Source organism: Piliocolobus tephrosceles, chromosome 13 (assembly GCF_002776525.5).
Source record: "Piliocolobus tephrosceles isolate RC106 chromosome 13, ASM277652v3, whole genome shotgun sequence".
In the NCBI taxonomy this organism is placed as follows: domain Eukaryota; kingdom Metazoa; phylum Chordata; class Mammalia; order Primates; family Cercopithecidae; genus Piliocolobus; species Piliocolobus tephrosceles.
Genome location: NC_045446.1, coordinates 117502146 through 117646324, shown reverse-complemented (window position 1 = coordinate 117646324; position 144179 = coordinate 117502146). Strand labels below are relative to the sequence as shown.

The following is a 144179-nucleotide window of genomic DNA, read 5'->3' as shown; positions in this document are numbered from 1 at the left end:
CCAGACACCTCCCAGAAGCCCTTCTGGCCTCCCATGCATGTAGGAGGGGAAGTTTAGGACCAGTTCATCTAGTACAGGTCTGGAAATATATTAATGGTTTTCATGTCCCTCCAGTGAAAGTGGGCTGCCTTCTAAAATTGGGACTGGAAAACATGCTTGGGGAAACTCAGAAGGTTGGCTCTATTTCAGTTGCGTTGGGGAGTGGGGCTTGACTCCAAGTCTGGGGTCCACCTGTAATCAGTGGACTGCTGCATAAGGAAAAATTAATGCAGTTGGCATGACTTGGTGTGAGCCACTGAGACATAGCTGCAGCTGTCTGTCCTTCCACAGACTCAGCAGGACACCCTTCTCCAGAAAGTGTGTCTTAATTATGTTACTGGGGACTGCAGCCGTCTTTTCTCTCTGGATTAGCAACCAGCATTCCAAGTAGCAGGGACCGTCAGCCCCTGGGTTTTTCTCCTGTGAAGATTCATGGATTATGGTGAGAATGACTCTGAATTGGGAAATGGGAGCCTTGGGTCCCTCCCTAGCCATACCATTGATAGTAACAGTCAATAGTCACTGAGTATCAAGTCTGTTCTAAGCACCGAATTAGCAACTCAGGTCTCACTACCTGTTTAATCTTCACAATCATCTCAGAGGTGTACAGTGCCGTTATCTTCATTTTATATATGAGGAAACCCAAAATCAAAAATCTTAACATGTCCATGGTAACCGAGAAAGGGCAAAGGCTGGGATTTAAATTGGGAAGTTTGATCTCAGAGCCTGTGCTATCGCTCTATGATAACCTGTTGTCTTCTATGGACCGATAAAGTCATGAACTTAACTGTAAAATTTAGTTTTTTATTCTTGTTACTGGTGCAATACAACATTGTACAAAAATCAGAAAACACAAACGTAACAAGAATAAAACAAAAAATCTTCCATACCACCAGAAATAACCTCTCAATATTTAGTTGATTTACGCTTTTAGATTGTAAAAATGGTCTTATGCTGTCAAGCCCTACCTTTTTATATTTATCCAGTCTTTTGTATTTATCCATAGTATGTTGAAGGGAGTGTGCTGGGGAGGCAGTTTATGTGACTACTGGTAATAAGGAAATGTCAAGGGCACAGACCCTGCACCCCCAGAATCACATTCTAGTGGGGGAGATAAGGCAGGAAAGACGTGGACAGGAGATACGAGAACTTAAATAGCTCATTGTGACGACACAGGAGCAAGACAATGGCTGCGTGGAAAAGCGCAGGGAGAGAAAGAAACAACTGGAGCTGGAGCTTAAGGGATGTCACAGGGGATTACGGGGGCTGGCTGAGATGACTGAGGCAGCTCTGAAGGGGCCAATCTGGAAAGACGTAGCTGCTGAACGTACTGCCAGATGCATGGTAGCAAGTCCCAGAACGATACATCGAACACAATCCCATGAAAAAAGCCTAGTGTGGGTATAAGAATAGAGGAAAGACTGGAGACTGCATATCAAACCCTAAATAGTAGTTAGCTTTTTGGTGTGAGATTGGGTGGGAGGGGACTTGGGGTGGTGATTCTCAGTTTTGAATTTGTACCCTTCTGTATGGTTTGAATATGCTACAACCACATATTCATCCTGTAATTAAACTGAGATTGAAAAATAACTTTGGAGGAGTTAGATTGACAGAGAGAAAAAGTGAGAGGTATTTTGAGGGAGAAGGGACCAGGTAGACAGAGTGACAAGAAGTACATAGAAAGGAATGGGGGTGACAGGAGGGGGTGGTAAGAGAGGGGGTTTGTGGTGGGCTATCACACATCCCACAAGGGTCCGTTCTGCTGAAACTCTCTGAGTTTGTGGAGTCCAGAGGATGTTTAATAGGCCCAGTGGAACCAGGATGGAGAAGAATTTTTGACCGACATTAGCTAAGCTACTTTGCAGGGAGTCTAGCTGGGGCCCTGTGCCCAGCTCATTCTACTTTCTAGAGAGGAAGAAAAAACCAGAAAGTTGGTGCAAGGACTAATTGAGCAGCAGGGTCGTGGGAAGACTACGCCAAGAAATCTGGGTCTCCATAGGCACTCTGGCACACACAGAGGGATGAGCACCTGTGTGCCAGATGTGTGCACACGTATGTGTGCCATTGCAGTCTCATCTGTGGCTCAAGACAAAGGCTTTGCTTTTGATCATGGAAAGGAGAGAGTCATTACAAAATACAGGCTAAGAAGTTCCAGAGCTGGAGTCGGAATACACAATGGTGCTCTGCTCTTTGCTTTATTTTCAGTGTGTTTTCTTGTTCTCTTCAATATTTAGTGATAACCACACTTATAATGGTATCTGGGTTTCACTCCACTTGGTCTTGGTAGTTTGTTTCGATACTGCTTCTCTGCACATGTGAAGTCTTCCGAATTATCATGAGGCTTTTTTTCTGAGATGGAAGGAAACTTAATATGTAACATGCAATACATGCGTAATTTTTTGCTTTGCTTTTCCTTAAATTTAATGCCATTTTTTATTGCAAACTTCACACTTTTCATGCAGTGGGTGGTTTTAAAGAATCATTCTAAGTCGCTTTGAAGGGGACTTGTGCACTTTAGGGAGTTGGGGTGGCAGTGAGGGAAGGTTGCTGGTGGGAGCGTTGAAGACCCTTGCAGAGCTAAGATTCTCGGAACTTACTTCCGTTTTTCCTCTTAGGACATACGAACTTACAATGTAACTTGTTATACTGAGAAAAGGAAAAAGGTTTCCTTACAGTAAGAAAAGCTATTCTAGAAATTCCTTCATGCCCTGTCTCAATTGTATCCAAACTATATTGAAACTATGATTGTTTAGGTGAGGCTACAGAGATACTCCTTCAAAGAAGCAAACAACTCATTTTGCATACCCCTTTTACATGGGGTCAACAGGTACCCATGTCCCTGGATTGCTGAGTTTTAATTTTTTCCTTGAGAATCATAATGGTCATATTGCCCTATCAACTGAGGTCTTTCCTCATAGAGTTATCTGTGGACATGGAAAAGAAAAGCATTGCTTCTACTGTTTACACAGTCATCCAATCGCATGGTGATTTCAGCACCCCTGTGAAGTTGGGCTGGTATTACTATACCCTCTGGGGTCCACCACTGTGCAGTGGAGGGATCCTCCAGGGACTTCATAGCTTCTTCTTTCAGAGGATCATTTTCTTTTGTCCTATATCATCCATGTGGATCAGAAAGCATTCTCCTGCGGAAGCCTACTTACTCCTAATGCTATATATGTATTTTTTTACCCTTGGGACAACATATTATTTTATTGTGGTAGAATACGTGTAATGTAAAACTTACCATCTGAACCATTTTTAAGTGTACAAATCAGGGGCATTAAGTACGTTCACATGCTGTGCAACTATCACCCACATCCATCTTCATTCCTTTTTTATCACCCCCAACCGAAACTCTGTCCCCTTTAAACACTAACTACCCATTCTCCTTTCCCCAGCCCCTGTTAACTTCTATCCCTTTTTCTGTCTCTATGAATTTTACTATTCTAGGTACTTCATACAGGTAGAATTACATAATATTTGTCTCTTCTCTATTTGTTTTATTTCATTTAGCATAATGTCCTCAAGGTTCATCATATTGTAGCATTATTGGAATTTCATTCTTTTTCAGGGCTGCATAATACTCCATTTTATCTACATACTACATTTTGCTTATCTATTCATCCGTAGATAAATAGTTGGGTTGTTTCTACCTTTTGGCTATTGTGAATAAAGCTGTTATGAACAATGGTGTGCAGACATCTCTTTGAGTTCTTCTTTCAATTCTTGTGGCCATAGATGTACAGGTTGAATTGCTAGATCAAATGGTAATTTTATATTTAATTGTTTTGAGGAAACGCCACACTGTTCTCTACAGTGACTGCACCATTTCACATTCTCAGCAGCAATGAACCCTTGTTCCTGTTTGTCCTTATTCTTGCCATTATTTTCTGCTTCTTTGATAATAGTAATCCCAATAGATGTGAAGAGGTATCTCAGTGTGGTTTGAATGTGCATTTCTCTGATGATTAATGATGTTGACCATCTTTTCATGTCTTTATTGACCATTTCTGTATCTTTGGAGAAATGCCTACTCACGTCTTTTGTCCACTTTTAAATCAGGTTATTTGTCATTGTTGCTGTTGAGTTGTAGGAGTTCTTTATACATTTGGGGTATTAAGTCCTTATTAGATATGCGATTTGCAATTTTTTTTCTCATTCTGTGGACTTCCTTTTCACTTTCTTAATAGTGCCCCTTGATGTACAACATTTTAAAAGTTTGATGAAGTCCAACTTACCTATTTTTCTTTTGTTGCCCAAGATTTTTTTCCTGGGATAAGCTGTCATATCCCAGGAAATCATTGCTAAATCCAATGTCATAAAGTTTTCCTCTTTGTTTTTATCTAAGAATTTTATAGTTTTAGTTCTAATGTTCAGATTTGCATCGATTTTTGTTAGGTTTTAAGTATGGTGTAAGGTAGAAGTCCGATGTCATGCTCTTGCATGTGGATACCCATCTAATGTTATATTTTTGACGATACTGTTTGAAACCAAACTTATTGTTTTCCTGGGCATTCTCTAGGCAATTTATGACAGTGGTGGCTTACTTTGCACCATTAAGATTTCTTATGTTCTTCCACACCATAAAAGGCAGTGGCAGAGGAGGGAGCTAAGGTTCTGAAGAGCTGCTGTCTATATAAACTCAGCATAGACAAATCCAGACTTCAGAAGCCCTTGATAGCCACACTGTACACCCTTATAGAGCAAGAATCCAAGTCTTCTCAACTTTGTTGTTTTCAATTCTCCTCAAACACAGTGAATACAATTGTAATTAGTTATGATTGGTATAATTGACCAGGGGCTCTTTAAATGGGGCAATGTGCTAAAATTGACTGGGCTACAGGGGCAGGCTGAAGCTTCCCTAGCTCTCTTCGTAGACTTCTTTTGTAGCTTGTATTACATTTTTGGGGGGAGATGGTTGATTTATGTGTCTGTCTTCTCACTGCAATGCAAACTTGCTATCTTTCTAGTGCCTAGAAAGATGCCTGGCACAGAAAATTTATTAAACTAAACTGAACCAATAGCACTACCCTCTTTCTTTCTTCCAAGTTAATGTGCAAAGGCGGAAGATGAGCAGTAAAATCTTCCTTTACTTACAATATCATCTTAACTGCATTGCCAGCTTTATACAATGAAGGCTGATGATGATGTTGCTCCAAATGACAGTTATTAGATTTTCATGGATTTTCAAAGTTTGTATCTTCATTAAAAAGAGAAAGAAGCCAACTATGACAAATCTTAACTCCCGCCTCCTACTCAAAGAAGATGGAAGCTTTTAGGATAAAAGTCTTAGATTAAGCAGCCAAATACTGACTTTTCAAAAAAAAATTGCAATAACTCCATTCATAGATATGAGATTATGCTGTAACATTCTTACCATAGTCCTGAATATGTGAATAAAAGATGCTATGTATTTTCGCTTAGGACAGATGTAAGATTTTCATATTGTTTATATTTTCCCTAAATGAGAAATGTATGAACACTTCTGCCCTTTCATTCCTACACCACGGACCGTGAGTCAGGACTGCTAAAGGTAGCCTTATTTTAGAGATTGCCTAAAACCAGACATATGAAAAAGAGATTTTAGCTTTACTTTTCAGAAATCACAAGTCCCCATCCAGTCAGCTCTCTTCTACAAAATTACTTTATTTTCTTTAGAAAATACCACATTTCACATCAAGTTATTAGAGAGAAACGGGAAGCCTGAGCAGGTGACTGGGTGGTGGACGTCCTGTTTGCTGACAGTCTCCAGCTCTGTTTCTAAAGCAATCCCTTTCCCTCACCTGAGCCCTTGCCTAGGTTAATGGGGGCTCCATTGAGAAAGTCAAGGAACACGAAGCATGAATATTTACATATTCAGTAGAGACTAAATGCATCAGCAAATGATGAGGCGAGGTACAGTGTTATCCCACTGAGCTAGTTACCTTTTGCTCATCTCCCTCCCTGTTACTCTCCAAGGCTGAGTTATATTCAGTTGAAGTATAATTTGAAGAATAGAAAATAAGGTGTGATTTGGTGCCGTCACCATCAATAAACATTGCTTTCCACCTAGACTGCTGCGCCTGTCCCAGTGGCTGCTGTCCTGATGCCAGGCGCAAGAGGAAGACTGCCTTTTTTCCAGCTTTCCCTGGCTTGACCACACCTCCCCAATTTAAGGAGGCAGCACTATTAGAAACATTATGGTCTTTGCATCCTCTTAAGCTACTGAGCAGAGGATTCCCGCAGGTAGTTGGAAAGAGACCACAGACTTTGAGGGAAGCTCACTCAGGATCTGCTCTCCGGCAAAGTAGTAAGTGAGGTGTGTGTCAGTTTCTGCCTAAAACTTTTCAGTCCATTTTCCTTTTCCTGCTTTAAAAAAAATTTCTGTGGAATTAAAAAGTCGATAGAGACATTCAGGATACAAGCGAGTTTTCTCTTTCTCTTTTCACATCTTTCTGTATTCCCATTTAATTGCTTAACAACAATTTTCAAAAATACTTCCTAACCTTGTCAGAATAGTCTGAACGCAAGACTATGTTTTTAAAAATGTTCCCTGCTTCATAGAAGCAAAACCATGCATGTTTTAGATACCCGTAGATTACTTGTCAGAAATCCCGAATTTTTTTTTCCCCAAATTGGAGCACTTCCAAAGAAATAAAGCTGTAGTTAAACACAGAAATTTCTTTTTTTTCTCTTTAACTCCTAGTAAACCTATTGTTTTACTCTTTCCCCCCCAGTAGCTTAATGAATTGCTTTTAATAGAGAGGAAATTACTACAGGTTTGAATCTTGCAAGCCAAACTAGCCTGTTTGGTGTTTTTCTCTGTCTTGGAACTGACTTGCAGATGTTCAAGGATCTACAAGTTCTTAAGTCTGTTGTTGAGACGTGGTGTGGGTGTGGGCTGGGGTTGTCTCAGAGTTACGGAGGTATTTCTTCTCCCTACGGTAGAGCTGGACTCAGTGGACAGCGATTCCTCTCCATCCAGTGATTTTATCTGGCCATGACACTTTGTATGTTACTTCTCATCCACTGTTAAAGGTCTCTGTTACCAAGTTTTAAAGTAGTGTTTGCTTTGGGCAAACTTGAAAAGGTGCTGGGTCAATGAAATCAATGCATTCTATTGCAGGATTTCCTTATTACCTTTTGGGTAAGTTTTTGTTTTTAATCTCAAGGCCATTTTCCTTCTTACTTTAGACCACTGCTATGCAACTGAGAAAAGAGATATTTGTTAAACAGCAGGAAATAACGATTCTAAAATGATAACTCGCGGCAGCTCCATTTGATTTGTAAAATTACTGATACTATAACTCTTTTATCAGTTGTGGTTCTGGACTGCAGGGCCTCTTTTTTATCCGAAGAGAAAAGCCTTTTTCTTCAGGGGCTGTGGGCTGTGCACGAGGGCGGCAGGGTGGCCACTGCTGCCGTTGAGAGTCTTGCTCACCTGTTGTTCCCGAATGGAGGGAAGGAAGAGCTAATGAGTTAATGTCTGCAAAGTGCTTTGAAGATGAAAAGGTCTTTTCATGTGTTCGGTTGTGCAGTTATTAATATTAATATTTGAAGAAGTGTGCTGCTTCTAATTGTAAATCAACTACTTCCATCCTTGCCAACTCAGTAGTGAAATAACAAACAGTTCAGGCAGTCGTGCAGCCTCTTCCGTCCTGGTTCCGCTGCTGAGGATGTGGGAAGCCGAGCTGAGAGCCTGATTATGAAGGAGGCATCTTTGCCTGGCAGGCTGCTTACACGGAGGTGCTAGTTACTGGCTGTGAAAGGATGTCCTAAGGCAGAGCCCGGGGGAAGCTGGTAGAGGGGTGGGATCCTTTGGCATCTGGCAGTCTGTGGCCCTGGAGAACAAGGCAGAGCATGGACTTGGGCCAGTGGCTGGTCCCAGATGATAATGGAGTTCAAAGGCAAGTAGGGTCAGAACTTGAACCAGCACTGGGTCACAGTAGGGAAAGTGGCTGTGCACTTGGATTGTGTCAGTGATTAGCTTTGTAGCAGAGAACAGGGATTGAACGTGACTGTGCCTCTTTCCCTTCATCTCTAAAAGGTGAACAGTCATTTGCGCCCTGCCTGGTTTACAAAGATGAGAGAATAGAAGTAAACAGCAAAATCATAGTGCCACGAGGTCAAGGAATGTCTGAATAAATACTGCAACAAACTGGGTGTGTGAGTGCAGGTCCTCTCACCTAGGGGAGGGTGAGGCAGAAGGCAAAACACTGTGCAAACAAATAATCAACACATTTCTCTCTTTGATTGCACTGGTGAATTTCTTACTGCTAACTGAGGTTCTGACATACCTTGTGATTTTATTTATTGGTGAATGGATCTGTTTTCAAATTACCAGTTCAAAATTCCGAACTGTTCACATCAAACAGCAGAAGGGAATGATTACATCCCACAAGCTGAGACCGACCTTCCTTGCTTCCTTCCTTCCTTCCTTCCTTCCCTCCTTCCCTCCTTCCCTCCTTCCCTCCTTCCCTCCTTCCCTCCGTCCTTCCCTCCTTCCTTCCTTCCCTCCTCCCCTCCTTCCTTCCCTCCCTCCTTCTTTCCTTCCTTCCTTTCTTCCTTCCTTCCTTCTTCCCTCCCTTTCTTTTCTTTTCCTTCTTTCTTTCCTCTCTCCTTCCTTTCTCTCTCTCTCTTTCTTTCTTTCTCCTTCCTTCCTTCTTTCTTTTCCTTCTCTTCTTTTCTCTCCCCTCCTTTCTTCTTCTCTCTCTCTGTCTTCCCTCCTCCTTCCCTTTCCTCCCTTTCTTTCTTCATTATGGACATTATAAAGTATTTAGCATTTGAGGAAAATTAATGTGGTATGCAGCAATTTAGTGGCATTTCAGGCAAATCTTATACGTTTCTTCAATCCTGGGGAAAATTAGATGTGAAGACATAACTTACTTTTTCTTTCCTCATCTCCTTTATCCCTGCTGTATTGAAAGTATAGCTTATCAGACTCCACCTTTTAATTTAGATGATTCTCTGGTTATCATACCCATTTTTCTTCATTTCATCTAAGGAAAGATACTCAGCCCTAATGTTTACTGAGCACTTAGTATATGTTCCAACATCCTTGCTAGGTGCTTTGCAGAGACTGCTTCATTTCATCTATAATGAAGTTTTGAGGTGGGCACTCCACTCTTGTCATCCCCATTTACCAGGTGGAGACTCTGAGGCACAGTCATATGACCACCTTAACTCATGGGGGACCCTGATTAGAGCCAGTGAAATGTGAACCCAGAGCTTGTGATTGGAACTGCATGTCATAGGAATCTAAGTAACTCTCAGACACTTACACACATTTAGGATAGATTTTTCTGCTTAGACTGATTTGCTTATCTCGGAGAACACTGGATTAAGCCTGTTTTCTGAAGTGGTATCTGTGGATTACTGATTCATTGTTATGAAGATACTGACTTTGAAGAAAGGCTACCCAGGCCTAGTTTCCTGGGTATGTAAGTCAATCCCTTCTGTGACAAATATCAGGTTTATTTCTACTCCATGCCCGGCCTTGTGCTGGAGACCATGCCAGATACAGAATAAGCAATATGTAAGCTCCATTTTAAAAATTAACACAATTATCTTTACTAGAAAAGAGGATAAACATGAAAGACAATATAATTATTAAGTGGTGTAGTATAATCTATACATGCTTTGGGAGTTCAGGTAGGAAAAAAATGGTATCTAGAGCAGTGAGGGAACGATGTTTCTCATCTGTCTTTTTCTCAAAAGAGGATAGATTTCATATTCCAGTGATCAAGTGTTGGTGCTGCCTTCAGAACTTAAAGGGAACAGACTGGGTAGTGCTTACTAGCATGAGAGTAAGCAACAAACATTTAGTGCAAATGTCAGGAAAATATTTTCAATGGGGAGGAAAAAAATGTATACATTTTCAAGAGATGTGGAAAGGTAGAAAACTCCAGAGTTTTAGTCTTTCTAGAGATTTAAAAGAGATTTTTTCTTTTTAGAGATTTAAAAAATAACTTTTCACTTTGAAATAATTCCATATGCATAAAAGTTTGCAAAACAATGTACAAAAAGTTTCCAAAACATTTGAGTCTTTTACAATTGTAAAAAAAACATAAAATGCAAATAACTCATTGAAATTATCTCTTGGTACCTCTGGTAATCCTTAATCCAAATGACTCCTGTTGATGGAAGAGAGCACCATTGCCAGTTTCTTGATCAAAGGGACCAAATAACTGGAGCCATATCTTCTTAGGAAAAGCAAGAAGCCTTGGCAGATGTGCATCTGGCATACGGTTCCTGAGACACCGACAGGTCCTGAGTTACCCAATTCTCCCCAGCCGGGTTTGTATTGCACCTGAGGTTATCAGCATCTGCTCAGCCTTAGCACAGAAATCTTGCCTGTTCCTCCTTGGGCTCTGCCTCCTAAACACCTGCCTTGTTATAATCACTCATGAGTTTAATCAAGTTAGTCCAGCGCTGCCTTGCTACTCACAGTGAAGTCCTTTGACCTGCAGCATCAGCACCACGTGGGAGCTGGTTAGAAATGTGGAATGTCTGGCCAGACCTCAGACCTACTGCAGCAGACTGCATTGTAACAGGATGCCTGGGTGATTCACATGCACATTACAGTTTGGGAGGCACTGCTCTAAAGAAAAAGCAAAAAGAGACAAACAAAAAAGCAAAAACAAAAACAAAAAATGAACAAACAAGGAATTGTGCACTATTTTCCGCAGCGCTTTACTACTTCCTTATATTTGTATCTAGTTTCTAAAGCGTTACTCCACAAAAGATTGACATTATATCAAAAAGATGTTGGTTTAACTCAGGAAGCTGCAATATTTCGCCATTTGTGCTATGCAATCTTTCAATGAGTTAGTTCCCCACTGTAAGAAAAATGCTTACTTCTTGGTTTTATGCATAACAATGGTACAAACAGACTACCATTAAACAGAAATTGTGGCTCTTTTCTCCTGCAAAATTCTTGACTAATGCTACTCAACCTATGATTATGAAAGGGAATCCTGTTTTCATGACTTGAATACAAGTCTTTAGAAAAAGAGATGAGGGATTTAGCTATCCATGTTCTAGCTCTAACACTTAAATAACCTCTGCCATGTTGGGCAGTAGAAAAAAGTAATTAATATAAGCCAGTAGTGTTACTAATTAGTAACATTAGTAAGCATTTATTAATGCTTACTAATTGCCAGGTACTATTGATAAAATAGCAATAATAACAATTATTATTTATTGACCATTTTTACTATGTATACAGCATGCTGCTAAGTATTTGTGTTTTGTATAATCCTCCTCTATAATCCTCAAAGGGTTGGTATTATTATCTGCATGTTATAGTTGAGGAAACTGACTCTGAGGTTAAGAAGTTTGCTCACGGCCATGCACTCAGCAAGCAGTTCTATGTTCACCCATAATATGTAACTCCAGGGTTCTTGATCACTGCTAAACACGTAACCTCTTGGGCCTCAGTTCATTGAAATAAATGAGAAGATTGATGAATTTTTTCCAGCTCCAAAATTCATTGGATTTATACAATCCTTCTTTATATAAGAATGCTAGCAAGCTGTTTAGCATTATACTGAGAAACTGGAACCTTACAATTTGGGTAATAAAACAAATGAAACTCCACCATGAAAATCACAATCAGACATAGTCCAAGAAGTTGCTTGCTGGATTTGAGAGATCTAAGGCAGCTGGTATCTTTTAGTTCAATTTTAAAAGGGTATTATTGCAACTATCCAGTCCCTTCTCATTGTTCTTAATAAAATCTCTCTCTATTTATGGTGCCTCTCAGTTTTGTTGAGAATTTCTTTAGAGCCAGAACCAAGTCTAAACTCTGGATTACGTGTGACATGCTTTACAGGCTAAGAGTCAAAATGTGATTCTTTAAAATTCTAGGCTCTTCAGAGGTTTCATTGGCAGCAATCATTGGGTTAGAGTTGACACTTTTAATCTTGTGGCCCTTCTTTGCGTTTGACTTGGAAAAGAATCTCTTATTTCATGGCCTCTACTACAACCATTCTTGTGAAGCAAAGAGTAATTTACGTTATTCCTCCAGCTTATTCCTTTTTTGTTTTAAGGTTCTAAGTAAAGCACAATCCTCATTTATTTATTCAGTTATTTATGAGTACTTACCACGCTCCTGTCTCAGGACTACATCCTAAGGCCAAGTGTGATCATTTGTTGAATTTCATGGTAAAATACAGGATTTGAGGCATAGCATTTGTACACAGGCTATGGCCACTTTTACTGTAAGGCAGTGTATTGAATACCACCTTTGATCTTCAGGAAGATGTTCTGACAGAAGCATAATTGACTAGAAAACTAGATTGTTAGTATTTCAAAGGTTTCAGATACTAGAATTGGCATTTTCTTAGTTAGATTCCTAGACCTAAGAGTTGGCAGGTTTTAATGTATTTCCTTGATGCCTAGGAGAAGCAAGACCTTTCTGTCCATTGTTGACAATGCCGTTTCAGTACTGTATGGTGAGGGATTTGCTTCCACTGAGAGGGAAATGCATAAAATAATCCATGAAGCATTCCTTATTTCTTAACTGCTGTGGTATACCAGAGTAAAACATCTTCTAGTCCTTCTCTTTTTCAGGAGACAGTAGCGAGCTACTCCTCAAGGAAGGGTAAAACAATATACTCTTTAAAATTATAATGACATGAGTTCATTTTAATATTCTAAGAAGGATTCGTTGAGCTATGTCAATTCATGTAGGACTTGAAAGTGTTATGCTTAATTAGGAGATGAGTTTATTTTTAGAGAAATAGGAGATGGATATGACTCATTTCCATTTAAGCAAGGGTTGGGGGAATAATTATAGTGAAGTTGGGAAGAAACAAAGACTGAGATGTTAATTGTACTGTGAGTTGCTGCTCTGTGACCTTAGTGAAAGAATAAATGCACTTAGCTTAAGACACAGAAGCCAGTAGCCCGTAATTCGGAACACTGCCTTCATTTGTCAGTGCTGGCTACTTAAAATAAGAAGGAATATTTACTACTACTGTAATGTTGGATTACTTAGTCAAGCAAATGAGGTTCTTATAGATTTAGTAGTAAGACAGAAAAACTATCTTCAGTTCTTCTAATCCTTCTTCTTTTCTACGTGTTGTAACCACAAAATTTACATGGGGAGTGAGGAATGTTCAGCTTTCCTAGATATGATGGATCTTAAACTGGAGTTCTTAGAGAATTGGACTTGAGAGCTTTTGTTACAGTGAATGGTCAGGGAAGACATCTACTCAGATGATTTGAGAAATACGTGGGCTACTCATGAGAATCAGAAAGAACACAACTGAAGGAGTATAGATGAACTCATCATTCTGGTACATCCTTCAGTTTAGAGAAAAGTGCCATCTTGCTTGTAGTTAATGCTTGAGAAGCCTAACCTCAGGGTCACACAAGGACACACTTCATCATAGGGATGATTTTTTTTTTTTTTTTTTTTAATGTCCAAACGATACCTTCACTCTCTTGGATAAGCTCAGGATGCACAAGGATTGTACACACCAACTCTGTTTCAAGTACTTTAGGTACTTTTCCTCACTTAGTAAACAGACACTTGTTGCATGGCTACTATGTGTCATCCGAAAAGACACCATCCTTACTCTCAAGTTACTGATCATGCAGGAGCAGAAACAGGCATAGATACAGGAAGTGTCATGAACTTTGTTACATTGTTACAGTAATCCCACAGAGGGGCATCAAGGAGGTCCATGCAATTGTCAAAGAGGGTAGAGGGGGAGGGGAAAGCTTCCTGAAAGAGGAGATACGCTGAGTCTTCAAAAATACATTTCCGGAGTATTCAGAAAAAATAAATTAAAAGTTTATACGTTGTAGATTAAAGATGTTGCCTTGGTAACCCAGGTGTTGCCTTTAGTTTGGCAAACATGCTGTTGTTTGGAGCAGGTTTTCGTTACATGGCTAGTTCTTTTGGAAGCCAAATTCTTTTTTTTTTTTTTTTTTTGCAATGGAGTTTTGTTCTTATTGCCCAGGCAGAAGTGCAATGGCAACATCTCAGCTTACTGCAACCTCTGCCTCCCAGGGTCAAGCGATTCTTCTGCCTTAGCCTCCCAAGTAGCTGGGATTACAGGCATGCACCACCACACCTGGCTAATTTTGTATTTTTAGTGGAGATGGAGTTTCACTATGTTTGTCAGGCTGCTCTTGAACTCCTGACCTCAGGTAATCTACCGGCCTCGGCCTCCTAAAGTGCTGGAATTATAGGCATGAGCCAGCAGGGCCGGCCCTGGAAGTCAAACCTGTATTCCAAGCCAAAAGGACATGCTTTTTGTTTGAATTGATAGGAATCCTAAATTATTGACATTAGGATAAATGCTCATTGGAAATTTATTCAAATTTTGCATAGCTTTCAAAGAGGAAATGCTGGGGCGAGGCGTGGTGGGGAGAAATCTACATTTTCTGCCACAGCTTTATTGTGTTTTTGAATTGCCCATGCGCCATCTTCATACCCAGGATATGTTTTAACCGTAATTTCTTGCCTATGAAGCTAACATGAAGACCAGAGGGCAAGTTGAAATTTAAAACACGATGCCTTTGTCAGTGGGGGTCTAATTTTGGCTTGTCTATTATGGAATGCAGTTAGTCAATATGTATTCAAATACGGAATGCACATTTTCTTTGTCCCCAAAATGCTCCTTTTGGGCATTTAGTGGGAATGTAAAGTATTTTAGGAATTTTTATAATGACAAAGAATTGGGGACAAATTAATTATACAATAATAAGAGGCTCGTTAAAAGTATGATACATACATACAATAGAATACTTGGCAGTCGTCATCTCATAGGATAGAGAGCCACATTTATCAACAGAGTAAAATGTCCATAGCATTATGTTAAATGTCAGTGAACAAAGCAGGTTACAAAAGAGCATGTGGAGAATAATCTCATGAAGGTAAAATTGTAATCATGTGTGTGTGCGACATCTATGTTCGTTTAGATACATTAAAAAATACCCAGAAGAATATTGAACAAATTATTAGTATAATTATCTCTACATGCTGAGGTTTCAGGTGATTCTAATATCCATCTGTGACTTCTTTGTATTTTAATTTTTGTGGTAACATTGTATTAGTTTGACAAAAACAATTAATTTCAAAAGAATTTTTTTTCAAAACAAAAAAAATTTAAGAGTAATTTACTTGGTATTTACTTAAAGGCATAGTTTTTCTTTTAGGTATACATAACCCCAAATGAAAAAGGCTTAAATGATGTCAAAGTTATCTAGAAATACAGCCAAGCAGGGTCAGAGTTGATGTGAACTGGATCCAGCCTTGGTTCAAGCCTGGTCTCTTTGGGATTTCTTGATCTTCTGCTGCCTTGGCCTGAACAGTCCCTCTCCTCCATAATTTTTCGTTTATTCTGTGTCTCTCAACCTGCCCTGCCCTCGCAAGCCCCGGGTGAAAAAAAGTGACATCCTACAGGTCCCGGCCGGGTTGCCAGCTTGGGGAGGGTGGAAAGTTGGAGAAGTGGTCACTTGCTCTATGAAGAATAGAACTTCGTAGAATCAAACAGAACCACAGTTTTAAAGTGATTTTTTGGACATGAGACACCCAGGTAAGCCAAAGTGTTTACTTTTTTGTCTTCTCCATCACATGCTTGTTTCTGTTCCTGCCATCCAGGGTGACGAGGGTGCTTAGAGAAGCATCTTCTCTCTCTCTCTTTTTTTTTTTTTTTTTTTTTGGCTTTTTGGCAGAAGAGAATTCCCTCCCACGTGACAACTGTTTGAACATCAGCAGCACCAACATTTTTCTTAGCATTGCACGCATTTATTGCATAAGTACCAAGCAACTGTGGCATCTGAAGATTTACTCCCCAGCCAAGAACCATCCATGAGACCTGTTTGGGTGCAAAAATGATTTGGACACTTGGTAATAGACAGTCTAGAGAAGCATATTCTCTAAGCACAGGAGGAGGCTGAAGACCAGGAGTCTGGTCTCAGCTTGGCCAATTAGCAGCATCGCCTGTCTTCCTCCTCATGTATAAAAAGAGGGGCTTACACGAAAAGAGATTGTACAAGTTTTCCAACTTACACTATTTTATTTAGCAGTTATCTATGTGCCAGTTACTTTCCAACACCGGACTAGGATCTAGGGATCTGGAGTGAAGAAATGAACTAAATCTCCTCTCTGGGGAAGCTTAAATTCTAACAGAGTGGACTTTGGAGAAGACAATGCACAAACACCTAGGTGTCAGAGTCGGGAGAAAGGTACTGCTATTCATATGCGGTGATGGGAAAAGCCTTCTTAGATGAGGTGGCATTAAATAGCTATGTGAATAGAAGGAAACAGTTTTCCCTTAGAAATGGATCATGAAGCAAATGGATTATTTCAAGTGGTTCTTTATCTAGACCTGCAATCTATTCAGATTCTCTATTTTGAGGAACAAATATATTCACATCTGATCTACCTCTTACATTTTTAGTCTTGTGAGACCAATTCTTTCGTTTATTCATTCACTGATTTAAAAAACAATGAGTTTCCATTATGCCCCATGGTCTGTCTTAAGTGCTGAAGACAAAAAAATGAAAAGGCATGGTCCCTGCCTTCGAGTAGCTCAGAATTTAGCAGGAGAGACAAACAGAAACAGATGGTTATAAAACAATGTGATACGCACCGTGATAGAAATACACTTTGGGAACATGGACAAGGAGCCGCTAGCCCTGGCTGGGGTTAAGGGTGGCTCAGGAAGGATTCCAGGCTGCAATAACCTCTGAGCTGAGCCTAAAACCCGGAGGAGGCAGGGTTCACTCATCTTGAGGGTGGATGAGCATTCCTGGCAGAGGGGGTAACAGGAGAAGGGCAGGGGCGCGAGACATGGCACTGCATGCCTAAGAAAACAAGAGTTCCGTGTTGCAGTGGAGGGTGCAGGGGGCACGGCGAGACGGGGCTGTAGAGGTGGGAGGGAGCATGGGGGGCACAGCAAGCCACAGTCCAGAGCAGGGCAGCCTCATTCCGACTCACTTATCCTGCGGCTCATGTGGCACAGGTCCTTTTCAAGAAAAATAAACTCAGCTCTGCAAGACCCTCTGTTACCAAGCATCCAAATCATTTTTGCATCCAAACAGGTCTCATGGATGCTTCTTGGCTGGCGAGTAAATCTTCAGATGCTACAGTTGCTTTGTATTTATCCAATAAATGTGTGCAACGCTAAGAAAAATGTTGGTGCAGCTGATGTTCAAGCAGTTGTCATGCGGGAGGGAATTCTCTTTTGCCAAAAAGCCAAAAAAGAAAAGAAAAAACAAACACTACTAAAAAAACCACCTAAACACTTCATTTACTTCTTCTGAGAAGGTTTACGTCTCTAGCAGCTGTTCTGTGTCACAATCTACAAGTGGAAAAAGGGCGGGTTCTTTTTTCTTGCTCCAAAAAAATAATAAAGCAGCAATCCATTTCTGTCCCAGAGTTATTTCCTGAGACGAGAGCCCTTGAGAGCCCTGGCAACTCCCTCTTGTCAGTTTCCTCTCTGGGCAAAGAGCTTTTCCCCAAGGGAAGTGTCATTCATACAGTCATAGCTTCAAGACTACAGTCCAGCTCAGAGTACACCAGATGTTGGGCCAGAGCTTTCCTCCCTCACTCTGTCAATGAGAAGAGAAAACATATTTCCACTGAACCCTTTTCCAGGAGTGTTGCTATGAGGGGGAGTGTTGTCTGGCCGGCAGACAGAAATCCTTGGTGTCTTTGAGCTGGGCTTCAGGATGTGGCTGCCAATTCCAAAAGTCCTTTCTCTTACAAATATGTGAGTAAAATAGACATTTGAAAGGTGAAGGTCCTTTGCCGCTTGTGGGACTCTAGGGATGATTTATAGGGCCATGTGGTTACACCTTGCTCTATGCAATCCTTCACAATTTCCTATTCACTGCACCCAGCAGAACTGACTGCTTCCTATTTCTTTTTCCATATTGTTGGCCAACTACTCATCACATTATGCTATGGTTGTATGTGAGCCTGTTGGTTCCACTGCCTGAAGATAGAGACCCTGTCTTTCTCAGCTTTTTCCCCAGTCAGATAGAATCTAAGGGCCATGAGGTCAGGAATCTTTGTTTACTGGTGTGTTTCAAGTACTCAAGGCCGTGCCTGGCACATAGTAGGTGCACAGTGATTATTTACCAAATGAATAAACAGCTCACTAACAAAGGACGCCTATTACATGATTGCTGGATGAATACAATCGTACTCCCTTATCTGTGGTTTTGCTTTCCGAGGTTTCAGTTACTCTCCCTCGACCAAGGTCTGAAAATAGGTGAGTACAGTACAGTAAGATAATTTGAGAGACAGAGAGAAACCACATTCAATAACTTTTATCATGGTGATTGTTATAATTGTTCTATTCCTGTACTAGTTATTGTTGTTAATCTCTTACTGCATCTAATGTATAAGTTAAACTTTATCATAGGTGTGTATGCATAGGAAAACTCATCGTATGTATGGGGTTCTGTACTATCTGAGGCTTCAGGTCTCCACTGGAGGGTTTTGGAACAAATCCTATTTGGGTAAGGGGAGACTACTGTAATCTCCTGAGGTCTGTGAGGACTCAGGAGATCCTTGGGGCTTTTCTTTTTTTGGAGGAAATCAGAGGGATGAATGTTTACATGAAACAGCATTCCCACATCACTGGGGGGAATTCCAAAAAGTACTAACTTCTAAAAGGTACTCGTTGCCCTGCAGGACCCTGGAGGGATGATCAACATTTCCCCAGGGAATTTGATTGTGGTTAAGCCATTATCAGTATGACACAATCAATGTTGTTAACTTTTATGTCTCATCCAAAGATCTCAAAGTAGATCAAAAACTTTGAAGTGGGATATATGGTTTGATGATGATTCATCAGGACTTTAAAACTTGATTCTAAGAGTAAAAATGAGGAACGCTTTGGTGGAAAAGGAGCCATGGAGCTCAGTGAGATGATCCTCACAGTGTATGGTCAGGACAGGCCGACCTAAATCATGTGACATGCATCTTTCTCTTAGTTTCATGTTCAGTGCCTAGTACAGAGTCGGACCCATCATAGGTACTCACTGTTCTTGGAAACAAACACTGAACAGTGACCCCTGATGCAGATGTTAACAATGTCCCCGGCCTGGGGTACTTTGACCTTTTCCTGCTATTCAGCTTCACCACTGAGGAGCGCTTCCTGGTTTTGCTGTAGTGGAGATCAATTTCCTGAAAAACTAAAGGACAAAATCTTGATGAACATAGTCTAGCTATCCAGACCCTTAGTTAATTTTTAAAAATTAATGTTACTTTGACTGCATTTGGAAGAAAAGACAACAGAAAAAGGCGAAGTTTTAGTTAAAAACACAAGGCGTAGTTCTAGGATAAGATATGTCTTCAGGAGGTTTGTAGCTTACATCCCTTAACCATATGATATTAGTAGCTTTGTGGTTGTAGCTCTTAGGCAGTATAGTTTTATATTGCCAAGCCTGTTTAACTATATCATTTAAACATTTAAATACATTTCGGCCGGGCGCGGTGGCTCAAGCCTGTAATCCCAGCACTTTGGGAGGCCGAGATGGGCGGATCACGAGGTCAGGAGATCGAGACCATCCTGGCTAACACGGTGAAACCTCGTCTCTACTAAAAATACAAAAATTAGCCGGGCGAGGTGGCGGGCGCCTGTAGTCCCAGCTACTCCGGGGGCTGAGGCAGGAGAATGGCATAAATCCGGGAGGCGGAGCTAGCAGTGAGCTGAGATCCGGCCACTGCACTCCAGCCCGGGTGACAGAGCGAGACTCCGCCTCAAAAAAAAAAAATAAATAAATAAAAATAAAAATAAATAAATAAATAAATAAATAAATAAATACATACATTTCATATGAAAGAAGGGATCAAGATGGTGAACCAAACTGCAAATTGAACATAAGACATTTCTTAGTACTCAGTGTTTCTTGAAATGTATCAGTTGCTTTAAATGTTAAGAATTAAGGGAAAGGGCAGACAAATACAAACTGGAAAGCAGTGAAGTGAAAGCGTCACTTCCTAACAATAAGAATTTGGCCTCTGAGTGGTATGCCTAGGAATTTAATCTTTGAGATTATTCAAGAATGACTTTTTAAATGCATAGTATAACGTTTATGAAAGTGTGTAATGCACTTTCGAAAGTATTTAGGTCAACAGAGATGTTCGATATATAACGATGACCAGTAGCTAGCTGGAAAATCCCTTTAGCCAGAAAATTGCTCAAGCATTCTAGTCACTCAGACTTCCAATGTAGAAAATAGCTCTCAACAAGAGTTATTTAATAGCTCTCCTCCTTTTTTCAAGATGAATAATGTTCAATCCCTTTTGCAGGGTTTCTCTGTTTATCTGTTTCTTGGGGTACTGGGTAACATACCTCTTCAGGAGAGCTTTTTCCATCCTTCCCTTCTCCAATCCTTTCTCTGTTTATTCCTTTATCAATTCATTTATGCCCCAACTATGTATTGTATGCCCACTTATGTGCCAGGCCTGGTTGTGGGTCGGGGAGACACACAAAAACTTGTTCCTGCCCAGAAACCCTACAAAAATGTGCCTCTTGTGCACTAGTTTGCTGCTTGTTGTCTGCAGTGTGTAGACATGGTCTGTTATCCACGTTACCTTGCAACCAGGGGACTGTTCTGTCGAGTTAGTCACTTTATCTTTCTGAATTTCCATTGTTTTCCCTGCCATGTAAAGAAGTGAACTGGTTGGTTCCTAAGGAGACTCTTAGTTCTAAGGTTCATGTCCTCCTTGTGGATTCTAGTCCACAAACCTGTGAGCATCCAGAGGCTCAGCGAACGCCTTCTCTCACACAGGTGCTGAGAGCAGGATGAGCTACTTTGTGGATTCTGCTGGGAGCAGCCCTGTCCCTTACTCAGCGGCTCGTCCTGCAGTGCTGGTGAGTGGTGGCCCCTTCCCCGCCCCTTTGCCCACGCAACCTTCTCCCCTCCTCCCCATACTTCCTGTATCCTGACTGCCAGTAGATAGAGAAGCCAGGAACCTGAACTCCAGGGTTTGAATCAGCTTTGAATCTTACTCAATTGTAAGATTATCTATGATTTTATCAGCATGTAAAAGAAAACCAAATACTGATGAATTTGCTGAAGAAGTTTTAGTATGTTTGAGTTTGAGAGAAATGACTCAAATGTGATGAACATTTAAAGCCAGTTGATTTTCACTATGCAGTTCATTTGATGAAGATGTTTTACATATTGATGTACCTTATTCCTATACATATTATAATTTAACTTATTTTTGGCCTCAGACATAAGAAGTCAATAATGCAAGTTTTCTAATCACAGACTTTAAAAGTTAAAATGGAATATGACAATAAGTTTATGGAAAAATTGCATAAATCCTAGAATAAGAGGGGATAAAGAAACTTTAAAATAGGACTGGATAAAGTTTTTTGTCCATAGGTGAGAAGACCCTTGCCCAAGCTATATGCTGATCAAGAGAAATGCTTTGACAAATTTCTCAAAAATGTATTGTGTGAGGGATCTTATAATGTTGTCATTGATCAGTTCCAATGTTAAAAGTAACTAATATCAGCAACTGTGTCATTAATTCTTCTTTCTAAATTCTGTTATGTTTTTATCCAAGATAGCCATCCTAAATGTTGAATTTTTTTTATATGCTTATAGCAAAATACAGACAGCTAAGTTTGTTTTATTTTATTTTTTTCTTTTTCTTTTTCTTTTCTTTCTTTTTCTTTTTCTTTTTCTTTTTTTTTTTTTTTTTGAGATGGAGTCTCCATCTATCGCCCAGGCTGGAGTGCAGTGGCATAATCTTGGCTCACTACAACCTCCACCTTCTGGGTTCAAGCGATTATCCTGCCTTAGCCTCCCGAGTAGCTGGGATTACAGACCTGCACCACCATGCCTGGCTGATTTTTGTATTTTTGGTAGAGAAGGGGTTTCACCATGTTGACCAGGCTGGTCTCGAACTCCTGACCTCAAGTGATCTTTCTTTGAGATGGAGTCTTGCTCTGTTGCCCAGGCTGGAGTGCAGTGGTGCGATCCCTGCTCACTGCAACCTGTGCCTCCCGGGTTCAAGCGATTCTCCTGCCTCAGCCTCCCGAGTGACTGGGATTACAGGTGCCTGCCACCACGCCCAGCTACTTTTTTGTATTTTTAGTAGAGACAGAGTTTCACCATGTTGGCCAGGCTGGTCTCAAACTCCTGACCTCAGGTGATCCACCCACCTTGGCCTCCCAAAGTGCTGGGATTACAGGCGTGAGGCACTGAGCCCAGCCACAAAAGTTTATTATATTGTTATTATTATTATTAACTTTTCCAAGTACATTTATGGGTCTGAATTAACACCAATAAACACGAACTCATTTCTGACTTGTCTTTGACTCTGTCTTGCCAGAGATTCTGTATAGTTTTTAACACTGGTTAAAGTTAACTATGACACATAGTTAACTATGACCTCTCACTGTAATTGTATATTAAAAGACTTGAATTGTTTGAAGTTCTTTTTTTGGCATTAAAAAAAAAAAGTCTCTCAGTAGCTATTCTATGTTCAAGGGAAAAGGCACATTTTAAGGATGATTGAGACATCTCTTTTCAGTAGCTGTTTTTACCACATTTGTCTTCTTTTTTAAATGGCTTCTGTGTTCATGTAAGCACCATTTACTAAGACAAAAAATTAGAATCAGAAAAAGGTTTAGACAATAGTATACGTCAGAAATATGTTTAAACTGCCCCCTCCCCAACACTCCACTACACGACAAGTCCAGGCAAGCAGTTACTCAAGTTTGCTTAGTAGCGATTGTCAAAGGACTTGGAGTTTAAGATCATATAGAGGGCTGAAGAAGTTGCCAGAGAAGGGCTCCTCCTCCTGTTCCTCACATAGAGGTCATCATTTAAGATTAACACAAATGACATTAAAATTTCCTTAAAGATAATATCGTAGAGATTTGCTGAAATAAATAATGATATTGTGATTTCAGAGCAAAATGTGCCATTGACTTGAAAAACAAGATTTAAAAGCCAGTCCATGTTAATTCTATTTACAGGTATTATAATCAAATTGAAACAGATTAATATCTTGGCTAAGAATGAAATGCCATGGCTGGGCTCAGTGGCTCACACCTGTAATCCTGGTACTTTGGGAGGCTGAGGCAGGCGGATCTTGAGGTCAGGAGTTTGAGACCAGCCTGGCCAACAGGATGAAACCCCGTTTCTACTAAAAATACAAAAAAAGAAAAGAAAAAATTAGCCGGGCATGGTGGCACACACCTGTAATCCCAGCTACTCAGGAGGCTGAGGCATGAGAATCACTTGAACCCAGGAAGTAGAGGTTTCAGTGAGCCGAAATTGTGCCATTGCACACTCCAGCCTGGGTGACAGAGCGACACTCCGTCTCAAAAAAAAAAAAGAAATTCCACACAAATATGTACTTAGACACTGAAATAAAAAGCCTATTGTAAGTATAAAAGTTGCAGATATAATATAATGTCATCCTAGACAGGGTATCTCAAAATCGTAGAGGAATAAAAAAAAGCCCAAATCAAATAACTCTAAGTGCATAATTTCAACTAAAGACACCTCCCTGCAATTGAACACCCTGGATATTTTAAGTAAATTCTGAATGGTTTCCATTGGTTTCCAACCAAATAATCCATTTACGCTCACCCATGAGAGCCATATCTGAAAAACATTAATGTGTGAAATCCTTTTCACTACAAAGTTTGAAGTTGCTTGGGTAAAAGCAGAAGGTTGCCCAAAAGAGCTGCTGGATTATTGTTTCTTGCACTTGCAGTCCTAACTTCTCTCTGGGCCTCAGTTTCTCTGTCCCTGAAACGATTTAGGCCACCTTCCAGAGCAGGCAATGAAACCCTTTAATTTTTTCACATACTCTTTCTCTAATAAAAATTAAGAAGTAAATAACACTTATTAGTATCAACTCAAGTTCAGTAAACCAACTCAAACCATAACCTCTAACTTTAGACCTGGGCCGTAATAAACAGAGTATCTGTAAATTGTCTACAAAATATAACCTTAGGACATTGGCGCTAGAGACATCAGCAAACAAACCTCACATTCAGTTGCAAACTAAGATACCCTGGAGGGGTAAGCACGGCTTCATTAACTTTCCTAGATAAGAAAGTCAGAGCCCCAGGCAACCAGGGTCTTCTCAGTTCTTTTGGAGCCTCCCTGTCTAGAGCTCAACCCATAGTGCTTAATCCAATAATCCGAGTCCTCCTACCTGGTGCCCTAGTCTCTGATTTAGTTAGTCTGACACACCAAAAGAAAAAAAAAAAAAAAAAAGGAAGAAAAAGAAAAGAAAAGAAACTCTGTCCCATGTCTGGTAAATTCAGAGTGAAAAGAAAACCATGAGAGTAGTGGGGTTTTCAGTAGGGGGTGATTTCGCCCCTCAAAGGGATCTTTGACAATGCCTGGAGACTTGTCTCATTGTTAAAATTTAGGGTGTGCTCCTGGCCTCAGAGAGTAGGAGCCAGGGATGTAAGTAAACATCCAGTAGTACACAAGACAGCCCCCTATGCTAAACAGTTATCCAGCCCCAAATTCTGACAGTGCTGTAGTTGAGAAACCTGGTCTAGAGTAGCCACAGGTCAAGCTTGAGAGCAGAATGGGACTGTGTGTACAGACTGCTCTAAGCAGGTCGTGGTTACTAGTAAATTATCGCCTTAGAAAGGGAAATCTAACAAAAGAAAGTGAGACTGCGTTCCTGCTCTGACGGGCTCTTATTTAGCAGGCTGCATTAGTTGGCCAATAAACAATATCTTCTAATATAGGATGTCACTATTTTCTAGCACCTAAAGATAACTAAGTTTGGGAGTCCTTGCTTGTAAATTAGAGGTCACATTAACGTTATCTGGTCATTTGCTGTGGAAAAATGCTTGGAAATCACGGGAGCCACAGTGGTTAAATCCACGCTGGCCTCAGGTAATCACGGTTTTGCACAGAATTCACATTCTCTGCCTCAGGGTCAGTTTCTCAAAAGCAGGAGCCACGTTTTCCCCATGTGTAAGGTCAGCGCTTTGGGAGGCCGTAATGCATGAGGTGATGTCACAGTGGGGAGGTGGAGAAACAACACTCTGGGAAGTTGTCTGGCCATTGTGTGGGAGGGATGACCTTTTCAGGTACTTCTATGGGCTGTGTGTCAGGGACCCTTTCATGCAGGGGGAGGAAGCGCTCCTTCCTGTTATGCTGCCTCTGCAAGCGCAAGCCCTCTGCGAGCCTGGAAGTCCCTTGCAAGCCCAGTACTTTTGTCCTCTCATGCGTCATTCTCCCCTTCACAGCACTGTGCTGGCCCAGCTGAGAGTGGCGGTAATGAGCGGGCTGGGCTGCTCGCAGTTTTGACTAAACATGGCCCAGCCTGGGCTGCCTCACCGGCCAGGAGGATGTGCGGAGGAGTTCCTGGGGGATTAGTGACCCATTTGGCCATGCGGGCTTTAGGAAACACCTTGGACTACACAGAGGAAAGGAACTGATCACTCACCTCCTCCCAGAGCCACAGACTTTGGGGGATAAAACAACATGCTCAGGCAGGAGTGGCCACTGTGCTCCACCTCAGGGAAGGCACCTACGCCTGAGAGGCTAACTGCATATCCCCAAGTGCCAGATAAGACTCTGGGTTTAGGGGACATCCCTGGTAATTTGAGGGTGAAGTAACTGTATTAAAAACTCCCCACTCTTGGTTGGCCGTGGTGGTTCACGCCTATAATCCCAGCACTTTGGGAGGCCGAGATGGGTGGATTACCTGAGGTCAGGAGTTCTAGACCAGCCTGGCCAACATGATAAAACCCCGTCTCTACTAAAAATACAAAATATTAGCTGGGTGTGGTATCAGGCGCCTGTAATTCCAGCTACTCAGGAGGCTGAGACAGGAGAATCGCTTGCACCCAGGAGGCAGAGGTTGCAGTGAGCCGAGATCGCACCACTACACTCCAGCCTGAGCGACAGAGTGAGACTTCGTCTCAAAAAAAAAACAAAAACAAAAACGAAGAAATAAAAAACTTGCCACTCTTTCGCTCTCCCTAGAGAAGCAAATGTGCTTCTCTTAAAACATGGTCCCTATGTTTTTTGAAGGAAAACAGGGGTTCAGAAACTGTTCAACAAAAGGCTGTTTTTTGACTTGTGAATTTATGCTATGAAAGCCTTCAGAGTTGTATAAATGGGATCCCATTTATTAGACACTTAATTTCTTTCATTGTACAGAATAAAATAGTATGAAACCAAGGATATTGCAGACATATGAGCACTGAATGAAAAGCGCACTGGAAATAAACCTGAGTTCATGCTGGATGTCACCTTGGGAGGCATCCCAGGGAGGCTGTCAGTCATTGCCAGCTCTGGGCATTGGCCTCCATCCTTCCTGTGCAGTTCCAGTGGGACTTGGGTACCTGGGGGTCAGCTGAATCTCTAGTTGGTGCCAGCATAGAGGGTAGTCCTGCTGAGGGTAGTCCTGCTAAGCCATGACTCCAGATTAACCACGGCCCTCAGAACAGCTCCCTGTCACAGAGACTTTTGGGCAATTCCTCTTTTGTACATTTTCTTTCTTCCTTCCATAATTGATTGATCCACTGGTTGACTGTTACACAGAACTCTATTTCTGCCGTCAGGCCCTCTGGTGAAGCAGAAGCCGACCCACCTTCCACGGTCTCTTTGACACCAGACATGACATAGAGCGTTTCCTCCTGGTCCAGGCAGCTGTGGAATGGATCCCAGCCAAATTCTAGTGGAAAGCACTTGGACTTTGGAATCAGAAAGACCTGGATTAAATTCTCACTGGTGCTCTTTAGCTATTTGATCTTGGGCAAATTACTTACTCCCTCTGAACCTCAGTGTCTTCATCTGTAAAATAGGCATAGTATAAGGTACGTGGAAGGTCACTGTGACGGTTCAGTGAGAACACGCTTGTCAAGCGCCTCTACAAAGATGACCTCCATCAATTCCCTTTTCCTTTTAGTCACTATCTCATCTCTTTCTGTTCTGGACTTTTTTATTGTGTTAGATGGATACTGGGGCTGGGAAGGGGCGAGGATTTCCACTTGTCCATACAAGGGTGTTGCCAGAAGAAGATGGGGCTACTGGGGTGAAGATGGAGACATTCTCATTGGGAAACCTCCTTGTTTCATCACCGCCCTGCATGAGAAACAGCTCCCTTGCCACCAGATCAAAGTTCTCTTGTCATGGCTGGTGGTTTACAACCCCATTGTGTAAACAGACCTGGTTTTCTTATCTTGAGTAATTGCAGTTTAATTGGGCCTCCTTCTTACCCAGGGCTCTGGCTGTTGGCACACTCACTTCCAGCCCATAGGCCTCCAGATTCCAGCCACTGGATGCGTTCGCAGAAGGGTCACTGTGCTGTCCCTGCACTTCTTGCGCAGTGAGCGTGCTTGCTGCCATGAAGCCTAGTGCAGGCACCCTTTCCTTCTCTCTGGGAATCCTGGAGAGCAATGGACAAATTATTTGGGACTAGAGAAGTGGGAATCCACAAAAAGAAATTTAAAAACTAAGTGGGAATAAGATTGCTGACACATAATGTTTAGGAAAATTATTTATGCTCATAACTCTTAGTGGTTGTCATAGAAATTGAAGGAAAAAAGAAAATAACCTATATTTTTCCAGCACCTTGGAATACAGGGCTTCTCTAAGCTAAACTAGGTTCAATCATCACAAGCTAGAGAATTTCAGAGTCAGACCGCAATGTAAAGACCATCTTGCAATATCAGGAAATTAAGATCCTAAGAGGTTAAATGAATTACTAGAGTTTCCTCAGGTATTTTGTTATAGCACTCCTGTCTTGGTCCATTAGTGCTGCTATAACAAAATACTTGAGACTGGGTAATTCAAAAAGAATAGAAATGTATTGCTCACAGTTCTGGATGCTGGAATGTTCAAGATGAAGGCATTGGCAGGCTCTGTGTCTGTTGAGAGTCCTGTCTCAGCTTCCAAGATGGAGCCTTCTTGCTGCATCCTCTGGAGGGGATGAACGCTGTGTCCTCAGTGGTGGAAGGGAGGGAAGCGGCCAAACCCACTCCTTCAAGTCCTTTTAAAGGGCCCTAGTCCATCCTTGAGTGCTTTCCCCTGACAACTTACTCACCTCATAATGCCTCCACCTGTTAATATTACCACACTGGTGTTTTACATTTCAACATATAAATTTGGGGGACACATCCATAGCAACTCTTTACAAACACGCTTAATTAATTAATTAATTAGATATTTGGTGATATGTAAGAGCTTATAATATTTTCATTCAGGTATTTATATGCCTTGTTTATGAAAACTTAGTTTTTCCTGATTCCAGGAAAACAAACAAACAAACAAAAAACCCCAAACTCCATTGTGCAGATTGCTGAGCAAATTGAAATTACTGGCTGATCTTCTGGCCATGGCAAATTCTACCAACCGTGTCCGTAACAAGGTTTTGAGTCAGCCTCAGCCTCCATCTCCATACCACAAGATGCCTAAAGCTGTCACCCGTGGTACCACTGGGCGTCTGAAGGCTTCATGCTAAGCGAGGGGCAACCTGAAACCTGCAGATCTAGAAGCTGACAAATGTCTCTCACCTAAGACCTCTCAGCAAGAGAGTGTCAACTGCAGGCCCCCAGGACTGTGGCCTCAAGTTCCACCCCCTCCCTGTCCTTCAGCCTGTTTCAGCGAGTGTTGGCTGTAAGTGGAGGCTGTCCTGGTCTCAGGCTGGTATGAGTTGTAGTGTTGGTGTTGGCTGCACCACCTCTGACTTTGTGTGCTTCCCCAGGGGGTCCCTAGGGAAGCTAGCACAGCTTTGCATTAAGAGCGTAATTAGACATCCCCTTCTCTACAACCCTCTGTGCTTCAGACTTTTTTCTGCAGAAACCTGCAGTGTGTCAGGCCTGCACTTTCACCAAGGCCCAAGCCCATCACTCTTATTGTTTTAAAAAGAATTTCCTGGCCTTGAGTCTAAAATTAAATTGCCTTTGAGAGTTTCCTATTTTGTCTGTTCCTGCTTCTCCTGGTGGCTGCACCCGCTCACCACCCTCAGGCTTGATCAGCAAACTCCAGAGAGCTGGGGAGTGGTTCTGTTTGCCTCCTTCCCTTTTGCCTCTCAAGAGAGCAGAACAAACGTGCCCTCTGAACAGATGTGCTGCAGAAACCACACCCTTGCCCATGTCCTTCTGAGGCCAAATTCGCTCTGACCAAAACTGTGCCTCACCATTGCCAAACAGCCCATCCGTAGAGGGGCTGGCTGGCAGGGTACAGAGGTGCTAAAGTGTCTTCTGAGGATGAGGAAGTCCAGACTTTATCAGAAGTGTGTGGAGTCGTATAAGGGTGACTACATGCAACCCAGGAGGAAGGGTTTAAGCAGAGAAATGGCCTAGGTATTGCACACACTTTAACTGAGCACCTGGCAGGTGAGAGCCTCTTTAACTGTTCAGTAGCAAGGTTCTTCCTGAGCTTCACTGTTCTCTACTGAAACAGGGGGGAGATGCTGACAAAACTGTTGGAGTGGGGCTTCGGGAGAGAATGAAGACAAACAACGTAAGGCCTTTCATGCATTTCAAGGGCACATTGTATGTCATAGACCCACATTATGACTCTGATAACTTTAGGCTTTCCAGGCTAGCCCACCGTGGTGTGACTGTTTATCCAATGAAGGTTGTTTGTCATAAGGTCAGGAGAAAGAATGTGGATGGATCAGCAAAAATGACACAGAGTTGTCAAGGAACTTGGAGATCATGGAGGTCGACCTCCTCAGGAAGCAAAGGTTCAGAGAGGTTAAGGAACAGCCCGGAGGTTACACAGCTCCTTAGATATAGAGCAGGACTTGAACCCCCAGGATGCTTGATTTCTAGTCTTGTGTCTTTCTGTTAAAGTGCATGAGCATCTCTGAGATTCCTAGAAAAATAATGCAAAGTTATCTCCATGGTGCAAATCACAGTGCCCATCCATCCAGTGTTGACTCAGCCTTGCTTCTGAGTTTAAAACATTTTTAGAAAGCACTAGCATCTAGAAATATCTGTTGTGTCTTACATGTTTATGGCCCTGTACTAAGGCTAAGCCCTAGGATTCTGAAGTCAAGCAAGGAAAAGACAGATTTGCTCCTATGGAGTTTAGGCTCCAAGTAACACATACAGAAGGTGAGCAATGAGGGAGTTACTCACCGCATGTGGACATTGAAGATGTTCTGCTAAAGACAGAAGCTGACCGGAAGACGAGATCGCCCACTCCACAGACACAGACTCCTCGTGTTCATGATTTGCTGTTGTAAAAATATTCTCCTATTTTTTTTTCAATTTTGGGGGACTTTGAGGAGCGGAGAGAGGGAAAGCTATGAGCAAAAGGAATGGCTTTAAGAAGTGGCTGGCTGGAGGGGACAGGTGAATAGGCAGTTCCAGGGAGATGACCATAGGCAGTGGAGGAGGGAATGGGCTAGCAAGGTCCAAGTTCCTGACTTTGAAGCACTGGGAAGTGGTGCTAGGGAACAGTCACAAACCAATGAGTGCTTCCTTGCAGGAATGGTGGTGGTGGTCGACCCAGGTGGTAGCTGTGGGGCTGGCTCACCTCAGAGCAGAGCAGGACCAAGGTGTGTCCACTGTCCAACTAGTTGCCAGACTTCTGGGGCTTCATTTCATTCCCAGGATTAGATGGGTGGAGCATTTAGGCTGTGGGCTCATGTCCTCTGGTAGCCTCTTTCTAAGAGGACAGGGAGAGCCATGCTGTTTCCTCCACGGCTCAGCACAACGTGTGATGAGCAGGGAAGAGGTGTGTGTTTTCCTAAGATGCCCAGGAGAACCCCTTGCTCCATGGCTGCCTGGGGACCACCCTTTTGTTTTCTTTTTTCTTTTTTGAGATGGAGTCTCACACTGTCACCCAGGCTGGAGTGCAATGGCACGATCTCGGCTTACTGCAACCTCTGCCTACTGGGTTCAAATGATTCTCCTGCCTCAGCCTCCCCAGTAGCTGTGATCACAGGCATCCACCACTACACCCAGCTAATTTTTGTACTTGTAGTAGAGACGGGGTTTCACCTTGTCGGCCAGGCTGGTCTTGAACTCCTGACCTTGTGATCCGCCCACGTTGGCCTCCCAAAGTGCTGGGATTATAGGTGTGAGCCACCGTGTCTGGCTGAGACCACCCTTTTCTTAGTGGCCCCTTGTTCACCACCCCTGGTGCTTAAAGCTCTGCTCTTGGCTTCCATGATCCTGTACACTGGCTTGTTTTTCCTCCTACGTCTTCAACCAGTACTTCCTTGTGCTTTCCCCCGCCTTGTTTCTCCTCTTAACTGTCAGCAGCTTTGCAGATCCACTTTCCATTCTTACCCTTGTTGTCCTGACTGCCATTTTCCTTGAGTTGTGCTCTAACTCCAACCTTTTTGCTGCTAGATCTAGCTTGACTCTTTCCTGTCTTCTCCCATCGTGCATTCTCCTTAGGGACCCTCCACCAAGTTGCCATCACTCCATCTGAACTCAACCAAAGGCGACATTGTCTTCCACTCTCCTTATTTATGCCCCCTAGATTCACCATTTTCACTACATAAACATAAGCAATCTAAGTGGCATCTTGGATTTTCCTCTCTTTACCTGCTATGACCAATCAGTCATAAAATCATGTCGATTTTTCCTTTAAAACACATCTAGTATTTCTTATTTCCTCTTCACCTCCACACCCATGGCCCACCTCTTTCTTCAGAACTGGACTACAGGGAGGTGACTGAGGCACCCACATGGGGTGCCCCCAAACTCAGTAATCAAGTTGAGTAATATCTTAATGTAATATCTTTTAAAAATCAGAATTAATGCAAACATTATTATGAAAAAAATCAAAATTTTAAATAAAGTCAGGATGAGTATTACTGATTTTTCCCAATGTGGCTCAGCAAGGTTCTGCTCCTGACCTGTGTCAGTCTCCTCGCCTTCTTGCTCTGCTGTCCTACTCAGCACCATAAAATAGGTGTTTCTTGAAAGCGTTGCTTCACCATGTCCCAGGCCTCCAGCATGGCCTCTAGTGGCTCTCTCCTGAGGCCAGATTTCCGTTTGGCCTGCATGGCTCTCTACACTGTGGTCTTACCCTGCCCTCCGGCTTGAAGTTTTACTACTTACCCTAGACTGATACCATCCTCATTGCCCAAGGGCATCCCTTTCCCTCATGCTTGTCACCTCCAAACAATACCGTCTTTATCTCTCTATAACACCTCCCTGAATCTTTCTTATTCCTCCTTACATAGCTGTATATGTTCTTTTTTACCTTTGGATGGATTATCTTCCTCTTCTTTTGCTCACATGGCCCTTCATCGAATGTTTTAGGGCAAATCTTACTCAATCTTAAAGTTATTACCTTATACTGCTTCCTCCAGGAAGGCTTCCCTGCTGCTATTCCCCTCCCCCTACACATTGGTACTTAATTCTGTCACATCCCTCACTGTAATTTCCTGTTTACTTCTCTGTGTGCTTCTAAGGCTATGGTTTATTTGTTGCTTATATTGTATTCTTAGCATCTAACATAATACTTGTCATAGACTAGGTGCACCAAATATATTAGTCCATTAATGAGCATTGCCATAATTCATTGAGTACCTATTATGGAACAGTAACCACCATTCTTGAGCAATTTGTACTTAAGCCATGCAAGCTGCATGTTGTGCATGTAGCAGAAAAGACAATCTGAAATCAAATAAACTTGGGTTAGAATTCTGTCTCCATTATTCTTTTAGCTGCATGGCCTTGGGAAATTTACTTGGTCTCTTAAAACCTCAGTTTGCTCTTCTGTAAAATGAAGATGAAAATGCTAATCTTGCAAGATTGTTGTGAGGATTAAAAGTGACCAGCATGGCCGGGCGGGGTGGCTCACGCCTGTAATCCCAGAACTTTGGGAGGCTGAGGCAGGCTGATTACCTGAGGTCAGGAATTCAAGACCAGCCTTGCCAACAGGATAAAACCCAGACTCCACTAAAAATACAAAAATTAGCTGGGCATGGTGGCACATGCCTATACTCCCAGGTTCTCGGGAGGCTGAGGCAGGAGAATCACTTGATCCCAGGAGGCGGATCAAGGTGGCAGTGAGCCGAGATGGCACCACTACACTCCAACCTGGGCGACAGAGTGAGACTCTGTCTCAAAAGAAAAAATAAAAGGAGACCATCTCTGATGCAGACTGCCAGAAGGCACTGAACAGGTGTGTGATGTTTGTTAGATCCTTTGGGCAATCACCTGTGGGATGGGTGAGTGAGAACCTGTCAGATGGTTTTCTCAAACCTGTGGCAGAGATGGGGAGTGTTGCTTGCATCTTGTTGACTCATCTCCAGTTGCAGCCAAGAAAGGAAGATGCCAGTGAAGAAGCCCGGTAAGCAGGGACCTGTTTGGTATGGTGGCTTTTTCAAGCAATGAGGTGGGGGCTGGGCTGCCCAGATTTCTGACCTGTTAATAACCTGCTTTTTTCTCCTTAACTGAGGCAGTTTCATAATGAATTGGAACTGGTGATGTGGTTCTCTTGAGTAAAAATATCATTTTCATACTCTATGAAATAGTTATTAAGTCGGTTCATGAAATGTCTAATAAACAGGCAGGTGTCTAGATAACAAGACCATGAAAGGCTTCTCAGGAGCATCCCCTAGTAAAGATTCTCGTGGTTAATGGTAGGTTTTGTGCATTATTGCCTTCTCATTCTTAAAAATAGGATCTGGTGGCTCCACAGAGGACAGTTACAGAGGAACTATGCCTTAAAAATATACAGAGAGTTTCATTTATAAAATAAAAAACGTGTTGACCAAGAGCCCAGCTGTGGGCAAGAGAGACTCGAGGAAAAAAACCAACCATGTCAAATCAAGCTGATTCTGTGCATGGTTGTTACTCAAAGGCTGTGAGTTGACCTACAATATGGCTACTCTGTTATCACCCAGGTGTGGACCCACATTATTTTGTACCCTACATACTTACTGATTATCTACCTTCTCTCTGTCCTCTGCACATTGTTCCCAGATCACTTTTCTTCAGCCCCCCTTTGCCAATTACACGTTACCTTCAAGTAGCTTTTCTTTAGCAGAGAAAACCCAAACTTTTAAATCTGAATTCAAGTTCTTAGGTTCCCGCCACCCTAGCAGGGCCTGTAACAAACTACCTGTCTACCTACTCACAAGAACCAACTCATACTACGTGCTACCACTTTACCAGGACCTTTTGTTTTTGGCAAACCATGCATGCTGAACCATGCATGCTGATCCAAAAGAAGACAGATGTGGGTGACTTGGAGTTCTTCATAGCATTTAGAATCAAAATGTTCTCGCTCAAACCCTATTCCTACAACTCTGATACTTGACATTAAATTTTGAAAAAGGCTCTAAAGGAATATGAAAAAGATGAGGATAGGAATTGAGAGCACAAGGCTTGATTTATAAGACTAAGAAGTGTGTTTTGAATTGATTCAGTTCCAAAGTTTTGTTGAAGACCTAATTATTGTTGGGAATCCAAAAGAAGTATTTAATGTAGCTGCTTCAGGAGCATATAGCATTAAATAAAATTCCAGCAAAATGGTTTGAATCCAAAATTAAGGAAACACTGTCTTTTCTTCTTTCTTCCTTTCTTCCTTTCTTTCTAGATGGGATCTTGCTCTGTCACCCAGGCTGGAGTGCAGTGGCACGGTCTCGATCTCGGCTCAGTGCAACCTCCACCTCCCAGGTTCAAGCGATTCTCCTGCCTCAGCCTCCCTAGTAGCTGGGATTACAGGCGCCTGCCACCACGCCCAGCTAATTTTTGTATTTTTGGTAGAGATGGGGTTTCACCATGTTGTCCAGGTTGGTGTCGAACTCCTGACCTCAGGTGATTCACCCTTCTCAGCCTCCCAAAGTGCTGGGATTACAGGTGTGAACCACTGTGCCTGGCCAGGAAACATTTTCCGACTGATGCTCAGTAGTGTACTCTCACTGATGGTTCCCCTGTCTCTTGGCCCCACACACGTATAGGTGGCAAGTCTGCCATTGCTCCATTTACATTCTCACAGTGCTCATCAAGGCCCCTGGCAGCAGCAGGCTAAGAATGTTAGCCTTTGATGCAACACAACTGGCGACGTTTCCATTGAAACTTACATCCTCAGTACCTTTAACACAGTTGGAAGATAAACAGCCCCAAAGTAAACTTCGTCCAGCTCTAGTTTGAATGATTTTATGAGTATTATAGAAAACCAGGTCCAATATCATGTGCATGGAACCTTCTTCTACATTTTGGGTCCATTGTCATTTTTCTCTGTGCCAATATATTCTCTTCTGTTATTTTTACTGAACTTAAGTGAATGGGCCATTGCAAACTGGGGAAGAGAGCAGATGGTGGGCAACTGAATCTAACATAATAGTACTGAATTCTTGTATGCTCAGAAGAAGAGAGGACATAAGTTCTCCAATTGGAGAATCTTTCTGGGAGTTGCCAGCTAGTCTTCAGGGGTGAGGATACCATCTTATGAGCTACATTTATTGGGACTGTAATGTCAATAGATTTAACCATATTAAATTCTAGCAGAGTTTGCTTTTCTTAGTTGGGGTTTTTACGAAGGTACAGGGGCCCAAGAGAGTAAAATAAAAAAGAAAAAAAGAAAGTCGAGGATGGGCCAGTGTAGATTAGAATCCTAGTCTCAGGAAATCTTCTTTCCGTGAATTTGCTGCTTTTTCTTTTGTGTCTTGGTTTTTGCACTATGTGCCCATTTCCAGGAATGTTAAGGATCTCTTAAATTAAAATAATGCCTACCTTATATTGAAGACCAGGCCTTACATACTTATCACATGCATTTCATATAATATATAATTTTATTAAATGCAATTTTATATTTTATTTTGCTTTATATACAATTATCTCATACATTATTTCATTCAATTGTCCTACTTCATGAGGTAAGTATTATTACTTCCATTTTATTTTTAGAGGTAGGGTCTTGCTATGTTGCTCTGACTGAGCCTCAAACTCTTGGGCTCAAGTGATCCTCTTGCCTTAGCCTCCCGAGTAGCTGGAACTAGATGTACATGTTTCCAATTTCTATTATTTTCATTTTACAATTGCATGAACTAAGGTTTGGATTAAGGATCAGGCCCAGGCTCCATGTTGGTAAGTGGAAGAGCTGGGATTTGAATTATGTATACCTGGCTTCAAACGCTAGGGTTTTAAACACAGCAAAACATGACCTTCCACTTAGCACATTTATCTTCCTTAAGAGAGTACGACGTGGATTGGGATCGTATATTTTATGGAGTTCATAAAACTACTAAGAGTGTGGTACAAGTCCTCGAAAATTGGGGGAAATGGACAATTTCTGCCTAGCAACCAATGTCTTTAAAATCTATACACACTGATTAACCAAAAAATGAGGTGAATTTTATTACATAGGTCCATTTTTTTTTTCCTTTGGTATTTATCATTTACTTGTATGGTAGTGGAGTAAGCCTTGTAAGAATATCCTTTCATGATGTTTTTACAGAGTAAGGTACCATTAAAAATAAGTCAAGAGTGTATAAATTCAAGATGGTCAGCATTCCACCCTGCTCTTAACCATGAGTTCTTATTTGAAGGCCAGAAAAAGTAGTCCTTAAAAACTTGAAGAAATGGAGGAAGATAGATGCATATACAGTCTGAGTCAGAAATTCTTCTCATTCCCTGTGTCTTTATGTTGGGGGTTAAGGGAAGAAAACAAAAGTTGGTTCTGTTCATCTATAGATGATTCCTACTTACATGTGATTGGATGATATGAAGTCATAGTTCCTTTAGGGCTAAACTGAGATTTTCCTCCTAATAAGTTTTCTTCTATTTTTTATTGCACAGAGGCAAGGACCTAGCAACACTTATGAAGATCCTCGAATGACCTGTGGTTTCCAGTCCAATTATCACCAGCAAAGACCTTGCTATCCCTTTTGGGATGAGATGGCAACTCAGGAAGTTCCTACTGGTCTTGAACACTATGTCTCAGGTAGGAACATAAACAAAAGCTGGGAATGAGGATAGAGTTGAAGGACAATGGAAATCTGATGAGGGCTGCATTCTTTCAAATAACAGCTGCCATGGCTTATGCGGGTACGGATGCTATTGTTCTTGAATGGAAAGTCCCGGGCCTTCTCCATAAATTTTGGGTTACTTTATTCCCCAACAGGAAGTCTAAACTCTAGGAATGGGCCCAAGAAAGGTTGCTTTAGGTCTCCACCTTGCAAATAGTTTTGCCTACCCTGCATTTCCTGACACCCGTTTTGGCTGTTGTCAGAGAGCCTAGAAGTTTTGCAGTCACAGAGTCTGAACTGGATAAACAGAGTTGTGCGAATTGCTCGGCCTTCTTAAAGAACATGCTTTCTTTCGATGGTCATCTGTTTCCCCTGTTCCCGGCCTCTCTGCCCGTGCCCACCGGATCCTGCTTCTTTTGCCTCTGTCCCTCTCTCCCTTCTCTCCTTCCATTTGCTGGTGGCAGTGCTGCCCTCTGGTGAGCGGGAGTCTCCTCCAGAGAGCTCTCAAATCAATGGATCTACATTCCCGGGGACCTCAGGAGTCTGAAGTCCTCGTATCCATGCTGTTTTCAGGAGACGCTCTGTTTCTCACAATTCCATTAGTCCTTGGTTTACCAGCTAGTGTTTTTTTTTTTTTTTTGTTTGTTTGTTTCTAAACAAAAAAGGTTAAATTTGAATTTGGGGATTTTGAAATGATCAATTCAGATATTAAGTTCACTTTTACATGAGACTATGTTATGATAACATATTTGAATACGAAATAGCCAGTCAAAATCCGTGTTTTCTCCCAGGATGAATTCTTAGTGTAAAAATGTCATTACTCTTACATGTTGGGAAAACGTAATTCTAGGGAATGACCTGGGCAGGGCATGGCAGGAGGAGTCACTAACTTGAAGGCTACTTTTTGGTTCAGTGTTATTTTACCCCATAACATTCTTTGGTCAATTACTTAAATAACAGTGAAGAAGTAAAATAAATGTTTGCTTTGTTGTCCATGCTTTATTGCTCATCAGGAATAAACAGACAAAGGGCAAGATGCTGTGGCACTCCGTGGGCTGTGTGTATGGTGGGTGAGGACGCATGGGGAGTAGCTTTTTATTTGCCTGGTTTCTGTCCCGGGCAGAATGAAATCAATTCCTGTGTCCCATGTTCCCTTGACTCAATAGCCATTGATCTTTGAGGTATTCTTTGGCACTGCCCTGGATTGTAGACATAATAATATTTATGCTGTCACTTTCTGCTTGGTATCTCAGTTCTTCTAAGCATATATACAAAAGTCTCAGCTACCTACCCATTTCACAAGGGAGATGGGAGGATTTTGTACCTGTTCACAGGTTAGACTTAAGGAGTAAAAATTTGAGGACATGAGAAAAGTGATCCTTTAAAATTCTAAACAAAATAGATTTTGTTTGTATAAGCAAAAGGTCAAAATGGTTGTGTTTATATTTGTATAATTCTTGAATCCTATTACTGCCACAAGGCTTAAGTCTTATATCTCCCAATGCAACTGAGATTAAAGCTGCCTTGATTTAACACTTTCAGCTCCGGATGGTCTCTGCTTGCTACAAGTTACATCTTATTAATGGCTGAGGCCTTCTCTGTTTGCTCATAGCCTGAAGATCAGAATGTCTCTTCTTCATAGCAAAGAGACATGGCCTTCCTTTTCCTTAACTGAGAAGTACATGCACTCCCAAGTGCAGATGATTTTTCATGCTGCTCTTTGTTAAGTTTCTCAAAGGTAAAGACGTTTTTATTTCATGGCCTATGAGACAGTGTTTGGGAAGCGTATGAAGAACAGCTTTAAAACGCTAGGACTTATAGCAGGATAATATCATCTTCCTCTCATAGTTTATAGTTGCAAGAAGGAAGCTGGGGTCACCCCGGCTTTTGGTAGGTTGAGAAGATTGGGGCATATAATAACCATTCCTAGAATGACCTGGGTTGCCATCAACCACAGCTCAGAGATGGCACACAGCTTCCATTGGGGTGTGGCCCCTACCAGTTGGGGGCAATCTCTTCACAAATGTGATGGTTGTAGTTCCCACTGTCCTAGACTCCCTCTGATGGAAATGTTTGGCAAGAACCCTGAGCCTTTCTAGCCCCTCCTTTAACTTTTGAGCTTCCCAGATGAAGGAGTTGGAGGGATTATTTCTGGGCTGTGGTCCAGCTCTCCTCAGCGATGGGTGTTGTTTGGATGGGGATCTTGGGGTTATGGGGAAGGGAGATGAAGACATAGACCAACCAATGATTTCTCCAGCTGTGGCACATTTCCTTGGAGATGTGTTGAATATAAAGAAAGAGAAAAAATACTCGACATTTTTTTCATCTTCTTTTATCCTATTTATAACTTCGGTTTCCTTCCCGTCCTCCGTCTCATGGCTACTGCCCACCCCTGCTCCCCCCTCACGTTTGTGCTCTCAGAGGGGATGAATGAACTTCTTTTCCAAGGACTACACATCTGTCAGTGCAGAGAATACTGACAGGAGGGGCCACCAAGGAATGAGCAAGCCTTTTCAGAATGTTGTTCCTATTCACGAAGGGGCAGAGGCTGAGGAGGAGGAGGAGGATGAGGAAGAGGGTGGCGGAAGGGTGGGAGGGAAGGGGAAGAGAGAATCAAGCAGAGAGAAAGGATGAATGAGGGAAAGCCTTACCAGGTGAGTGGGAGAGAATACTCAGGCGCCAAGGCCTGTTGGGAATCGATTGGACAAAATAGATGATAAAGCGGGTGTGGTGGAAGAAAGATGTGTGAAAATGGACAGAAAATAAAGGTGGATATTAGTAGCGTGGTAGGGAATAATTGGAAAGGAAGATGAAAGATGAATGGGAAAGGGAAAATAAGTGGGGAGCCCAGAAAAAGACAAGGCAAGAACGGGAGGGGAAGATAACATGAAAGAGAAAAATAGATGGATCTGAGGACATTAGCTATACAGCTAAAAAGGGAAGCCACATTTGCATGCAATTGCCTGTGCAGCTGTACATTTCTTCACAACAATCTTGTAGTCATCATTTTCTTTCATTTCTGCCTCCTCCTACGGTCCGCCTCTTCCCCCTCCTCCCTATCAGCCTGGAGCCATTAGCGAGAGCCAATGGGGCTGAGTGCTGGTGTTCTGCATGAATGAATGGGTCCTTTCTGTCTCAGCTTCTCGTCATCCTTCTGTTAGGGAACCTTGTGAATCAATGGAGCCTCTTACACAAGACATGGCTGAAATGTCTGTTACTGTTTATAGTCTGACTGGAGTGGAGCCACTGACCCTGCCTCCTCTCTGCTCCCTTCCTCTATTCTGTCCCTCAACCTCAGCCCTTTCTCTCCAACCATCCTAACAAGAATCATTTTTATATTTCAGTCTCTTGCTCCTGTCTCTAAGAGCTCACTGACGTTTTACTGTCATTAACTGTCATGACTAGTTCCTACCCAGCATCCTGTTGGATATACAGGGTAGTAGCAGTGAGCTTCAGAGTGGTGCCCAGACCTAGCTGAAGTCAGACACTGCCTGTTTTCCAAAACCGACATCAGAGACCCAACTGAGCCCGCAGGATACAGGACCTCAATCCATCCCATCAATGCCAGCGGTCCATATTTGATTTTAGCCTCACAGTTTTGATGCTCATGAGTGGTCATAGTTTCTATCAGAAAATATGATGCTTACTTAGCACTCTTCCAAAATGTTATAGTATCAAATTATTTTTCATTTCAAGGATGGATTTGTCTGGAATCAGCCAAACTTACAGATGTGATGTTGTGAGCAAAGTACACTTTTGCAAAATACTTGCTTAGAGCTGGGAAGCAGCCTGGAGCTAGAGAACATAGGAAGCACAACTTACCTTCATGAGGAGGAACCTACAGTCTCATTACCATGGTCCTTGATTTGAGAAACAAGACAACACTTTTTCTTCTTGTAGAATGCAGTTTGCTATGTCTTTAGTCACTGAACACAGCAAAACCTTCGCTGAACCACATTCACAGCCTGTCTGCTGCTTCCCACTCTTCATGAGAAAGGACATTTATTTCGTGTAACAGGAAAGAACCCAGACACTGGACCCAGGTCGCTTGTGTTTGCATCAGTGCTTCCTAACTGTGTGACTTTAGACAACTTAATCTTTGTCACCCAGTTTTCGGATCTATACCAACGATTCTCCAAGCGTGGTCCCCAGACCAGCAGCATCACTATCATCTGAGAACTTGTTAGAAATGCAAAATCTTGAGCCGTACCCCAGGCTTATTGAAGCAGAAACTCCCAGGGTACATGAGAATCACTTTAGGGTTGTGAAGACACTGGTTATGGAGTTCTACCCCAGCGTTTCTGATTCAGTGAGTCTAGGCTAGGGCTCAAAATTTGCATTTCTAATAAGTTCTCAGGTGCTGCTGATGCTGCTGGTCTAGAGATCACACTCTGAGAACCACTAATACGTGTAAAACATAAAACAGTGCCGTCACTTAGCAAGCCTGATATGAATATTTGCTATTATGACTCATTGTCCCGAAGTGCATTTTGGGAGTCCAAACTGCCTTTCATTGAGTCATAGAGTGGCCCACTGATTGGTTGAACACGTTTGGTGACCAGTGCCATGCCCAGGATACTGAGAAGATATATGGAAAATGGGAAGCCTCAGTTCTCCTTTAAAACAACTTTTATGCAAGTGTGTGTGTGGGTGTGACATTTACATACTAGAGCAAATGGTTTCCATATGAAATATTACACTTATTTATGACATAAAGTTTGGCAGTGTTAATGTGTGGCGTTGGATCTCACTAAAATCTCTAAAACAAATTTACTAACAAAATGGTGGAACTAAAGAATGTCTTTCCCAAATAAACTTTGGAAGTTCAAATGGGAGATATGCTGAGGGTCCGAGTTCATACTCCCTCCTGGGGCTTTCTCAGACGGCCTGGCGGCCTGGCGGCTGGGAGAGATCAAACCTGGGCCAATGTTTGGAAAGGGCTATCCACAACCAGGTGGGATGGCTCAGCAGGAAACACAGATGCCTCCAATTTGGCTTTTAAGTGTTGAGAACGCTGAGGGAGTGCCAGAGAGACTTGTTAAATGGAAACTCACCTTGCTCTGAAATGTTTATTCTTATAGCAGGTCTGTGGTTTCACAGAATGATGTTTCAGACTCTATCATCTGCTGCACCCCTCTTCTTTCCTCATTCAGGGTGTGCTTTGCTTTTCTAGAGGGTCTGTGTCAGGTTCTTTGTTCTTCAGAACAGTTCTGGTCCTGAGAGTGTGTGTGCTTTACGGATGTTGTAACATTGGACGATTACAACATTGGACTAATGCTGTCCCTGAGAAGAGGCTGGACTGTTCCTCTCAGAGAAGACTTACAAGGAGTCCAGGCGAAGTGAATTGGAAACACAACTGGGCCACTCCGGTCTCAGGGTTTTTTTTTTTTTTTTTTTTATTCTTTCAATTTTCCAGCTCAATGAGGAATTGTCTATGCTAATGCCCAAATATTCTCTAGCACAAGACTAGGGAATTAAACTCCTGTCTAAAGTCCAAACATAAAAGGAGATGGGGAAACGTGGACCTTTTTGGATTCTGCCTGGATGGCTGTGCTGTTTGGGAGGAACAAGCTGTAACCCTATCTTAGGTTCCAGCCTTTCACAGAAGGCAGAGGTTGGGGCCCAGCTGCCCTGACAAGCTACTCCCAGGGGACAGTACTGAGAGAAGCCTGATGCAGGAACAGCCTTGCCACATATCCCCATCCCATCTCTGAGAGGGCCAGAGGTTGGAAAGAGGAAGGAAAGCAAGGCCAGCCTAGCCCAAGCAGTCCACTCGGGAGAGCCCACATGCCTGATGCCTCCCGCATACTCGCTCTGTCAGTTTGCTCATCTGCTACTGAGATTCTGCGAATGCCCGACTCCGTACTCAGTAAGTGGAGGATGTGCCTCTGATCAGCTGTGGACTGAAGTTGCTCCTGCTTCCTACATGGGGCCTCTTTCTTATTCCTCCCACCTCCTGCTGCCTTGGTAGCTTTTGAGCTGGTACTATTTCATATTCAGATCACAAGGACTTTGGGTATACGTTTTGAGTGTGATTGAAGAGTGTGAAGTCCAAGCAGAGGGTTGGGCCTGGTGTTGAGGGAAGAGCCAGGCTATGCCTCAGGAACCCATCAGCATTGCCCGATAGGGGTCCTCGGGCCGTGGCTAAGTCCACTGAGCTTCCCAACGCTCACCTTTCACAGGTGAAATACACTCTTTCCAAAGAGTTCTTGTGCCCACTGCATGAGGGTAGTATACTTAAAAGGTCATGGCCTATCACAGGGGACCAATACAAAACGCTGCTTTTCTTCTTTTTCTTTTCGCCACGGTGGGAGTGTGGATTCAGGTCAATCAAAGAAACCAGATGCCCACTGACGTCTGAGTCCTGCCCACTCTTACCTTCTCAAGGCTAATGTGCTAGCATCTGCCCACTGTGCCTTCACTGTGCCTCATTTCACCAGTGAAAGGAGAGGCCAGCCTAGTGAGGACCAGAAAGAGCTGCACACCCAGGTTAGAGACCAGAGACCCCGTGCTCTCAGGAGTGACCCCAACAGCCCCGAGGAAGGAGGGCTTGGAAAGGCCTTTACAAATGTAAATCACCCCTCCAGGTCCCCGGGAAGGGAGGAAACCAAGACAGAGAAACGCAAGCCTCCAGGCTGGGTTCGTGGAGTGACCATGGAAAGGCAAGCCTTCCGCAGGCCTGCCCTCGGACGCGCAGCTTCTCAAACATCCTAGGAAGTAACAGCATTGCGCTGGGACTCCCAGGGGGCTGCGGAGAAAAAAAAAAAGTTCTCTCAACTTTTTCAAACCACAAATATTTAGTCCGAGTTGGGAAAAGGTCCCTGGGGCACCGAGTTCTTATGCGATTCAAGCAGTTTGACCCCTCTCCTGGAACTCCTCGCACGGGGGTGGGACGGTGGACGCCGCTGGCTGGCGTCAGGCCCCGCTCGGCTTCGGCCGCGGCACTGGGTGAATGGACGTGTTCGGGTGGGCGGATGGGGTGGGAGCCGGAGCCCAGCAGAGGGGCGAGGGGCGCGTGAGAGTGGAGGGTGGGGGCGGACTGCGCCGCAGGGACAGCCTGTAGTGCTGTGTCTGGCCGCCTGGAGACACGGGCTCTCTCTCCAGATGTTCACTGTGTTTATAGCTGGCGAGGCAGGAGACCCGGCTCCCTCATTAATAAGTTGCTTTCTTGCACTGCAGCCAGGGGTCTCAGCCCGGAGCCTGCAGCTGGAGGCGGCGGCCCGCTCCCCTCCCCCAGCCTCCGGGTCCCTAACCCCACCCCGCCTTCCTCCCCTGCAATCCTCCCAAAATACACGAGCACACAAAAAGAAAAACACCAGCAGATTTTTTATTTCAGAGAGTAAACACTTGGGCCATGGGGGTCTGGAGGTTATGGGAAAAGAGGAAACCATCAGGCTAATCAGGCAGCACACACTTCCCCTGCTGAAATAAAACAGAAATCATTGCTCCGCAGGGCGGGCGGGTTAACCCCGGCGCTGCCAGCAACGCGGGCGCAGGCGAAGCCGGCCCGGAGCTGGGGCGTCCCGGGACGAGCTTTCCACTCCCAGGAGAGGAGGCAGCAGAGGACGGGCGTGGGCTGCCTCGGCCTGAACGTCGCCCTTCGGCCTGTGGCAGCGCCTGTGCCCAAGCGGGGCTGAAGAAACAGACGGTTGGAACAGAAGAGATCCAGGGCTTAGATTTAGTTTTGCAAGAGGTTACGGGGAGGTCTAGATAGGTTGTGGAGATAGAGAGATAGGTAAGTGTGTGTCGTTACCGTTTAACAAAGGATCAAGAGAGCTGGGTAGGGCTGGTTGGGGCACAGGTTTCAGCCCTGCCATCCACCAGCTGTGCAACCCTGGACGAATCACTGAACCCTCTGAGCCTCGGTTTCCTCGCTTGTAATATAATAGTGCCGACCTCACAGAATTACTGTGAAGGGAGATATTTACAAAACAACAGCAGCAGCAACAAAATCCTATTGAATGTGGAAATGGCAAAGCACCAGGCATGGCATGGAGAAGGCTCTTCACTCATGATTTCATAGGTTACCTTTTCATGTATTACCATAATTGCCCAGGGTTCGCCTCCCTCCTTTTCTTCCTTCCTCTCTCACTTCTTTTTCGCTCCCTTCCCTTCCCTTTGCTTTCTTCCCTCCTCGCTCTTCCTTTTTTCTTTTTCTTTCTTTCTACCTCTTTTTTTTCCCTGTTGAATGCCTCCGGGTTCCATCTTCACTGACTTCTTCCCTCACTGCTGTCTGAAGAGCATAAATAGCTCATGGGACAGAGGTCAACAGTCAAACATGAGGCCTAATTGCACTCTGAGAAAAATCACCTTCCCACTGAAGCATGGGGCAACCTTGGCTGCCCCCAAAGCTGCCAGTGTGAGTGGCCCCTCAGCTTTCAGTCCAGACCCTGCCCCATGTCTTGATCTAGTCATTCCGCCACACCCTCCCCACCATCCCTATTTTTTAAAATAGGGATACGCTTTTCCCACCTCATTCCTGGACATCCCAGTTAGATTCCTCATGACCTTTGAAGAATTGTTTGCCTCTTTCAACTTTCTTGCTATTTAAGAAAACAGGACTTTGGGATCTCTGTTAGGTGGAATTAAAAAAACAAAACAAAATGAAAAAACAAAGCCATCAGTTTTCAAAGCTGTGTCATCGGTCTTTTCCATACCTCCTGAGACTTGCTGAAGTAGTGCTTGAGAGGCAGAAATACCAGTGATTTAAGTAGCTACAGAGTTCCTTTGCCATTTTTACTGGATATCTTACATACCTCATACATTTAAAAAAAATCAATCTTGACAACTTTCTGCCGTATCTTAGACCTGCTGTTTCTCATGGAGCAGGGGTTCTTGCCCAGGGGAGTTTCAGGAAAGTGTGATCCTGCTGAAATTTTGTGCAGAAATTTTTTTAAGGATCTTAAAGTTGTCTGAGACTCCCAAAGAGGTTAAAAACTGGTGTTCCAAGGGAAAGGTACATTTGTACCTTCCTGCGGCACTTAGCACATTGTACTTCTAGAGTACGCAATGCATATTTTGTTGAACTGGGATGAATTCTCTGGTATAAACTTCCTTCCTATAAATCCCTTCTCCCTGCTCTGGTCAGTCCCACGAGAGTGCATTTAAATCTGGAAGTTGTTTCCATTCCATTGTGTCTGAGACAGAAGCATGAAGCCTTGCCCAAAGGCTAGCCAGATCTCTCCTTTTTCTTTAACATATTTTTTCATTTCATGCTCCTCAGGATGATCTCTGTAAACACCCCAGGAAAACTGTGGACCTGGGACCTCCCTAAAGTGAGCTGGAGGTAGAGATGGGGAGCTTCAGTCTGTGTCAAAGCACCACAGGAAAGTCACACTGTGACCTGCATCTCATGGACTTTCTAGTGCACAATAGATTTTCCCCAGCATCCTTATGTCATGTAGGGAAGAAAAGATGTAGAAATAGTGCTGCTGAAGGGAATAGGGGTACAGAAATTCAGAGCTAACCCCTTCCCCACTGCAAACAATGTACACTTGGCTCTTCGTGTCCATGGGTTCTGCATTCATGGATTCAACCAACCTCAGAGCAAAAAAATATATATAATAATAATTAAGAATATTTGCGTCTGTACTGAACATGTGCTGACTTTTTCTTGTCATTATTCCCTAAACAATACAGTATAGCAACTATTTACATATCATTCACACTGTATTAGGTGTTATGAGTAAACTTGAGATGACTTAAAGTGTTATGAGAGGATGTGCATAAGTTATTTGCAAATACTACACCGTTTTATATCAGGGACTTGAGCGTATATGAATTTTGGTATCTTAGGCAAGGGATTGTCCTGGAACCAATCCCTCATGGCCAAGGGACTGTATACAGGAATGACTATGGCAGAGAAACTCCTGGGTGCTACAGACTCTCTCAGCTCACTGCTCCTGAACCAAAAGGTCATCCTTTTGGAGGATGGTCATCCTTTTGGAGTCTTAGCCCTCATTTCTGATCATCAGCTTCTGTTGGAACCATTGACCGTTACATCTATTGCTACAAACTCACTTAGAAAAGTGGAGGCCATTTTCAGACTTCTCCAGTCCAGACAGATTACCCAACCCGAGTCAACTACTTTGAACTTCCCAGTAATGTCTTAGCATTTTCATCTTTGGTCAATACATCAGATGGATATTCTTAGCTGAGCAGGGTTTAGAGCTCGCATCCTGGTGAATGTTGAATTTTGGGTTTTATAATGGTGAACTGGTTGAATTTTGGGTTTTATAATGAAAGTGGCTGGCTCCTTGAGACAGAAATGACTGTGGGCTGTTCCTGGAGAGTTGAGTAGAGATTAGAAATAGTAGAAAGTTGTTGTGCTCACTTCAACCATACCTGAAATATTTGGACATCTCATCAATACTTTGGGTTTTGAAAACTCTGAATTTAAAGTTTCTGAACAATAAAACCAGCTACCATGATGCAATATTTTCTTGACTTTTAATCTTTTGTTGTGTTTTTAACATGGTTTAGATCCCTCTAAACTTCCTGTTAGATATCTGTGCATATTTCTATGTTGCTTCTTAACTGATCAATTATAAATTAAAATATAGATGAAAAATAGCTCATAGCCCATTCTCTTCCAATTCTAGTAATCTTGCTCCAGAAAGTCCAAAAGAAGGTCTGTTCTTCTAGAGCTGCTTGAGAGGTACAGTGGTTACCATTCGTTAAACGCCTGTCTGCCAAGGATCGCATACATGTGGTCTTTTGCTTTTACAACATTCCTATGAGGGTGATACTATTCCCATTTTACAGACGAGATAAATAAGACTCACCTCCCCAAAGAAGCCTAATTCTGGGAGGCAGATTGGTAATTAAACATAAATATTCCTCCAAAGTGTATGTTCTTAACCACCATACACATTTTGCCTAACATTTGTTCACATCTTCATTGCTGTCTCACCCTTTGTGACAATTGCCCACCTCCAGGATAAGAATAGATAAGGTTTCCTAGCTTTCCCACAAAGCAGAGACCCATACAAATGCCACAGGGATGAAAAAGGGAAAACAAGACACTGTTACCTGGTTTCTTTTGTATCTTCTCTCTGGTTTCTTGGAGTCCAATATTGGTCACTTAAGGGCACAAGGAAGCCTGATAATTTGCAAAGCTCCTCCAGAGAATGGTTTTTCCTTTGTTGGGCATTCAGTTAGGGTGTAGAGGGTTTGCTTACTTCTTCACCTAAGCATCATACTCCCTTTGTCCCCTTACACTGCCTCCCCTCCCCCCACCCAGCCAGCTCCGTGAGCAGACAGAGTCACTGAGCAAGACTAAACCCTAAGAAGTTTCTGAAAGGTTATACCCTTGAAGCTACCCACAGTGTACATAGCACGTGCTGAAGTTTACACACTTCCCAGACCTCTGAATAGAGAGACTAATTGTGGGGAAGCTGCTTTTCAGCACACAGGATGGGCTGTTCCCTGTGGGTTTTACTATCAAAAGGCTTTTAAAAGTGCAGTGTAGCCATTGTTGAATATTTCACAATGAATTAAATACCATTTCTCTCCTCGCAGCTGTTCCATGTGAGTGAGTGTAGAGTGCATTTTTTTTTTTTTTTTCTTTTCCTGGCAGAAGACGTCTGCTGTATAAACCTAAGCACTGGGGTAATGAGATTATTTGTGTGCGAATTCTTTAGGAAAAGCATTTCTTTATTTTAAACTCAATGTGATGCAAGGCTGCTGCTCTGGAGACGGGGAGAGGGAGAGCCTTGGAAAAGAATGGAACTGCAATGTCTTTGAGCAGAACTGGGAGAAGGCAGGGGTGAGGGGCTCAGGGATTAGGCTTGTAGCCTCAGTACATTTATCCACATTTCCCTAGGGCTGCCTGCATCTCTCAGCCGTACTAACTGGGCTACAGAAGAGGGAAATACCATATATTTTATATATATATATATATTTTTAGTAAACAATTAATCACTTTTCCATCTGCCCTTTCAAAATTCCTTTCTGATCTCACAGGTTTTTAAAGCAATTGAAGAAACAGCTTGCTCTATACCTATTTTTATCTCAAAGAGCTTTTAATATAATTTAAATTGTAAAATATACAAGGAACTGACTTTCTTATGACATTTAGGGCAGTTTCCACAATTTGGACATACTCAGCTTTAATAGTACCATACCGTGAAGTGCTATAACATGTATCCACACATCTCTTGCTTGACTTTTCCTCTTCAGAGTTTTCATTTATTTTTCATAGACATTGAGCTTTAGGTGAGCAGTAAGTTGGAATTAAGTATAAAATTAATTAAGATTAAATACAAATGTAGACTTAACTCTTCCTAAAATGTCATTAGGGAGTCACCAGCTGTTTTTTAGATCCACTGAAGACTAAGAACACAATGAGATTAAATGGAAAAAGAGGGATTTAGATTAGTGAGGGGGAAAATATGACTCTGAAATCCATTATTAGAGTTTATAAATTACCTCCCCTCTCAAATATCTTTCAGGATATTTCAGAAGGAGTATGAGTAATTTTTTAATTATTATCCTTCTGGTTCTATCACGTAAGATAAAATTTTCACAACCTTTTAAGGGAATTTAAGGGAATGTTTTAGGAAATGATCGAGTGGGAAAGAGCAGGCCAGATGTGAAAGGAGAGCCGTTGAGTTTGAGAGTAATCTTTTAATTCTGCTGCAGCGGGAGAGGCAAAAAGGAGGCATGAGCTGGGCATGCTGGTATGAAAACTCAACCAGTAGATTTTCGGGGCTAAGGGAGAGAAGGTCTGAAATGTATGCCTGCACCTCCTCCATTGTTACTGGTCACTTACTTCTTTCATTTTCCAAATGTCTGTGTCAGAATGGGCAGGTGGAGAGTGATCGTTTTTCCCTGTCTTTAACAGAAGGGAAAGTTCTGCTGCAAAGATGGGGGAGAGAATTTATGCTGTTCTGGTAGCTTTGAAATGCATAATCTTTTCCCTCTTCCTGACTGTGAACTAGTACTTTTCTATGTGCATATATATCACATTCAGTTTACTTTGAAAAATAAATTATTATAAAACATACCTCTTTAAATAATTTTTTTTTTTTTTTTTTTTTTTTTTTTTTTTTTTTGAGACAGAGTTTCGTTCTTGTCGCCTGGGCTGGAGTGCAATGGCACGATCTGGGCTCACTGCAACATCTGCCTCCAGGGTTCAAGCCATTCTCCTGTCTCAGCCTCCCAAGTAGCTGGGATTACAGTCGCTCGCCACCATGCCTGGCTAATTTTTGTATTTTTTTGTAGAGATGGGTTTTCACCATATCAGCCAGGCTGGTCCTGAACTCCTGACTTCAGGTAATCCACCCATCTCGGCCTCCCAAAATGTTGGGATTATAGGTGTGAGCCCCATGCTGGTCCTAAAGAAAATTTATAAATCAAAGAATAATAGGGAGGGAAGGCATTTTGGTGTCATCACTTAACGGTTAATACATGGAGGGTGTCTTCCATGGGTATTTTTTATGATTGGTGTTCACCTGAGTCACACACAGTTACTCCAGACTTAAAACTGAGCTCACTGCTTTCTCTTGACTCTGTAACCTGTAACTCTGTAGCTAGTGGAGGGGTTGTTGGTGTCTTTAACCTCTTTCTTGTTTTAATGAAGGTCACTATCAGCTACCAATCACCAGGCTAGAGAACTGGTAGTTATTGACTCCCTCTCCCCTGTTTTTTTTTTTTTTTTTTTTTTTTTGAATACGTTCACACTTGTGTTGGCCAAGGAAGGATCTTTTTGTTTGTAAGTGGCAGACGCCTGACTCAAACTAGCTTCAGTGTAAGAAAGAATTTCCTGACTTAACAGATGGGAAGTCCAGTAGAAGAGTCAGCCTGGGGGATTCTAGGGAATCCAATAATCTTCTCAAGTCTTTTACCCTTCTCCTCCTCCCTCCTCTCCTCTCCCTGCTCTTCCTCCTCTCTCTTCCCCTATTCCTTTTCTCTCATTCTAGCTCACATCTGCTTTGGTGGAAGAAGAGAAGTCCATAGTCATAGACCTCATTAAAGAATTCTTTGGCCGGGCGCGGTGGCTCAAGCCTATAATCCCAGCACTTTGGGAGGCCGAGACGGGCGGATCACGAGGTCAGGAGATCGAGACCATCCTGGCTAACACGGTGAAACCCCGTCTCTACTAAAAAATACAAAAAACTAGCCGGGCGAGATGGCGGGTGCCTGTAGTCCCAGCTACTCGGGAGGCTGAGGCAGGAGAATGGGGTGAACCCGGGAGGCGGAGCTTGCAGTGAGCAGAGATCCAGCCACTGCACTCCAGGCCAGGCGACAGAGCGAGACTCCGTCTCAAAACAAAACAAAAAAAAAAGAATTCCTTGTTCCTGATGGTTTTATATAAAATTCCTGGTCTGTATGCCCATCCCGAAGGCAATGAAAGAAATAATGGGGGTGGGGCACACTAATTCACCATGTGGGACATTACCACCTTTGTGAATAGGAGGTGTAGGGGTACTGTGATCAGCAGTTCCACCAGAGCTAAAAGAGACAGTTTCCTAAAGGAAAATGGGGGGATCCTGTACTGGAAAAAGAAGGAAAAGACTAGAGAGAGAAAAGCAGCAGACGGCCACTATATATTTTCATATTCAGTCACAAGTCCCATTACATTATTTTCTACATAGCTCTCGTATGGAGCCCTTATTATACTCAATACCTGTGTTCAGACCCCAATTGTGTTCCCATGATACTGGTGAATACCTGTATTGTAGAGATCATTGCACCATACGGCAATCATTGTTTTGTCTTTCCTCTGAGACTATGTACAGCTTGAGGGCAGGGGCTTTGTCCTTGTCATGTTTCTGGTACCTAGTGGAGTGCCTAAATTGCCACGGGCACTCAGTTAAGGTCTGCTGGAGAAGCAAACCAGGTTATTAATCTGTCAGGGTCATTGTGAGTACTACCCAAGATTTAAAAATCGGTTAAGAAGTAACAAAAATTAAAACAAAACAAAACAAAACACAAATTTTGCAGTAATTTAGAATAACACCCAAAGCTCAGCTCAGAAAACTTTTTGTGTTATGGCTCCTCTCCTTCTAAGGCAAAAGGACTTCACCATTTATTTCTGTATCCTCAATGCCTAGACTAATACTTGCCATAGAGCAGAGGATTTGATAACTATTTGTATCTTGGTTGTCCAAACTTGTCCCAGCTAGTGGAGGGATGGTTAGTGTCTTGGTCCTCAATTAGATCATGGGTAATTCCAAGTTACTGACTGGTTTAGGGTGTTAGTGACATTAGAGCATCTTTATTTTGTCCCTTATTAATCAACACATATTTATTAAGACCTCGTTCTTCATGAAGCATTGGGGCTATAAAGTGGGGTTCAGTCTTATCCTCAAGGAACATCACGCAACGTGGCTGCCGTGCTGAGACAGACACAGCCAAGCAGGCAGAGCTGGTGAGCACCAGGGGACTGGGAATGATGAGAGGGATGGTCCTGTTGAGACTAGAATTATGGAGAGACCCTCCTGAGGCCTCCCAATCACGTGAAACTCAGGGTGAGGGGGTTTGCCTTGAGGAGCACTCATTCATCCAAACTTAGTTGGCAGAATGAGGATAGAGCTCGATTTGGAAAGGGGTTGTTTTACTGGTGTTTGGAAGAGTGGCCACTCCGGCTCTGCTTTATGTATCTTTGAGCGTTGTTATTCTTTCTCCTCTCCCCTGTGTTGATTTTCACCTCCCTCACCCTGGTCTGGCCTCTCTGTGGCCTTCCTGCTGCTTTCAGAGATGAGCTTAGACTCCACACGGGGCTCCCAACCTGAATGAAATATCCCATTCCTGGGGCCGCTGCTCCCTCACTTCATTAGTGCTCCTTGCTGTTTATAAAGCCAGGAGATAATATTTTTAAATTCCATTTGGAGTTTCCCGGGCAGCCTCTCTCTAAGCCACTTAGGAAGTTTAGAAAAGAAGGTCACAGAAATGTTAGACGTTTTTCCACTGAACTTTGGTGAAGCAAATGATCTTAAGACGATGTTCATAGACCCCAGTAGGCAGGATTTCCTGGATGATACGATATTCTCCCTCTTTTATTTTTCTTGCCTTCACCTCCAGAAAACCAACTTCTTTTTTTAAAAGAATTTATTGAGGTGAGCTTTATTGAGATATAATTCACATACTATACAATTCACCTATTGAAAGTGTACAATTTAAGTTCTTTTTAGTGTATCTACAGTATTGTGCAGCTCTCATCACAGTTTAATTTTAGAACATTTTTCTTCTTCTTTTCTTTTTGAGATGGAGTTTCCCTCTTGTTGCCCAGGCTGGAGTACAATGGCAAAATCTCCGCTCACTGCATCCTCTGTCCGCCTCCTGGGTTGAAGTGATTCTCCAGCCTCAGCCTCCCAAGTTGCTGGGATAACAGGTGCCTGTCACCACACCTGGCTAATTTTTTATGTTTTTAGTAGAGAAAGTTTCACCATGTTGGTCAGACTGGTCTCCAACTCCTGACCTCAGGTGATCCACCCACCTTGGCTTCCCAAAGTGCTGGGATTACAAGCATGACCCACTGCACCTGGCAACATTTTTATTCTTCTTAATAGAAATCCTATATCCATTAGCAGTCGGTCTTCATTCTTTCTCATTCCTCCTACCTCCCCACCTCAACAGCTACTGGTCTAATTTCTATCTTTGTAAATTTGCCTATTCTGGAATTCTCATAAGTAGAGTGATACAATATGTGATCTTTTGTGACTGGCCACTAAGCATAATGTTTTCAAGTTTCACCATGTTGTAGCAGGCATCAGTATTTCTTTTTATCACCAAAGTAATATTCCATTATATGGCCATGGCACATTTTATTTATCCATACTTTGATGGCCATTTAGGTGCTTTTCACTTTGTGGTTATTATAAATAAGGCTGCTATTAATGTTAATGTACAAGTTTTTTGTGTGATATGGGTCATATGGTAACTCTATTTGTGGAACTGTCCAACTGTTTTTGAAAGTGGCTGCTTCATTTTACATTCCTACTAGCAATGTAAGAGGGTTCCAATTTATCCAATACCCTCATAGTGAATGAGCAGTAGTATTTCATTGTCATTTTGATTTGCATTTCTTTAATAATTAATGATATTGAGCTTTTCTCATGTGTTTACCGGTCATTCATATACCTTCTTTGGAGAAATGTGTATTAAAATCCTTGGCCCATTTTTAAATTGGGTTGTCTTTTTCTTGTTAAGTTGTAAGAGTTCTTTATATAGTCTGAATACAAGTCCCTTATCAGACATATAATTTACAAATATATTCTCCCATAAAGTGGGTTATCTTTTTACTTTCTGGATGTTTAGAGTTTGTAGCACCATAGGTTTTTGTTGTGATATAGCCCAATTTATCTATTTTTTCTTTTGTTTCTAGTGCTTTTAGCATTGTACCTAAGAAATTATTGCCCAACACAAGGTTATGAAGATTTAATCCTGTTTTTTTTTTTCTTATATGAGCTTTATAGCTTTAGTTCTTACATTTATGTCTCTGATCCACTTAGAGTTAACTTTTATGCACAGGGGTCCAGTTTCTTTCTTTTTCATGTGTGTATCTGGTTGCCCCCTATTATGTGTTAAAAGAGTATTCTTTCCTCATTGTCTGTTCACTGTTGTGGACAGAGATTTTTAAATACATATGTCACCTACATTTATGAACTGCCTCCTTAATCTATGGCAAAATAATTATTTGTATTAAGTGGTTCCTCAACACTGCTCACTACAATGCATGAGTATTTTGAAGATATCTGAGTTCAAACCTGGTTTGGGGTGTGTGTGTGTGTGTGTGTGTGTGTGTGTGTGTGTGTGTTTTGATCTGAATAAAACTACCACCATTCATTCTTTACTTTTGACCAGACACTGCCATACATTTTACGTACATTACCCTGTTTAAATCTTACCAAAGATTCTGTGAATTATTAACTCCATTTTACAGACAACTATAGTTTTCAGGCAGTGAGCTTTATGTAGGTGAAATAACTTGCCAAAAGCTACACTGTTTGTGAGTGACAGACTTCAAATTTGAGCTCAGGTGAGCCTGACTCTGTAGCCTAGTATGAAACACTGTACTGGTCCTTGGACATGTTATGTGAAATAATAATAACAGGAAAAGGCAACATAAAGCAGCCACTATGTGCGCAATTTGTGAAGAATGCAAATCTGAAAATCTAGTTATGCTAAATGGCTATCAATTTCCTCATTTCTAAATAGGAAGGTTAACACCCCCCTTACCTCCTGAATTACATCAAATATTTAATTTTTAAGTTACTTCTGGGTGTTTGAACTTTAAGAAGGAAAAAATAAGTCGGTAGACTTTTCTAGGATAATTTCATCATACTTTTATAAATCAATTGTTTAAATCTCATTTAATGCAAGTGTTTCTGCTTAATATCTTATTTTTTTTTTCCACTTTTCTTGTATTTTCTTTGGTAAGTTTCAAAGAAAGTCACTAACAGTTGTGTGGCAAACATCCCAAATCTACTGAATTTACCATATACCAGACTTTTAAGAAAATGAATATATTCAATTTGAGGAAATAAATACTGTGAATCCAAGGAAAGCGGAAACACCTCTTATATTGAAGGTATCAATACATATTATTCCTGAAGTCATCTTCTAAGTCCTCTTCCCTATCTCATTACTTCTTCTCCCTTCTTGTAGGTGCTTATTTGGCCTTTGGTGAAGAATTTGGGATATATAGCTTTAAAACAATGGAACATTTCCCAGAAAGTATTGTTTTTGTGTTTGTAATGCTATGTCCTATTTGTCCTAAAGTCTCTATTGGAACATGTCATTACAGAATTCCAATATACACGTATAAATGGTAAAAAAGCACAATTAGAAATATATGTTCTGTGACCAGCTGCTCTTATTTAGTAGGTTTTCCAGTGTTTTCCTGCTGCAGCTACTAGGAAGATGTGCACCAGACTTTGAATGTTTCGGGTGCAGGAGTTTATTTCATGTCAGTTTCCCTTGTTCCTTAGTTCCCAGGGGAAGGGATCTGAGTCCTTGCTTTCCTTTCCTTGCCCCTAATACCCAACTGTGGTTTAATTCCTCCTCCAGTTCATCCTTGAACTCAAGCAGATACATCACTTGGGATCCTACTGTATCCACCTCCCAACGACAGCTTTGTTTATTCCCACTCTGAGTGGAGATAAGTAGGAATTAGTGGATTAATAGTCTCTTTATTCACCATGCCATGCTTTCCCTCCCTCTCCCTCTACACATTCTGTGTTAGTGGGAAAATAATATCTCAGGTAAATTATGGTACATCGTGATAAAAGGTCTAATTTAAAAAACCAACAAAATGACAACAAAAGATTTGGCAGGAGAAAACCACATTCTAAGGTCTTTGAGTGGTAGGTGAAAGTGATTTTGGACACACGAATGATTTGAAAGAGTTGAGCTAATATGCATCCTCAGATTTTGCACAGCTGACTTGGATCAAAGTTGTGCAAAACATTGGAGAGAATCTCGGAGCCCTGGGCAGATACAGCATACGGTGTGGCTGGGATCCTTTCCCACCTCTTAGGCATTTCTCAGAGGTACTGTGAGGTGCTAGTGTTGGAATTATTTTGTGATCTTTCATGCTAGATAACGTAAAGCATCCCCACTATTTTAATCAAAAGAAAGAGGTGATGTGTATTCATATTTATTTCTGAGGTTTGACCCACAAAAAATTTAAAATGACTCAAACTTTGTGAAGAGAGTATGAAATGAATGTCTCGTAATTGCTCTTCCATGGGATCTGATTTGCAGAATTACAAGGCCAGCTTAGCCTGAAGTCATTGCTTAAGTAACCTGCTAACTGGAATGTATTGACATGAACTGTCAACACGGCTGCTCCCTTCAACCAATTCCAAGCTCTTCCTCCTCCTAATGAGAGTCTGTTATCTTGTGTGTCTTGATTTATCTGTTATGCCCCTTAACATTATTCACAATCTCAATTGGATCAGAAAGCAGCTTTTTCTAGACCACAGAATGTATGCTATTCTTTAAAATCTTAAGATCTCTGCAATCTGTTTACTCAATGTATTGAATTCTTGTACCCGATATCTCAAGATAATGTTCATTTATGATACATATTTCTTCTTTTCTTACTCTTTGAATAAAGTATATTGATTATATGCGTCTTATATTTTTATTTGATTAATACTATGACATTCACACCTTTGTTCATTCCAAATCATTCTTCTCTTTCAGCCATGTTTTCCATTTATCTTTGTTGAAACAGTTTTATTTCTGCCTTATAGTTTACTTGGTCTGTCCTTGACAAATTAACAGGTGTGATTTTTACATGCTCAATTCTCAATGGCTGCTTTGTATACATGCCAAGCTGTATCTGGAGGAGACAAATCTATATAAAAATGCAGGTCTCTTTGTCTTTACTTATTATCCTACTTTTCATGTATTTAGAGGTCTTAGATTACTCTTCTTTAAGGCAGCATCTGAGAATGGAGGCACACTGTGGTAAGGGAGAGTAATAAAGAGCTTACTGCCAACCAGAGTCTAATTTTACAGGTTTTAATCCATTATGATCATTATAAAGTGAGCATTCCACTTTAACAAGTAGGAACTTTGCCAGAACAAAGTGACTGCCAAATGAATGACAGTGTTTGCTCGCTTCATCTCAGGTTGGAGGTTACGAACTCTTACTGATACAATTACTTATTAACTGCATGATCATGGAATCTTCCTCTGTTGCTTTGTGTCTTAATTTCTCTTTCTATCTGGAAGGTGCCCATGAATATTAGAAAGACACAACTTTTCAAAAGTTGAGATTGTGGTGGTAAAATAACAAGGAAAGAGCTGGCCCTAAATGTCATCCTGCAGAGAGATGAAGGTACACAGGATTTATCAGGCAGTGAGTAATTTTTGCCCTAAGACTTGATGTGTCAGGGATGAGACACACTCATTGACTTTGGTTGTTTTTAAATGTTTGGGATTTGGCAGAGCTCAATATGTATTTTGTCAAGTCCTTTAATTTTTCTTGTTTTCCTATAAAAACTCTAGAAGAAAATCTAGGCAATACCATTCGGGCACGGGCAAAGATTCCATGACAAAAACATCAAAAGCAATTCAACAAAAGCATAAATTGACAAATGGGATCTAATTAAATGAAAGAGCTTCTGGACAGCAAAGGAAACTAGCATCACAGTGAACAGACAACCTATAGAATGGGAGGAAATTTTTGCACTCTATCCATTTGACAAAGGTCTAATATCCAGAATCTACAAGGAACTTAAACGAATTTACAAGAAGAAAACAAAACAAAACGAAAAACCCCATTAAAAAGTGGGCAAAGAACATGAATAGACACTTCTCAAAAGAAGACATTTATGTGGCCAAAAAACATATGACATAAAGCTCAACATCACTGATCATTAGATAAACGCAAATCCAAACCACAATGAGATAGTATCTCATGCCAGTCAGAATGAAGATTATTAAAAAGTCAAGAAACAACAGATACTGGCAAGGCTGTAGAGAAATAGGAACGCTTTCACACTATTGGTGGAAATGTAAATTAGTTCAACCATTATGGAAGACAATGTGGCAATTCCTCAAAGATCAACAACCAGAAATACCATTTGACCCAGCAATACCATTACTGGGTATATACCTACAGGAATATAAGTCATTCTATTATAAAGATAACATGCATGCATATGTTCATTGCAGCACTATTCGCAATAGCAAAGGCATGGAATCAACTCAAATGCCTATCAATGATAGACTGGATAAAGAAAATATGGTACACATACAACATGGAATACTATGCAGCCATAAAAAAGAACAAGATCATGTCCTTTGTAGGGACATGGATGGAACTGGAAGCCATTATCCTCAGCAAACTAACCCAGGAACAGAAAACCAAATACCGTCTATTCTCACTTATAAGTGGGAGATGAAAAATGAGAACACATGGACACAAAGAGAGGAACAACACACTGGGGCCTGTTGGAGGGATAGGGGGAGAGAGAAAATCAGGATAAATAGCTAATATATGCAGGGCTTAATACCTAGGTGATGGGCTGATAGGTGTAGCAAACCACCCATGGCACATGTTTATGTGTGTAACAAACCTGCATGTCTTCCACATGTATCTGGACCTTAAAATCAAATCAAATCAAATATTTTTAAAAAGGAAAAAATTTTCTTGTTTTCATTGCTCATTTTGAGGTCTATGAACATTTCAAGGAAAACTTAAACTGTATATGGGATTTTTTTATAGTCTAGTCATCTACTCATCTGTATGGGACATCCAAGAAGACTAGGGAGTCTTCCTCAAAACTCTTGGAAGGAAAGGTTTGTATGGTCTGAAGATTAAATGAGCTAGAAACCTCAAAGACTAGTTTGAAAAGTTAAGCTCTAGAACTGTTAAGCAGAGTTAGAAAATAGCTGGCCTGGTCTCCCTCCATGTTTATTATTTAAAAAATCGTATCTAAAAGGTGCATGTGTAAACGTGTGTGCATGTGTATGAGATCTGACAATTTCAAACAAAGATAACCATGTCATAAAATAATAATGCCCTTTACTATGCACAAAGGCCATCTGTAGTGAAGCTGGAAGTAGGCCTGAATGTACCATCTTAGATCACATTTGGTATAAAGTGGTTATTTTATTCATTCATTTAGTCATTCTTTTACTTATTCATTTCATATACTCAGTTACTCAGTTGTCTCTTCTTCCAACACTTATTAAGCATTCACTAAGTCCTTGTGTTTAAAGCTGGAAATTCAAATTTGAGTAGAATATGATTCCTGTTCTTGAGGGCCTCAGACTATTTTCGGTAATGTCAGCGCCCCATTGGAAACCTACATGTGCTGCTGAGCGCACAGAGGAGGAAGTGCCTGATTTTATCTAGCAAGGCCCTGGAAGCCATGGGGGAGGTGATTTGCTGCTGAGTCTTGACAGAGGTGCTGGGCAGGTAGACCAGGGCTTTCCAGAAAGGAAAAAAGCCTATAAAAATGCACAAAAAAGCGAAGAACTAGAGTGTGTTCAAGGGATTGCCACAAGTCCAGGATTGTTAGAGAGCAGGGTCCCTATGTGGGGGAGAAGGTGAGGTGTGGTCAAAAGGTAAAGAGGACCAATTTTGGCCTTTTGGACAGTGCTTGGATTTTCTCTGCTTGGCGGTAAGGAGTATCTAAGGGAGTTGAACCTAAGGGGTGGTTTTCTGCATCCTGTTTTTAGAAATCTGGTAGGAATGGCCACCTTGGCTGCATCTTGCCCAGGCTCTCTGACTTTCGGGAAAGTCCTCTGGCGCTCTTCTGCAATGGCAGCGGCAGCCCTTGTGTACTGTGATGTGGGGAATGCTGGCCAAAGATTTTACACGGTGATGAAAACTTTTGCCTATCCAAATAATTTATTTTAAAAGCAGTATGAACCTTATCCATTCCTTTAAGGTGGAGGTGACTAGCATCTGGGCTTTGGATGGATATGGAGCGTGAACAAACTCACCAACATTGATAAGGATGGCTTTTCAAAGGTGATGGCTAATTGGCGATGGGGGTGGGGCTTAGGAGAAGTGGAACATTGGCCTGTCTATCACTAGGCTCTTTGCAGAGGTTTCTGACAGAGGAAAGCTAATCAGGAGACCTGCATGGGGAGAGAGGCGTGTTATTTAATTAGCTTTACAATGGGCTGACTTGAAGGCACGTGGTGGTTTTAATAGAGGGAGATAGATGTCCTTTTTTGCAGGGCTAATTGTTGGGGAAAAGCAGGGTCTTTGTTCAGACCCAGCATGAGGGCTGTGATCTCTTGGAGCCTAGGGCTGCCCCTGCTAATAATTTTAGACAGAGCTATTCAAGGCTGCTCTGTAGAGAAAAGAAGAACAAGAACTGTATTGTGTATGCAGGATCACTGCCCAAACCTCCCCAAAGTCACTGGGGAAAAAAAGGAGAGCGAGAGGACTCAGCCATGTGCATTTTGGAGTATATCCCCATCATTTATTTGCTATGGCTGTTGGAAAGGGCAAAGTGACACTTCCATCAACTTGGAGCTGAGGTGGGGTGACTTAACTAAACACCCCCAGAAAACCAATTAAGTCTGCTTTCCCAGTGATACAGCATTCGTCTTGCCAAAAATGGAGCGGGCAACTAGCGAGAAGACTATGACTGCTCTCTGCTGCCAGCCTTGATGGCTAGGCGCCAGGCAATGGTAGTGCCAGAATGCAAATTACATAGCTGATGTAAATGGCAAATTCTGTGTTTTTAGAGGGCAGTCCTAAGAGCACCGACGGTTTGACTGGTGACCCAAAGGGCAAGATGAGAAACCTCTCCCTAAGGTTCTTTTGGGCAACTGATCAGCAGAGGTAGTTAACACCAGGGAGCAGAACACTTTATCTGAATTCCAAGTGGCAAGTCCAAACTTGCAGGGAGTGCTAACTAGGTTCAGAATTCTGTAGCTAAAATGTATATGTATGGCACAATTACAGATAGATAGAGGTTTGGGTTTATAGCACAAGTTAAACTGTTCATACCACTGCACTCCAGCCTGGGTGACAGAGCAAGACCCTGTCTCAAAAAACAAAACAACAAAACAACAAATACGACAAAAACTGTTGGCTGGCAGCAAAAGAGACAGCCAAGGAAAATGTAACATGCGATAACACAGAAAAAGACTTCTGTGAAGTGAGTGCAATAATGTGCTGTCTAATGGGTGCTAGTTTGGGAAGTACCTCAAGCAGAGTGCTATGGGGGCACATTGAATAGCATGTGGGATTCTTCCCAGATTGAAAGTCAAATGCTGAGGCCATTGCTTAAGGTCTTATTTTGTTTAGGTTGTAAAAATCAAACGTGCAATCCAGAGAGTGGAGAACCCAATACTGGAAGGAATTCAAGAGGGTACATATTCTCTTAGCTGCTAATTTGTGATGTAGCTGTGAGTCTATGATTAGAACTTTCATAATTCTATCTCACATCGATATAGTGGGAATCAATCCCCTTTCATCCAAGGGGGATGGTGTCAAGGATTTGCATGATTTGTATACCTAGACCAAAAATTATCTTTGTCACTATGTCATGATTTTAACAGCACACATGAAGAGAGGACACTGTGTCCTTATTTCTTCTTAAGAATACTATATACTACAGTTTGGATTAACATTCACGAAAATTTTATGCTCACTAAATCCGAAGTCACAATTCTGATTTTTAAGATTAATAATAGCAATGAAGGGTTACTGAGTCCTCATTCTGCATCACGCAAAGTGCAAAGCACTTGGCACCCATTCATCTCATCTCAGTTCAACTCTGTGAACTAGGTACTTTCCTCATCTCCATTCTATAGATGAAGAAACTGAGGCTTTCTGAGGTCAAAGACTGACATCTGGAGAGCAACCAAGCTAAAATTCAAACTCTCGTCTATCTACTGCCAAGCTTGTGCTCTTAACCCATTCTACTATGTTGCCTCCCTGGTTATTTTAGAGTGTAAATTTATTCGATAGTGAGGAAACCAAAGCCTGGTAGTTTCTGCTTGGCAAGAAACTGCAGGTTTTTGTATGGACTCTTTGGAAACAGGAATACTTATTTGGAATAGCCTTTTTACCTCCACACCTCAGTTCAATTCAATTCAATTAGACAAATACTCTCCAGGAGAAAGCACTAGCTCACTACAAGTGGACAGATATGTAGAGGCTGGACCTTTCCTGGGTCTCGAATTTTGTTGCCAGCCATCTGGTCTCTCTCAATGCTGTGGAATCCCCTGAAAGAAAAGTTTATAATCTTCTTGATTTTAAAAAATTCTCAACAATTATTCAGAATTTAAAATTCCTGGAAAGGGTTCTCTCTTGGGAATCTGCCATGAGAGCGCTGACTGGCCTTTGTTCTTTCCTCTCACAGTCCATTGCCAGCTCTCCACCCAGCTGCACCTCCTCCTACCCCTCCGGGATAGGTCCCTTGTGATACATCCTACCCAAGGCCTTTTTTGTGATGAAGTCTTTCAAGATGGTTTCCCAATCTGTGGAGAACACATGTTTCTGATCATTCTGATGAAACACGTTTCCATTAAGAGGCAACTTCTATATGCTTTCTGCTTTCTTCATTCTGCAAGTTACCTGTCATTACCTATCACTGCCAGCCCTGGACTCTTGAAAGTGTTTCGCAGGCCTGTCTGATTAAATGGCGCCCTCTTGCATGTCACACATGCCCATTTTGCTTCTCTTTTCATCAACTCAACGGAAGAAAGATTTTTATTGTATGGGAGCCAATCCAGATAGATGAGATGTGAGCTGGGTCTGTTCCACCTCATGAGTCATGGGCAGGACCATCCACTACATTCTGACTCCTTCACAGGGCTGATGCAAGATGTGGATTGAGCACAGCTGGCTTCTTGTAAATTAAAGAAGACTTCATTTCTTTTTGGTCCTTAAGAGCTGAGAATCAAATGTGAGCTGTAATGCCAGAGAAACTGACATGTCCCTTTTTGAGCCTCTTATTCAAATCTATCAACTTTACATCATTGGCATGCTTGATGCTCAGTAAATTCTAAATATGAATAACTACATTGGATACCCTAAAGTTGTTTTAATGAATTTATGCTCCTGCATATTTATGAAACTTAGATTCTGTGCACCCTTTTCAGGAGAGTACATACTAGAAAAGAGGATTGAAGCAGTATGGGAACTTAAAAAGTGCTGTGCATTTTATTTCCTCTGTTGGTAGAGTTAGCATTGGTGAAACTAGGATTCATGTTAATTCATTATGACGCTGTAATGCTGCTCAGTGAAGGATGCCTAAGGTAAGATAGGCATAGATTCTTGAGTAAAATGTTTGTGGATGACTGCAATGGCATACTCAAAGAATGTTGTATTTACTGGCTAAGTAGGATGTTCTCAGTGTGACACATCAATTTTTCTTGGGACTCTTATATGGAACTTGTTCTGGAAGAAGTGATGTAAAATAATGTGTGTTCATGATTCCCCCTCAGAACTCAGGAGAAATGATGAGCCCTCACCCAACCCAATATTTCCTTGGTTTTTAGGCTTTAAGATCAGCTGCCTTTTCTGTTCCAACATCTTGATTACCCATTAGCAGATACAAACCATGAAGTGCAGAGAGTAATACTCTACTTCGACAAGAGCGGTTAGGGTTGCTTTATATGTTTCTGTGCCACCTGCTAGATGGTAGCAGCTCCATTTGATCCTCCCTGTCCTTTTCACTTCCATCTTCACTCTCAGCCCATCCCCATGTCCCCCCATTTCTACTTCCATCCCATACCCTTCCTCACTATAGACTCATCTGTATAGCCAGAAGATGTATTTCAAAATACAGTGCTTCTAGAGTCCTGACAGATTAAACTTGAGAAGGTGAAAGGGATTTGTGATAAGCACCCTGGCTCACCATAAAGCATGTAACAGTCTATTCTTTCTCATAAAGATGGAGGAAATTGAGTTCATTTCATGTATTTCCCTTATCTTACAAATAATGTATATAGCAGTTACACATCTTACCTTTGTGGTAACCAGTGAAATAAAAGATTCAACGCAAAGTTCGGAAATTCCTGAAGACTGCTTCTGAGCAGCCATCTGAGAATATGAATAGCATGATGTATAAAATGTCCAGGCTGACGATCAAACAACTGATTTACTTTGTGCTGAGCCAAATGTCATTTTTTACGTGAAGTCTCAGAATAAAAAATTAGATAAAAAATAAAATGAATGTTGTGATCTTAGCAACATTCTCCTTTAAGGGGATGGGAGGAATGGGAGGAACAGAATAAAACTTTATGAAGACCTTTTTAGTTTGAAATGAATCAGTTGGTTGGCTCTTTAATTTTAAACTTTGGGCAAATTTGAGTCTCACTTTAGACCGAACTAAGCAAAACAAAACTGGTATCTGAGCTTTGTTTTTCTGTAAAAATGTTACAGGATGTTAGGAAGTTAACTGTTCATTAATTAAATAATCAACATAATTTATAGGGCTCTTACTACCTTGAGCTAAACACCATGGAGTGTAATAATGACCGAACCTCAGTTGCTGCCTTTAAAGAGTGTAGGAGACTGATGCGCATATTCAAATATGTACTAGGAGTGCGCTCTTGAGCTGAGCAGAAAAGTGGCAACTTGCAGGGGTGGGGTGACAGCTTCTGTGAGGGAAATTCTTTGTGTACGGCAAATGTACACGTGAGAAAAAGACTGAGACACACACTCTGTGTTCTGCCTAGATTTTCAGCTTGACCTTCCCTTGCGTCTTCTGTGACCTTCGGAGATCCTTTCACCTCCATTCTATCCCGGATCCTTTGCATCTCTTCCAGCATGAGGACCCCCATTTATCTGTTTTCTGTAGTTCCATGACTGTTGGCCATGCAGGACAATTAATTAAAGTATGGGATACTTTACTAGGTCTTAACTGCATTTTGAAATCTTGGGGACTGAAGTCCCAGAATGACAAGAACATAAAATCACTGTGTCTCTACCTCTTCATCTCCTCTCCTTCTCTGTCCTCGACTTCCCCTTCCATTGTTCTCGGAGGACTTCCTTTCCACTACTTCCTCCTGTACCACTGTCCCTTTTCCTTGCAGGGCTATTTCTCCTTTTTGTGCTCCACTCATCTCTGCTTCTTGATCTCTAGGGTGGTAAATGTTACTCTTTTGGGGCAATTGATTTGGCATTTTAAATGAAAGTAGTGGGGAGAGGGGAAAAGATTCCACAGTGAAATTGTCTTAATGTAAGATTCAAACCACAACTGCAGAGAACATCTGTTTCGAAGTTTGATGTTGTCTTTGTAACCCAAGAGAAAAGCAGAGTAAGATCAGAGGAAGGCCTTAGCCTTCCGCCAGGATGAAACCACCTGCAGCCTTGGACCGTGGGTGAAATCCTGTAGCCCTGGGATGCTGAGCTTCTAGGAGACTGACTGTCCTCTTCTGTCATATTATTAAAGGATGTTGGTCCTCTTGCCATCTGTGCTATTGCCATTATCCCTCTACCTCCTCAAGAGTCCAGTTCAGGACAATTTAAATTGGAATCCCGATTACATGATCCCCAAAGGCTCACAGAGTAACCTGCATTCTGCATTCGCAGCAATCCCAGGCAACATGCTCAGCCTGCTTCAGGAAGGCACACAACACTGGGTGTGGATTAGACCTCAGAACCCTCTACCCTTGGGCAGCTCCTTGCCTCTTCCTGTCTGAGCCATGTTTGACTCGCTGCAAGAGGAATACGTGTCTAAACTGCTGGATTTTAAAATGTCGCTTGGTCTGTGGATTAGGCCAATCCATTCCACATTGTTGGGGCTGCAGATGCAGTTGAATGGTTCATAATTATAGTCTAAAGAAACTGCAGACAGCAATAGAGCCAACCCAGGCCCTTTCTCTCCTGACAGCCCATGCCAAGCTGTCTCCCACAGGGAACCATAGTGTGGTTATCCTGCAATGTACTTGCTCAGAGACAAGACATCCAGTGTAGAGAAAAAGTTGGATTTCTAGAAATTGAGTCTGCTCATCTATCTGCTCCTATGTCCATTGTATCCTGCCTTGTGTCTCAAGGGTGTCTGGTACTTCTCCTGCCAAAGTGAAATGAAAAGTAAGTGCAAGGAGACGCCAGGGAGAGAACTGCTATTGGGGCATCTGGTTCTGGTACTCGTGCTGACTTTTTTAGGTTGTGTGGCCCTGGAAAGAATAATTTCCTCACTCAGACTCTTTTTTCTCCTCTGGTAAATAGGAGTACTGGACTTGGAGAGCGCTAATAAACTCCCATTGAGCTCTAACATGTGACAAACCCAAGACCTAAGGTTTTGTCTCCAAAGAGGCACCACAAATGTGATCTTCTTTCAAAATTTAAACTATCACTTTTCTGTGACTCAAAACAAATATAAATCTGTAGTTCTCTTCTTCAGTCAGGTAGTTCTGGAATTTCTCAAGTGAGGCTGATGCTGGGCAGGTTGCCAGTTTAAGAACTGAGGAAGGGGCTTGAAGAGATTTTTAAATTAAATGTAGTGATAGTTGTTCTATCTCTCCCTGGAGATAGTTCAAGTAAATTGAGTATCCAAGCTATTCTGCAAAGGGATGGCTGTAGAGAGACATTTAATGTGATTTCTCACATATTCTACTGTGTACTAGATCTTAATAAAAATAATCAAATACTAATTCACACCTAGACACTGTGCTAAATGCTTTGCACACATTATCTCATTTAATCATTCAAATAGCCTTCAAAGGTGTGTGCTATTATTATCCCTAGTTGAAACATGGAGGAACTGAGGTTCAGGATTCTTTAAATGACTTACCTGTGGCAATTCAGCTGGTTAGTTGGTAGAGTTAAGAATTTGAACCTGAGTCTTATTCCAAAGCCCACACTACCATCCTCTTTGTTTTCTTATAGAGAGCTTTCCAGGGCAAACAGGCTTCCAAGTCTTCCCCTCTCCCCCAACCCCACTCCACCCTCCCTTCTTCCCTCCTGACTGCAGCTCCTCCTACCCTCATTGTTTATTGTGCCTTCTAAACAATAGCCAATGAGTCTGTGTTCCATTCTAGGGAGAGCTAGGGGTGATTTTATGCCCTGAAACAGAGATGAGGTTGTGACACAAAAAGGTTAAGTGGCTTTGGTGAGGTCACAGAGCCAGCCCGCAGTCAGCTACAGTACCATCTGAGTCCCCTGACTTGGGTCCCTTAACCGACCCTAAGGTCTTTTGGCATCCAAGTTTAATTAAGAGAGTTATTTTAATTTTCCTTACTATCTCTAATTTGCCATTTTATTGCTGCTCGATAATGTAGATATTGAAGTGCCAGGCATTTTTCTTCCCTAGTGTGCTTTTTAATGACTAAACTTATCACATAAAAACCACTTGCCTTAGAGGTAAGCTTTCAAAGCCTGTTTCTGTGTATGACAGAGACTGTTGCCTTTTCTCAGAGAAAAATGAGACCACAAATGCAGCTCAGACAGGTTGTTGTTAATTGAGGGCTTTTTTTTTTTTTTTTTTTTTTCTAAATCTTACATTTATACCAGTAAATCAACATCTGTGAGTCATAAACTGGTTCTGGATCAGCCGTTAGTGGTCTGAATGTTTTTGTACCTACCTTCAGAAAAGCATATTTTAGCTCAAAACTCAGGGATTCTTTGTTTTGTTGAAGTTCAAGACTCAGGAGCAGACAACATGCTAGGACACTTCTGGAGACAGAAAGCCTGTCTTCCATGATTGTTTAACATTAAGTGTATATTTATATTTCTTTTTGATTGAAGTTGGGGTGGAGTTGAGGGAGGAGTATAAATAAAAAAGAAAGTATGCTTTTTACATACTCCATGTGCTTGAGGAATTCCTGTATGAAGGTGACTATTTTCTTAATATTATTGTCTAGCTCCACTCTTCTGTTTCCCAACTCCTGCAGACTTTTCTTGGCCCTTATTGACTTGAAATTCCTCGTGTAAGGCGATTCAGCACTTGGTAGGATATAATTAGCTGAAGTCTAAGGAATGCTTAAAAATACAATTCTGTTTTTTCCCAAATGCAGGAGGAACAGACTGCTGCAGTATAAGCACAAGCAAAGAAGTATTTCTTTGATTGATTTTTTTTTTTTTCCTGAGTGCCTTAAAAACCAGATATGGTATTGAAAAGTATCTTGCCCAAGTGGATGAAAGGCAAAACTTGGCTGCTGTTGTTTGGTTGGTGGGGACACTGAGGCATACATGTAACTGGATGAGAGTGTCAGGGATAGAGGTTCTGCTGTACTATGAACGGAAAAGGGCACAGCCCCTGACATTTTTTAGTTCATCTTCACAAGCCAGAGCATATCAAACTCACTTAACCATTGAATTAGGAAGCCCATAGTGACCAAAAAGCTGATAGTTCTTCATTCAACACATATTTATTGAGCTCTGTAATGTCTTAGGCGCTAGGCTAGGCATCATTTTTTTTAGCATATGATAACATAGACATATCACTTAAAGTCCATATGAACATTTAGAAAAATCTACTTGTGTCCTAAAAAGAGAATGAATAAAAATTTCATTTATCAACATTGATTAGATTAATGAAGCATGACCCTTGCAGACCTGATGGGATTATTATATCTCAAATATGTAAAAAATATTTTAACATGACCTTATTAGTGCTCTTCATCCAAATCTAGGGTTAGATGCATAACTTCTGATGGCATAAATATTCATAATTAATATCATCTGCATGTAACTTTCCTGGCAGCCTGTGGTGGCGGCGCCTGGCTATCTCTCCAACCTCCTGCTTTACGCAACCCCATTCCTTGATTTGGACATTCACACATTTTGTTTCTGTGCTTCAGGACTGGGTTAGGAAAAGGATGATTGACTATCTGAGTTGTCACCATTGAAGAATTAGAAAGAATAATTTTCCTCATTTCTAGAGTGGAAAGTGTTTACAGTTTAATCATGGCGGGCTTTTTTAGTATCTAATTTTGGTGGATGTTAGCAGCAGTGTTTAGGCTAGTCTGGGGAAGAAAGTTGAGAAGCAGACTGGGGAAGAGAGAAAGGAGTTGCTCCGAGGAATCTGCATTTGAAAATAGAGAAGTACTCACACTTGGATTAAAAAATGCCAACATTTTCTTAATACAACATCAACAAAACAAAATTTCCCAAAGCAACTCTAGATTTGTTCATTTCTTCTCCTGATGAATTCATAGTGAGTAAGGCACGATTGATTCAAGAACCTTTTTTTTTTTTTTGTGGTTCATTTGGACGTGTAAATGTACAATTCATTCATCAGCTGTTTCCCTAGGCTTTTCCCAGGACCAGAAGTGTCTGTTCTTGTCATCTGGAGGCCAGCATTGTTTTCTCATACCTTGTGGAAACACAGCTGGATTGCAACAGTCTTTGTTCTTTCAAAAATTAGGACTGTCACATACAAATATTTTCCTCTGGTCACTAAGGAGGGACTTAATCTGGAGTTTAGACCAGGAGTCAGAGATATTTCTGTTCCTGGCTTCCTCCCCGGTTTGCTGTAGGAAACCTGCAAATTACTAAGGCTTCAAGGGCACAAAACTGGGTTTAGATGAAGATAAGCATGTGTGTTAAAACTTACCAGAGGCAGAGGTTACAGTTGCAGTCAAATGTTGGGAGTTCAAATGTGCTTAGAAATCAGGAAACTTTTATTAAAAATAGCTTTCTCTGAGATTGCTCAGGAAGATTTATGTTAAATCTTTTTGTTAATCAAAGATGGAGCTCAATACCTGGTTCTAGCTATGTATTTAGATATACATATACTGGTTGATTTGTTAATTAGGACAAATTATCTCTATTTATCACAACCAATGTATTAGTGGCAAACCATGAATTATTCGGGTTCATTTTGTTTTATCTCAAGCGCTGGGAGTTCCCAAATGGAACAGAAACTGTGCATTGTGATTCTGTCATGGCTGCCAATGATGTACTCCAGAAATTCAAAACCACAGAGCCTCTGCATCACTTTTTTGGTGGCGGTCGTGGGAGGGTTATTAGTTTTATCTAAAAGAGGAGAGTCTCTGAAAGGAAAGACAAAGCTTTGGCCAATGGTGACATAATTAGAGGGACAGAATAATTAGAAATACATTATAACTTCCCCTTCAACCCAACCACTGCTGGACGTAAATTGGAAGCTTACAGAAGCTCATGGCTGGGTTCTAGTTTGGGGTCCCGTTCTGGATGCTCCTGCCAACGCAGGAGCATTACATGGGTGGGCTCTGAAAAACTGAAGCCTCCTCCAGAAACTCACGCCCTGACTCAAGACCCGGCTGGAGTCCAATATTCCTAAAGCCCTTTGAGGACACGGGCTCACGAATCCCCTGCGCCTGCCCGCACGCTCGTCTTCATCCACATGCCTCACGTCCTGTGTGTCAGTCTTTGTGAATGAATGATGTACACGCACTTGGAAAACTATGCTGCTACTGGGAGGGGGCGGGAGCGGGTGACCAAGCCCTCAAGAATGCGTGGAGAATCAGACGGACTTTCCCGAAACGGTGGAGGCGGCCTGTGCGCCCAGCCTGCCCACCCGCTCCCGGCCCTTCCCGCCCCTGCCTGGGCTCCGCGGCCCCGGGCTCCGTGCACTGCTCCTCCGCGGCCGCGGCCCGGCCCCGCGCTCGCCCGCCCTTCCTTTCGCTTTGGGCCGCGGGCGGCGATTGGCCGCGGAGCTCGGCCCCGCCCCCGATGCCCCGCCCTGCCCCTACGCCCCGCCCCTCGCTCCCCTCAGCGGACATCGCCGGGCCAGGGGCGCGCGGACCCAGGGGCCGAGACGCGGCACCGCGAGAAACGCCCTAAGGAGGAGGGGAGAGCGCGGGAGGGCGAGAGGGAGGGAGAGCGGCCGGGAGATCGAGAGCGAGCGAGGCAGCCGCCGGCGGAGAGGAGGGAGCGGGCGAGGGCCGGGCAGGAGGAGCGGGCGCGGCGCGGGCGAGGCTGGGACCCGAGCGCGCTCACTTCGCCGCAAAGTGCCAACTTCCCCTGGAGTGCCGGGCGCGCACCGTCCGGGCGCGGGGGAGAGAAAGGCAGCGGGAATTTGAGATTTTAGAGAAGAAAGTCGGATTTCCCCCGTCCCCTTCCCCCGTTACTAATCCTCATTAAAACGAAAAACAACAGTAACTGCAAACTTGCAACCATCCCGTCTGTCCCCCACTCCTGGCACCATGAAGGCGGCCGTCGATCTCAAGCCGACTCTCACCATCATCAAGACGGAAAAAGTCGATCTGGAGCTTTTCCCTTCCCCGGGTGAGTGGCGACGGCCGAGGCCCCCACCCAAGCTCTCGGCCAGAGGCCGGGGGTCCCCTGGACTTCTTCCCCCTTGCGCCGTTCCCTTCTGGGCGGTGCATTTCTTCAGGAGCGGGGGATGCTGTTGGCAGCTGGATTAGGAGGACGAGGAGCAGGAGGAGGAGGACTGTTGGTGGCCCTAGACCCTTGGTTTGGGGGGTGGTATTTATTTTCACAGCTGTGTTTTTGTGAGTGGTGGGGAAAAGCTTATAGAATTTCCAGTACCCCATTCCTGCTTTTTTTGTATTCCCAAATGAGCGAGAACCCTTTGGCCTTATTCCTTAATGTTAAGGGGAGATGGACGCTGCCTCAGAGGACATCATCCCCTGACTCCACGTCCCCGATAGAACTGAGGCTGGGTGGAGGGCCCCGGGCAGTCTAACGGGTTGGCCTTCAGGCACATTTTCAAATGAGTTCTTGCCTTCTCAAGCGTCCCTGTCACATGCCTTGCCCCTCTTTTTCTGGGTTGAGGGTGAGGAGACCGGAGGAGAATTGAAATTATCGTCTTAACTTTGAGAAACTTCCGACCCTATTCTTGTAGGTTACTTACTTTACCCATGTTTCTTATCTGCTGTAAATTTTTCTTCTGGTACCAAAGGTCCGTTGGAAGGAAAGCATCCAACACCCAAATGTGACTTTGTGTCTTTGGTACATGGTGTTGTCCACCTCTTTCATTTATATGCATCTGAAGAAGAGAAGGATAGGAAGTATTTATTTATTTATTTATTTTTGTCTTTGACACAAATATAGCTAAGCAACTTAAGAGAATCTGGCCTTACAGAATTTCTGAAACAAATGTAGTTTGAGAGGCAAAGATGCTTTCTTTTAGGATAAGGCACTGCCAGCTATCCTTAGAGATGAGTGATTTTGGAGGTGAAAGTGTATAGAAAGATATAGGGAGAAGGCAGTGCACCCTGGAAAATAATTAATTGAAAGAATAGGCTCCTCTGTTGTATCTGATTATCAATAAGTTTAGTTGCTGCGCCCTGTGGTTAACACTTCTTTGCCTCTGCCATAATTTATTGCTTACTTTAACCCTTTCTTACTCTGCTTAAACTTTCAACACAACCAAACTGATATTTTGTCATTCTGAGGTCCTTCAGAGATATTACTAAAGACATGTAAGTCATGTCCCCTCACCCTGGGCCCCCTGACATTCAGCTCCAGGACTGCTGTGCACAGAAGGCTGAGATTGTGTCTCCTCGCAAGGATGATGGTTGTGGGAGCAATGCGGAGAGCGCAGCTGGAACCATGGAGACATTTAAGGCATTTAGGCCTACAATTCAGAAATGATGTTTCTGTGAGGGTTGTGTTTCGGGGTTCGAGGAAGCTAGAACGAATTCTATTTGTCACAGCTGATTCAAACCATATATAGAAGTGAAAGGATAGTTCACAACAAAGATATAAACTCAACTAATAGGTCCTTTCCTTAAGAACGACTTGTTTATATGTGTTGTTATGGGTGTTTATGGGGGAAGAGACAGATTTGGTCATCTGGGAAATATCGTGTCGATATGTCAGTCCACATACCTACAAGGGATCTTTCATCCTGGGGATGAAAAAGAACCCTTGGCAACACATGTTTCAGATCACAGTGAACAGCTGAAGCAATTTTTTTGGTAATTTCATATTAAATATTAGAGACAATGTATATGGTCCCCTCATTTCAGTTATTGATTAAAAATAAACTCTGGGCGAGTAACTTTCTTTAGCTTTGTCTTCTGTAAAATGGGGACAATAAAGCCTAATGCTACAGTCAAAGTCCATTGTGATAAGCATATTTGCAATGACTTTCTTTTTCAAAAAAGATTTCCAAGCCACTGGTCATCTTTTATATGTGACCTTCAATACAACAAAATTTCAACTGGCTAAAGAAATTGGGCAGTCTCCTGCCATTCATTGTAAAGAGGTTTGATTTCTAGCACCAATATTTATTATCTTGGAAAAAATAAAGACAAAAACTTGAAAAAATATATAGACTATAATCAACTTTTTTTTTGCTGGACCTTTAGTTGCTTATATGTGGACATTATACCCACACCTCAGAGAGGAAAATAGAGTCACAGAAAAGGTAAATAATTGACATAACACTATGTAGTGAGCCAGTGGCTGAAGTACAGTCAATTCACGTTTCTAACTTCCCAGTGTATCTTGCTTTGAGTAATGTTGCAAGATACCTTCCAAAAGCTCAGCAAAGAAATCTCAACTGAGACTTAACTTGCAGGTGCAAAGCAAGGTTGGGAGAAACAGTGTTTCTGGCCAGGGCTGTCTGCTTTTGTTAGTGGAAGGACAAGACATTGGCTAAGTGCGGATTTGCCTTACCCATCAGACCATATAGGACATGTGTTTAAAGTTTAACTTCTCACAGCTTAGCTTTTTATCCACAGCTGTGACTTAAATATTTGTCAGAATGATTTCTTTGGGTTGCTTAGTTTCTTATGCATGGAGACAGCTAGTGTGGGATCTTATCTGGCTTAAATGATTAAACCAGAATTTTCTCCCTACCCCGTCCCAAATTCATGAGTTCCAGAGAGAGGCAGTAAGGAAGTGGGGTGTCCAAACAGGAGCCACAAGACCTGGATTATTTGTCTTCCTGGCTAGGACCTGACCAAGAACCTTTATGTACTTTTATTCTATTTTGAGACTTCACAGGTGTTTGACAATGTTAAGTACTAAATTAACATATACTCTGAAATAACATTAGAATTGACTTTTCCTTGCAAGTGGAAGAGTAAGGTGGGATATGCTCTTTGATGGCAACAGTGTGATTGCAAGGATCTTAAATAGCTTAAAAACAAACATAGCCATTGGGTTCACTCCTGGTTCTCTCCTGGTGGAGCCTACTGCGAAGGGACCAGGTGCCAAAGCCAACACATTCCCAAGACACTTAATTTTTCCTTTCCTTGAGCACTCTCCTCTACCATCTTGGTGACGTGAGCTTAATGTCTAGATAAGAGTAGGAGCTCTAATCCTGGATACTTGCTGTTTTATAAGAATAAAAGGATCAGCCTCTGGCCCCACCCGCCCTCAGCAGAGGGTATACATCCATCGGGAACATACATTATACTTAGAGATAGGAAGCAGCTTTGTCCTTGCTCAGCTTGGTCGGTCTTTGTTTCTTCATCAGTATAGACAAGAAAGAAGGGCAGAGCTGCCCAGTCTATTAGATCACTCGCTCACTGTGCTCCCAGATCGCCGCCGACCATACTCCATTAGTGACTAAAGAGCTCCGTGGTTCAGAGCAGAGACTCTGGAGCCTGCCTGTCTGGATTTGAATCTCAGCTCGCCACTTAGTAGCTGTGTGACTTTGGACAAATGACTTAATCTCTCTGTGCTCCAGCTTCTGCCTCTATAAAATGAGTGTAATCATTCTACTTCATAGGATGAATATGAGGATTAAATCTATGAATATGTACAAAATCTTAAAACAGTGCCTGATCCATAATAAATCCTATTTAACAGTTAACTACAAAACAAGTCAACAAAAAATGATCCTGATCAGTGTAGAATTTTCAGAGGCCCTTGAATGTTTGTTAGGAGATAAGGTGGCTGTGTTATGCACCTCCTGATAATCTATTATTTGAGAGGGAATGAAGAGTAAAGTTAAGGAGGGCCTCTCCACCTGCTTGACTGAGATCTCATGCCCATGAAACTTCATTCTGTTCTCCAGGGAGCAAACAGTGAGAGGTAACTTTCAGAGAGTGTCTTGGAGTCCAGACTCTCACAGTTAGAGGCATAGGGGTTTGCCAATTACTTTGGGTGATGGAGATTGTCATTGTTACCTCAGAGCAGGAAGGCTACCAAGTCTAGAGGCAAGGGGAACATTTGCAGGGTTGATGGAAAAGTCAACTTTTCAATTATGCAGGGCTGAGAAATGCATCATGTCCAGTTATTATAAAGCATCTCCTATTTTATTTATTTATTTGGTTGGCAGAGCTTGCATTCCTGGCATTTTTGGTTGGTTTGTGTTGCTGTTTTTTTGTCTGTGTAACTTTTTTTTTTTCTCTTAAAGAGGCCAGACCACCCTGAAGGAACATCGGTTCCCTCTAGGAGACAAACCAGCCGGTGGTCAACCTCCCAGAGCCCAGGGCACTCTGGGGTCCATCAGATCTCTGCAAAACTGAGAGCTGGTTAGTGTAGGTCAGGATTTTTCGGGAGAATCTCCCTGTTTCAGAATACAGCGGATAACTCTACAATGGCTACAGTGACAGTATAATTACAGTTGTCTCTCTGGCTTGTGTAATGAATAATCCACGGCTGTAGTGGAATTCCATGAGCTTGCCTGGAAGGTGGTAGGTTCTTGTCATTCAAAAGTTGTTGGGATATTTCTGAAGCACACATCGAGCCTGCATTGTGTGCTGGGCACAGTCAGATAAAAGAGCACTTTTATGCTTCACACTTACTCTGAGGTGTGGTGGAAGTATTATTTTCTCCATTTTTCAGATGAGGAAAATGAGATTCTCAGAGATGCATTCTTGGTCTAAGGCCACACTCTAGAAATTTAGAAACTGATGGACGTTGTAGGCATTTGATACCTAAAATTTTGAGTTATTCTCAAAAACTGTGGAAATTAGAATACGAGCAGGTGAGAAGGCAATGCTGGTCGGTACTTTGGGGGTTCAGGAGGTACAGCGGCTCCCTGGTATCCCTGCAAGACCCCCCTGAGCTAGATCAGGTGGCCTCATTGTTAACCCAGTGCTTCGTATGGCTTGGGGAAAGGGTCCATCCTGTGGGCTGTCCCAAGGCCCTGGCAGTCCAGATGTGTTGCTTTAGAACGATGTTTCAAAGTTCCAGCAATGCTTACCTCAGAATGAGAGGCAGCGAACCAGGGTTCTTGTTTTTGCGACGTCTTCCAGATGGCCTTGGCTCCCTCCCAGGTGGGAAGGTGGTTATGTTAATCTCCAAGGTCAGTCCTTCACTGAGCCTCCGGATTCTGCCCATTTCGTCTCCTTCATCACTGATGTTGCTGTGCATTGAATCTCTCATAATCAGGATGATGAGACATAGCTTGGCAAACTAGTTCATTTTCTTAAGGCAGTTAAAATTTAATTTTCCTGCTTGCAGAGAGGCGATAGGCAGTTGCATTTGCTGCCTGTGCCTCAGATAAATTTTGTTTCCCCCCCTAAAATTTAGTTTTTTAAAAAAAACCCATTCCATGTGTCAGGGCACGTGGTCTCGTGTTGTCCTGGCACAAGGAAGGAAGGACAGCCCCAGGTGTCTACCCACAGGCCTGCCAGCTGTCCCAGCCCATGGCTCACAGACAGGCACACTCCTCTGCCACTTGTCTAAGGTTAAGTCATTGGTTTCTATTTTACTGCATTATGGAGAGCATTTTCCCGAATAGTTAGTGTGCTTGGGCCCACACTGTCACCGCAGAGAGGAATTTCTGTGTGAACAGCATCATCTCCATGTTTTTATTTAGCTGCTCCTTAATGAAATCCTTGGCTCCATTTTCCTGCTCACGGGGAACCTCTAATAGCATTTGCCTCTATGTTTGCAGTGTTCTAGGTCTATCCTTCATTCACAGCTGTTAAGCTGTTCTTAACTCAGGGTTAGGAATGTCACGGCTATTCCCAAATCTATCATTTTTACTTGTCATGTGTCTGTAGCTACTTTCTGCTTTTTTTTTCTTTTTTTCTGTTGAGTTGATGATATCTTTTTCAAAACTTCAGTGGATGTTTTCCAAATTGCATAAACAGGCTATTTCTACTTGGCTGCTTTTCCGAAGCCTTGGCCTATCTGCGTCTCCTTTTCCTTCTCATTGTATAGTTTATAATCTCCATGCAGACACAGAAAGACGTAGGTCTGTAGGGTGGATTGTGGTAGGTCTGGTTTCATTGGCAGAGAGCCATGTTTACAGACATGCTCAAAATATTGCTATTCAAGCCGTAAATATTTTATTGATCACTTGGCCAACTCTGTCATATTTCCCAGGTGCTTTCCAGTGTCTGCTGCTTGGGTGCAAGACTGTCACTTAACACTTCAAATGTGGCTTATTACTGCCCCTTCCACTTTTCTCAATTGTTCTTTCTTGTAGCATTTAGTACTGTCTCTAAGAGTTGTAAAATATTGACCCAGATAGTGCTTTTAGACCCAAAGTAGCATTAGAAATTTTAAGGCTGTTGGACTTCATATCATAATGGTGTAGAGACAGGGAAACCATATAATTTACCACGCAAGCTGGGATACCTTTGAGAGTATAAAGGGGCACTATTAATAATTGCATCAGAATGATAGACATTAACTGGGGCTCTCCCCACAGATGAGGGTCACCCGCGTTAAACACTAAATTTGGTCAATCGTACTTTCTAGAATATCTTCTCTCAATTGCTAATTTTAGGGTTTAGACCATTTAAGTAAGCTAATAGGGCACGATTAAGAGTTTGAAGCCCTTTAAGTTTAGTCGGTTTTTCCCCCAACCATGAATTATATTTTAAATTTGTTTCTCAGCATCTGAGAAACCCAAATCAATCTCAAACAAGTTCACTTCAAGCATTCGAAACCTCTTGGTAGCTTTGGGTAGCTGTGATAAGCCATTGATTTTTGCTTTGCAAGGTTCTGTGGAGAAACTGTAGACTCTGCACGTAGCGTGTGTGTGTGTGTGACAGAGAGATCAAATGAACTTTGAAGTAGAGGGATGTGTCTTCATTACACAAGTGAAGACAATTACGATTTTTATTTTGTTTTGTTTAAATGTTTATTGAACATGAGAAATTTTACTTTGGGCTAAAAAGGGGCAAAAAAAAAAAAATGTTGTGTTTTCGTTTTGTACCACTAAAGTGGGCAAAACCAAAAGCAAAAATAAAAAACAAGCCCTCAATTCTTTAGAAGGGGAGGAAGGCAATAGTGGATTCAATTGCAAAATTCTTTTTGAATTCAAAAAAGACAAGAATAAGAATGAGAACAGGAAAAGAGTAAGAAAGTATGAAAGAATGAATGAAAGGAAATTGTAAAACTAAAAATGAACAACTTTAAGTGATATTACATAGATTTTTGGAAAAGCCTCCATCTGGGCCAAACATCACACTGGTTAGGAATTCCAGGCTTGGGTGATCCCATGGACAGTTTTGGGTCTGTTGTTTCTACTCCTTGCCCGTGGTCATTTCTGAATACTTTAAATCCCTCATGGGTAGATGGGTGGTCAGGACAACTCAGATGAAGTCTTCCCTGGGTTCCAGGTGCTTCCATGGCAAAAGATTCTGGAGGACCAGTGTTTTACATTTATGAAAATATGTGTGGATCAATGATTGTTTGTATTTTCTGTGTCTGTTAAGCTCTCTCTTGCAACAGTGGTAAGTTAGTTTCATAGGTCAGCTTCGTGGGAAACAGGGGCACTTCTGAAGCATTTGAAGGAGGTGTAAGAACAGGGAGAGGATTATTTTCCATATAGAGAGCAGCGTGGGAAGAGTGCTGCAAGTTTGGAATGAAAGAGATGGTTAGGCCGGGCGCGGTGGCTCAAGCCTGTAATCCCAGCACTTTGGGAGGCCGAGACGGGCGGATCACGAGGTCAGGAGATCGAGACCATCCTGGCTAACATGGTGAAACCCCGTCTCTACTAAAAAAATACAAAAAAAAAAAAACTAGCTGGGCGAAGTGGCGGGCGCCTGTAGTCCCAGCTACTCGGGAGGCTGAGGCAGGAGAATGGCGTAAACCCGGGAGGCGGAGCTTGCAGTGAGCTGAGATCCGGCCACTGCACTCCAGCCCAGGCGACAGAGCGAGACTCCGTCTCAAAAAAAAAAAAAAAAAAAAAAGAAAGAGATGCTTAGATAAACATGAAGGAAAAAAATTTACTTGTAGAAAGGGATGAAGGAAGGAAGTAGGAGACCAGGACCCAAACAGCGTTTTGAACCTCAGGATGGATTTTGCCTTTGAAAGTAGGGATATTTAAGGGCAGGGCAGAGTTATTGAGTAAGCTTATGAGATAGGTAATTTTTTTTTTTTTTTTTTTTTTTGGTTACTTTCCCTCCCACTCATACTGCTGTTAAAACCTCTGTATCAGTTTATCAGAATAAGCGTTAAACCTCAGAGAAGATGACAAAATTGATCAGGTACATATTTTCAAGGTACAAATGGAAAATAACCTCGGTCAGGCACAGGAATCTTCTAAGCCTGGTGACAGTCTGTAGATACGGGTTTTTTGAAGTATTTAGTGTCTCCCACTATGTGTCAGGTATTATACCTGTTCTCTATTAATGACTTTTTTGTGTGTGCAATTAGAGTTGTGTGATACATTTAGAATTGGGTGATGCATTAATATCATTCATGTTCAAACTAAGAATGTGTTGTTGAGTCTGATTTTCTTTTAATTTTTTTGTAGAAATGAGGTCCTGCTATGTTGCCCAGGCTGGTCTTAAACTCCTGGCCTCAAACAATCTTTCCACTTTGGCCTCCTCAAGTGTTGGGATTACAGGCATGAGCCACTGCCCCCGCCCAAGTCTGATTTTGAAATACCCTTTAGGAAATTTATCACAGGAAATTTTCAGTGGAAGAGTTTCCATGTAACTGACTTTTATACTTCTAGTACCTACACATTTTTCCTATTTGATATCTTTGGCCAAAAATTTAAGTTAATTCCATACCTTATGCATCAGTTGTCTGACATCATTAAGATATGAAATAAATGCACAGAATGCAATGGAGAATCACAGATTATCATATTTGTTCCTTACCAGTAGGAATAAATATTGTGTACGAAATAAACAGTGTCCACTCTGTGGGGAGAATGTGGGCTGGAGAGCCGGGAATGTTGGTCTCCAGTCACAACTCTGCATCAGTGTCTGTCTGTGTGACCTTAGGCAAGTCATTGCATTTTTATGCACCTCATTTTCTTCATCAGTCAAATAAATTCATTGCAATGATGACCTGTCAGATTTCTCCTAACACTGACATCCTATGACTTTAGGTAACATTTAAAACAACCAAGGCTTGGAGGGAGCGTAGACTGCCATTCAAGAGGTAGGCAACATGGGGATTTGCATCCTAATCCCCAAATTCTGTTAATAACAACTTAATCATTGAGGAATTTTGGGTGCTTTGGTGAAGGGTTACTTCCACAGAGAAACAGAGATGTTAGAAACTGTTGCCAGCCTAGCTCACCATTGGGGAAATGGAGGCATGTTGTCTCAGGTAGCACTGAACCAAGAGTCATGCCTTCCTCGTGGTCTTCCTTTCAGCTTCCCTTTTCCATGAGCCCTTGCTGCAGTTGCAGCAGAAGGCAGCTCCAGTGCGGGTTCTCACCTGGAGGAGGGAGATGGAAGTCAAGGGTTCAGTAGGTGAAGCAGCCCGTCCAGCTGCTTCTGCAGGGCTGAGCCTGTGGGCTGAGTGATGAGCTTCTTTCATCCAATCTGTGTCTTCTTGATAGACTGCTCTGGTCAGAAATAGTCCCTCCTGCCTGGGGAATGCATTCTGCTGTTAGCCATGGCAGCGCCTCTCCTGACAGACCCAGTGAGTCAGGGCCCCGGCGTGCTGTTTGCACAGAGGGAAGGGCCAGGCCTGCGTGCTTTGGGTGCCCACAGAATGGTGTCTGGGTGGCCACTGGCTGACCCTGCAGTGGGCACAGGCTGCTTGGCAGAGCTGGAGGCGGACAAGAAACCACCTGCCCTGGCTTCCCCAGCCACCCCGGAAGCTACAAATGTACACTGGGGTGTGGCGGCGGTGCAAGAGTGGTGCCCACACATGGGTGTTATCTGAAGTCTCATCTGATTGATGTTATTTCTACATTTTGAGAAAGATCTGCCACAGTTACCCCTCTCTTTCCAAAGCAGGGACCTAAGTTCAGCCTGCCAGTTTTTGGGGAAAAACAAAGAAAACGATCATCGATAACAGTATCGAGTTTATCTGCTGGTGCTTGTGTAAGCATTTCTCTTCTCCACCCATCTTTTCTTTTTTCCTCCTGTTCTGTTTATTTCTAATAGTTATTGAGTGCAAACGTTGTGCCAGTATCCTCATTATTTCGCCCCAGTAGTGAAGCATTATTATTGCCATTTCATAGATGAAGCAACCGAGATTAAACGACCTGCCCAAGGTTGCAAAGCTGCTAAATGGAGGAATTTAGATTCAAACCCAGCTGTAGCTAACTTGAAATTTCCATGTCTGTTGTTTTCAGAATTCTCAGAAATATTTGGGTGTTTGTGGAATTTGGGAGAAATACTAAGGTCCGTTTGTGCATATTGTTTGCTAGTTCATCTTAATTACTTGGCTATATCTGGTAGCATTTTACAGTTTGCCATGTGACTTCACCACATTTGAGCTCATGGTAATCCTTAGAGCTACCAATATTTTACAAATAAGGAAAGTGCAGTGCACCGATGCCAAGTTCCCCTCCCAAGGTTCCAGGGCAAATAAGCAGAGAGTTAGAACGTGAAGCTCCAGTCAGTTTCTCCAAATCCCCTGACATTTGAGTTCAGCCACATGCATTTCTTTGATTAGATGAGTATCTAGTACATTCACTTAAATATAATAATAATGTGAATAATAAATGTTAGCTTGAGATCAAAGTGTCAACAAGGCATTCTCTTCTCTTTTGGCGGAGGTAGATTTCACCCACATACTTTATGTATCTGTAACAAGTCCCACATAGCTGACTGATTATTAAGCTTTGAGCAGGTAGCACTGGTCACTATGCGCAGGTAACTAGGATAACTGAGCTTTGAGCAGGTTGAACAGATCACTATGACATAGGCTCTGGAAAGTTTGTGCAGATATGCATGATGCCAAGGCACTGGCAAAATTGTTGGTAGGCTGGCAAGTTAGTTCCTTCTCAAGGAAAAAAAAATGTGAATGATCCCATAGGTTACTAGACAGACATGCAGTTTCCCTTTGGAGAAGGTTGACTTTGGACTTTGAGAAATACAATTTTTTTTCTTTTAATCTAAAGAGATTTGAAAAGAATAGAGGTCCATTTTTTGTTTACCTATTCGGAACTATAAGGCACATTGCTTTGTTCTTCTGTGCCTCAGTTCACCCCTTTTAGTGAAGGAGGTCTATTTTAATCAGTGAGAGCTTCAGGTAACTGGAGGAATGCTTCAGGGAAAAAAAAAATTTAAAAAAATCATTGTATCTTAGGCTGCATGTTATGGAAAATAACTGTACCAAGGAGGTATACAGAAATTAATGTTGTCTTAGATGAACAATTTTTTCACCCTGCTAGTTTCCATTTGGGACATAGGGTATTTGCTGTGGCACCACGTATAGACACTCAGAGCTTAGCAGAGTTATATCAGATGATCCCCCTAAAACAATGTGGTGTTCCTTACCAAAAAATGTCAGCCCCTCTGGCCGGATCTTATTTTGGTCATTATGGGAGCCAGAGCATGCCAAGGTCAAATGACAGGTTTTTGATCTGGGAAGTATTCTTTTGGCCTCTGGTGTTTCCTTGGGAGTGGGTGTAAACCTTAAGTAGCCAGTAGTGACCTTGGGTACCTCTGGATTACTAGGGAAGAGGAGGTGGGGATGGGAAGTTGGGTGGTACACCTGATTCTGGCAAGAATGAAGATAATAGTTTGAAGTTGGCTGTTTTGAGTCCGGGCACTAGCTTTAATGCCTGCCAGGAAAATGTTATCTTATAAAGCAAATCCCAGTGAGGTCACGAAGTGTGTCTCCTCCTGAAATTGGGGTTCAACACTATGACTTGGTGCCTCCATGTAACGATAGTTTTGGGTTAGGCCTAAGGGGTCCTCGGTCTTAGCTTTGCCTGGTTTGAATCCTTTTTTCTGCTGTTAACTGGGCAGGGTGGTCATCTCATTACCTTCTGTTGTCTGATGGGAGAATCAGGATACCCAAGTCTGGCTTTACTTTAAGCCACCAGATATGGACACATGTCTGTGTTATCTTTGTATTCTTCTCCAAGAAGGATGCTCCTAGTGAGTGAGCTGCCTTTCTTTGAGAGAGAGTGGGAAAGTTAATGAGTTCCCATTTAGAAAGTACTCTGGAGTCTTTGGTGATTCAAGGAGTGTTATTAAATTAGTGGGAGATATGATACGGAGTGGGGATGCTAAATACATATGAGCTCCCCAAGGGTGAGTCGTGTGTGTGTACAGGAAATGCATCCTTGATTTCATATAAGATCAAGAGTTCAGTCTTACGCCTCCCTTGCCTCCTAATGGAAACCAAACATTCTTCAAAACTGCTGGATGCTTGCTTTTCTTTACATAACGCAGTTCAGTTGGATGAGTGAGAGAAGTGAAGCTAATATTTAGAGAGTACCTACTATGTGTCAGATACTTGGCAATGTTCTTTACAGAAATACATCATCACATTCTTTAAACAACCCTTTGAGGTTGATACCTTCATTCCCATTTTGTAGATTAGAAATTGAGTCCAGAATTAAGTTCAGATAATTTGCCCAAAGCCATAGAGTTTTCAAGTCATAAATTTGATCTTAGACCTTTCTAGTTACCAAGGCCTACCTACTTAGACAGAATCCATTGGAGAGAAAACTTTCTAACATTGTTCTAAGAGGTCTTGATTCTTGGCACGTTTTTCTGTGTGATGTGTTCTCTGTCAGGCTTGTCATGATCAGGGGTAGGAAGAATGCACTCATTTCACTTATACATATCTACCATTGGGATGTGTTAGTAGTGGGAAAGTAAAAAACAAAAAACATTTCGCATGATTTCCATGGTGCATTTTCAAATCCAAAGTAGACTCATGGACGGTGGCCAGCCAGATTTACTAAACTTGTGTACAGAATTGGTGCTTTGGCCCCCACTTTCCACATTGGACAATTGAGGAATGAAGTGAGAGCTCCACCCTGGCTTGAGAATTCTCCAGGGAGGGGATGTTCAGAGGCACAAGCCTAGGGCTTGAAGCTACTTGATGCAAGAGGGACGTTTGTAGAAAAGTAAACACTCACACAGAATGAATCAGCGTCTCCATGGTGGACCTGATGTTAACCTCTGATTCAACTGGAGATTTTTAAAAATAAGGAATCTCTTTCTGGATTTCTGAAGGTCTCTCTTGCAGGGAGCTTTGTGGCTTTTCCATGTCTTCCACCCATCCTCTTCTGTAATGGATGGTCTGATGAAAGAACTTTGAAATTTCAGGCTGACTGCAAAGTCTCCAAAGGATCTGGGGTGCTGGGTGAACCAAACAGCGATTTAGTTTTTTAAAGGAGATTGGGCCCTGGGTGACTTACCGCTGGTTTCTCCTGGCTTTGATCAAAATATCCACCTAGTGGCATGGTGCAGGCAGAGAGTGATGAGCAAAGATGAGGCAAGTCTTCAGTTCCCCCCAACTGCCTTGCTTTGTAAGAAAATATTTTCAGTGTTTTTATGGGCAAGCAAGTCCTAAAGAAGTAATACTTGAATTTCCAAAAGCTGGTGCAGAATACACACTAGGCTGTGCCTACACAAGCTAGTCACAAATCTCTTTATGAATCTTCTCTACATTCCTGTTTTGAGGAGCCTAAATGAAATTCACCTTATTTAGTAATTGGTTCTTGGTTCTTATATTTGTCAGGTGGATTTCTTTATGCCACGGGCTTCTTACCATGATCTTACAACACAGAGTTTAGATAAACTCTCTATTTCTCTTTGGGTACGTGAGCCCTCTAAGACAAAGGAGAGATATTTACATTTAGGGTGCTTTATAGTAAGTAATTGAGTCCCTGAATCACACAGCCTCACTTTCATTACGTTGGTTATAATGATATTCCTCGCTGGGAGCAGCACCATGTCCTTTGAAAGAGCAGAGTTTTGAGGTAAGACAGCCCTGGGTTTGAATTCAGGCTTGATCTTTACTAATTTTTCCTTAGACAAATTATTTAACTTCTGTAAACCTTTCCTTTCTGATCCTTACAAAGAAGATAATAATAAAGAGCTTTCAGGGCTGTTGTTAGGATTAGAGATAATTCCTGTGAAATACTTTTATACTTTTTCATTGCCACAGGGGCTCAATAAACCATTATCTTGTAGGTCACCAAATTCTGTACAAAAGTTCATTGCTGCTGTCGCTGTTACTACTTCAGCGGTTGTTAAAACTGTGGTTACTGTTAACCTGGTTGCAGAAAATTTTCCACTTGACACCTCCATAACCAAGTGGGCCAGAGCCGACCCTGTGGCCAGTTCAATTATTTTCAAATGCCTCTCACGCATTTTTACCAAACCTGAGTTAGGGCTTGAGTTACGATTCCAACTCTAAAGCATTATTTTTAGACACTGCCCTTGCCAGTTCAACAAGGCAGCTTTTTGGCATTGACGTTATCAGGATTTAAAATTATTTGAATTGCTGAAGTACTGTCCTCTTTGCCCTGGAGTCCTTTCTTTTCTGGGAGGTGACTTAGCCATTCAAGGTTTAAGAGAAAAACTCTATACCTGATAATACGGCCAGGCAGGATTAGAGCTCCTGTTCTCTCAGGTGTCACTTCCTGAGCCAGGCTGCCGCCGGAAGGCCCAGGTCAGCGAATTCATTTGGCAGCTCCCAGAAGATAATAAGATTCAAGACAGAAAAAGCCCACCGACGTTTCCTTCTTCGCCACAGCTGTCCCTCATGTCCCCAGAAAATGGCCACCCCAGTTCTAGCAGGCTTCCCCTAAGGAAGATGCCTGCAGGAACCGTGCACCTCTGGGGTATGCTGGTTGCTGATTGCAGTGGTTGATTTATAGCCAGAATCTGGCACCTAGAAAAGGGGATCCTGTGTCTTTAAACAGCTGTGCGCCACTGTGTGTAAATGTGCTTGCTAATCCAGTGACTAATTCAGTATATTATAAAGCAGCACTGAGCCGGCTGCCAAGGCAGGGCTGGATCCCAACTGGAGTGGTGTGTAAGGCTCAGAGAATTATGTCTTGAATTCTGCCACACCATCCGTCGCTGAAATCTCATCTGGTGTGTTCTCTGAAGCAGAGTCAGCCCTGGCCTTCTGGTTCCTGTCTGCCCGCTCTGCTCCCTCTCTCTTTCCCTCTCCCTCCCTCCGTTTATTTACTCATGGAGGGTGGAGCCCAGCCCCATCTGAGTCAGGGCCGGGGAACCAATCAGTGGTGCTCTGGGGCATTCCAGGGGCCAAAATTCATGATCCCTTTTGGAAAAGAATTTCCCAAAAAGATCCCTGGCTTCACAGTATTGTGACTGCACCTTCCTCAGTTCCTGTACAGTGAGCCTTCACCGCCCCCGCACCCCACCGCCCTATCCACTTCTCCTCTGTCTTCCCAACCAGGGACTGGAGGGGGAGAGAGCCCTGTTTGATGGAGACTTCTTCCCCATGAGAATCTTAAGCATGTAAGTATAAAGATGCACAAATCACTTTAAATGAGCACTCGGCAGCCTTTTCTGGGAGCATCTTTAGGATAGGGAACTTGAGGGATTTTGTTTGTCTTCTAGAACCTGTGGCCCTTTCTCTTTCGTCCTCACATGAGTGGTCTCAGCAGTTGCAGATACCAGGTGTCTGCCTCTGGAAACGGCCCTTGGCCAGCCTCTCCCACGGTTGGTCTCCCAGTGAGTATCGTGGGGCTTCCATCTCCCAAGGATTTCCAGGTGGCGGAGGTGGCTGTGGGAGATCTCATCCTCTCGTCGTCTTCCCTTTCAGTAATGCCACCATCTGCCAGGGGTGCCATCCTGGACACCTTGCCCCCTTTCTGTCCCTCACGCCCTACACCCAGGACATCTCACATGCACTCCTTCCTACCCCCTCCCCCAGTGCTTCTGGACCCGGCCAGTGCACTCGGTCTGCATTGCAAAACCTTCCGCTTCAGCCGTGATCCCAGCACTCCTCGTGTGTGGGGAGCATGTAGCTATCGCTTGTGTACTTGGGTGGTGTTTGCTTCTCCCACTAGAGGGAAACTCTGCCTGAGGGAGCTGTGGTGCTCATCACCCAGGTACTCATTGTTGGGCTCATAGCAGGGGGCCAGTAGCTCTTTCTCTCTCTGTCTCTTTAAAATTTACTGTTTTTTTTTTTTTTTTAAATTGAGATATAATTGATACAACATAAAATTTACCATCTTAAAGTGTACATGTCAGTGCATTCTAGTACATTCATAGAGTTGTGCAATCATCAATGTCTAATTCCAGAATGTCTTCATCACCCCCAAAAGAAGCCCCATGCCCATGAGCAGTCAGTAGCTCTTTCTGAATGAAAGAATGCTGTGCAGCTAGAAGGAGAGGAGGTGGGCCTGTATTCTTGATCTGGAGCTTGGAACACGCACCTGGGGGAGTGCTGCATCTCCCCAATCTCAAAGGACTTTTTCAGCCCCTCCTTCCTCACCACTTAAGCCCAAAGTTTATTCTGAGGGCTCATTGGTTAGGCTCCACTGTGTAGTGAGCTAGTGTCGTCTGGACAGAGATAATGAGCGCTTTCACCAGCTGCATGCAGACAGTTCAGTCCAGGGAGCTTGGGGCTGTGGTGGCTGCAATTTCCTAATGGCTTCCTGATGAAGCAAAGCCATTTATTAGCAGCGGATGAGGGCTGCACATCCCAGTCTCTCCCTTTCCTACCTACCCAGGCAGATGGAGAGTGGCTTCAGCTCCCTCCGCCTTTTGCATTGATCACTTTTTCTCTGCTCGCCACCCATTGGTTGGTCTCGCCCATTGATCTGGAAATTGGGTCTGCCTGGCGACTTATCACCCTCTTGGGCTTGCTACTGGGAGAGGCGTCTGAGGCTGTCTGCCCCAGGTCCGCCTGGGCGAGACTCTAGGGCAGCAGCAGGAACAACAGAATGCTGAAGACTGGGTGTTTGGGGCCATAAAGAGAGGCCCATTGGGAAGGAGAGGAAAAAAACCTGTGGGACCTAGAAGAGATCACAATGAGGTGGATCTTTCCTGGAACCCTTAGGTCTCTGCCTTCCGACTGCATTTGCCTTCACAACTAGAGCTGCTTGTGTTGCTTCGGGCCATGGCCTTTCTGGGGTTCAACAAATAGCTTCATTAATCAGATAGATCAGATTCAGCTTACTGGCTAGTGCCCCTGATGTTAAGTTCTGGCTTTGTCAGTGGGGTTTGTTGTATTCCCTCAACCCTATCACCATGGCTCAGTGACCCTGTTTGGAATACCAGCAGGACTAGAAGGGTGGTGGTGTAAAACCTTTAAATGATATGATGCACTCTGTCTTACGGTGCTTTTTAGATAAAGGTTCATAGAGCACTGAAGTTAACTACAGTCTTCACTCTTTCTGGATTGACAGGAATAGCACCCTCAAATTTCAGAGCCATCAGACACCGTGGTGTCAGGCTCTTGGAGTTGACTGTTGAAAGTTGCTTGCTTAATATCCCTGGTATGCAACAGGGATGTTTGCTAGCAGGAAGCTTCTCCACCTTAGAGTCTGACCTTTAGTATTCCAGACTTATAACCTGAAATAGGAGTGGATAGCATCATGGGTCTATAAAATCCCATGATGTTTATTAGATCTTTGGATGCCTCGTTCCTCTGTGATTCTTGGTAACTTGGGAAGGAGTAGTGTTTATCCAGAATGATGAACCAGGACTTGATGGTAGTGAAGACATGGGAGAAAGCCTCTCCCTCCCAGTCCACTGCTGTAAGTAAACAGCAATGGTGTAGAGGGAAAAAAGATCCCGAGGGGGAGCCAGGAGTTCTAGAATTAGTAACCATGTGACTTAAAGCAAGTTGATGTCACCTTGAGCTTCATTTTACCCACCAGTCAAAGAAAAGGTTTGAACTAGATGACATCGAAAGCGTTTTCTAATTCTGTATTCCAGAAATAGTTGAGGACCCCTGACCAGTGGCAGAGCTTGGCTCCTCCTTCTCTCCACTTTTCATTCATTTTGTAACTACATCTGCTTGCCAGGAAAGAGAACATCCCTCCAAGGAGTTGTTAAAGTTTTATAGCAAATTCTGTAAATTCCTCTTTTCTGCTTTTTGGCCCTGGATAAGGCTTTATGCATCATATAGCTAGAGTGAGGGCAGGATAGAGGGACAGAGACAGGGGAATGTGTGAACACACCAGGAGAGGACTTGGGCTGATAGTTATTGCTCCAGGCCATAAAAAGGGCCAAAGCTGAAGAGATATAGAGACCAAAATTATAGATTAGGTATGTCTACACAAACCTTGGGGTAGGCTCGGATGATAGGTTTAGCAGTGAGCCTAATGGTTTAGGGAGCGTAAGCATGCTCCCTTCGAAGCTTATTTCTCTAGATCCCTCCTTTTCAGTGCAGGAAACTTGAGCTGGGTCCCCACAGTTATTGCCTAAATCCCTGATGTCTCAGGATTTCTGACTGCTCATTAGGGACATACATTTAGATTTACTGCTCTGTGTGGGGCCTGTATTCCATGAGATGTGCCACGCTGGGGCGGCACCATCAGTTTTTGGTGTGTTTAGCTGGTGTGCCGGCATTATTTGGAGCCCGTGATGGGCGGAGGGACGGCCATCTCATGTGCTTACCAACATTCTCAGGGTGGATATTTCTGCATCTTCTCTGATGTCAGCCTTGCTTTAGGGTAAGAATGTGTGTCTCTCTGCCTTCTCCTGACTCCTACCATGTGGTTCCCATGTGGCTCTTGTGAATTACACTGGGATGATTCAGCAGGGCCCTTAGAGAAGGGAATATTTAGTCTGTTGGGAGCAGGGGATAAGGGAGGAGTCAAGGAAGTAGTGTTTGAATGATGTGCCGTATCAGGTCGGGTGACCTATGCACCCACTTAGATCTTCGCAGTTTGGTATATTTTAGATGGTCAAATGCTTCATCTGAATGTCAGTCTCCGCCATTTGCATAGCATGAAAGATGTACGAGTATGTTTGCTTGTTACGGGCTTGTGCACATTATCTGTTGTCCCAGTGGTTCAAGTTTATGAGAGTACCCTGCAGATGGTCTGGACCCTGAGCATCTTGACACACTTCTGAAGTTGATGAAGAGCATGTGGGGCTGGGGAAGGAACACGATGCATCCCTTTTAACCATTTCTTGGCTCCTAGGGTTCCTTGGCCCTAGCAGTATCCAGCATGTGCCTGCTCTGTGCTTAAAATTTTAAGTTATAAAACATTTAAGTGTTTGCTACTAGTTCCCTCCCAATGGGTTGACGTTATCTGGGATATTGTCAGTAAAATATCTTAAGCTATTTAAAGGAAAAAGAGGAAAAAAATCTTACTTAGATTTTTATATCTCCTTACATATTGGTTTTCCAGGAACAAGGTGGGAAGTTAGTGACAGGAACTTGAGGCCTGAGTGGAAATCTGAAGTTACTGCTCAGGGGATCTCTTTGTTGAGCCCTGAATTTCTTGCCTCTGGGAGATTCCAGCTTTGCACTTGGGATGCTTAAGGTTATAAGGTTGGACAGGATCCAGGGGTTGCAGTTGCTTACTGTTGGTTGCCCATTAACCTAAGGGCTAAGGGCTGAGTGCTGTCGGTGGAAACTCACAATGAAGGCTTGCAGGAGGAGATGCCTGCGGGGGCTCACGGCTGTGCCTCCCTCCCCGTGCCTTCCTCCCTGGCCCAGGCTCTCCGCATATTCAGTTTGGTGTCTATCACAGGCTGATCTACTGGTGGCTCTTTTTAGTAAGCCTGTAGGAGGATTAAGGATACAAGTAACACAGTTGGGGAGGGATTAAAATTGATTATCTCTCCAAAGCCATGTTAGAGCAAAAGGTGAAATTCCAGAAAATAGAGATACCCTCAAAAAGGGGCTGAAATAAAGGGAAGAAGAGGTTGTCCCTGAAATGTAATGCATACATATCTGTGAATTTCAGCTCTTGGCCTCTTTATTTGTCTCCAAAGAAATGAGGAGGGAACTTTCCCAGGGAAAAGCTCCTTTATAGTGCTCCTAAACATGTATAATTAACAGACCTAATCAGACTGTTGTTTCAGAAACCATAGAGTTGACCTCCATCGATTAGTTATTTTTTCCCTTCGCGTTCCCACCTTCCTGCAACCTCTGTAAAGAGAGGCCTTAATTGCTTTGGGCTGGGCAGAGCAGCAGTTACTTTTCTCATCTCTCCCTTCTCAGCAGTGGCTGTATTTTAACAGAAGGCAAGCAAACTTAAGAGAACCTTTAGGCTAAGAAGCAACTATGTGAGGAAAAGAGAAGCCCATTTCTAAGCAGGCAGCCTTCTTGGTGACCTCATCTTCCTCCCAACTTGGGTCCAGTTGGAGCTGTGCATACAGGGCAGACTTCCAGTTCCTCCTGTCTGGGACGAACAGTGGCAGATATAAATAGACCAAGACTTTGTCTATAGCCATTGTTCTCTAACTGCCCATTGTTTCTGGAAGCAAAGCAATGCTGTGGCTGCAGCTCTCTCTCTCTTTATCTCTCTCTCTCTCCACCCCAACCCCTTTCTCTGTCTGTTTTTCTCTCACTGTGCAGGGGTCTGAAATCCAGCTCAGCCATTTGCACTATCAGCCACCTTTGCACTTGCTTGATGCATAGAAACTCAAGGGGAGAACTGGCTCCACAACTGGTAGACCAACTGAATATTGTAACCTCATATTTTGATTCCAGTAATGCTTTTGTCTGAGTCTTTCTGTGATATATTTGTGGTCAAGACAAAGATATGTGGATCTAATGATAGTAAAGTCAGGAGGATTTGTAACTGGTTGAGCAACTATACCCAACGGGTCTTGATTAATGTGTCAGTGTCAGAGTAATGCACAGCCTCTGACATTATGTTATAGGGATCAGTACTTGCTGGTTGCCTTTTCAACATTTTTATTAGGGGCTTAGAATAGAGAAAGATGCAGAAAGCACACTTAGTGCATTGCAGGTGATGCAAAGCTGAGAGTGACAGATAATAGGATGAGCACAGATTCAAGATATAAAAAAGTTCTTAGAAACATGGATTGAAACAAAGTGAAGTTAATATGGGTAAATGTGAAGCCCTCTTGTGAAGTTAATGAAATTCAGTCAATAGGTACAAAACTGGTTCAGTATCAGTTTCTGTGGAGAGGTCCTGGCAATGTCCTTTGAGTGGCTTTTGTAGTTAGGCTGTTAGATCAGTGTTGTCTTGGTCTGCACCAATCAAAGCTTATGGAGTAAGATGATCATCTCATTGTTCCTATGTAACTTCTGAGAAGCACGATGTTCACCTATGAATGCTTATGATGCTCTTCAGGAACGCAGGCTTAGAGGAATGCTTCTAGGTGGAGCAGGGGGAGTGGCCAAAAACCATGCCAACATGAATGGTTGAAGCAATCAAGGAGTTTGGAAACATGGATGGAAGTGATGATAGGAGGAAGAAAGCAGGGAAAAAGCTGCCAGAGGAGGACAGATTCGCTTTGTGCTGCTGATCTCTCAACCAGCAGAACAAGGGCCGATTGATAGAACTCATAAGAAGGCAGATTTAAACTCATTGTGTCTAATCATTTTGAAATAATCATTTTGGCTTCTAAGTGAAATTGTATAGCTCAAAAAGGATGGGGCAACCAAATGTCTTAAGTGAGAAGACTTCTGGGGAAGTATGGTGGTCGTTTTTCAGGTCCTGCCCTGCCCTTGATGACCGCTCATCATCAAGTACTCCTCCATGGATCTGGAAGCTGGGACAGGGTGTGCACGCATACTGTGTTGCTTCCGTGCCTGTGGCTGCCGTATTGAGAATCCTTGTCTGCTGTACTGGGAAAATGGACTTGCATATTCTTATTTTTCATTGTGGTTTCCCTAGGTTGAAAACAGACAGTTGTACTGTGTGAATGTGTATGAGTATGCTTTTTCCTTCTCTGTCCAGATTTATTTATTAAAAGAAAAACACATCTGCATAAAAAAGCCTTAGAACGCAGGAAGAATGTCCACTTTGTTTTTCTTTCTGTAGCACCAAGACGTGGGGTTTCAGCTTCCTCTAAGAAGTTTTTGAAGACTGGCTTTCATCTCAAACAAGACTTTTTCCCATTGGAAAAATGGTCCTTTTTTGGTTTAAAAATGTATTTATATAATGTATAAATAAATAAGAAAGTTGAGAGAGAATTTCCTTTCAAAATTGGTGAAAAAATGTTGCTTTCCGAACATCATTAATTGGGAGTCAGTTCTTGCCTCTTCTCAGGCTATTGCCACTCTGCATTCTGTTTTCTTTATTCTGGTTTACGATTTTCCAATATTCCCTTTCTCTGCTTCCTCCTTTCTTTCCCTCTCTCCTCCCTTCTTGGCCAGCTCTCCTCCTCTCTCTGCACCCAGCTCCAGCCTTCTCCCTTGGCGGCTACCCGCATGGCCACTGCACCACCTTCCCAGCCCCCGTTCCTCCTTCCTTTCTCAAAGCCTTTCTTCCTTCTGCCCTTCCAGGGCTAGCTTTGAACGCCTGAAGCCCTCACTGGAAGAGGCCTGTCTCTGTGTTTGTTTCCTGCGTGGGAGGGAGAGGCAGGCCTTGAGAAAACAGTTCAAAAGTGCAGAAAAACTTTACCTCTTCCAGCCTAAATAAACGGGCTCTACTCCATTTGTTTGCCCAGATTTTTCCTTCGCCCATGGAGAAAACTCCTCATCGTACACCTTGCCCAGTCTGGCCTTCGTGGTGATTCTCAGCACCACTCTCCCAATGCTTGTTTTGCCCCCTGACCAAGTGCCAAGTGGGCCCCGACCCGAGGTTTGACCAGGCCAGTTCTGGGTAGGATGTGCGACGGAGCCTGCTGTCGGCAGAGCGTCTCAGGGATGGAGGTTCTTCCCTGCTCCAGAAAGAGCTTTTTCTGTAAATGAAAATGTTGGAGAAAATGAAGAAATAAATGTTACCATGCCCCATCATTTTTGCCTCGTTTGCTTTTAATTTTGTGAATAGGTGCAGGGAGAAAACACCTGGCTTTAGTGTCTGAAGATGTGGGATTGAGTCCTTGTTATCTCACTTTACTGGCTTGACAATCTTCGTTAAGTCACCTAAGAAACCTTTGTGAGCTTCGATTTCCTTACCTACATGATAAAGATAATACTACATGTGCTTGTTTTGAAAAATCATACGAGAATATTCAAGAAAACACTTTCTAAAAGATATAGTCCTATTCAAATAGCAGGAATGATAATTATAGGTGGGAGTTAAGTGAAATTAAAATCAATTGGTTACCCCAATTCACCAGCATCTGCAAGATCTCACAGGATGAGGCCTCAGAGGCTGTTATGTAAACCAGAAGTAGTGGAAGCTGGGATTATAGCAAGATGTAGTTGTCAGATATTCTCCATTGTCTTCCTGGGTGAGGTTATCGTATGTCACGTTGGTACCAAAAGCCTTATGATCCTGTCATGAGAATTTTAGTGAAGGCAGGCAGGAGTTTTCTTCATTCTAAAGTGTAAGATGTGGGAAGAACCAATAGGATGCCATGTGGTTCTATGCAAAGCCGTGGAGAAGGTCCCAACTCATTCTTTCCTCCTGAGTAATGTAGAGACCATGGCTCTGTGTTTTTCATGACAAAGAAGTCACACTGTTCTGGGACATTTAGGAACTGTAAAATATGTCATGTGGTGGGAGTCAAGTGTAATTATCTATGCAGGAAATGCTTTGAAACATGTAAAGTACTTTGTAAATGACTTGAAATGATCATTTAAGAAGCTTAAATGATTCTTTAATGTACCCTATTGAGGTGGTCTTTGTACACAGGAATCATAATCTCAATAGCTAAAACTTCCTTTTAAATTGCTTGAGTGTCATTAATTTAGAGGCCCATAAATGACAGTTACAACGCAGCTTGGGTTTTGGCAGATTCCAAACACATAGAAAAGAATTCTCAGCATAAAATTATACCTTTACTTTGTGCCATATTGATTCTAAGGTGGAACTCTTAGGATATTTTTACAACCAAAAGTCATCTTAGGTGCATTGGATTCATGTAGTTCTAAAGTGTCATGGCAAACATATTTTAGATGCTGATTGTTGCAAGAAGTATTTTCCCCTTAGTAGACTGGAGGATGCAGAATAGGTAAGAAATTAGTCTATTCTGTTAGAAAAAAAAAAAAAAAATGCTGGTTTCAGGGGATGTCAATTTCCATTTCTATCTCAGAATCTAATTTTTGCATTTGTCTTTCTTATTTTCTCCGTCGCTTGTTTGTAGCTGGAGAAATTGCCAGATTCCTTCTTGATGCTGCTGTAAGCATTGGGAAATGAAATCTTTTTTTTTAAGTCTATATTTTATAAGATGCTTTTCAGTATAATCAAGTAGCCAATGATTTGTTGAGCACCTACTATGTCTTACGCTTTGGCATTTTCACATACAGTCCACTTAATCCTCACAGCATGGCAGGTAAAGCATCCTAGAGAATGAAAGCGAGCTTCGTCTGAGGGGCTTTGAGACCTGGTTTATGTACCTTCACTGCCAGGCTGCTAGAGAAAAACACATATTTACAAGCCTTTCCAGCAGGACACATTCATTCATGTATTTCCTATTTTAGGCCATTTGCCCAATGTTTAGGGTGGGAGATTTGAACTAGTCTAAGGAAAGAGCGAGACAATTTAGCTACAGGACCCAGGGGGCAGTTCTGCTTTCTGGCTCGGATCCTGGAACGGAAGAGCCTCTCTGGGTTTCCCTGAACACCTGGAATTGATTTGGGTTTTGCTCTGACTTCGAAACATTTGCTGAGGTGGAGGGTGGTGGAGGAGGTAGGAAAGAAATAAATCCAGTGATTAAAAATAGCTTGTGCATGTCAGGTGCCTGAACGAATTTGGGAACATGCCTGCAATCCCTTTTGTCTGGCAGGTCTGAACTCCGGCGCTGCCGAATTACAACTGCTTTCATTTGTTTTTCCTGCTTCCCTACCATGTAATGGTCAAGGGCTCATTGGAACCATGTGTGAGCCTGGTGAGTCACCAAATCCTCAGGACTTCAGTGGTAATAATGTGTTAAAACTCCTTTTGGGGGATGGGGCAGAAGGTGGATGAAGGGAAGAGGGAGAAGTCTGAGGTCACTTCCTACAGATGTTCAGTGTGCTGAGCCCTCTCTACAGGCTTCTTTCTCAGGCCTGGCTGCAGGACCTGAAACCAGCTTCTCCATGCAATTTGGAGCTGCCTTGCAGGAGACCATCTCTTTTGTCTTAGGGCAGCTTCCCTCTGCGGAGAGGCATCTCCTCAGAGTTGGCACGTTGTACCCAAAGAGCGTGCTTTCCCTAGCGGCTGTGTGCATTGGCAGCAAACCGAGATACTGTAACTTGAGACTGGCTTGCATTTTTGGTCAATCAGGTCACTGGAGGGTGAATTGGGGATTTTCTATGCAGCTTCTTCTCCCTTCTTTGCAGTGGTTTTTATTGGCTGGTGACTTCGAAAGGGTTAGGTATTAAAAGAAGGTCAGAAACCCAGTTGTGTGTTTCCTAACTCATATGAGTCTGTTCCAGGTCCCATGGTATACTATTGTTTGGCACAATAATAGACGGTTTGGTTGGGATGGGTGGCTTCAGCATGGGCACTGAGTCATTTATTGCTTTGCTCTTGCTGGAACCAAGAGTCCTGCATTTCCCCCATTGTGTTGTCACATCATTGGGTTTATGAAAATATAGCCAAGGGGCTGAGGAGGGACATTTGTCTCCCTTCTTTGCATTAACCTTAACCAGAAACTTTGTGGATTATAGCACCTCCCCGAGCTGGAAGTCCTGCCTGCCTGGTTTCTAGTGCCTCTCACAGGAATCGCTTACCACTCCCTTCTACTCTACTTCCACCCCGCATTTATATGAATGAGAGAGGGCAGTAGAGACTGTCTTTCTTTGAGATTCCTTTGCACATTATTCTGAGATCATTAGCTTCTTTATCAGGAGAGTCCTCTTGGAGACCAGTGACCACTTTCCAGGGGTCATCAACTTGAGAAGCAGAGCTATCTGTCAGTGTGGCTGCAGCCATTTCTCTATTTGTATTGGTCTGAAGGGGTAAAGGTGCCTTATCTCCTACACTGGGACTTGTTCTTGGCAGTTCGGCAATGGTCTTACCTTTCACACTGCCCTTTTGTGCTGACCAGAACTCCCAGCCTTTTTATTTTAGTTTTTGCACACTTTAGTTACAGTTGTAAGTTCATGAGGATGTTGACCATTAAGATGAAATATCACTGCAACCTTCTGCTTGTAGGAAGTGGAAGTCCATAGAACTGGCTTGCCATCTTGATTTGAAATCATCTCTCTGTGATCTAACACTGGCACTTTCCAGATCATGACAGTGTTGCTTTGAAAGAAGTTCTGTGGTTCAAATGGGCCAATGCATGAAATATAGACCTAGATTTAAGCACGAGAGAAAGTAACTTGAAGCCTTTTTTTTCTTTTTCCTTGAGTTTATTTGCCTTTTATTGGACTTTAACTGTATGATCTCCCTTTATCTAAAAAATATCCTTGTGACAATGAAATATTTGTGGGTGAAATGACTTGTCTGGGATTAGGTGTATAATTCTTCTGCGTGCGTGTATGTGTGTGCATGTGTGTGGAAGATGAAATAAAAACGGGTAGTATTGATAAATGTTGAGTAGAGTTTCTCTCTACTTTTATGTATGTTTGAAAATTGCCAAATAAAAAATGTAAAACTCTATGAGGGATATAGACACCACCTATGAACAGACCTCTTTTAAAAGTGAATTGAGTAAGTGACTTATCCACTGTGTCTACACTAATGGCGTAAGTGAAATCAGAACCCATAGATTTTGATCAACGAGTTGTCAACAGTGCATGCCCCCCTCTCTCTTTTTTCTTTGTCTTTAGAATCCTATCTTTCAATTTGGAGAACTGTTCTTTTATCCTCTCCATGTGGACCAGAAGGTTTATTCTTGGTTTACTTTTACTTTAAAAAATATATTTCAGTAAGCCTCTATGTAACAAATTAAACTTCTGTTATATGCAAAGTTACCCATTAGGTTGAGTCAGGGTTGCACATAAACAGAGAAGGAAGCCAGGTTGTCACTTGACCCATTTGCTGCATATGGAAGGAAGCCTCACTTGACTGAGTGCCAGGAAAGGAAAAGATTATAGTTGATTCTGTAAATGGCTGTTAATTATGTTCTTACGGGGCTAGCTGTATGAAACCCTGGGTTTCTTGGAATGGTTGTAAGTTTTTAATCACTCCTAAAATCTTTTAAAGTAAGAAAGGAAAAGTCCCATTTGTTTCTTTCTCAGCTCTGAAAATGTTGGTTTTCCTGGATATCTGATCCATTTCTGTTTGCAGTGGACTAGAGAGAAAGGCCCTGAACTTTAAGAGTTAGAAGAGTGGCTTCTAGTCACTCTTCCAGATAGTCCCTCATGGCCTTGTGACTTTAGGTCAAACTCTTGATCTCTCAGGGCCTTGATTTCTTCATATGTGAAATGGGGACCTTGTGATACCTTTCCAGGCCCCTCAGCAGTTTTATGTTTAGAGGATATGTTGGAGTAGTGTATGTGAAGAGTCTTGACAAACTGTAAAGCATTTCTCAGGTATAAGGCATATTACTCACTCTTGGTATTTCTTTCATGCTGCTATTGAGTGTGACCATACCCAGCATACATGACTGGTATCATAATCTGATGGGGTTGGGCCCAGTTCAATGGTCATGCAAAACTGGGACATGTACCTTGGATTTCTTGTCCTTGGCTGTATCCCTCATCTCCTAACCCTAGGATCCCAGATGCTCCAGTCTTCCCATGATCATTGATTGAGAATGGTGAGAGAATAAACTTGTGAGGTCAGTAAGACCAGATGTCTTGAACTTCTTGCGGAACAAAAGCCACCTAGTGTTTAGATTCTGTGTGCCATTGTTGGTAAGAGCCATTCAGTTTCAAATAACTGAAAAGAATGGTATGAAAAGACACATGAAACACCCTGGAAGGGTTCTTGGAAACTGAACAGCTCTTAACTTTGAGTTACATGTAAGTGAATGGAAACCCTTGTTTTACGTTTCACTTGAAACATCTATGAGGTGGTTCAGGGGTAGGCCACAATGAAAAATGAGCAGATGTTTCCCCGCATTCAAAATGCCACTAGCTTATTCTTCTGCAGATTCAGGGAAAGCTACCTGCTCACTTCTGTCTAAATACTGTGCAATCTTGTAATGGTTATTTAATCACCAGCTTCTACACAACTGTCCTTTCAGAGGTCTAGGGGAACTCCTATAAATATTAACTGAAATGTGGGGTCCCAAGGAATAATCAGTGGGCAGGAAATCTAATATAATTGCAGTACACTTATGTCCTCATTTTCCAGTGTGTTTAGAATCTCCACTGTGTTGGCATAGTGTTTCTCCAGGGCAGATTCTCAGCATTTTGAAACAAGTATGTTATTTGAATTTAAGATATTACAATTATTAGCACAAAGGAGATTTCAGTATTTTTCCATAAAATAGAATTAGTTAATGTCTATGGAGGTATTGATTAACTTCCAGACACTGATTCTAAAATTAGAAATATTTTGTACCTAATGTAAAAATATTATAATAGGTAATGAAGTAAAGTATTTTAAGAGTAAAGAAGTATCTGCTTAGGCTAAGTCACGTCAGATTTTCCACCTGTGTAATGATGTTATTACTGTTTTTGATGAGTATAATCAACAGAACTGCTACAATCTGCAGACAACATAAAGGGAATTTTTGAATTAGTATTTTCTATGATGGGTTTATTTTCTATTTAATACACACTTTTGAACATGATCAGTCATCATTTAAGTGCAATGCTCACACAACTGAAAAAGACAATCTTTGCCAACTGTTCACTTACTTATAGAGGGGAGTTTGACCTTTTTTTTCTTTTTTTAAAAAACTACAGTTCCACATTTTATAGGATAAAGTTCTGACTTTTATGTCTAAATCCTTTGACTCCAAGGACAATGCTGTGTCTTCTCTGGAGCTGATCAAGTCCAAATGCAGGTGTCCTAAGTGGACAGGGATGGTTCCCCTCAGCTGGAATGTGAGCCATTTTTTTCAGAGATCTAGCACTTGAGTCTCACAGCCAGAGGGGCAGAGCCAGGCACCTCTGACGGGGCCCCAACAGCACGTGGAATGGGCTTGTGGAGGTGGCATTGAGATGGAAAGGCAAAAGTAATTCTAGCTGCTTTCCTCGGAGAGAACAAGCGAGAACCCAGAAGTGCCTGCCCCCTGACAGGAAGCAGAAACCTACGTGGAGAATTGTCAGCTCAGCAGTCCTGTCCAGACCACACTGTCAGGGCATGTGGAGTTATGGGAGCCAGAATCAAGGAACTTCTTTTTCAGGCTTTCTGCTGTCATCCTTGGCTGTCACCTCACACTGGCATCCCACTGTCCTAGCTTTCATGTTGAGAAGATTCTGGGGGCCTCCTAGTCAGTCTCATCCGTCAGTTCCCGTTGCAGCAGAACCACTGCTTGTCCATTTGGCCTGACCTGTATTTTCCACATGTGTTGTCCTGGCCAATTTCCGCCATCAGTAAGGTCCTTTTCATCAAGTCATAAATCTAATGGAGGGAACAAACACTCACAACAAAACCCACACAGTTCAAGTTCATGAATTCGTGTTGGATGGGGGTGAAGGGAGGAAAGTTGCTTCAAATTTGGAAAAATATAATTCACTCAACATTTGTTGATTGACTCGTGTGTTTAGCCGTGTGCTGGGAGCTGAGGCTGCCACGGTTGTTTCTTCTCTCAGAAGTGATACTCCCTGGTTAACTAGAGAGCCCTTTTCTGTAAAGTAAAACTGATTTCTACTCTAAGGGAAGACATTTCTGGACCTGCCACTGAGCTGTTCTTGGAGGTGTAGAGTGGGGATGGAGAGGGAGCAGCCATGAGTTTCTTAGTGACTCATTTGATGATTACTCCATTGTTTGAAGGGCTGGATGTTATGTAATCAACACTCTATCCCCTCCCCCAATTTCTTCCCCCTAACAATCTGGGATTTTCCGTCATTCTGTCAACCTTTCTGGAGACATGTTGATTTTTTCCACTAGATTTTTTTTGGGCATGTCCAGGGCAACCCAAACTCACCACTCCCTGGAACTTCAGATTCCTCATCATTGGCAAGGCCTGGAAGAGCAGCTAGGGAGCCCTTCTGTTCTTCTAGAGCACAGCCTGGACTCTAGCGGTTTCCTGACAGCATCGCTAAAAGCAAACAGGAGAGAAAGTACCTCCTTTCCTTCTTTTATGCAGTGTAATTTCCACTTAGTTCGACATTCAGAGGCAATATGTTTGCTCCTTTTTTCGGAGATTTATCCTATGTTTTAATTTAATTCAGCCCATAACATATTCTTTATGTCCGGGGAATATTTTTTAACCAACCAAAGTTTAGAAACAGCCAGTTGAAGAATTTCTGTAGTAGCCTTGCCTGGAACTTGGTCACTTTATAAGTCAGTTTCATGGGATACACTGAAGATTCCGGTTGCTAGAAATCACTTCAGTAAAGTGTATCACTGTCAAAAGGTGACAGGAAAGCTAGTAGGGATTCTCAGCTCATGTCTTTGTTTATTCGCTTTTTGTGGGAAATTGTGCCTGAGGTGAATTCAGAAGATGTTTAAGTTCAGCTCTATTTATGTACCATCACCATGAACATGGTCCACAAATACAGGAGGATCTGGATGGACATAGCAGAGATTAAGGTGCATGTGGGTATAGCAAATGATGATACATTTGCAAATCTGCAGGCTGTAATGCCTCACTCTTCTTCACTACTGACACTAACCAAGCACTTCAAATTGGCTCACTTATGTTGTCCGCCTTGCCACTTTTGTAGTCAAAGCCACCATCGTCTTTCACCAGGACTGATGTAGTAACTTTCTAAAATGTTTTGCTTATCCATTCATACTCACCTCCTAAATCGCTCTTTACAGAACGGGTAAGGGGATCTTAAAACAAAATGATCTTTTTTTAGTTGATGCTGATGTCACTGCTCTGAGGACTACACTTTGAGAACCACTGATCTGGAGTATTCTCTTCTTCCTAAATTCTCATGTATCCTTCGCATCTCAGGTCAAATGTCTGTCTTCTAAGGGAGGCCTTTCCTGTTTCCTTCAGACATCCAGGAATTCCTATTGCACATTAACGTTGCATCATGTACGTCTTCTTTGAAGCTCTTATTGATGTTGTATTTGAACACTTAACTGTATAAATAGGTTTGTAGTGGCTGAATCTACTGCAAGAATCAGATAGCTAGCTCCTGTAGAGACTATTTCTGTATTGTTCACTGTTGTTTCTTTGACTCCTTGCACAAAGCAAGTGCTAGATAGCCATTTGTTGAATGAATGAATGAATGAATATTATTTCCTTTGCATAGGTAACTTAAAGCATGTAGTAACGTTAATATTCTTGGTAAATGTGAAAGACAAGCAGGGACTGTGTATAAATTAGTAGAGGTGTTCAGGAAGAGTAAACACATTTGTTTGTCAGGGATGCAGGACACTTTAGGCCTAGCACAATGTGGAAAGCCCCTTAAATTTTGCCTGCTCATGCCAGTACAGTGGCTCATGCCTATAATTCCAGCACTTTGGGAGGCTGAGACAGGTGGATCACCTGAGGTCAGGAGCTTGAGACCAGACTGGCCAACATGGTGAAACCCCGTCTTTACTAAAAATACAAAAACTAGCTGGGCATGGTGGCACATGCCTGTAGTCCCAATTACTTGGGAGGCTGAGGCAGGAGAATGGCTTGAACCCAGGAGGCAGAGGTTGCAGTGAGCTGAGGTCACGCCACTGCACTCCAGCCTGGGCAACAGAGCGAGACTCTGTCTCAAAAAAGAAAAAAGAAAAAATGTCCTGCTGTGTTGCTCTGGTGAGGATGCTAGCACAGTTGTTTCTCAGCTTGCCTTCTTACAGTCCATTTGTGACGTTTTATGAGTGGTTCATTACCTATGTAATTTTTGTTATTCATATGCAATTTTTTTCCTGCAGATATGGAGTGTGCAGATGTCCCACTATTAACTCCGAGCAGCAAAGAAATGATGTCTCAAGCATTAAAAGCTACTTTCAGTGGTTTCACTAAAGAACAGCAACGACTGGGGATCCCCAAAGGTATGATTTTGTAGTTGGAAAAAGAGTGATTGGGGTCAGACCCTTCGGGAAGACTCATTTTCTCACCTGGAGTGTGTGAGGCAGTCGTTACACTAACCACATTGGAGTCAGCAGCTGTGGGCCATGGCTGCCATCTGTTAGGGCATTCATGACACACACACTGAGGCTGCCCCATCTCCTGGGCTTGTCCCTGCCATCTTGGTATGAGGACAGTGGTCCTCAAACTTGCCTGCTCACTAGAATCACTTCTGGATCTCTTGGAGCAGCTCTGACGTTGGGCGGTACACCTGCTGTCATCTGAACTTCTAAGTGTCATTGGCGGGTGCAGCCAGGTTAAACCTCAGGTCATGTACGAAGATTGCATGTTATCAGTACTAGAGTGCTACTCAAGGCATGGCTTACCATAGTACAGACTTTGCAGAGTATCTGGTGTAATACAGGCACCTAATAATGTTATTACCAAGTGCCATTTGAATGACTTACTACTACTAATTGCTACAATTATTACCACTATAATTGGCTAAGATAAAAAATAATTGAGAGTAATAGTCTCAAGTATATTATAAGTTAAGAGCAGAGAGAGGCATGAGCAATCTCTTGTTATTATTGCTATTAAAGAAGCCATTTGTTCTCTTGTTCAGGGCTTTAAAAAAGTCCAATGGGAATAAGGCAGTGAAAGAGGAGATTCATGGAAATCTTTGCCTGCAAGGGCAGAGAATACTCACGTGGTACTTTTTGGCTGGCAGTAGTGACCTCCTAGCTGGTGAAATAGAGAAGGCGGAGATGTTGAATGTGGAGGGGAGGGTTATGGAAGGTACTCGATGTGCAGGCTAGGCTGGTGCTTCCTCATTCGATGAGTAAAGATAGCATTCTCAGCTAAGTTCCGTTCCTTCAGTGTCCTCTCTGAGGCTTGGATAGGAGTTAAGAGCCTGACCTGCTGGATCTTCATCTGATGTCTTTCCTCAGACCCCCGGCAGTGGACAGAAACCCATGTTCGGGACTGGGTGATGTGGGCTGTGAATGAATTCAGCCTGAAAGGTGTAGACTTCCAGAAGTTCTGTATGAACGGAGCAGCCCTCTGCGCCCTGGGTAAAGACTGCTTTCTCGAGCTGGCCCCAGACTTTGTTGGGGACATCTTATGGGAACATCTAGAGATCCTGCAGAAAGGTAAAATGTGGAAACAGGGAGAGGTGGAGGTTATGTGGGGTTGCTGTGGGAGGGGTAGGGGACTCACCCAATGGTGTGACGTCGATGCCTTTCTTTGTGGGAGTCCTGTTGTAAGACGTATGTGGGGATGTGCCTGGTACACTGCTCAGCGTATAGCAGGTACTCTTAGATGAGTGTTAATTTCTTTTTCTTCTACATATTGGGGGTCCAGATATTAATCTTCTGCAAGATTGTACCTCTGAAGCTTCTTGGATTGCAACATTCTAATCCAGGTCCTTATCTCAAACTCATGCCCTGTTTGAACAAGCAGTGCCCACAGCCAACCCAAGAATAGTTTGTGTGTGTGTGTGTGTGTGTTTCTGCAATCTTAATACATACTGCCTTGATGCATGGCCACATAATACCTGATCACATCTCGGGAAAGCTTAGCTTCTGAGAGCATATTAATAAGACAGATTTCTCTGCCCACTAACTGGATTGGAATTGCAGTAGTGCATCATACCTTTTACATCTGGAGCAGGAACTGGGGTTATATCAGGACGCTGTGTTGCAACCTTGTAATGACATGGCCTCCCCTAACAGCCTCTTCCAACCTTTTTGGACCAAGTGACTCATGTACCACAGTCCTGGCTGAGTATAGAAACAGCAGCAGGCGGCAAACTTGGGTGTTTTTGCGCTTATTTTTCTGATTTTTTCTTAAAATAAATTGCAGTTACCAGCAGTCAGCAGTGCCCTCCAGCTGACTGTAAGCCTAGAAGCCCATTGCCCTCTCTAACCCAGGCCCACCCTTTCCCTGTGGTCACCAGCTCGAACTCTTGGCACAGACGCTGGGGGAGGGGGGCAAAACTCAGGATTAGCACTTTTACCCCACATAATACCTTCCTTTGTTTAAGAATATATTCCACTCTACAGTGCTCAAGAGAGACCCAATCTAGATTTCTCTGTGCTCAAAAGTGTTATCTTTGTTCCTTCTCCTCACCTTCTGTTGAAAAACAAGACATAAAGGAACACAGGAAAGAACTAGGTGCGTCTTTCTGTGGCTGCTTTTACCGAGGATGGCAGGCAGTTGCACAGGCTTCCCCAAAGCACTGGCGTGTTCTCCGTGCACAGACACCCACCCATAGGTGTTGACATGAGCAGCCTGTTTATAGAGGGAAATGATATGGCAGGCTCCTAAAGATCTGATTTGACTGTTGACTTCTAAACACAATAGCAGATTCCATCAGACTGTGTAACCCAATATATTCTACTAAGAGGCTGTTTTCCTCCATTTATCACAGTGGAGCTGCCAGGTGTTTTGGGCTATCTAAGCCTGTCTCTGATCGTAGTTACAATTAATATCTTTCATGTCTCCTTGTTTCCAAAGTGCTTTCAAATACATTTTCTCTTTGGATTATCAAAATAACCGTGTGAGACAGTAAGGACAAGTCCTATTATTATCTTTGTCTGTAAAATGAAGCTCAGGCTAGCAATTTCTTCAATATCACTCATCTCCTTAAACTTCATTTTATTTCAGCTTTCAATACATGTTTAATTTCTTTTATTTGTTTATTTTTTGAGACAGAGTCTCGCTCTGTCACCAGGCTGGAGTGCAGTCGCGCGATCTCAGCTCACTGCAACCTGCGCCTCCCGGGTTCAAGCGATTCTCCTGCCTCACCCTCCCCAGTAGCTGGGACTACAGGTGTGCGCCACCACACCCGGCTAAGTTTTGTATTCTTAGTAGAGTTGGGGCTTCACCACGTTGGCCAGGATGGTCTTGATCTCTTGACCTCGTGATCTGCCCGCCTTGGCCTCCCAAAACATTGGGATTACAGGCGTGAGCCACCACGCCCGGCCTCAATATATTTTTATTTAACTTAAATTTAACATCCGATCCTGTGCTTTTTGTATAATATTGTGGACTCATGGGGCCTTTTGACCCCTAAGACTGGTTTGGCCTCGCTTAGGGTAAAGGAAGAATGTAAGAAAATTTAAGAGAATTAGGATATAAGTTAGTATGTTTGAGAGCAAAAGCCATATCATCCCACCCAATATTCTATTGAGAGAGGCAGAAGGAATTCTCCCTCTTCAGGTTCAGTGACTCGACGAGATGAGCATGATGTTTGTGCTGAGACTACAGCTTTTGTTCTGTAATTAAACTAAAGCAACATAGCACCAAAAAAACAGAGCTGTTTGGGGTGGGGTGGAAGGCCAAAGGTACGGGGATGTTTCAATCTGATAAACTGCTAAAGCAAAGTTTAATCATTTTATCTCAACTGGGAACTGTTTTTTCTGTGCAGGCATAAACTTGTTTTCTCAGCAGACTCTGCTCCTAACAAGCTATCAAATACCTGAGGAAAAACCCAAACCCGTACTCTCTTTATGTCAGATTCTTATGGTGAAATATAATCAGCCTACTCCATACAAGAATTGGAGGCCATGGCATTTGTTCCAGGGTAATTAGAGGATCCCAGGCTCACTGCAGTGTCGTGCAGAGCTTTCTGTCCACAGGTGCACTTCGTTTCATCTCCCTTCCTCTCCTTTTCCAGGGGAGTTGGCATCTGGGCAGGAGCTTGGTTGGGTTGCTCTTCTCTCCCTTTACACAAGCCCAGTCACATTTCACCAAATGGAGTCACCTTACCAGTGTCCTGCTTCTTGTCTGGGCCTGAACTTGAAACCTGAGGGCAATGGGAAAAATACAAAACAAAAACCAGACATCTGTTAGAGGAAATGGAGAATGTAAAATCTACTGCCTAAAGACTGCCATATATTTTTGAGAAGTTTTGAAGTTGACCATTTTGGGGGTTGGGGATTGATCCTGCGAACCTGTGATGTACTCAAGCCTTTGGCTCTAGTGTGGTCGACACACATGCAGTATGAGTGCATTGAGAATGAATGCTGAATGCCTTCTCAGCCCTTAGAGATTACTCATGGATTCTCTTTCCAAGATACTAAATCCCATTTTGCCGCTACTGAAATAATAACTTTAGTCATATTTTTTTGATCTCATGTTTAGACAAGGTCACAGTCAGGATAGACTCAGATACCAACTCAGTTAATGAGTATGCAGATTTCTTAGAAAAGGGGTTGAGATCATTGTGGTCTTTGCATCCAAGATCCTTTTAGGCCAAGCATGACTTGAATATTGACCTCGTTGTTCATTCCCTATCTGTTCATTACAGAGGATGTGAAACCATATCAAGTTAATGGAGTCAACCCAACCTATCCGGAATCCCGCTATACCTCGGATTACTTCATTAGTAAGTTCATTTCTACTCCTTTATAGGAAACTAGGAAAAGATCCCTATCTCCGTCGATCTCAGGCTCCTTCATAGTAATTCTATCAAAAATAATATCTTCTTAGATGTAGACTCTTCTTTGTTACTTTATTTTATTATTTTCCACAAAGCACAAAGTTTCAACCTATATACATGGTTCATTAACCTACCAAGTTCCTACACACTGAGATCCCTCTCTGATACCTTCAACCTGAAAGTCATGCAGAGAGACTGCAACTGGAGCCCCGAAACTTTTGTTCTGATTTGGTACTGTTCACTCTGATGGCCAAAAGAGGGTTGGGTTAGGAATTTGATCTTGGCTGTTGTTGTTTCCTTTTTACTAGTGGAGATGACAGCATTTCCTCTAAAATCCTTCTTTAAGAGAGTGCTGTGCAGCTTCAAATTCTATTAGAGGAAATATAGCCTTCTCCTTTTTCGTGCAAGATACCGGCCATACTGAAGACAGAGCCTGAGGGAAAGAATGCCTGCGGGCCTGTTGCACTAATGTAAGCTCTGAGCTATAGGACCGTCTTCTCTGATGGCTCTGCTTTTACAGGGTGTATTAAACAGGTTTTATTTTTTCATTTTATCTTTTCACATGATTACAATTTTTATTCCAGTAACACAATGATGTTAACTACCCTGTGTCAAGAGCTTATTGTGTGGGGAATGTTGTAGGCATTTTACCTATATCCTCATTTCATCTTCATCGCAGTGCTCCGGGAAAGATCGCAATCACCCCCATTTTATAGATGAGAATGTGAAGTCAGGAAATCAATTATCTTGTCAAGGGCCATAGCTATTTAGTAGTGGACAAGGTTAAAACCCAAGCCTTTCTGATTTAAAGTATTTTCCCTTTATTCTCTAAGGAGCTTGTTCCATGTCATACGGCCTCTGTCGGTGGTGAAAAACTGCTTTTTTTAAGGTACAAATCTCTCCTCTCTTTAATTGCAAACCCTTTGTTTCCAGGCTATGGTATCGAGCATGCCCAGTGTGTTCCACCATCTGAGTTCTCGGAGCCCAGCTTCATCACAGAGTCCTATCAGACGCTCCATCCCATCAGCTCGGAAGAGCTCCTCTCCCTCAAGTATGAGAACGACTACCCCTCGGTCATTCTCCGGGACCCTCTCCAGACAGACACCTTGCAGAACGACTACTTTGCTATCAAACAAGAAGTCGTCACCCCAGACAACATGTGCATGGGGAGAGCCAGTCGTGGTAGGTCATGTTTCTTCTCTAAAAGCTCTTGTGTTTACAAGAATTACCTGACTGTGAGTTTTTTCAGGTTCCATTTTTTTTTCTCATTTATTAGACATGTAGACTCCTCAGTTTCAGCCTTCCCATCTTAGAGTGTCCAGATACGAAGAACTTTCCATCGTGGTGTTTTAGCCAAGTCCATTATTATGACAAAGGCCATGGGGTCCACAGTGAAATCAGAATCAGGCAATGTAAGAAATTAAATGTCTTACCTGGGCAAAATGTTTCCTTCAATTAATAACTCAGGTTGAATTTGGTCACTTTGAAAGGTATGCTCTGTTTTCCTTGAGGAGGACATAATTGAATAAAAATGGTTCAAGTCATCACCCTGGAAAACCCTTGAGCTTAGCATGTGTCCTGGTGCTCCTCCCAGAGGACTCCTGGGTCTGACTGTAGATCCTGGCTTGGTACCTGGAATGGCCTCTGCTGGCCAGCCTGGGATCTTTAGCCTCCTGTGACTTTTTTGGTTTGGGAAGATACAAGCTGGTTAACCAACCGTTTGTTTGGAACCAGTCATCAGCAGTGTGGTGAAAGTGTGTATTTAGCTAGAGGACCAGGGAAGGAGGTGGCCAGGGGTTTCCAAAAGAAGGTAGTTTTGTTAACATGACTATTATAATAATGATAAAATGTTCACTGTCAGTGAAGAAAATGTTTCAAAATAGAGCTGGCTGACATAGAGCAAAAAAGGTAAAATGCACCCAATCTTTAGAAACAGGACATAAACGCTCAGAGATACAACCTACCTAGTAAAGTGTCCAAATTGTTGTGTTTCTGAGAAAAATGCAGTCTCTTGTAAGAAAGGGTTTGTCTATTTAGCAAGAGCTAGATGATTTCTAAAAAGGTGAAAAAGATGACTTTTCTGGTGGGTAACTGGGAAAGAATTATAAACGGGAAGAGGAACGGGAGAAAGCTGACAGGTGGGGCTTGGGTCGGATGGCAGGCTGGGGCTGGCCTATGAGTGATTTCTGCTCAGTGACTGACCATATGTGGTACCTATTGTGAGGCTCTTGGAGGAGAGCCCACTGGCACCTTCACTTTGAAGAATCGTGGGTCCTGCACATTGTCATCTTCTTCGAGTATTCAGGCTCACACTTCCTCCCAGCAGGCCTAGGGATCACCAGCAAGCCCTGCAGAGGGAAAGTCCCTGCAAAATCAGAACCCCTAATCTTCCTTCTGAAGGCCCCGGGGTGTTTGTGTTTCAGACCGAGGGGGATGGGTGGGACCAGTCGGCCTTCCCCTTTCTGGCTCTTTTTATTTTTGGGTGCGTGTCTATTTAAATACATACACACAAGCCTGTGTATATGTGTTTCTTTTTTATCAGGGGGGTCACAGCATTAAAACGACTTTCTTCCTTGTGGGACTTTCTGTACATCTACACGGTGAGGCCAAGCCTGTGGGTTTGGGCTCGGCCATGTTGTAACTTTGGGTAGATCTCCTGTCACATTGTTTTGAAATTGCATCTGGCTTTGCATTTGTATAATTGTCTCTTCTCCCTCTCCTTTCCTTCGTTCTTGGTTTTGGTCCCCGCCACCCCTCCAACCCCAAACTAATGACTATGGACCAAAAGTGACCCTTACAAAGAGACATGAGGTATTTCTTTCTGGCTCCACTCTTCTTCCCTCCCTCCAAGTTCAGGCCACAAAAACTTGAGGGGAAGACCATTTTGTGTAGGGCTGTTTTCTGCGTGTTAGAAGTGCTGCAAATAGGGCCATTGAATCTGAGATGCTGTGATTGGTCTAGACCGAAAGCATTACTGTTAGCCGATTGTTATTTATACTAATCATAGTACAGTATTCACAGGCTGCATTACAGCATACAGAGTGCTTCTATGCCCCACTTATGTGGGCCCTAAGGACTGTCTTTGTACGAGTCTGCTCAGTGGGTGGCTGGGTGCTGTCCCATCTTCTGTCTTGAGTGCTCTGAGGTCTGTTCGGTGGAGTCAGATAGCTTTGGAAGGAGTTTGCCGAGGCCCTTCTCAGAAAGTCCGGCTGGTGGACAGTTTAGAGAACACAGGTTTTCCTGCATGAGCACCGCAGCATAACGGAGTATCTAATCCAGCTGGATTCTACCCATTTTTGGAGAAAATACCCGTAAATGAAGGTTCCCAGCACCAGGGTTGTGAAATCGAGCTCAAATGAAAGCTGCCTACTGCTGTAAACCACAGCTCTCAACAGGGTTGCATTTGCCTCATGTTTGGGGGGTTGCCAGAGACTGGTTCTGGCTTGGTTTAGCCCCCTTGCTTATTGGGAGTCCTTGGAAACTCTACTATCTTGCTTGTGAAAATTGTGATCTCCTTTTACTCCAAGTATAAAATTGGCTGATAGAGATGGAATCATTTCGGAGAGACTTTAGCATAAATACTATCAACTTGGTGGGGTGTTGATGAAAATATAAATTCTCCTTCTTAGGCTTTTGGTATGTTCGCCTCAAAGAGAAAATAAATGGCCATGAAGATCAGTAGCTGGTATGAACAAATACCTTTTTATGAGATGCCACAGAATTTCCTGTTCTGTTAAAACAAGGCTTTGACATTCTGGTTGTAGGCTGTTTCGTTGAATCATGTAGTGTAAATTTCTTGAAGAGAAAATTAGATTATTTCTAAAAAGGTGACAAAGATGACTTTCTGCTGGGTAAATGGGAAAGAATTATGAAGAAATATATATTCATTTTTAATAAGAATGAAGAGGTGCCCTTTTGATAGTGGACTGGGTGGGCCAGGCTGAAAACTCCATGAAGCCCCTCAGTTTACTTTCCAGACATAACCCTCCTGTGAATGGATGAGTGGAGGAAGGAATGAGATGAAATGGATAACACCACCTCTCTGTTGAAAGCAGTTCTGGAGGGGTCAGGAAGTAGAGAAAACCTACAGCAGTGGATTTTACAAAAAGTACACATTCAACCAAATGCGTTTTATCCGGATCTTTAAACAATGTTGGGAGCAACATATTTTCCTATATATTTAATTTAGGTTTGGGCATCTGTTCATATTTGATTTTGATTGTTTTAAGCAATCTGCACTGTCACGGAGAAGAAAATATACTGGGAGCACACTAATATGAAATTGTACGAGTCAGCCTTATTCTGGGATTTGAAATTTATAGATCAATCACCCCTGACCAATTAAGAGTTGATTTACGGATATTTCTATGTAAATATTTGCCACATCCCTTTGCCTTTTTTGGCCTGTGCTGAATTGAGGTGACCATCTAGTCTCCCATAATTTAACTTAGGTTACTTGAAAAGTATCTGAAAGTTGCATATAAAAACCATTCCTGTGAGCCTTTTTAGCTCTTAGATGCATTTGTTTTCCTCCAAAACATTTTCTTTTTTTGCTAGCCTCCTTTTTAGTGGCATTTTTACCAATGGAAATTTCTCCAGGAGCTATTGTGCAATCATAGCAGCTGTTTATAACCTGGTTTGGGAAATTAATGAACTTGCATGATCTTGTGGTCAGTTAAGAATGCCTTAAGCAACTCACACAGTAAAGGATTTCTGACACTGCTGTGGACCTTAACTCTTTAATAAACCTTTTAAGTATTGCGTATACTTTTCCAATGAAGTTTAAATTTCAATACATAATTTTACTTGGAGAGGATAAAGAATATGGTTTTCTGTTTAGAAGAGTGATAGTGTGTGTGATATTTTAAAATCTCTTGGGAAAAGCATCTTATACCATCTTACTCTATTTGAAAAGGCATAGGGTCAGTTCATGTATTTTATGTTAAAATAGTATTTGGGAAAAATGCTAAGAAAATAGCACTTTAGTTCCAAGGTCAAAAAAGGCCAATCTGCTCTTAGTCTAATGGGATTCTTTTTTCTTATGACCAAAATATTTTCCAAACTGGGCCTTTTGAAATCATCTCATTGGCTTGAGTTGGAGTGTGGAAATCAGCCTGACATTGCTCCGATTTCTTCATTTATTCATTGGGCCTACAACACCAGCCAGAAATCGTATCATAACATGTGTGATCCTCAGCTTCTAGATTTCTGGCTTTAGAACTCTTGAGGACCCAAACATTACTCTGACAGATGTGAGCAGCGTTGACTCTGACTCTCTGTACTTGGAATTCTCAAACCAGGCAGCAGAGTGGCCGTGGACCCTCAGATGGTGGCCTGGTGCAGCCCCTTTCCCCAGAGTAAACCCATGACCCCTGAAGCTTCCATTCCCACTCGCCTCTCCCTTCTTCCGTCCCTCCTGCAGATCTGATTAGCAATCCGTCCTCCATAAGAGGGTTTTTACAGTTTTTTTTTTCCCACTCCCTCCTCCCCTGTCCTCTTCCTACCTCCTCCTTTACCTCCAGGTAAACTCGGGGGCCAGGACTCTTTTGAAAGCATAGAGAGCTACGATAGTTGTGATCGCCTCACCCAGTCCTGGAGCAGCCAGTCATCTTTCAACAGCCTGCAGCGTGTTCCCTCCTATGACAGCTTCGACTCAGAGGACTATCCGGCTGCCCTGCCCAACCACAAGCCCAAGGGCACCTTCAAGGACTATGTGCGGGACCGTGCTGACCTCAACAAGGACAAGCCTGTCATTCCTGCTGCTGCCCTAGCTGGCTACACAGGTAGGCGCCCTCCCGCTGCTTAGGCCAACTCCATCTGCACGTTTCTGTGGGTGGGATCCTTCCTGGAAGGCACTGTGCACCTCTGACCAGAGACGACGACAGACTCCCTTTTGCAGGGCAGCGGGGAGAAGTCTCTCTAAGAATTCTTTAGTCTCTCCAGCCACTCTGCTTGTGAATAGCCATTGATTTTTGGAAGCAAATAGTATCATTCTCTTCAAAGGGATCATTTCCAAGAATGGTAGGAAACTTATATTTTGGTGTTTTTCCATGTCTGGGGGAAGGGAACTGTGATGATTTGGTGTTCCTGGAAACTGTCTAGTGGCCTGGCATCAGGGGATTTTTCCTGGTCTGCTCTTGGGAGGTCTTTCTAAATACAAAATCAGCAGTAGCATCTCTCAAAGGCACAACTGAATGGCCTCCACACTGGACTCTTCTGCAGCACCGTTCTCCTTAGGCCAGCTGTTCAAATGTGGGAGCAGTGTCCTCAGTGACACTGCGCCCTGTCCAGATCCATCCTGGCCTATAGAGAAGACCCCTTCTCTCACTCGACTTTATAGTTATGATAGTGATGAGTGAAGAAAGGCCAGAGAGAAAGGAAGATGTAGGTTGAGAGCTTGAGCTGTGATTGAGACTCTGGTAGTAGAGCAAAACAATTCTTTCTTCAAATGGGTTGTAGCACATCTTGCTACTTAACCAGAAAAACCTGTGGAGAGTATAGCTGAGAAATAGCCAAGGAGTATTAATGTGTTAATCATCAGATCTTTCTGTAAGATTGTAGTGTCTTCTAAAAATTAGAAAGTGTATTGTGAGTAGAGCTTATTTTAAAGTAGCTTTGATTACTTAGATGTGGTCTAGGCCTTTATTCTCTTATAATTCTCTCCACTCTGGATGCGTTTTCATGTAGGGACCCTTTGTGTGGATGATGACAAACAGCAAGATCTGTGTTTCTCTTGAGGTATCTGTCTCTTCTTTAGAGTATGCTGAATCCTCATTTTTGCATTCAGGAAAGCCTTAGGTCTTTTAAGAAGAAAACCAGTGACCTTTGAAAACAACTCAAATGCTTGAAAACTTACTCCCCCTTCAGAGATCAGGTGTTTCTCTCTTATGCTGCATTCCACATAGCTCCTAGTGCAGTTCATTGCATGAGCAGTGCTCAGGAATTATGTCTACAGGTTGGGGAAGCAACAAGGTCAAGGCCAGGAATGGAACTCAAAGGCCCTTACTTTATTCTTTCTACAATACCCCGGTGGTCTTTGCTTGAACATGGCTAGCATGTAGGAACTTACTACTTTTCAAGGGAGTCTTTTCCCATCTCTGGAAGAAGATTATTAGGAAGTATATTCATTTCCATTAGAAACATCTGGGGTGAGGAAAAGTATATTAAGTCACTCTCAGGATGTACAAGAGTGCCAGCTCATGCAGTTATACCTGTTAGGGGTTAAAGAACTAGACTGCACTTGAATATAGCGATAAAGGAAGGGAGACGTGCTGCTTAATTGGGAAGAGAAAGGAAAGGCAGAGGTAGCTCTAAAATGACTTTGTGGCCTTGCGAGGTAGACTTTGTCTCTAACTGCCAGTGCTTGCTTCTGTTTTTGTGATGCAGGGGAAACTGTGCTCTAGGTCTGACTTATGTCTGGATAGATTGATAGTTGCCTGCCCACCCTCTCCTCTGCCCTTCCTTCCTTCCTTCCTTCCCTCCCTCCCTCCCTCCTTTCCTCCCTCCCTCCCTCCTTCCTTCCTTCCCTCCCTCCCTCCCTTCTTCCTTCCTTCCTTTCCTCCCTCCCTCCCTCCTTTTCTTTCTTTCCTTCCTTCCTTCCTTCCTTCCTCCCTCCCTCCCTCCCTCCCTCCCTCCCTTCTGTCCTTCTTCTCTCTCTCTCTCTCCCTTTCTCTCTTTCTTCAGACATGGGATAAGGGAGTAAAACATTTAGTGAGTAGAAGAAAAGGGGTGGTGATTATCACTTAAAAGTCTCAAAGACTGAAGTAACCATTTTAATTTAAAAACATTTTAAATTAAATGTTTAAAAAACATTTTTGAAGCATCTTACCATTTAATTCTTTCTCGTTGACAATTGCAATTTCACTTTTTATACTATCTCATGTGGTGGCGAGAATAATAGTCCAGAAAACAGAAGTCCTCTGTGTTTCCTCCCAACTCGAACACACTGTGTGGTTTTAGGCAAATTTACCTTGTTACCGTTTTCTACTTTTAGTGAAGTAGAAGTGTTCATTCTTGTCTCGGTGGCAGGAAATCTGTGAAAATGTAATTGAATTAAATCAACTAATTAAATAAATGAATGCTGAACATTGTGCTAGACATAGAGGGAAAAACCCTCAATTATAACAATTCAATTATTTCAGCAAATGTCTGAGCGTATATTGAGTGCAGAAAAGCGAATATGAGGGCTCACTGTCTCCTTGAATTCAAGATATTTTAAATATCCTTAGACTTGAACTGGGTTCTCCTATTATTGTGGTCTGAATGAAAGTTGGGATTTGTTAGGTATATGAGGAGCAACCCACATTTTAGTGTTTATTTTTTTCCTTTAATTGATACCTGATGAGCACCTCCTGCCTGTACTGCAAACTCATCCTATGAGGGTGATCTCACACCTTCATGGTGCCCCCGCCAGCCTCATTTAAGATGCATCCTAGGGAATAGGGAAGCGGATGAAATGTGCCCATATAGCCTCGTCCACCCCCTGAGGCAGTCACTGGAGTGCCTATAAATGGGTGTCTAGCTTTATGCAGACATGTTAAGATGAGCTGAAATTTGCAAAAGTACTATGGAAAGCAGAAATCATTGTATAAACTTGTTGGCAATACATTTTATTGCTTGTAAAAGTTACACTTACTTGCTCGGGTTCTGCTCAACTTTTCTGTATGTTCCCTTAAAATTTGATTGCTCCAGAATATGTTTGGCCACACAGTAGGGGTACACATAGCTCTATGTCACTATTACTTGGCCTGAACTAAAGGGTGCATGCTTAGATTCTCCAAGCTGGGAAGAGCATCCATCTTCCTGCCGTTGCACCAGAAGTCTGGATCTTTGTCCATATCACCTCCAAAGGAATACATTTTACTTCTTGATAGGATGTCTTTCTTACTGCCCTGTAAGTGTGGAAATCAGTTAGAAACTGAATTTTCACATTCTCTTGCATAGCTACATTCTTCCTCCAAAGATAAGAAAATTGCATCAACCTTCACTGGGCTCCCATAGCAACTTGTTAAATTAGGTCAAGATGCGGGGGCAGATAACATGGCTTGAAAGCTTGCTTGTTAGCTGAGTTAAGAATACATCAAATGCAATGTTGGCTTCCGCCAAAATGTACCTCCTTACCTTACTGTGAACTGTTTACGGTTATCAAACTGATACCATCAGAAAGCTCCATTTTCTTTTGTTCGAAGATACATTATGAACCCCTTCTAATTACAACACAGTCCTAGAGAAGTAGCCCAATGTTTTCTATATACATTTTATAGACCTAAGCAAAACGCTTTCCAAGTCCTTGAAAAACATAGGCATCTCTTCTTCCTCTTGCTTTTCCATTTCAGTAGGTATAGAATAATATAGTAGGTTGTCACATAGTAGTGTCTCTTCCTCTCAACCCCTCTAGTCCCATTTCATAGATGATGAAACTGAGGCACAAAAAAAATGACTTATTCAAGGCCATGTATGTAATTGCATTCTGCACAGAGGTAGCTTCTGAATTGAATCTTAAGCACCAAATGTCTCACCTGAATAGAAAATCTCTTCTTCATATTAGAGAATGAGAGTACTCCTTGGTTATTACAGTTGCCTGCCTAGACTGATCAGGACCTTGTCTCCCTCTTGTCACTAATGAACACTATGTGTCTGTGGGTTGGGCCATGTGGGAGGGAGGAGAGCTGGCCTTGGCTTCCGCCCAGAATTATTGACCTATAAATCACCTGTATTGAACTTCATTCCAGATTGTCAGACATACCCACAGATAAGGAGTCCTATCACTTCTGCAGCTGTATTTGAGCAGGTCTGGTGGTAATGCCCTTATCAATGTCTAGGTGTGTTCTCAGTCCTTGATTTGCAATTGCGAATGAAGTGGTTTTCTTGTTTTCTAGGAGCCTGAAAAAGGCTAAACCCAAAGCCATTCATTAACCATAATGAAATTATGTTTTATGGTGTTACACAGATTTATAAGTAGGCAGTTTCCTTAAGGCTAAATTTGGGACTATCTGGAATTCAACCTCCAAGTTTTTTTGTGTGTGTGAGACATCACACACACACACACACACACACACACACAGACACAAAAGGTACTAGTCTTGCAGAAAAAGAAGCCCCATACATTCTCCTCTAGGTCCTCTCAAATTGATTCTGCCCTGAAATAAATCCTCTTCTTTTCATTTCATAGATGACTTTAGAGCCAGTCTAAAGTCACACAATAAGAAAGTCCCAGGGCCAAGTCCAGAACCTTAGGGTCCTGGCTCTTAGTTGAGTTTTAGGGTTCAGTAACCCAAAACTACTGCTAAAACATGTTTTTGAAGATAAACAACTTTACTGCAGAAGGAAGTGCTTCAAAGCCCTTCAATTCAGAATGAAACCTGAGATTTGGCAGCATTTGCTGAAATCACAGTTTTCTGAAGGAAAGCTCAATTGCAAAATAATCTCAACGTATTCAGGTACAAGCAACAACTGAGGAAACTTTTGGTATGAGCCTAAGTTAGTGATAAGGAAAAAGTCAAAGCAGGTTACTAGTGCAGTGTGAATTTGTGCTGCGGGCATGTTGATTAGGCCTTTTAATTTGGGGGGATTACTGGAGCCAAGCTCTGGAATCTAAAGTCTCTCCATGTAAATGCTGTTGCGTAAGACAGTGTAAACTGGCTAAAGTCAGGCCCCGAGAAGTTAGGGCGCTTCACTGAGGTCTGCAGGCCAGGCAAAGCCGGGACTGGCTTCCAGGCTTGCTGAAGCCATCGCAGTCTCTATGTAGAGCATCCTTGGGCAGCACCTGGCTGGATAAGAGGAAAAGAGCTTGGGAATGAGAAGGACGGAAACAAAGTGTCTTCCCTCTGTTACTCAGAGGCTGCTGTAATTAACCAGTTGCAGGAAACTGGCAGCCCCCTCAGCTTCAATAGAGCCTTCATGTCAGCCAGCAGCTGAGATGCTGGCAGGGATTCCATTCGCTGTGCTGGGTTTAGCAGTGGATCCTAAAGGGGTGCCTGGCGTGGACCTGGGGATCTCCGTGGAGCAGTAGACTCACATGCTGCTCAGTTATATGATTGATGGGAAAGTACTTTGGAGCATCGAGGAGGAGAATTCCCGGGAAGATTTGAACTGGTTGGGAGGCAAAGCTGTTTTCTATTGCCTGTGAGTAATTTCACTGTTTCTGCCTCCTACCTAATTAGTTTTGCATGAATTTTTCTTAATCATCTGCTACCAGTAGAAAAAGATCACGTGGTAAAAGGATTCGTCCTTACTGTGAACTTTTTTTTTTTTTTCTAAATGTCTTTTTAAAAATGTGGAAAGTGGTGATTCCCTATTTCTGTCATGGCTTTTGAAGATCGCAACTGGCTGAACCACCTTAGTGTCTTGATTCAGCTATGGTAATACCTGGCAAGCAGTCTTTGGACAGAAGAGATCTATTCATCCTGTACAATGTATCTCGAACCCTGGTGCTGTTTACAACTCTCTGAGGCCTAGAGGGTGCCTGGATTTTGGACACCAGAAGACTCACAGGTTGACCTCTCTGTTCTGGGTGTAGCCCACTGCCTGTTTTAGAGGAGGAGTCTCCGAGTCTTTGATTTTTGGGGTCACTGTTTCTTTAATAAAGTCTCACTACAAATAATGGAATTGGGTGGTGACTGTTCTGGAATTCCACTCTGTCTCCAGTTTGAAGCTCCACCTTTGGAGGAAGCAAAATGTTTCCATTGAGCAGAATGCAGCCAGCGTGCTGCTGAGACATCCACACCAGTCTTCATTGCCTTTAAACAACAGGCCTCGGAAACTCCCCATCACCTCTGTTGGGAAAGGCCCTGCCAGGTGTCCCAGATGACCCTGCTTTTGCCCCCTTGGCACTTCTTTCTTTTCCTTGAATGGCTTCCCCTGCTGCAGAGAGTTAAGCAGCTGCTGCTCTGTGTAGAGGCTCATTCAAGAGAAGCTCTGCCCCTCCTGTCCTCCCAAAGTGACTTGCATGTGACGCCTGCAGGTTGGAGCACTCATCAGCACCCCGTCAGTCACTTGGCAATGCCTGCAGGTAGAAGTCCAGGGTAAACACAAGAAAGGGTGGTCATCCCATGTGGTTTTACCAGGGGCAACATTCAGGGGCTACCCCTGTAGAATTCAGAGCATGGAGTCAGACCCTGCCAACGAGCAGCTGTGTAACCTTTGGCAAGCTCACATCTCTGTGTCTGTTTCCTCATCTGCAAAATGGCAGTAATAATAGTTTCTATACCATAGGCTTGTTGTGAGAACTAATGAATTAGTTTATGGAGAGCGCCTGGAGCAGTGCTGGGTATACAGAAAGCTAGGCTCTAAGTGCTAGCTGTCACCTCCATCCATGGTATTCTCCAAACCTTTTATTTTTCCAATATAATTCTAAGTTCCTTGAGGCCAGGGAACAACGCATTTTACTTACGGGATTGCAGTAATTGCTGGCAGTGTCACGGGGCATAGCAGGTATTTAATAATAGATTAGGCCTCTTCAATTCTTTAGCTCAATTCTGGATCTATTAAGTTCCTACTGTGTGCTTAGACTCCTTCATATACACTGACTTTTTAAATCCTTCACCAAGTATCACATTAGGAAGTTTCTGTTATGCCCACCGTGTAAATGAGGGAATCGAGATTTTTGTTTTTCTTTTTAGAGGAGGAGGTCTAGCCCAATGTCACACAGCAAACAACAAATAAGATGACTTTCAGGGTTTTCACAATGTCAGAAAATATTCAAACGACGTGTTAGTTTGAGTGTGCCGGAAAGCAGGTGCCAAGACATGAGTAGATGTGCAAGACATTTACGGAAGGAGCCTCTATGAAGGAAAAAAAGGGAGGAGGCAGCGAAGAGAAGGCAGGGGAACCTTCAGACCGTGCTGCAGGTCTGGAAGGAGGAGGTTTGGGTAGAAAGAGCCCTCAACTGTAGCTCTGTTCCAAGAAAACTTTGACTGGGCCCAGGGGATCCTTGTGTCAAGGTTGTCTGCTGGAGGAGCTCTGTGTCTCCCAGAAGTGGACCTGTATGCCCTGACCATGCTCTGTCCCTGGCTGGAACAGCCCCCGGGAATGGTGGTTCTGGTGTGGACATGGTAGAGCCAGTCAATAATGTTCCTTGAAGCAGGAGATCTGAGTAGACAGCCGCAGGGACCTGACCTATAAACGTGGCTTGTTGAGACCAGCCCAGCTTTTCCATGTGGCAGGACCCAAGACCATGTGTCCCGACACTCTCAGTGGCCCGTGATGGGCTTCTGAGTTCAAGGCATGTTGTTGACTGTAACTCCCTAAACTGTATTGTCTTTTGTGTGACTCACCTCTCCCTGAGAGATAATGAGAGTGAAAGTTCTCCTAGAGTGATTGAATGTGAAAGTTTAAACTCTGAAACAAGGATGGGACTTGCTTTGTTGGAGATGCTGTCAGGGCACAGGTCTGTGGAGGTGTCTGACATTCAGAGCCGAGGCGGTGGAGTTTCTTCTGGAGGCCTCTCAAGGCTGGGCTCTCTGTTCTTTTTTCTTTAAAGGCGTAGGTAGGACACTTTCAGCTCATCACATTATGGTGAAACAAAAAGTATTTGTTCTGCTACCTCCATGCTGTTGTTAATATTGTGTTTTGCTATTCAGCACACTCTGGCTACATTTGAGGAGTGTTCAGAGATTATATGCTGGATAAATGCTTACAAAATTCGGTGTGCAAATGATCCCTCAGGATCTAGTTCAACTACCTTCCGAGAATTCTAATACACCTAACTAGTGATTTCTCTCATTCTTGACATGCAGGGAAAACTTAACCCCTAGGATAAAATAAATTCCAGAGATCAAGTTGAGAATCCTACTGAGAAAAGACTATAGTCTTCAGACTTCTGAAGTTCTGTTTTCTAACCCTGATCAGTGAACATACCTTTCTTTCTTCTCGTTACCTACATACTTAGGAAGATTTTTCTTTGTGCATTTATAGTGACTGGAAAAACCATTTCTTTGGTTTATAACAAAGTTCTTATCCCCTTCCCCCAAATCCAAACCTAACCCATCTCTGGTGACTTCCTAAAAGAACCGGTTACCTAGAAGACATCAGGAGGAAAGAGCTATAAAGAAACCCACTTCCTGACGTGAGCTTCACTGGCTCACTGTCCAAGTTTGTGTCTGAGTGTTAGCTTGAATGTGTTAGACAGAGTTACTGGTGGGTTTAGAAGAAAGGTGGTTGCATTTGAATAGAGACTGCCCCTTTAAGAGAGGAACAGTCCCCTTTCTCCTGCTGCCGCCCCCACACATGTGTACTTGAGCACTTGCAGGTGTGCAGAGCCAGAGCAAAAACAAAGGTCTTTCCCTCATACCCTAAAAATGCATAACTGTCTTGTTCTCAGACCCAAGTCAGACTGGCCAAATAAGCCTCGCTTAACCCTGTTCCAGGTGAGAGGACTCCACTGGCCAGTTGCCAGCCACCTGGTCTTACTGTCAAGCCTGTCTTGGGCACTGATGACTGGACAAGAGGTTCTGCTTGAACCCCAGTTAATGCTGGTGGGACCCGTCTCTTTGGGGCCCAACTATTGACATTTGTGGGGAACGGTGCTGAACTTGCTCTAGGGGACCTCTGTATAATAATTAGGTGACGAATACTTGGTGAGGGACATGAATGACTAAGGAAAAAGGTGCATCGGGAAAAGAGGATCTAAGTCCATCTGTGGCCAAGATTTCCCTAAACCATATATGTCTGTGATACTTTCACTTGCAAAGCAGTTTGCATCTGCTATCTCTTTTTGTGCATATGTACTTTTAACATAGGAACAAGGATTTCAGAGTCTTTCCTAACTTAAAAAAGTCCTAAATGGTTATTCTCATTTAAAATATTAAAAATTTTTACATGTGTATACTTTAACTTTTTTTCCTTAACCTCCAACTTTCTACTTGTTCAAAGTTGCCATACAAAAGGCCAATTTAATCGTTGGAAGTCTAATAAGATTTTTTTCTAGTGCTTTTATATTTTTTTTAAATGCATCTTTTTTCTCCCTTGTCTTTTACTGAAAATTGTTTTTAAAAATATATTTTCTGTTGTTTCATTCTTCTGTGTAATTCCATTATTGTATGTTCAATTGCTCCTAAATTGTTCACCTCTTTAAGTCTCTTTCTCTCTCTCTCTCTGTCTATATATATATATATGTATATACGTAGATTTTTGTAATAAGGACTTAATTTACATTTTTATAAAGTAAAGAGAAGCAGAGATTACTATTTCCATTTTAGGGAAGGAAAAAGTAAAGCCCAGAGAGATTAAATGAGTTGCATAAGATTGCAGGGTGATTCAGGGAAGAGCTGATATGGAAGCCTTGTACCCTTGACTCCCTACCCGGGGCTTTCCCACAGGCATCAGATATTTTAATTTTATAGGATGCCATCATCACTCAGTACTCCACTGCCTGACATGTAAAATGGCTTTTATTTTTAATGTTTTTGACACTCTTCCTTGTTTCGTTTTTGATCTAACATGCAAGAGACATGAACTCGGCAGTCAAAGACTGGTTTTAATTGATTTGAGAACTGTTTTCTTACTCTTTTTCATGGTTAGATACTGGCTATCTCAGCAACAATACAAGTTTATAAAGTTGTTGTTCATCATTGTGTTCAGCAAGTCTGCTTTCCAAACACCTGTCAGAATGTTCTTTGTTGTTCGAGTTGAATTACTGGAAGTTATATTCCCAATCACTGCCCTTGAGTTACTAGCCATTGATACAGGAACATGTTTATAGAATATATTGACACATAGTGAGTCTTTAAACCAAGGCCGTATTGGCCAGTTATAGAATGTGTTATACATGGAGTGTGTTAGAGATGAGATAAGATTGGGTCAGGGTGGGGCAAAGGAAATGTACAACTCAGAAGAAATGAGAGGCAGAGAACTCAGCCAAAATATCAAGCACTCCTGACCCTTACTCTTCTTCAAATAATTTCCCCAGTGTCTTGATCGCCAGTCAGTCCAGCAGTACAGTTTCTTGAGTTACTCGTCCTCAGGCAACAAGACTTTGTGCGGCTTCAGGTTGAGCTTGGTCCAGAGGGCAAGAAACTGTCAGGATATTTTCTGTTTTGTCCTTAAACTTAATGGAAATCAGGAGATTTGGGGACCTTTCTGAATGGTGATTTAGAAGAGGGTTGACAGAAAGGGGTGATGCTTGGAATGGGGAGTCATGCACCCCACCCTCAGAGGTGCGTCCTCCTGTGGTAGCATGAAAGGCAGGTTGATACACTTGTGAACAGATGGGTCATTTCTGGATTCGAATGTTCTGTTTTTGCCATCATCGTTTGGCTGTGGGTAGAGACACCTGGCTGGAAGGGAGGGGCCAGCCAGGCCTGTTCCTCTGTTTTAGGGCCACCTGCCAGATGTGTGCTATCAGGGCAGAGTCAGCCCTATTGCAAGGGTGACCAACCATGAGAGTTTCATAGGTTAAAATAAATGTGGTGTCCTGCCCACACTGAGGTATTTGATTTGACTTTTAGAATAGAGCTAAAGGGATTAGCTTCTTAAAGTAGCAAATTAACTCCCAAAGGACAGGTGGTCGTTTTCATTTTTGGGAACACGTTGATGAAATGCAGTCTGAGGGTCACCCATATTGTTTGGCCCCAAATATAGTTTAATAGAGAGAAGCCATTTGAGCGGCCTTTCTAATCCTTACGCCTTTCTTCAGAGGAGGTTTGTTTCAGTCATGTAATTTAGAAAATCTTTATTGAGTACCTGCTGAAGACAAGCTGTCATACCTGGCATTGAGGATATGTGGCTCAAGAAGAAGATACAGTCTGTGTTCTCAAGGAGAACATGTCAAATGACACAGGAGTCATTCAACAGCAAATACTTTTTTGTTTGTTAGTGTTTGTTGGTGTTTGTTGGTGAGGCACCGTTCTAGGCTTTGGGTTGAAGCAGTGAAAAAACAAAGTCCTTGTCCTTAGAGCGTATATTCCAGTGATGGGAGAAATGGACAGAGACCAAACCATTGGGGTGATCTTGGTGTAAGCCACGTACAATGCAGACATGAGGAGACTGCCTGGGAAGTGCCCACCCGGCGTTGACCTCCATCTGTTTGGAAGAAAGCGCCTGTGTTCGCCTCTCAGCAGAGCACAGGTGACAAGAGTGAGAACTTGTGGTTGAAATGGAAATGAGGAAGGAGTAGAAGGAAAAAGTGAAGTTCAACCTGACCCTCATCACTTGCTGTGAGGATGTCCTTGTCACAGGCAGGCAACTCCCAGACCTGGAAAATGAGAAGAATGATACTGACAAATTGGCAAATGGAAGGGATTTCCATCAAGAGCATGTTACTAACACATTGTCCTAGCCCACTGATATATATGTATTTATACTGCTCAGTTCTTAGCCTCAGGGCAAGGGACCAGAATAGCAGGGGATTTTTAATAACCAGCTCCTCATTGAGACAGATAATGGGCCTTGCAGCTCCCAGACAAGGAAATATGACCCAAATGAGCAGGAATTTACTTGAAGCTTTATGTTTTTTAAAAAAGTGAGATTGTTGCCTTAGATTTGAGGAGGCTTGGGGGTCCCCTTAGCGGGTGAACATCCTTGGGGTGATTTGCTTTGTAGGCTTGGGAGCTCTTCAAGTTCCCACCTGGTATTTCTTCTTCTGAGCTTGTACCATGTTCTTCAAATCAGGCCTGTCCGTGTGTAGTAAGAACTGTCCTCTTGTCCAGAGGCTGAGAAGAACAAAGTAGTAGAAGGAAATTCCCCTGCAGCCGCCTGAGAGGGAGGGTGGAGAGGGAGCAGACGGCAGGGGGTGTGGAGGCTCCGTGCCATGGGAGATGGGTGTGTGGAGTGTGTGTGTGGTGCCCCCCCCCGCCCGCATGGTTCTGGAAAGAGACCTCCTTCTAACAGGGACCCCTCTGTTGTTGTGGCTCAGAGCTTTGACTTGAGAAGCATACTTTCCCAGTGATGCCACCGGATTCCTGATGTGTGACACTCCCGGGCAGCATCGTGAAGGGTGCTGTTGACTGCCTTGGAGATCCCAGACAGGGATACCATTGTGAGTCACATTGAACATGTGAGCTCCCCTTCCCATGACCGGCGCTATTCTTAGTACCGTTTTCTGCTCTGGGGGACAAAGGTCACTGGGACCACAGTCCATTTGGGTAGGTGGAAGGGACTGGGCACAGGGATGAGGGGGAGTTGCAGGGAGAATGGAGGAAGAGGCTTTACAAGTTTAGGATATAAAAGTCCCCTGCCAGACCTGAAGTGAGGGTGATGTATTGCTGTGGAAACAGGCTCCTGTGTTAGCCTATCCATTGGCCCAGCCAGGACCTGAGCCCACCCTGGCCCAGTGTTTCTGGCTAGAAGAACATTTCCATGTCTTTCCTAGTTCTCTTGCTCCCCACAACAAAAAGGCAATTTAGGAGTCAGCCAAAAGGTGCTAGAGAGGAAGCTTCAGTGGCCATCATGAACTCCTCTCACTTGGTCCAAAAATGTGGGCTTTCTGAAGGGTGAGCCCTGTGTGTACCAGTTAGGCTGGAGTTTGCCTGTGGGGTTTCTCTGCAGGAATCGGGGGAAGGAGCCTGGAACTGACATCTCTGTTATGTTGACTGTCCTATTGTGAAGCCAAGGGGAGAGATTTCTTCCCATTCATATTCCCATTATTTCTTTAGGTATCTGCTTTTCCTGTCTATCCTCTCTCTTTCCTTGGGTGTAAACAGAAAAAAAAGAGTTAGAGAGCTCTGCACCTAGGACTTGGGCTTCTAGAGCCTGAATTTAATTTTTTTTGCATTCATTTTGAACAAAGGAAAAGTCACAATGAGGACAAAAGTCCTCCGGTGAGCACTCACTCTGTCCCAGACCCACTGGGTCCCATACACTGACATCACAGAGAAAGGGCAGGGCGGGGCATCTACAGCCTATGACTGCTTGACATTTCAATTTGTAAAATGCACTGGTAGAAAAGGAAAACTAACCATTCCGTCAGAGGTTCCTCCTCTGGGAGCTGGTGCAAACCACGGGAATCGAAGGTCCCCTCTCTGCATTGTGGCTACCAAGTCCCAAGGGCAGGAGACTGCAGTGCGCTCCTGGGCCCTGTTTTCCAGCATGGGCAGATGTGCTGACCGCTTCCCGCCAAAGACTCATCTGGCGGAAGGATCTCGATCTTTCCATCCTTTTCCTCGGCTTGGTGTCATGAGACCCCGTGCCCCAAAGAGATTTCAGATAGTAGAAGAGAGGCTAAGGTGAACACCGGGAAGAAGAAACAATGAGGTAACATAACATAACGGCTACCACAAGAGGATGCTGGAAACATCACCCGTGGAGGTGGAGGCGGTGGCGGGGGCTGGCACAGCCACTGGTGGTCAGATGACTGGGAGAACCACTGGCTATCCCGTGTCCTGCAACTGCTATGAGAAGTCGGGGAGAGAGTTTTTAAAGTCAGGTCCCCTTATCCCTTGGAACATTGCACTCAGTCAGGCAGTTTAGATGCCAGGCCTTTGGCCTTGTCATGTCCAGGGGGGCAACGGTAGCACTGAGATGAAGAATCTGGGGCCAGGCTGCCTGGGTTCCAGTCCTGGCTGCTCCACTGCTGATCTAAATGGCCTCGCAGTGTGTCAGTTTTCTCTGCTGTGAAGCGGTGGAAACAAATAGCACAACAGTTGCATCCACCCCACAGAATTATTGGGGGGAATGAAGGAAACAAGTGTAGGGTGTCACAGTGTCTACAGCATAGTGGGTGCCCCATCAATCATAGTACTCCTTAGTTTTTCTCGGTCAGGGTCTAAAGCAAACCCGTCTCCTCCAAGGCTCCTTTTACATAGCTTTGGGGTAGGTGGCTTTTCTTCATGTCTGTCTTCAGTCTCTGTAGTTATTGTGAGTTTCTCCAAGAAACCTATGCTGTGACCAGGGCTCTGGCAGCTGCATTTCTTGAGAGCGATTTACTGTTTTACCTCTTTGTGTCTGTTAGGATGGCTTCTCAGTGGGTTCCTCTGAGAATGTCACGGTTAGTTTTTTGAACCCAGGCAGAGAATGAGTAGCTCACGCCTTTAGGCAACTCCCAGGAAACCTGCAAATGTCCCTGAGTTGAATACAAAATGGTTTTTATTGAATGAAAGTAGAAACAGGGGAAGCTAGGGCTTTACCAGTGCAGCTCTCTGGGCTGTTGTTCAAATGTTCCTTTATTTTGTAGGCATTCACTGAGTCATTTTATTCTGGAATACATGTAAGGTATTTCTTGCAAGATGGTTTTAAAGAGCTAATGGTCCATTCTCAGAAAGAGGAGGTAGAGCTGTTCCATGTTTTCATATTTAGCGTGGCAAGTGCTGAGGAGGAGCCTTGGAAACCACCATTAGGAAGTTGTTACTGGAGGAGGACTTCCTCTGGCTGTGCGGTGATAGCTCGCGTCAGTAGCTGTTCTTTACTTCACTGGAGGTTGCCCTGGTCCTTTGAGTCTAACGGCCTGGGTACTAGACCCAGCACCATCACTTCGCTAACTGTGGCTCGGAGCAAAGTCACAGTACTTTGCTGAGCGCCTTTTCTGCGCCAACAGAAAGGAAGCTGAAAGACCACTTGTGCTTCTCCTTACAGCAGAGGGTTGGGTGTGGGTTTTAGGAGCAAGCACAATGATGCATGTGAACATGTCTTGTACAAATACGAGATTCAACAAGACATTACCCTTATAGATTATGAAGGCAATTTCTTTTTTAGATTGAGGGGGAACCTAAAGTTTGTTTCCTGTTAAATCTCAGTTTACTTTGGATCAGACAAATTTGCAACTCCGGTGAAACATTAGAGCCTTCGTGAGCAAACTTTCCTGTATGACCTGGAGCTTCCTGGGCTATATCCAGAGATGTGCACTGGTTCTTTCCCAGTCCCGCTCTGCCCAGTTTCTGTTATAAGGGACAGTGTAGACATGTAACAAGCAGCACGGACTTTTGAACCCCTATTTGTCTCTCTACCTACACCTGTAAATTAAGAATCCCTGGTGGCATTTTCATTTCAAATGAGAAAATTATCCTGAATGGAAATCGGTGTGATATAAACCTTTAGCATAGAATAAATTGACTGTCAGGGTATTGATGGCTAAGACAGAAAAGTGTGTGTGTGTCCTCATCTGACCTCTGAGGATTTCCTGGGTGGAAAGTTAATCCCTCAAATAGTAATGATGCTTTTTTTTTTTTTTTTTTTTTTCTTAGTTTGGGTGCTTTCCTGTAAGTGGACTGGAAGGGAGGGTGGTGGCAGTGGAGAGAAATATTATGACTGAGCAGATATTTAACATCTATTTCCTTGTGAGAGGGCCCGAGGATAGTGATCCTTCTTCCTCACAAAGCAGGGGCCACAGGCTGCCTACTAGAGAGCAGTGCTTATGAGCCATAACTTCTGCTCAGAACTGGCAAAGACATTCATTCCTTCGTTAATATGTTTCTTACTTCTGAAGGCAAAAATAACGACTTAGTTTTTGAAGGTGTAAAAGATTATGCTACCTTAGAATATCTCAGAGGATAGGCACAGTATTCTCTTTCTAGAATTTGCTTAGCAATAAAAATGAACCGATCCTTAAGTTAATCAAAATAAGGCACTTGACACATTTTCTTCCATGCTTTTGTTTTATAGGAGGCCTTTGTCTTTTCTATCTGTTCGAGCTCATAACACTTCCTCTGACATGTGCACTATCTGTTGCCCTCATTTTCTCCTGGCTGGATGGGCTGAGAGAAGAGGGATGTGGGAGTGCCGTGTGTGTGGGGATTAGCTGCATAGAGTGCTGAGTATCTGGTGTAATGATTCACAATGGCTTGTGTTTCTAGGCAGTGGACCAATCCAGCTGTGGCAGTTTCTTCTGGAATTACTCACTGATAAATCCTGTCAGTCTTTTATCAGCTGGACAGGAGATGGCTGGGAATTCAAACTTTCTGACCCAGATGAGGTAAGGAAGGAGGGGCTTGCGAGTACTGTGCTGAGGAAGGATGAGAGGAAACCCCCTGGAAGGGGTGGTGGGGACCTGAATGACATTTTCCAGGACTGCGATTCCCAGCTCTGCCACTTGCCACTCCCGGAGCAAGCTAGGTAGCCTGTCTGAGCCCCAGTTTCATTATTTGGAAAATAGAGAAAATATCTATGTTACCTATTTGTCTTACAGGATTAGCTGATAGGAGGCACTGATGTGCCTGGCAGTAGGTCAGTTATCACCCACAGAGCTGCCTCCTGCGACTTAGCCTCTTCCTAGCCCTGTGGCTCTGTGAGTGTGAAAGGGGCTAGACAGTTCAAGAGGCCTTGGGAGATTGGCTCATTAGTTTCTTATTTCATTACACACATGTTTGTGGAGTCGTGGTTCTGTGCCATGCCCAATTCTGAGGATAAAAAACAATGAACAGGAGAGATGACACCTTTGTTCTGGCAGACATGAGAAAATGTTTGTGCGCTGGTATGGAAAAAACACTTCCTGTTGATGAAAGGCAGGTATGATTGCAGCTCGGCTCCTCCACTTCACACTTGCCTGTTAGATTTCGTGCTTGCAAAGCAAGGAGATTTTACTAATAATATGGGGAAAGAGGAAAGCATATAGTGTGGCTTTTCATTTATTTTTTCAAGTCAAATATTTAATCCTATTCCACAGAAGTTCAGGGTCACTGTGTTTTCATCAACTTAAAGAATCATTGTGACTCCCATCCCTCCCCAACCCATGAAAAATGGAATTCAGAAGCGATAGGCCAGAAAAATTTTTTCTATACGTACGTGAATCTCAAATCATCTTACTGGAGCATCATGGGTCACCGTGAATGGGTATAGCATAGGCATACAAACATATATATTTGGTCTATCTTGTAGATTTTTGCCTACTCCTCCTTTATTTTTCTTTCAAAATTTCAGGTGGCCAGGAGATGGGGAAAGAGGAAAAACAAACCTAAGATGAATTATGAGAAACTGAGCCGTGGCCTACGCTACTATTACGACAAAAACATCATCCACAAGACAGCGGGGAAACGCTACGTGTACCGCTTTGTGTGTGACCTGCAGAGCCTGCTGGGGTACACCCCTGAGGAGCTGCATGCCATGCTGGACGTCAAGCCAGATGCTGACGAGTGATGGCACTGAAGGGGCTGGGGAAACCCTGCTGAGACCTTCCAAGGACAGCCGTGTTGGTTGGACTCTGAATTTTTAATTGTTATTCTATTTTTTATTTTCCAGAACTCATTTTTTACCTTCAGGGGTGGGAGCTAAGTCAGTTGCAGCTGTAATCAATTGTGTGCAGTTGGAAAAGGAAAGCCAGGACTTGTGGGGTGGGTGGGACCAGAAATTCTTGAGCAAATTTTCAGGAGAGGGAGAAGGGTCTTCTCAGAAGCTTGAAGGCTGTGGCTTAAGAGAGAAAGAAGACTAATGTGTCCAATCATTTAAAAAAATCACCCATGAAAAAGTGTCTTGAGTTGTGGACCCATTAGCAAGAGACATTGTCACATCAGAACTCATGAAACTGATGTAAGGCAATTAATTTGCTTTTGTTTTTAGGTCTGGGAGGGCAAAAAAGAGGTGGGTGGGATGAAACACGTTTTTGGGGGGGGATGCACTAAAAGCTGAGAACTATTTACCTATCACTCTAGTTTTGAAACAAAGATGGACTTCAGTGGGGAGGGGCCAAAACCATTGTTGTGTTACAATTTATTTTATTAAATTTTGTGCCAGTATTTTTTTTTCTTAAAAATCGTCTTAAGCTCTAAGGTGGTCTCAGTATTGCAATATCATGTAAGTTTGTTTTTATTTGCCGGCTGAGGATTCTGTCACAGTGAAAGAAAACTGTTTATATAGACCCCATTGGAAAAGCAAAACGCTCTCACTGAGATCAGGGATCCCAAATTCATGGGACTTATATAAGAAGGACAATTAATGCTGATTTGGGTACAGGGGAATTATGTGTGTGAATGTCATCTACAATTAAGAAAATATTAGTACATCCCTTTACTTACTTGTTATTAGTGGATTCTCGGGGTTTGGACTTAATGTTGAGCTAAGAAGCATTGAGTCTTTGAACTGAATGTATTTTGCATCCCTGGTTTTGGACCACAGTAAACGTAGGAGCACTGCTGAAGTCATGGAAAGGAGATCGAAGGAGGAAGATTGACTTGGTTCTTTCTTAGTCCTATATCTGTAGCATAGATGACTTGGAATAAAAGCTGTATGCATGGGCATTGCCCCTCAGGTCTTAAGAAATAAGTCCTGAATGCATGTCGTTCCAAACTAACACTCTGTAATTTTCCTTTTATGTCTTATTTTCCAAGAATCATCCATTTTTTGCACCCCTCACCCCCAGCTCTATTATTCAGTAGAGAGAAATGTATGGCTTTCTGATTGGTGAGTGAAAGAGTAACTTGAGACTTGACCTAAGTTGAAGAGTTTAGCCTTGCTGAGTTTTAGAAGTGATGGAAATTAAGAGAGCATTTCAATAAAATGTGACTTGGCTGTCTTTGAAAGAGAAGTGCAAGGCTTTCCTTTGAAGAATTTAAATTAGTACGGTAGGATGTCAGGTGAGACTGTGTATGCAAAATGAATGGCACAGGTGATGCTAGGGCCTCATACTTGGGTCTGATGTCTTGGCACAGGGTAAGTAAAGGTTAATTCCAGAAGAGAGGAATGACTTGAAGGCAAAGGAAACAAAGGAAGGAGATTCGGTGAAGAGAATGAGGTTGTCCATGAGATTTGAATAGATTTTTCGTTTCCCCAATGTTTAAATACAAGCATAGTCAAGCAAGGTAGTCATCTTTCTGCTGGTTGTGAGGGGGAATCTGAAAATGGAGTTTTGGGGGAAAAGTCAACATCTAACTCGTGAGGAAAAGTGCCTAATACAATTAGAACCTCCCTCACTCTATAGTTGCCCCGTCGAAAGGACGAGGAGGAGGGGTGGCTTTTTTGGACTTCCGTGAGAGAAGGAAAGACATATTTCAGGTAAGCTTCTCAGGGCTGGCCCTTTTTGGGATTTGGATGAGAAATTGGAAGTACTAACTACTTTCTAGTGTATCTTTAAGAAAATTGATTGTTGTTTACTCCCAGATCCTCTTGCAGACGCAGAATTATCAGGAACATAGCTCTGTGATTCATGAGTGTACCCGTACTGATGAATTGGAGCATCCATATGGAAAGCGAAGGCAGAATTATCCCAGCGGTGTTATTTTGATCTTTTGGATGCAGGTGCCTTAATGAAGCTCTCAAAATATTTTAGGAGCTGCTCAGGGAGTGTTGGGTGGAACTGTTTGGACTACATTGTTTTCTCTTAGATTATGTGATTTTTGTTGGGCACTGGCAAAAGGTGTATGTGAATGTGTGCGTGTGCGTGTGTGTGTGTGTGTGTGTGTGTGTGTGTTTGCAGACATGCAAAACTGCAGCTGAAATAATACCTGAGATTTCTAGGTAAGTCTTTCCACATTTCAATAATGGGTAAGAGTAGAACCAAGGCCGGGTATCAATTATTGCTTGCTGTTTGCAACCAGGCATAAAATCACTTTCTCAAAGCATCCACCGTTCCTGTTAAATTTATGTTGGAAGCTCTCCTTCTGTGAGTGTAACTCCTGCAGTTCCTCTAGCAGATAAGATATAAGGAAGTGCCTCCTAGTGCTCCTCCGCCCGCTTGTTTGCTAAAATTCCCTTTCTCTCTAGGTCCACCATTTTCAGGATTTGTAGATAGTGTATTAATTAAGACAGCTTTGTTGATCTGGCCAGATGTTTTTTCTCCTTTGTCCAAAGGCCAGAGACCATCCCAGGAAGAGTGGTGGGTGGTTTATACACTGGAAATGTTGCGTTTATGCTTTTTAAAAACACATGTTAACTTCAGAGGAAGGATGGGCAAATCTGGTCTAGCTGGGTGAAACCCTTATTTTCCCAGAGATGCCTTAACCTTTGTCGGTTTTGGCTTTAGGGTTCAGAGTCACTTTTGTTCCCTTCCTCATTCTGGGGAGGGACTTCCCTACATAGAGCCCTGATTTTGTGGCCGTGGGGATCGGAGGTAGCATTCAAAGATCAGATGTGCTTTTCCTCACTTTGGAGATGAACACTCTGGGTTTTAGAGCATTAACCTGCCTAACCTTCATGGTGAGAAATACACCTTCTCTCTTCTAGTCATGCTGTGCATGCCGCTTACTCTGTTGGGGTCTATATAAATTTGTTGAACTCTTACCTACATTCCAAAGAAGTTTCAAGGAACCATAAATATATGTATACATATACATATATAAAATATATATATTAAAATAAAATTATCAGGAATACTGCCTCAGTTATTGAACTTTTTTTTAAGAATACATTTTTTTTTAAGCTGAGAAGTATAGGGATGAAAAAGATGTTATATTGTGTTTGACTATTTTCCAACTTGTATTTTCATATAATTTATATTTTTTAAAAGCTGAAAATTTAGAAGCAAAATGAAAAAAAGGAAAAGCAGGTGCTTTTTAAAAATCAGAACTGAGGTAGCTTAGAGATGTAGCGATGTAAGTGTCGATGTTTTTTGTTTTTTTTTTTTAAATGCAAAAAAATTCTTATGGCGGAGTTTTTTGTTTGTTTATTTTAGTAGCTGATGCTGGCACATCATTTTGCTGGAGAGTTTTTTATATACTGTAGCCTGATTTCATATTGTATTTTAAACTGTGTGAAATTAAAAACAAAGAATTTCATTCATAATGCTGTGGCTTTGGCTTGATTCTTTCTTGTCTGGATCATGTATTAAAGCAGGACAAATCAACCAACCAGAGGCAAGCACAGAGGGATGCAGTTTAGTCTTTCTGATCTCACTGGCTCAGGACCATTGGTGATAAAGATTTCCTAATAAGGTGAGAACTATAATAGGAATATAGGGAAGTCATCAAACATCCCAAACATTGAATATATTTTGTCATCCTTTGTAGAATATCCCTGGCCTTGTCAGACCTAATTTCTTCATGTCTGAAGGACTGAGAGCCATGTGAAGAAAATTTTTAATGACTCAACAGATAAACATTTGATTTAAGCTAGGTACCGTTCCTGATATGAATACAGAAAGTTGAACATCTTTAGTGCATCCTGTGGGAAAGGAACAGTATTCTTGTGTCCACCACTGATAGTAATTTTGCTCTGTGGCAACTTGGGCCCTTCACATCCATCTCCTTGGCCCCAACTCTTTCACTGGGGCTGAAGATTGGGAATAATAATATCTGTCAGAACCCCTAGCAACCCATGCCATAAATGAAATCATATTTATAAGTGCTTTGGAGGGGAGTGCTTAGGAACACATCGTGCATGGTGCTTTTTCCTTGTTGCTGAAACTGTAGAAGGTGGATGTTTTTCATTAACACCAACATTTGCAACATGAATCCCAGTTCACAGCTGGAAAGTGAATTTTTGCTGAATTGTTCACAAAGAGAGCTCTGTTTTTGGAAAATCTGTTTCTTCAGGCCTGGAGCTTGAGGTTTGCTGAGTACACGTTAAGCACGGACTGTGTGGTCTGGTGGTCAGGGAGCAGGACTGGCCGCGAAGAAGCCTCCAGCCCCTGAATCCTGGTCAAGCCACCAACATTTACTGGAGACTTTGGGAAAAATGGCTTCAGGTCCTTATATTTTTATTTTAGTTTTCAACTGCAAACCTGGGCAAAGCCACAACTCCTGAGCCAACCTGAGGCCATATTTGAACTCTTCTCCTGAATAAACAGCACCCAGAGAATAGGTTTCTGCTTCAGTCAAGGGTTCAACCAGAGAGCTTTCCTTCGGTGCCAAGTTGCTGTTATCCCTCCGAGTACCTGACTTAATGCTCGCCAGGGTCAAAGATACGAGACGTACTTGAATGAAATCAGCTTAGGCCTACACTTCTCCCACTAGGAGCTAGAGTTCAGAGGAGGAACCTTCAGGCAACCGGGCTTTGGTGATTTCTCTTAACAATACTGCTGAGACCGTGGTTGAAGCTGCAGTGGTGGAGGTCTGGAGGGGAGACAGTATCTTCCAAAGCAACTGCACAATTTGGGAGGATGGGGCAGGGTGAGGATAGAAGGAGACACGAGGGAAAGTGGAGGTGATGATCACACTTTGTAGATTTGAACAGCTTTCAGGAGGTGATGGGATAAGAAAATGAACCAAGTCTACTCTGACTCGACTGCTAACACTTTGGAGCAAGCTACAGCACCCAAGACAGAAAGAAAAAAGAATGGATCAGCAGAGGTGTATGAATGAAATGTAACTATTTTAACCTAAAAAGGGAAACGATTGTGATTTGTGCTTTGGGTACAATAAGGCAAACCATGTGAACCAGACGTCACACACAGGCTGCTTCCATGCCATAGAGATGTGCATGTCAACCTTCACAGTGTAGGAAACCCAAGAGAAGAATGTACTGTAGTAGGGTAATGGGATGTCTTTGGATTCTAGCATATTCCTTCATAGCAACCACCATGGGCACTGAACTGAAGCTGCTTCCTTTAGGTGCATGTCAGTCTCCTATTTTCTCTCTCATAGGCCAGGCCCACACATTGACATTCCTGCCTTGTCCCTGTAGAATTTAATTTTGTGACCCCTGTGTAGATATCTATCCACATTCCAGGTTTATTTGGCATGAAGCTCGTTTTATTCTAGAGCCTACAGTGGAAGAGAGTACAAGAGGTCATCAGGTTCATCAGAGAACCATCTGACTTCTAAGCCCCGTGCTTTCCATGACGCCGTATTGCTGGCGTCGAACTCTGAAAAGTCTCTTTTGATGATGCTGGCTGATGGCTCACCAGCTCTGGGAGCCACAGGCCTGGTTACTAAGGGGTACGTTTCATCCATCAAATACGGGACAAGGACAAAGTCTTCTTTCAGTAAGTAAGCCTTTTCACTTCCATACTGCTTTTTGACCTCTGCTTTTCCCCAGGGGCTGCTCTGGAAGGTGGGATCCTTGACCCTCCTCGTGGCTGGATTAAGGACCTGGCCCTTACATTTATGGGCATATTGGCCTGGCATGCGGCTGGCATCTCCTTACTCTGTGAGATCCCTCCATGCCGTGAGAATCCTCACCTAACTAACAGAAGAGAAAAGCATTCCTCCTGGCACTTTTTGCAGAGTGAGGCAGAGATTTAAGGAGCCTGATAAAGGCAGTTGTTGATCAATTGGTGAAAATGCCACAAGGTTTAAAGTTGAGGAAAAAAACTTTGATGAGAATTTAGAACCCCAAATGAGGGGTAAAGTGGCCTCTTTGTCCCTTGGTCAGTGCCATTTCCTGGTTTACTCAATGTTCCAGTCCCTCTCCTTGTTTCCACGTTCCTGGCAAATGCTTCTGCCCTGGGAAAGCCAGTTGCATCAGATTGCCTGGTGTATCTCAACGTCCTGACATCCAAAGTAATGATAGCGATGATCATCTCCCCACAGCAACCTAGGAAATCAACAAGGGCCAGCCAGGCTCGTGACAGGCTGCACAATCCCAAAGCCCGTTTGAGTTTACAGTCCTGTCTCTAATCTCTCTTTCCTGCCACTCAGGCTCTCGTGCTCTCTGGACCACAGCATTTCTACAGAGCTTTGATATCAGGTCGGCCCTGGTCATTTCATGTGATACAACTTCACAGCACAAGGATGTTTTCAGCAGGCTCTTGTGGGAATTAGTGAGGGTCAAGATAGAGTCACTACCTTCTCCCTCTCCACTCCACATGGTCAGCCTGAGCCACTGACCCTGGGCAGTAACAGGCTCTTTTTAACCTTGTTATAGGCAAACCTACAATTTCAGCTGTGACTCTTCTTATACCTTGTCAAAGGCTGTCCCCCAGATGTACCTAGAAATAGCACATGTCCAGGTATACTCAAGGAAGTGGCAACTGTCTTCGCAAGCCTGAAAAGCTAATGATGAGTGCTGGATTTGGTCTGGGATTGCCTCTGTGAAACAAGGATATTCCTAACTTTAGAAGAAGAGATGGGACCGGGAGCTTCCAGATGGTTTTGGAACTGTGTTGTGTTCATCAGAAATAGTCATTATTCTTACAGATCTCAGGGGAAGGCAAGTTCAAAACTTCAAGTGTGACTGAATTGGGGGACTCCCTCTGCCAATCTACTTCTCAGGTAGACCAACTTTGTTCCATTTGTTCTGCTTTCATGGGAATAAGGACGTTTGCAAATACAGTGCAGCCGGTGCACCTGTAATGTGAGATGCTTATCCATATTTGAGACAAGGTAAGAATGACGGTGAAGACAATGACCAGTATGAGCAGTGTTTAGGGGTAACAGATAGTTCATTCAAATATCTGTTTTCTCTATGGCCAAGTTTTCATCATGATAGCACAGAGCTGTGCACATGAGCCCAAGGGGATATATTTTCTTCACTGGCTCATCATGGAACACCGGCAGGCTGGGGTGGGTGTATGAACTCAGCAGGGTATAGACAGGCTGTACTAACTCTGGGCACAGATTTCCCATTTAGAGCAGGAAGGGCCCGGGGGTGCCATGCGCATGATGGTGGCATGTGTTAGCTGCTCTAGGAACCCGTGAATGTGGCCTCTGTGAAATCTCAGATCAGAGCCCTGATCACAGATTCCAAAGAGCCTTCTTTCTGCAACTAGAAGTAACAGTCCAAAATCTGAAGCCTAGTCAAGAAAGAAAATTAAAATAAGAGTGACCACACGTTCTGGTGTACCTGGAATAGTCTCAGAGTCCATCCCTTGTCCTGGCATAATTACTCAGCAGTACCTGTTGGTCCCATGATACTTTACACGGTCTCCTAATTAAACCCAATAAGGGCCTAGAGAATGATGAGATGAGGAGCAAATGCCAGAATTCTAAAATTCCACATTTTAGAGTCAAAAGAGACCTTAAAGATGATCTGGTGCAACCTCTTCAATTAGGCATTCATGAATTCAAGGTTTAGAAAGGCCAGAGGACTTTCCCAATGTCACCTCATTAATGATGGCACTGGTACTGGAATGCAGACCTCACTCATCCCTCAGTGCTGTCTCTAGTCCCATGCTGTGCTAAATTTAATCCAATTTCTAGGCAATGCACCCTGGTTTAAAGTTGATTCTAGCTGATTCAGTATTGATCATGATAATTATTTCTATTAGTTCTGATGGATATAAGAATCTGCTGAATAACAGTGCTTAGGCTGGGAACGGGAGACTAAGAAAGGTGGATCATTGGGTGGTGGGAGGCCTTATCTTTCTCAGTTTGCAGAAACTGAAAATGCAGAGTCACTGACATCTCAGTTTACAGAATTATAGGATGTTATATCTAGAAGGTGCCCTACATAGTGACGCCACCAAGCAAATTTATTCAGATAACAAACATCCATTGAGCATATGCTGTGTGGTTGGCACTGGGTTCAGTAGCAGGGAAACCATAAGGAAGAAGGTAAACACTTTTTTTCCCTTCACTCCGATTCTAGTAAATTATAATTTATAGACAAATAAAAGGGTAATACCATCCAGTGAAATAACATTATGATTTGACACATAGGAGGAACCTAACCTGAAGGAATGTGTGGCCTGCAGGTGAGTAGCAGTTAGTTAAGTGCAGAGGGAAACAGGTTCCGCTGGTGGGGAATGCATGTCCAAGGGCTGAGAGGTGAGAAAGTGTGTACACTGCTGGAGAAACTGGAAGTCGTTTTAGGGATCCAGAGCACGGTGTGCAAAGGAGCGTGGGTGGGAGGAGAGGACAGCAAGAACGGGTGGAGATGATCCAGGGGCCTGTGGGCTGTATGAGGAGTGATGTGGAGTCCTGAGGCTCTTCCAGCAGGCTAAGTCACATGATCCGACCTGTGCTTAGGAAAATCGTTCTGACTGTGGAGTAGAACATGAATCAGAGCCAGACAAGGGTGGAGGCAGGGAGACCAGTTGGAAAACTGTTTTGTGCTCAGAAGAGATGCATACAAGGGAAGCAGCAATGGCACATCAGAGAGGTGTGGAGAACACAGAATCACCAGCCCTGGGTCCGTGTGGATGGGTGGCGGGCACTGTGCAAGGGCGTAGACCCTTGGGTGGCATGCAAAGGCAATGATCAAAGTCCCCGTCCTTGGTCTCAGTATCATCAGAGTGTGGATTTCAGATCCAGAGAGAACCTTAGAGGCGTAGTCCAGCGTCCTCATTGTATAGATACAGGGTTTCAGGTTAAGGGAGTTTCAATGATTTCCGTGAGATCACGTTACTAACTGGTGACAGAGGCAGAATTAGAATTTAGGTGTAGTAATTCTAAATCCTGTGCATTTAATGAGGGTTGGCAGCTTGTTCTTCCAAACACAAGAAGGAAATAGCCTCTTCGTTTCTTCCTTTCAGCCCTTCTTCCCTCCTTCTGCCTCTCTCTCTCTTTTCATTCCTTCCTTTGTTCATTTGTTCATTCTTTTCTTCCTTCTCCTCTTTCCTCTGGGGACAAGAGCTCTTGGGTTAGAGGAATGGGACAGACCTCCCTGCATGACAGCCATAGGCCCTCTCTTCTTATCAGGATCTGTCTCTCCCGGGAGCCCTGGGCATCTGCCTCCACGGTGGCTGTAATTGGAAAGAAAGAAGGTGTTCATTTCTGTATTTTTCTGCTCCAGCTACTGATCCTCCGTTTCCCCCAGAGCTGTGTGAGCCCCCTTTGCCAAGCAACCTCTTCACATTATTTCTGAAATCCTGTTTCGGTCATGGGCCAGAGCAGGTGTCTGTCTGACTCGTACTGTCATACCTTCCAGCCCCAGCTCAGCATTTCCTGCCACTTCTGTACCTCGGTCTCACACTCCTTCTCCTGGGCTGATGGCCTCCTGCTTTTTAAAGAAATGCTTTGTATTATTCTAGTCGTTGGTGATTCTTCTCTCTCTCATTCATTCCCTTTACTCTCCATCTTGAGTTTCCTCTGTTTGTCTCTCACATCTGGTATTCCTAGAGAGGAAATTTGATAAGCCGAAGAGAAAAGGCAGTCATCTTTAAGACTGTAAACTAGGTTTTAAATCTAAAACCAGGTTTTAAATCCTGGCCCTGCCATTGTTGAGCACTGTGATCTTGGGTAAGTTATTTGACTTCTCTGTGCCTGGCTTTTTGCATCTGTGAAATGGGGATAACAGTACCAGCCTCGCAGGACTGACACGGTGATTGCCAATTCATCGTGTTGGGGCTTGACATTTAGTAAGTCTGTATGTAAATGGACACTATTAGTAAATCTGAAACTACAGTTCAAGAAAGTCTTTTTCTCCCTTTTTTGAGAACTACTTTTTCACTGGACTCCTGGAACAAGAAAAAGACCTCAGCCTTCAGGGTGAGGACTCTGGAGGGCCTGTCTGAAGAGAGAGGAGTGTCTGTTCCCCGCCCTCAGCCCTGGACGGGCTCTGGTGCCAAGGCCTCCCTGCCTGCTGCGGCCCTGCTTGCTATTGCAGCTGCAGGTGGGCAGAGCGGCTGGCTCCGGGCGTGGAAAGGCGAACGCTGTTCCGGCCAGCTCCAGGACTCAGCATTTTCCACTACTCCTCGCTCTGTTTGTTTTGCTCTTTGGGCTGCCCCCGCTGAGCGGGGACATCTGAATGATGTCCAACAGCAACGCCGGGTCTGCCCGAGGTCCTCGCCCACTCTGGAGCTCCCAGCGCCTCGCGTCTCCTCCCGTTGGCAGGCGGAGGAAAGGGGGCCCGGCCGGCCCATGCAGAGAGCGCTCTCACAAAGTACCATTGTATGGGGCTGGTCTGTGGGAGACAAATGAAAGGGATTTCAAAATCAACAGCAAGTTATTTTTATCCGTGAAAGGGCTGAAATGCCTTTCTTTTCCATCTTGGAAAACAAATCTGAAGGGATCATTGTGCCGCAGAGTGTTTTCATTTACTCTGGTATTTGAGCATTTAGGAGAGAGGCTTCTGGAAGACCTGGACTCAGAAATAAAGAAATCCAGAAAACTGGGCTGCTGCAGCCGACGCACCCCCTCCCCCAGGCAGGAGTCCCCCGGGGATGGCCCAGAACGCAGCGCTAGTGTGGCCCCATGCTTTCGTGCCTTTCTCTTGCCCTCCAGAGTGGGCACCTCCTTCCATCCACCCCACCCACCAGCTCCCCCGTTCACTGACCCACTTTTCTCATCCAAAATCTTCGCCTTCTGCATCTGCGTGGGGTCCAATTCAGGAATATGTGACTCCTTCCTGCAAGGCGGGAGTCTCCCAGGCGGGGAGTGCCCGCTCCAGGAACTGCACAGAATAGAACACGAGATAAGAGAAGAAACCATTAGAGCCTCTATTCATAGGTACTTTCCATCTAAAAATGGGAACTCCGTTTCTATGTACTAATACTGAATGTATATATGGACCCTGGTGCCCTCAGACTCCCATGGATCATTTGCATCCATGTGAAGCACTGTGAGGAAAGTGAAGTTCTGCAAGGTGGGTGGGGGAGGTCCTACTGGTGCCCTGATTTCTCTTTTAGCATGTAATTATGTGTGTGTGTATATATGTGTGTGTGTGTGTGTGTGTGTATATGTTTGTTACATAGGTATACAGGTGCCATGGTGGTTTGCTGCACCCATCAGCCCATCATCTACATTAGATATTTCTCCTAATGCTCTCCCTCCGCTAGCCCACCACCACCCGACAGGCCCTGGTGTGTGATGTTCCCCTCCCTGTGTCCATGTGTTCTCATTGTTCAACTCCCGCTTCTGAGTGAGAACATGTGGTGTTTGGTTTTCTGTTCTTGTGATAGTTTGCTGAGAATGATGGTGTCCAGCTTCATCCATGTCCCTGCAGAGGACATGAACTCATCCCTTTTCATGGGTGCATAGTATTCCATGGTCTTGCATAAACACAGGGAGTCAATTTACAAACAATATTAGCTCATTTTAACCAAATCACCTTTACAAAATGGAAAAGTATCTTAAAACATCTTCTGTAAGGAAAGTGGAGATTGTTGACAATAGGAGCAATTCAGGCCCAAGAAGGTAAGAAAAATGCCATATCATTTCTTCTACTCCTGGAACAAATTATTTGCCAGCCATGTATTAAAGCTAAAAAAAAGTAATTTAATTAGGTTTCACAAGATCTGGCCAAAAAATTTTCCAAATCTTGAAGACTACATTAAACATGGATATATATGTATTGTCATTAATGACAATTAGTGCTCTGGGGTGTCATATTACCAGGCAATGCTAACAGATAATAGCTAGGGCATGGAGTTTATAAATAAATAAATATGCCTGTACTGAAGGTGGTTCTTAAAAATATTTACGATGGGAGTATAGAGTCAGAAAAGTTTTGAAATGACTGCTGTAAAGGAATATCTGCTGAGGGCCAGCAAGATTTTTGCTGGTGGTGCGAAAACTCCAATGTTTGCAACCGGTAAAAATCAGAGTTTAAATTCTGACTCTACCATTCAAGTCGAATTTACACACTCAGTTTACAATGTGACTTTGGGAATATATGTAACTTCTCTGAGTCTCAGTTTCCTCAAAATCACAATAGTGACACTTACCCCACTGATCTATTGTGAGGATCAGTGAAATACTTTCTATTGAGGGTCTAGGGTAGAACTTGACATGTAGTAAGCAATGCTCAAGAAGTGTTTGACTTATCCAGTCTACCCCTGCTTCTGCTGGGAAGCTAGGGAAGAGCCGTGGGCTCAAGATGAAGCCCATTCTCAGCAAAAGTCTGCTGGTGGGCCTGGGGAGCGTCCCTCACGGCAGAGAAGGTCAGCCTGTATTTTCTAACACATCACTAACAGCCTGTTCTTGGCTCTAAGAGGAGAGGACTATGTGTGTTTGTGTTTAAAACCACTTTGGGTAGGCCTTCCTGGTGGCTTCCTAACCAGTATGAAACAAACGGTTATATGTTGGTTTCAGTCCAGTTCCCAGCAATCTTTTTTCAAAAAACGTTTGTGTCAGAAGGTATCACACTACAGGGCCACAGTTGGCAGGAATTAGCCCCCCATTATGCAACTGAGCCAAAGGTCTCAGAAGTAAATGAGCCATGGAAACTTAGAACCCCCCACTGAGCCTGGAGCCTGGTCTCTGCCAGAACATTTGGACAGCCAAGCTATGCTATAAAAGAGAAAAAAGTCAGTGTGTATGTATTGGAGGGATGGTGTTCAGTTCTTCTAGTTCCTTTCCCAGGCTCCCATTTTGCACACAAGGATACAAGAAGGATGCTGAAGACATCCAAGCGTGAGAACCTCAGTCTTCCCCACTACCAGCTCTGATCCATATTGCTGCTCAGACTGGGATTCATATTCTCTGCAAAAAGCCACATGCAGGCTCTGAGCACCAACCGGCTTGTACATATGGAGGTCCTTACCTATCAGACTCCCCATTCTCAGCAGTGCTTCAGGCTCTAGCCTTAATCCTAGATCCACTACCCCCCTGCAGTTGGTCCTAGGAGAGATTTTTGGGAGTCAGAGGCTCCATTCCAAGCTGAAAGGACTTGATCAATGAGTGTTTCCTTCACAGTTGTAAACTGGGAGATGAAGGAAAACAAATGAAGCTGTTAAGGCCCAGAGCTCAGAGTACATTTTCAAAATGGAAAGAGACTCTCTTTATAAAGAAATAGCAAAGGAGGAGTGATCTGGTCTGACTGCAGGGTCTCACCTGAACATAGTTCACAGGGAAACTGCTGTGGCCCATTGCTCTCTGGGCAACCTCATGGGTGTGCTCTCCC

The 144179-nt window shown here is 43.0% G+C and overlaps 1 protein-coding gene and 1 long non-coding RNA gene across 6 annotated transcripts; one reads left to right on the top strand and one right to left on the bottom strand.

Moving 5' to 3' along the window:
* The first annotated feature begins 71014 nt into the window (after positions 1–71014).
* ETS1 (ETS proto-oncogene 1, transcription factor) lies at positions 71015–134300 on the top strand. Of its 4 annotated transcripts, XM_023208619.3 has the most exons (9): positions 71029–71489; positions 96062–96163; positions 103144–103263; positions 104230–104430; positions 107592–107669; positions 108657–108905; positions 113246–113506; positions 129446–129564; positions 130509–134300. In XM_023208619.3, exons 1-9 carry the CDS (start codon positions 71408–71410, stop codon positions 130722–130724), a joined length of 1428 nt encoding a protein of 475 aa, XP_023064387.1. In that variant the 5' UTR covers positions 71029–71407; the 3' UTR covers positions 130725–134300. The 4 variants fall into 4 exon arrangements, with proteins under 4 accessions (XP_023064389.1, XP_023064388.1, XP_023064390.1 ...); XM_023208621.3 differs by lacking the exon at positions 113246–113506 and having other exon boundaries at positions 71015–71489; XM_023208620.3 differs by lacking the exon at positions 96062–96163 and having other exon boundaries at positions 71026–71489.
* Positions 99912–104453, bottom strand: LOC116418415. 2 transcript variants are annotated; one of them, XR_004228423.1, is made up of 3 exons: positions 103989–104453; positions 101249–101831; positions 99912–100722 (listed from the first exon to the last, which is right to left on the bottom strand). It is a non-coding gene; the product is annotated as an uncharacterized LOC116418415 (long non-coding RNA). The 2 variants fall into 2 exon arrangements; XR_004228422.1 differs by having other exon boundaries at positions 101249–101362.
* Positions 134301–144179: the final 9879 nt, after the last annotated feature.

Bases quoted from the DNA above. Each gene is read 5' to 3' on its own strand.
- ETS1 (XM_023208619.3), top strand. From the start codon at position 71,408: ATGAAGGCGGCCGTCGATCTCAAGCCGACTCTCACCATCATCAAGACG. The intron at 113,507-129,445 runs GTAGGCGCCCTC...TTGTGTTTCTAG, and splicing joins TGCCCTAGCTGGCTACACAG to GCAGTGGACCAATCCAGCTG. The intron at 129,565-130,508 runs GTAAGGAAGGAG...TCAAAATTTCAG, and splicing joins AACTTTCTGACCCAGATGAG to GTGGCCAGGAGATGGGGAAA.